This window comes from Eulemur rufifrons, chromosome 18 (assembly GCF_041146395.1).
Source record: "Eulemur rufifrons isolate Redbay chromosome 18, OSU_ERuf_1, whole genome shotgun sequence".
Lineage (NCBI taxonomy): Eukaryota > Metazoa > Chordata > Mammalia > Primates > Lemuridae > Eulemur > Eulemur rufifrons.
This window is the reverse complement of record NC_091000.1, coordinates 5,550,950-5,695,128: the sequence shown is the minus strand read 5'-3', so window position 1 is coordinate 5,695,128 and position 144,179 is coordinate 5,550,950. Positions and strand designations below refer to the sequence as shown.

General features: G+C 35.7%; 2 protein-coding genes across 3 annotated transcripts; one reads left to right on the top strand and one right to left on the bottom strand.

The window, feature by feature from the left end:
• Positions 1-66,037: 66,037 nt before the first annotated feature.
• On the bottom strand, positions 66,038-86,736 carry CEP44 (centrosomal protein 44). The gene is made up of 11 exons (XM_069493350.1): positions 86,348-86,736; positions 81,315-81,453; positions 78,420-78,567; positions 77,106-77,252; positions 76,603-76,725; positions 74,011-74,184; positions 72,919-73,125; positions 72,068-72,143; positions 67,153-67,277; positions 66,863-66,900; positions 66,038-66,080 (listed from the first exon to the last, which is right to left on the bottom strand). Exons 2-11 carry the CDS (start codon positions 81,401-81,403, stop codon positions 66,038-66,040), a joined length of 1,170 nt encoding a protein of 389 aa, XP_069349451.1. The 5' UTR covers positions 81,404-81,453; positions 86,348-86,736.
• A 92-nt stretch (positions 86,737-86,828) lies between these two features.
• Positions 86,829-127,021, top strand: FBXO8 (F-box protein 8). Of its 2 annotated transcripts, none has more exons than XM_069493166.1 (6): positions 86,829-87,086; positions 103,906-104,242; positions 107,472-107,598; positions 122,008-122,126; positions 124,166-124,362; positions 126,074-127,021. In XM_069493166.1, exons 2-6 carry the CDS (start codon positions 103,914-103,916, stop codon positions 126,259-126,261), a joined length of 960 nt encoding a protein of 319 aa, XP_069349267.1. In that variant the 5' UTR covers positions 86,829-87,086; positions 103,906-103,913; the 3' UTR covers positions 126,262-127,021. The 2 variants fall into 2 exon arrangements, with proteins under 2 accessions (XP_069349267.1, XP_069349268.1); XM_069493167.1 differs by lacking the exon at positions 86,829-87,086 and adding an exon at positions 98,039-98,060 and having other exon boundaries at positions 126,074-126,618.
• Positions 127,022-144,179: the final 17,158 nt, after the last annotated feature.

Sequence of the window (144,179 nt, the reverse complement as noted above, 5' to 3'; positions counted from 1 at the left end):
TTTGTATTGTAATCTTAAGCATGTGGTAATTTCAGGGATTCATAAATAGTACCATGAATCACAATTAAAACTAACAATGCAGTTTTTGAAAAAATAGGATTCAAACAAAATGTAAAATTGTGTTTTTAGCAGAATGGTATTTGGCCTCTACTTAATGTTTCCTTTCTTCCCTCCTCCTCCTCCTCCCCTTCTGGGTCCAGGCTCACACTAGTTTCAGATTTCATGCGAGCCTTAAGAGTAAAGTACTGCATACCTTCAGAAAAGGTTTTGCCTTACTTTCAGTTACTTCAAGGCAATTTTAGATAAGAATCCAAATAACTATGATTTATGGGTATTGTTACATTTATCTGGAAAAAATACAAACCTAAAAGTTTGGACAGGGCTCACCACTTTATGAAAATCTAGACCCTTCCAACTGCTCAAAGCTATGGAGGACGATGAAAAGAGTTTGTAGTAAACCATGGAAAGGACCAATTCAGTGGTTTGCTTAAAAAGAAATGAAAACAATTATGTTATAATAAAGTCAAAATCTTTAATCATCCATTTTTGAAATTAACTTCTCTTGTATAATTGAACATTTGTTTCTGCTTCCTTTTCTCCTCCTAAGATTTGGGTTTAGCTACGGTTCTGGAAAGAACTTAGTGGTTACTTTAGACTAAATAAGCTTGAAATTCACTAAATATCAGCATAAAATATTTAAACAAAACATTCTGCATAGGAACATATTTCTAATTTCCATAAATTTAATCTACTAAAATCTAAAAGCTGGCTCAGAAATTTTCTTGGCAGAGCAAGCACAGAGAAAAATTAAAGCAATCAGTTTGTTTTCTTGAGCCTCTATAAAGGTACCACCTCTGCACAGTGCATTGTAAATCTCTTTACTTCCACATCTGATAAATAACACAATTAGTTACTCTAATGACTTTTATTATTGATGGAATGAAAATGTAGTCTTCACATTGTGAAATAATTTAAGTGAATTCATGTGCATGCAATTTATCACATGTGTGAAGCAAATCAAACACAAGAACTACAATCTCCATGTTCTGGAACAATAAATGGAATATAAATGTGGAATGAATAAGATGTAATTAAACACTTACTCATTTGAAATGACTATATAATGACAAATATAAAAAGAAAACAATATGTAAGAAAAATACTTCTTTTCTCAAAGTTGTCCTCCAGTCAAAAATGTGAGAAATTTCCCCACTAAACCCAGTGAAGAACTGAAGAAAGTAAAATATTAATGCCCCATTTCTTCTGTGTTGATTCAACAAACATTTATTAAATACCACACAAAGTTTAACATAACACAATCCCTGCAGTTCTAGAACTCTCATGATATAAGAGAGAAATGTACACAAACAAAACACCAGTGTGGTAAGCATCACTCCTGAGGTACTGGCAGAGAACAAAGGGGTCATGAAAGTGGAAATACATAATCATGCCTACAGATACCACAGAATATGTCCTGACGAAGGTAAATTTTGAGCTGAGTAAGAAATAATGACAAGGAACTCCCTAGACAGTTCCAGGGAAAAGTGGTTGCAAAGTTGTGGAAGGGGAAAGAGCACATTATGTTTTGGAAGATTTCTAAATGTTTCAGCACAGCTGGAGTATCTGGAGTATAAACAGGGAGACAGTAACAGTTGCCCAGAATAATAAGGATATTGAAGAGCCGCCAAAAGATTTGTATTGGTTTGGGGATTTTTTTTTTTTTTTTTTTTTTTTACTGTCTGTTAAATTCATTTTTTTTCATCAATGGAAATTTGAAAACAGGGAAAACGTAAAGAAGAAAATTAAACCTACTTTAAATTCTATTAGCAAAGAATCATGTGGCTTGACCACGTACTTTATTCCATAGCCCTGTCTCTAACATTGCAGGGTTAACAGACCTGAGGCCATGGGCAGCAAACCAGACTGTCCCCAACCCTCCCGAGACCAACCATACTTCCCCCAACTCTAACCAGAACTTTCTCCATGTATTTTCCAGTGCATTCTTTTCTTAGTCTTGGTTCCTTCAGGGTGATTAAATTTTCCCTCGCTTTGGCACACAATTCTTTGATTTTGTGGTATGTGGTTGCCATTTTCTACTCTTGGCACAAATAAAGGTAGTTTTCTTTTTCATTATTATTATTTCCTATTCTTGTTTTTCTGCTAACATATTGATCAGTTTTTGAGAAAGAGTTTAAGAGTTGGCTGTTAAAAGAAGCTTTGTCAGAAAGCCAGAGCATATCTTCTTCTTTCAGTTCAGAATGGGACATGAGGGTGGCACTGCTGGGTCTAAAAGGAAGCACTATTGAGAGGAGTTTAGGGCAAATGGTTTTCTGCAAAATGTCAATTTTCATACCTATTAGTAACATATGAGATGCTATTTTTCTAGCATGCTTATTAACACTGGATGTTATCTTTGCAAACAGCTGAGGCGTTTTAAAGACTCGTGGTGATAAAATCAGGATGGCACTTTCTTGTTATCACCCTTCCTACATACACTGTGGAGGACAGATTGAACATGCCGGGGTGTGATGTAGCTTGCAGTCAAAAAGACAAAGCAGGCAGTTAGTGAAACTATCTCGATGAAAAAACATAACCAAGGAAGTGGCAGGAAGAAGAAGAGAGAAGAAAAAGAAATTGAGAGATCAAGAGAAGATAGTACAAATATTGTAACCAAGAACATGTTGTTGCTAAGGGCGTGATAAAAGTAATTTTGAAAATGACTGCTACTACTAAGCACTGTGCACATATTAGTTCATATAATTCTCACAACAAATTTAAGAGATAAATGTTATTATTCTCATTTTCCATAGTTGTAAAATAGGTGAAAGTTCACATTGAGAAAGCTGCATCCTAAGGAATCTACCCATTCCTGTTCAACACCCCAGGCTGCGACCCTTCCCCACACCACGCTGTACTCCGAGAGAGCTTCTGAAATCTTGCCTGCTTCTCTAACTCGAGCATCTCACTGATGAGTCCATTAACCAAACCGAGAAAATGGAGATACAGAGCCAGCATAGGAAGAAAGATAATAAATATAGCCATGCATGGAGGCTGAAAATATATATGAGACATACAATTGTAGAACTGAGTAGATACAGAGAAATGTGAGTTTCGAATTTAAGAGGAAGAGCTAAATCATAAATTTTAAAATTTGGTAGTCTTCCGGATATCTCGTTCCTCAAATCTAAATCCTAAAGTAAGGCAACTCTTCTTCATGAATTTTATGTATCAAATCTGAGTCTAGCATATATTCATCAACATGTTTCTCTCTCTCACGTAAGTAAACTGCCCCCAAAAAACACAGTATCTAATCTACACACTGCCGGGAGCAATACTGTTCGTGGTGGGGAAGAAAAGGATGAGAAAGAGATGGCAGAGAACGACACTTTGTAAAGAAAGGACAGATGTTTGCAATATGTAAACAGTGAGGTTTCTTGAAGGAGTGAGATTTAGAAGTATATATCTGGACATTCTTATATTTACAGGATGCGGTCAAAAAGAAAAAGAAAACAAAAAGAAGAAAAATATCTTTTTAAGTATGACAGAATTTGGCCATTTTGTCTTCTCTAGCCAAAAACAACATAATGAATTGAATCCATTCACAAATTCAGGCAAAGGTCATGGCTGATAAAACATTGGGTAGTAGAGATTTTTACATATTTTTAGTGAGTCAGTGATTCTCTTTAGGTCAATGATAATATGGTAAATTTTTCTTATCCCAAATCTTTAGCTTATTGCTTTTCCAGATCAGGATATTTCTACTCAGTAGCTTATAGAGTTGACGACTCATTCACCATAGTTTGTGATTTATGGTATAATTTAGCTTTTTCTCAATATTGGTAACTTCTTTTATGATATTTCATCATTCTTTAGTACATTTGCTCAACTATGACTTAAAAATGCAGAAATATGCCAATCAGACTTTATCAGTTAGCATCTCTTATGTAGAAAGAAAATAATACTAATGGCTAAAACTTGTGGATTATTTTCATGCCTTTGAAAATAGCATGAAAATAACAAATAAATTAACCAAATCTTAGTAGTCAGAAATACAGTAATTTAAAATAATATTATCTTGAAAAGTAATTAATTAAAAATAATCTATGGTGGGCAGGGGATGGGTGGATGGATGTATACATACATAATGAGTGCAATGCGCACTGTCTAGGGGATGGACACGCTTGAAGGTCTGATTGGAGGGGAGGACAATATACGTAACCTAAACTTTTGTACCCCCATAATATGCTGAAATAAAAAAAAAAATCTATAAAAAAAATAATCTAATGGCTTTAAGTCAAATGTTTTCCTAATTTTTGTGTATTCTAAATTTTTACCAAATTTCTTCACTTCATATTATTAAGGGTTTGTTTTAATTCTTATTTTTACTTAAATAACTTTTTCCAGTCACAGAAATTAAAAACCACATATATACTTTTCTAATTTTCAAGCTTACATGAAGCCTATGGAAAATATGGAAAAAAAAAAAGAATTGTAGGGTTATAATGTTTCAAATATTAAGTAAGTGTCCATCCAAGTGGATATCTTCTCTCATTTTCTCTTTGTTTTAGAGATATTTTGTTTTCTTTTCATTCCTAATTCTTATAAACCACTATAATGATAATGACTCGAAAACTACAGTGATGATTCATGCCTCTTTCAAGTGGATGGGCAAACCAACAACATCAATAGGAAAAATAAATTAGAATATTCAAATAAATAAATAGACATTTATTTTTTAATTTTTGCTATGTTTACAAAAATTTAATAACATAAATTAGATTGTGAGCTTAATTTGATATCCTAATGATAGTTTCATTACATAAAATTCATCGATCAGAATTTGGGTAGTCAAGTGATTATTGTCCAGATGGCATACTTCTGAGAGAGCAGTCACTAATCAGACAATGGGACAATAGTATACACAGGGCCTAGCCAGATGTGGTGGCTCACACCTATAATCCCAGCACTTTGGGAGGTGGCCAAAGTAAGAAGATCGCTTGAGGCCAGGAGTTCGAGACCAGCCTGGGCAACATAGAACATATTTGTTTCTACAAAAAAATAAAATATAAAAAATATTTTTTATACAGTATAAACAAGGCCTGTCCCAGGCAAACCAGATTTACTTTACTGTCAACAGAATCCCAATCTTCAGGATTTTCTCCTAAAGGAAAATCAAAAAGCAATAATAAATATATTTTCTGTCAGCAACCCATATACAGAACATGTAACTTCAAAACTGTAGTTTTAATTTCTTCCAGGTGATTTTGTTAGATTTACTATGCAGACCTTCACATCCTCTCCTAGTTTTTATATTTCCAAGATGTCTTCCTTTTCCCAGTCTTTGCATTGGTCAGCACAGTCAGTACCAGGTCAAAAAGTGGTAGTGACAGCAGGCATCATCGTCCTTCCCTGATCTCATAAGGAAACTTCCATTCAGAATGATATTTGCTATTCATTTTGCTATGTGGGTATTATAAAATATCCAATTATAATTACTAATAAATGCCTTTTCTAATAATTTCATCAGCTGCTGCTTTGTGTGTGCCTTTGGAGTCTCTGCAATTGAGTTTGTATATGTTTATGGTTATTTCATCTTCTAGATTTAGTCTTATTACTAATACATAGCATCCCGCTTTGCCCCTGAGGTGTATTTTATCTCACATTCCACATCGTCTGTCATTATTGATTAGTTTAACTCGTTTAGGTATTAGGCTTTATGTATTCTCTCCTATTTTACATACCATATATACTTCCATTTTCTATTCGTTTTGCCCCTTTCATGTTTTTCATTGAACAAATTAAACTCTTTCCTGCAATTTTGAAAGTAAAACATTCTATTTACATTCTCTGGTTATTGTTTCTGACATAATAAGACCCATATTTTTGTGTATTTTCCCACATAAACATTTTAAATTTCTCCATATCTATATGTACACCCCAAATGAGAAAAAATCAGCAGGCTGTCTCCTCTTTCTGGTTACACTGTGCAGACATCTCAGCCCTGCCTCATTCGCCCTATGGATGTAATCTAGTGTTTTAGTTTTAGGTTAAAAATAATCAACTTACTAATTTATTCATTCACCCGTGTGCGTGTGTGTGTGTATGTGTGTGTCCGCGCGCTTACTAAGTAGATATGTTTCTATTCTTGCTTGTGAAATTCTTTAAAATACATTTTTGAAAAGATTTTTAAGTCTAGCATTACATTGGAAAATACTCTTTGTGTCAATCTCATATTTAACTTCTTGTTTATTTTGCTGTCAGAGACTGAAGTTGAAGCTCTTCTACTTCAAACACGGAAAATGTTACCGTCTTTTCTTTTATCCAGTATTGCCACTGTGACACCAGTCTCATTCCTGTTCCATTGTACATTATCACTTCTTTCTCCTCTAAGATTTTAGAAGTTTCTCTTTTTCTTTGCTGGTCTTGAATTTCACAATGCATGTGTCAATGTGTAAGGGTTTTTGTCATTCAGTTTTTCCTTCATACCTAGCTTGTACTGCAAACTATGACCTTTTTTGATCTAAGGGTCTTATTTAATATATCTGTTCTTCTGAAGAAAATTTTTTCATTTTTTTCTAAGATTTGATGTCCTCTATTAATTGCTCTATTTTTTTTTTTTTTTTTTTTGAGACAGAGTGTCACTCTGTTGCCTGGGGTAGAGTGCCGTGGCATCAGTCTAGCTCACAGCAACCTCAAACTCCTGGGCTTAAGCGATCCTTCTGCCTCAGCCTCCCAAGTATCTGGGACTACAGGCATATGCCACCATGCCTGGCTAATTTTTTTCTGTGTATATTTTTAGCTGTCCAGATCATTTCTTTCTATTTTTAGTAGAGACGGAGTCTCACTCTTGTTCAGGCTGGTCTCAAACTCCTGACCTTGAGCAATCCTCCCACCTCGGCCTCCCAAAGTGCTAGGATTACAGGCGTGAGCAACCGTGCCCAGCCGCTCTATTTTTTTTAATTGAGATAGAATTTCTATACAATAATATTCAGACTTTTTAGTGCACAGTTGTATGAGTTTTGTCAAACACAGTTGCATAACCACCACCACAAGAAGGTACGAAACAGTTCCATCCCCACAAAACATTCCCGCATGCCACTGTATAATCAACCACTATTAACATCCCCAAACCTGGCAACGCATGACCTGTTTTCTGTCTCTATAGTTTGCCTGTTCAGAATGTCATAGAATGGAATCACATATAAGTAGCCTTTTGAGATTGGCTTCTTTCACTTAGCATGATAAATTTGTGTTTTTCCCATGCTGTTGTGTATGTATCAGTAGTTTGTTCCTTTTTGTTACTAAGTATTAATAGTATTCCATGCCATAGACTTCCCACAGTTTCTATGTATTCATCAGTTTCTGTTGTTTCTAGTTTTTATCTATTATAAATACAAGCACTACAAGCATTTGCATAAAGGTGTTTGTGTAAGCGTAAATTTTCATTTCAATTGGGTAAATCCCCAGGAATGGGACTTCTAGGTCAGAGGGGAAGTACAATTTTAATTTTTTAAGAAACTGCCAAACTATTCTCCAAGGTGTCCCAAAACTTTGCATTTCATCAGCAATGAATGAGAGTTTCAGTTGTTCTACATCCTCATTCAAACAGATACGTAATAGTATTTCAGTATAGCTTTAATTCATTCATGCATGCATGCATTCGTTTTAGAAACGGGGTCTCACTCTGTCAGCTAGGCTGGAGTTCAGTGGTGTGATCACAGCTCACTGCAGCCTTGAACTCCTGGACTCGAGCCATTTTTCCACCTCAGCCTCCTGAGTAGCTGGGACCACAGATATAGACCACCAGGATCAGCTAATTTTTTTAATTTTTTGCAGAGACCAGGTCTCACTATATTGCCCAGGTTGATCTTGAACTCCTGGCCTCAAACAATCCTTCTGCCTTGGCCTCCCAAAGTGCTGGGATTATAGGCATGAGCCACCACATCCGGCAGAATGTCTTTTCATATGTTTATTTGCCATTTGTATATCTTTAGTGAAGTAGCTATTCAAATATTTTGCCCAAATTTCAATTGGATTGATTGCTTTCTCATTATTGAGTTTTGGGGGTACTTAAGATATTCTGAAGAAAAGTCCTTTATAAGATCTATGTTTTGCAAATTTGAAAAGTAAAAGTTTGTGATTTTGGTAAAGTTCAATTTATATTTGTTCCTTCTTTGCATATTTGTTTCATTTAAACATAATTTATGTTTATTTTATAGTTTTTCTGTCATAGCCAAGAAATCTTTGTCTAACTTAAGATTACAAAGATTTTCTCCTAAGTTTTCTTCTAGAAGGAATATAGTTTTTTATTTTATAAATTGAGGTTAGTGAAGGATTTTTAGTTACTTTTTCTGTATGGTGTAAGGCATAGACCAAGGCCCTTTTTTTCATGGGGTTGTCCAATTTTTCCAATACGACTTAATAAAAAGGGTAGCCTTTCTTTATTTAATTAGATTTGCAACTTTGTCAAAAAAATTAACCAACCATAAGAAAATTAATTGACCATATAGGGCTGCATATATCTCTAGACTCCCTATTCTGTTTCATTTCATTTGCCAAAATGACAGTGACTCGATGATCACAGTTTTATAATAAATCTTTAAATCAGGTAATGTGAGTTCTCTAACTGTGTCCTTTCTCAAAATTATTTTGGCTCTTCTAGTTCCTTTGCCTTTCCATATAAATTTTATTATCAGTTTGTAAATTTCTATAAAAAATTCTGCTAGAATTTTTATTGGAATTGCATATAATCTATAAATCAATTTGGGGAGAATTGATATTTTAATATTGAATATTCTTATAAGAACATAGTATATCTCTCCATTTATTTAGGTCTTCTCTGATATATTTCATTAGTGATTTTTTTTTTAGTTTTCTACATACAGATCACTGGCATAATGGAACTATTACTATTTCAATTTCCAATTGTTCATTTCTAGTATAGAGAAATGCAACTGATTTTTATAAATAAACCTTGTAGTCTATAAACTTGCTAAACTCGCTTATTAGTTTTAGTCATTTTTTTTTGTAGATTCTTTGGAATTTTCTAGAGACAATCATGTAACTTATGAAGATAGTTTCATTTTCAGTTCGAATGCTTTTCATTTCATTTTCTTTCCTTATTGAACTGACTAGCATAGTGATAAACAGGAAACATGATAGCGAACATCTGTGCTTTGGTCCCAGTCCTAAGGGACCTAACACAGGAACTCCCACATACAAAAAACATATTCCACTAGAACTAAGCAAAGAAGTAAACAGTAGCATCATAATTGCCAGGGACTTCAACACCCCACTGACAAAACTGGACAGATCATTGAAATAGAAAATTAACAAAGAAACACTGGAATTAAATGGGACTCTAGAACAAATAGACCTAACAGATATTTACAGAACACTCTCCCCAAAACATACAGAATATACATTCTTCGTATTAGCACATGGGACATTTTCCAAAACTGATCACATCTTAGGCCACAAAATGAGTCTCAGCAAATACAGAAAAATTATAATCATACCACGTATTTTTTCAGACCACAGTGGAATAAAACTAGAAATCATTTCCAAGATGAACTCTCAAAACTACACATATACAAGGAAATTAAACAACCTGCTGCTGAACCATCCTTGGGTCAACGATGAAATTAAGATGGAAATCAAAAGATTCTTCAAACTGAATGACAAAGGGGACACAAGCTTTTAAAATCTATGGGATACAGGAAAGCAGTGCTTAGGGAAAAGTACATTGTTGGTGGGATCGCAAACTAGTACAACCGCTCTAGAAAACAGTATGGAGATTCCTCAAAGAGCTAAAAGTAGACCTATTCGATCCAACAATCCCACTACTGGGTATCTTCCCAAAGGAAAGGAAATCATTTTATCAAAAATACACTTGCACCCAAATGTTTTCCATGGCACAATTCACAATTGTAAAGATGTGGAATCAACTTAAGTGCCCATTGATTCATGAGTTGATAAAGAAAATGTAATACACACACACACACACACACACACACACCCCATGGAGTACTACTCAGCTATAAAAGGAATGAAATACTGTCTTTCACGGCAACTTGGATGGAACTGGAGACCATTATGCTGAGGGAAGTAGCTCAGGAATGGAAAAACAAATACTACATGTTCTCACTAATAAGTGGGAGCTAAACAACGGGTACACATGGGCACAAAAAGACGTAAAGGACGTTGGAAACTAATAAGGGTGGAGGGAGGTGGGTGTGAGGGATTAAAAACTTACCTGTTGGGTACAAAGAACTTCATTCTGGTGACAGGCACACTGAAAGCCTGACTTCGGCATTAAACAGTGTATTCATTTTTAAAAACTGTGTACCCTTTTAATATTTTGAAATAAAAACAAAAAGGCAAGCCCTAGATTGATGACCCAGGATCCTGACTGTGGGATGATGTGAGAACTCATCTGCTTTAATAAAACATCGTGAACCAAAGGGCCAGAGAATGACCCTTATCTAGCTAATCTAACTTCTTTTTCATGAACAAGTTTTGACAAATGATCTTGTCTAAACTTAATTCTTCTTTGGTTAGATTGAATTTTTTAACCACTATGTTTTACTCACACCAGAACTGATAGAATTCTGAAAGCAGAGTCTGATGTGAAGCAAATTAGGATTTGAAGTCCACTTCCTCAGGTACTTTCAGTAAATGATGAGACTGGAAATGAATTTCAAAGTTCATCTAGTTCAATGCCCATGGTCTTTCCTCAGTTAGGACTGTTAAGATCAAGAGAGGCTTATTTCCCAGATTTTTACAAAAGTAAGTCTCATTCAAAGATAGTATCACTTTCATTTCAGAAACTTTTCAAAGTAATACATAAATATTTTAAGTGAAAATTTAAATAATGAATAAAAACTATCTAACTGAAATTGAAATATCCTGTAATTTCATTTCTACATTATTGGACAACAGCCTTTAATAAAATTTAAAATAATAATATTGTTATATAAAAAGTATTAAGATATTTATTTAGAAAAAAATGAGAATATGCAGATTTTTTAGCATTTAATATACCTATAGTTGCATTGTTAAATAATCACTATTAAAACTTTGATACTCATATTTCTAAATTACATGATGCATAAAAATTTTTATATAATAAGATATATAAACTTTAGGATTAAAAACAGGTATATAAATATAAAGGCAAAACTTTAAATAAAAATTGGACCAAAATGTACATATCATGTTGTGTCCTGCTATCTTTTACTCAGATTAGACTGTGAATACTTTCCATGTTAAGATATATTTACCTATAACATCATTTCAATAGCTGTAACTATACCATTTAATGCATATACTATAATTTATTTAACCAAATCTTCTATTATTGATCATTTAGAGATTTTTCATGTTTCTATGTTATAAAGAATTCTGTGTTGTATATTCTACATCTAAACAATTGGCCATATACTTAATTTTTTTTAAAGATGATTTTGAAGTAAAGGAATAGCTGGGTCAAGGGATATGCATTTTTAAAGCATTTGCTATCTAGTTTTGCCCAGGAACAGGTAATATAGATTATTCAAATTTCACTTGTCAAATTCTACTATAATCTACCACAGAAAAAAATTCTGAGAAAAGTGGCGATAGGGTAGCCCTGGTTTGACAGAACAAATCATAAGAAATAACATTCCAGTTTTTATTTGGAAGGTTTTGACTTAATTCCACTTACTACCAAGTAGAGAAAAGCCATTTCAATATATACCATATTTTCTTCTTCTAACTTATGTTTCCTTCTTTATAAAGAATTAATTAACACTTGATGGCAGAGCATTGTGGCTCATGCCTGTAATCCTAGCACTCTTGGAGGACAAGGTGGGAGGATAGCTTGAGGTCAGGAGTTCAGGACCAGCCTGAGCAAGAGTGAGACTCCCCCCCCCCACCTCTAATAAAAATAGAAAACATTAGCCTGGCATGATGGCTCATGCCTGTAGTCCCAGATACTAGGGAGGCTGAGGCAGGAGAATTGTTTCAGCCCAGGAGTTTGAGGTTGCTGTGAGCTAGGCTGAGGCCACGGCACTCACTCTAGCCCAGGCAACAAAGCGACACTCTTGTTTCAAAAAAAAAAAACCAAAACAACAACAACAAAAACACTTGATGAGGGCAGGAAATAAAGAAGAATAAAACCCATTTGATTTGATTTCGTTTGGTTTAAAAACCCTTTAAATCTCTAGCCAAGGACTGAAATAATATTGACACATTTCGTTTGGGACTATCTCCCTTGGAAGTGCATTGAACTTTATTAATAGACGTTTTCATAGCTACTTAACCGTCTCTTTTTACCTCCACACACTCACCTTTCTCCCATGGCGTCGCATCGGTTTCCACTCAAATCACAGAGAAGGCCGACTGAGGGGTAATCACACATATACAACTCATAACTTAAACCTTTTGCATTCATTATTTGCTTTCTCATGTCTTCACAGATGGGATGAAAAAGAGGAACCTATGGAAAGAAAATTTGTAAAAATTAAACTGGTTCACTGAAGGGGGGGCTGGCAGACTTCTTCTCTGCCCTAGTAGTTTAAAAGCAGCCATAGACTGTAAACGAATGAGGCTGTGTCCTAACAAAGCTTTATTAACAAAAACAGGCAGGGGGTAGATTTGGCCTGTGTGCTGTAATTTACCCTCTCTGCATTGAACTCCCTTTCCATCTCAAACTTTACAAAAACTTAATCACAGAAGTTTCTGTAAGTGGTATAAAAACCAACATTTGCATTTTCCATTTTATTTTCTAGAATGATTTCCACATCTCTACCTATAGGAACAAAAAGAAAGTGTGGATGAAGTCAAAGTGACATCCACACTATCTGGGGGATGGCCACACTTTGTCGCAAATGGCACAAAAGCAATTTATGTAACCAAAACGTTTGTACCCCCATAATATTCTGAAATTAAAAAAAAAAAAAGAAATCAAAGCAACATTCAAATCTTTTTTAATTTTTCCAATAATCCCATTGGAGTTTCTATTTGCTTTGTATAGAGGAACTGACTAGAGTTTACAAAAGTGTCCAGTCTTCACCAGATGCACATCCCTGTGGAATGTGTCACCACTTGAGTTCTTCAGTGGTGGTCCCTAACTTTCCAGTCTGACCTTCAAGATAGTTCCAAAATCTCTGAATTGGTTCAACCTGGAGAGTCACTGAGGTTCCCACTCTGGTCCCACTGGGAGGGAGGGTTTGCCCAAGTACAGCATACTCCTGGCCCTTGGTAGGCTCAGCAATGATATCCTTTGTTATCCTGATGCAACTCTTTGTGTGTGGTAGAGAACATATCTCACATTTCTCTAGACCTGCCAGAAATACGTCAAGGCTAATTTTGGTCTCATTAGTGTAACATATTTGATTAATTTTTACCACAAACTTTTTTGACTCTTACCTAGAATGGGACATTTTCATAGCTTTGCACCCTTTGACTATTTAACATAATGCTCAATATATTACTCAGAAAGTTGAAGAGACTTTTTCCACGAAATGTGTAACAACTGGATGAATATGCTCCAAGAAGCCTGATTTCAAACATCTTGTAAATAATAAAATCCAAACCAGGTTTATATTAAGGAAATTATGAGTCAAAATAAATTTTATGCCTAACCTAAATCTTTTACAGTGTTTGACAAACAATGGAAATGGCATGAAAATAGGATACTGTTGTAATACTCAGTATACTTTCCCAATATTTAATTTTACCCACATATTAGAAAATCATATGCATTTCTAGAACAAAAAAGATTAGAACATTTTCTTTAATTGTTTTAAAGTCATCAATCACTCACTTTCTACTGATTATTTTTCATAAGTATGTATCATGTGCATCTCCTACATTAAAAAATTAATTGCCTACAGCACACACACTATCCAGCTATCCTTCTACCTCTCTTTCTTTTCAACTAAGCTTCTTGAAAAAGTCATCGATTTTGATCCCTGATCCCTTTCACCCCACTCCTCCTTCACCCCACTGCAACCCAGCTGTCTCCCCTGCCATGCCACCGAAACCGCTGCTGTCGGGGTCACCGGTGAATTCTTTTTTATTAGGTCTGCTGGGGAATTTTCACTGCTTGTTGAGCACTCCTTCCTTGAAACGCTTTCTCCCATTGATTTCCATAATTGTAACCTCATTTCCTTTCATATATTTTTTAAAGGTTCTCTTCTTCTGCTTGCCATTGAAATAGGAAATAATTCTCCAGGTTTAGTCTTACACTACCGTCTCTCTTGCTCTCCACATGCCCCGCCTGTGATTCCATCAACGTCCATGGTTATGAATCTCAAATCTGTAAGCTAGATTTCTTTGTAGAGCCCCAGACTGTGTGCACTCCTGTACACAGCTACTTTGGTGGCTTCTGGGCATTCTAAGCTCAACACTTGCTCACCTCTGTTCTTTCCCTCAGAGCATGCACCTGTGAGGCGAGACTGGCAGAAGACGAGGCTGGACAGACCAAGGCTCCTGTGAGCCATCCTGAGCTCTTATGAGCATCAAAAATCCATCGACGTGTCATAAACAGGGCTTCAGAAGATCACAGTGGCACGTTAAAGGTTGTAGGCTTTAAACTGAATAATTAATAACAGAATGATATTTTAGAAGTTTAATGTGTCTGCTGCCTCCTTGGGAATGAGAGGAGAAGAAAAGAAGAGGAGAGGAGAAAAAGAAAAGGGGACAAATGTTTCAGGCTGAGCAACCTCGTTAAAGGGAGGGGGCAAAATCCAAATCAAATGCCACGTTGAGTACTGGATACTCAGGAGAGACAACTTTCCAACATAGATCATGATGCAGTAAATGAGTGAGAATTACAGACCTCCCTGCAGAAGCTGTGAGCACCTACATTATCCGGGATGGTACTGATTCTTTAGAATCTTCTGGCACAGTCACCACTTAGTAGAAATCATTAAGATTCTAACTTCACTAGCAATAGGGCTTGGAAAATTACATTGTCAATTCCTAATTATGTTTGGGCAGGAGTTCATCTTAGACAATGTGGTCTTAATGTTGTTTATAAGAACATCTTGGAAAGATAACTGTGTTTTGAGAAGTTAAACATTCTTAGCTGAGCTCGTATAAACAAATACGTAAAAGACTATAGCTGGGCACGATGGCTTGTGCCTGTAGTCCCAGCTACTCAGGAGGCCAAGCGGGAGGATCACTTGAGCCTAGAAGTTCAAGGCTGCAGTGAGCTATGATCACACCACTGCACTCCAGCCTGGGTGACACGGAGCAATAGCAGGGACCTTTATCAAATAATACTGTATTATTCAAATAATACTGTCACACCCTGGCTTCTGGGCTTTGTCCTTGTCTTTGATTATACATTTCCTCAAGGTGGATTTCAAATTATTTATTTGTTAGAATGATAAAATAAACAAGGCTTTCCTGCAATGAATGAAATTTTACAAATTCTTCCTGAGATTAATTGTTGATTAAAAAGCTTGTTTTGATCTTTGTAAATGTTTTTTTGTTTCATTATTATAGATAACTTAGGGAACATTCACCAAAGAATTCTTGCGTTTTAGGGATAATTCCATGTCAGGTACTTGTCTTTGAATATGTCAGCAATGCTTAATAGAATGTGTTCGATCTTATAACTAACAAATAGCCATGGTTAATAATATCCTTTCTGCCTTTAACCAATTTCACAGCCGCTCATAACTCCTATATAATCCAGATCCAAGCTCAGGCCACCCTGACTCCTGAAGAAATAAACAGTCTTGACTCGACCCCCCAATTTCATAGCTTCAATGCCTTTCCTGACATTTCTGGATTCCCAAGGGCTTTTCCAGCCAGGCATTTTAACAAGAAAGCTGGATTTCTTAAGAATACACTTTCTAACACATCTTTTGGATGACTCTATTAGTCATAAGCCCCTATTATCCAATAAATACTTAAAATCCTGGTGAAACATTTTACATAGATACAAATCTAACTGCCTGAATATCCAAATCACAAAAGGATGAAGTCAAGTTTCATTTGCTCCATTTCTGAGTCTATTCCACTAGTTTAGGATTGGATTACATAAAACTTATTTCTTTGACGGCCAGGAACTGGCACAGCTAATGCCTGCACCACGGACGCCTGAACTCTAGACGTAGTGCACACGAGTGACACGCCGGGCACTGCCACTGCATAGAGGGGAGGAAGCCGGAGCAGCGCACGTGTCATCCTCGTCTCCGGCGGTGACATAAACTGAGCTGCGCAGCCCTGCGTCTCAGAAAGGCACGTGTCCAGCGACGCCAAGAGCAGTGCCGGCCCCCTGCTATTCCCCGCACGCTCCACACCGCCCCTCCTCGTAGCACATTCTTCATCCACCTTTACTGGAATCCCGCCTTCTCAGGGAGGCCTGTCCGACCACACAGGGACAGCTTAGCTGCCCACCGCCCCCCAACCCCGCCTGGCGGGTCCCGTCTCCCTCACTCTGCTGTCCTCTTCTCATCGTCTTCCGTGCCACTGAGGATTTTACTCATTCATTGCATTTACTGGTTATTGACGGTCTCCCCTGCTAACATGCAAGCTCTACCAGGGCAGGGGGCTGTGTCTACGGAAACCGTTCTCTCCGCAACCTCTTCTCGCTCCGCTGTTTCCCATCTGTCCAGGACTTTCTGACCAGCGCTTCCCACGCCCCCATCTCCGCCTGGCTCCTCCCCAGCGTGGCGACCGGGCCCTGGTGGCCCGTGAGTGCCCGTGCGACCTCCCTGCGCAGCTGTTCGGCTCGAAACCCACGGCCAGCAGCCTTAATCTGCCTTGATTAGAGTCCCAGACAGCTTCTGTCCTTCGCTATTCACCTCTGCCCATCCCAGCCCTGGGCAACCTACTGTCTACGGCTCTACTCTTGGCCCCCAGACGTTAACATGACAGGCATGAAACTGTGCCTGTGAGGAGCGATGACACATTTTCTACCCAAGGAAAAACAGCAGCTCACCCTTTGGTTGACTCTCGGTGGACTCTCTCCGGCACCTGCGTGGATCTTCTTCCTCAGTCCCCAGCCAGTCGGTCTGACCACTCAGTCTGGGTCCTGCCTCCGCAACGACTAAGACGACAAATCCTTTGTCACGAATCTCTCGTATACCTTTCCCTCCCCCTCAAACTAGCTGTGTCTATGGACCCCTAAATTTCTCTGTATTTTCAGGGGCCTACTCCTCCGTTACCCCCTTTTCAGGGAAAGAGCTGCCTTTCTCCTTGCTCGAATCAGGCTCCCTACCTATCCCGAAGGGAACTGCCTCTGCTACCTCTTCTGGAACGTCATTCCACTGGGGAGCCCCTCCGGAGGAATCACGGAGACCTGGGGAAACCTCAACCACTTATTTCTGTTCTTCCTCCCGTGCCTAACCCTCCTGTTTGTTTGCCTATATGGTAGTACTTTGAACTACTACCTAGTGAAGGTAACAAGGTAACCTAAAGCAATCTTAGTCATTCTCACCTGTCTTCAAACCTGGACTGCATTATCTCCAGTAAGTAACCAATAAATATTTGTTAAAAAAAAAAAAAAAAAAAAAAAAAAAAAGAGGGCAAGTGAATGAATGAAACCCTCATCTTTGAAGGAACAACGCAAATCTTACCTCCTTCATAAAACCTTTCCCAACTGCCTTTTTACTGTAAACCAAAATAAACTCTCCTAAATTCCTTTGGAAGTTTTGTGTGAAGCCCTTACTAGGTCCTTAATGATTTGTTTCCTTGCATTGAAATGATCTTTAAAGATATGCCTTCCTATGCAACCACACTATGAACTTTTTAAAGACGAATGTATGTTTTGCACCTCTTTGTTTTCTCAGAGCTAACAGAATGTGTGCACAAAATAATTACTCACACCTTTCTTTCTTTAAAACCATGTCATGTAGAGAGTGGCCCTGGAGGTTAGGAATAGCGGAAAGGTGATGCTTATGTAAACTCTGTTTCTGAATTTCTACAAGCCAGGCAAATTGGGTTGATTATTTTTTCAGGCTCTGCACAGCTACATATAAGATTTTTAAGCAAGTTGGTGAAAGAAGTCTGGCTGAATCATGATTAGTGAAAACAATAGCAAGATGCTAAGAATCGCTGATTCCTTTCACATTACTCAAGAAGAGATCATTACCAATTGGAGAGGAATGTAATAAAAACTTAACTACAAATAGATAAGAGAGTTATGGATGATTTCAATTCTTTAAATTTTAGAATTGTTTCAAAGTCTCTACAATTAACAAGTATTTCCTTTATAGTAAAAAAAATCAAATACTATTTCTAGAAAAGAGAAGCATTTAAGTGGGTTTCCACTATGTGCCTTCTATAAAAACAGGCTTTAGAGTGGAAGTTACTTTGTAGTTGTACTTTAAAACTATAAAAGAGTTAAGAAATCATTATTCTTGGTTTCTAGTCCCAGCATTACTCCAACTGACTGGGTAACCAGGAAAAATCAGCATCTTAATGTCATAATTTTTTCTCATTTGAAAAGAACTGAGCAATCTCATATCCAGAACCTTAAAAATCCAGTTTTATTTTCCTTCTTTAGTATGATGTGGTAAGCCCTGTGATGCCTAGTATGATAGCATTCTTTACCCTCAGTTCCTACTAGTTCTAAAACATTGGATTTAATTTTGAAAGTAGGAACCTGGGAAAATACTCTAGAAATTCTGTGATCAGGGGTCATCTTCAGGGAGCAATTTGGAATAATTAGTTATCATCATTTCTTAGCTTCTTCTTATTTGGAAGCAAGAATTATATTTAATATTGAAATGTTTAATGAGTTTTAATTGTAGTGCTGTCTTGGTGAGAAGGATTTTTGCAGTATTTTTTATAATGACACCATCAAAGACCTATGAATTAGAATTAAAGTATCTAAGGCCTTAGGGTTCTGGGAGCCAATTGATGACTCATGGTCTGTAATAAACAGATGGTACTAATAAAACAGTTCCTTGGAATTGTACACACAGAAGCAACACATGGTCAGAATGAACTAGAATTAAAAATGAGGATGAGTACTGTAGGTCTACAGTTCCCATAAAAGCAATGCCAGAGATGTTCTAACCCAGTTCACTTTTGTGTCCTGAATGAGTTTTCGAAGACTCACATCAGATTTATGGGAGGACTTCAAATTTATGGAACTAATTGCATGTTTTTAAATAACCATAGCATGAGTAAGAGTAACTGGAATTGCTCATGAAAGCTAAGTAAAAAGTCAAGATGTACAATTCCATAAAGACAGTAGGCAAAATAAAGGCCTTCCACAGATGGCCACACAGCCTAATCCCTGGAAACTGTGAAGGTGCTATGTTACATGGTAAGGGGGAATTAAGGCTGCAGACAGAATTAAAATTGCTAATAAATCGACCTTGAGAAGGGGAGACTATCCTGGATTATCTGGGTGGGCCCTAGGTAATCACAAGAGTCCTTATAAAGGAAAGAGAAGTCCAAATACTGAGTGTCAGCGGGATATGATGTGAGAAAGCTGGCCTGGCCTCTGCAGGCTTTGAAGATGGAAGAGGGCAGGTGTGTGCCTAGAAATGCAGGTGGCCCATGGAAGCTGGGAAAGGCCAGAAATTGCATTTCCCGAGAGTCCCTAGAAAGAGACACAGCCCAGCCAACACCTTGATTTTAGTCTGGTTGAGACCCATTTTGACTTCTGCCCTTCAGAACTATAAAATAATAGATTTGTGATTTCTAAACCACTAAGTTTGGGGTACTTTGTTACAGCAGCAATTAAGAAACTAATACAATCAGCAAATATTTTCAATCCCTGAATCACTTCGTTGGAACGCACGCTTTCTTCTTACCATTACATAACAGTTTAACTCACTTTACATATTCATCTATAAACATTGCCACACTTATTCAGGGACGGGGCCATGACTTATTCAGTTTCATATCCTTAACAACTAATGCATATCATGGTTCATGGAAGTTAAATAAATAAATTCAGTAGTCTTTTGCTTAAATCACATGGCTATAATGTGCAGTCAGTCAGTTGGCAATCATGGACAGCTTCATCCTCAGTGCACTTGAAACACTGCACAGGGGAATTTTAGGGTATAATTTACCTCAAGCATTACCTCATTTCTCTCTGGATTTTACTCTAATCATAAAATTTTAGAGATAGACAATGTGAAATTGTGTCCACTGCTCGCATTCTAGATGAGGCACAGATTGGTGAATTTTTCTCACAGCAACCTCAAACTCCTGGGCTCAAGCAATCCTCCTGCCTCAGCCTCCTGAGTAGCTGGGCCTACAGGCATGTGCCACCAAGCCTGGCTAATTTTTTCTATGTATATTTTTAGTTGTCCAGATAATTTCTTTCTATTTTTTAGTAGAGACAGGGTCTCGTTCTTGCTCAGGCTGGTCTCGAACTCCTGACCTTGAGCAATCCTCCCACCTCGGCCTCCCAGAGTGCTAGGATTACAGGTGTGAGCCACTGCACCCGGCCAATATGGCTGATTCTTAACAAACGTAACATTGAGTTACAGAAAAACACATACAGTACAATTTCACTTATATAGAATTTAAAAATATACAAAATTGTTCCATAATATTTAGCAATACTTATATATGTCATAATGCAATTTGGGAGGAAATACAAACAGCCTTGATCAGGTATTATTTCCTAAGCCATATGATCTGGATGTACATATTCATTGTATTGTTTTCTATATTATTTGGTATGTTTTATATGTATGTTTTTTTCTCTATATTGTATGTTGGTATGCCTGAAATGTATATGTGTTTATATATTATTTTCACAATATATCTTTTTAAAATATGGAAGTTAAAAATGTTAACATTTTGATTTGTTTTAAGAATCATTACTATTTTAATATATTTTTAAACCCAAAGTTTTCTGGGCTATGTAATCTGGAAATAAAACAGTACTTGCCAGTTGCCTTTAAATTATACTGCTCATTTTCTCTATCTTTTAGACTTGTAATCAGAGACAGATCTGGACACGTGAGTTATCATTTTCCACCATGGTCTTATAATTGCCACCAAAATAGTTATATTCTCTGATGGGCTCCAAATGTATTGTCTAAAGCTTATTGCTCAGTGGGTTTTCTTTCTAAATGGCTTGCTCCAATGGATCCTTTAAAAGTCAAGAACACAGGGATCTAAAAAATGAAACAACCATAAATTCTCTGCTTGAGCACTTCCAGGGCCAAGCCAACCAGTGCTTGTGTCTCTTCCTCCCTCCCTCCCTCCCTCCCTCCCTCTCTCTTTATCACCCTGTTTCTGTCTCTCCTCTCTTCCTCCCTCTTAGTCCCTCTAGCTCTCCTTTTCTTTACATAGAAAAGGGAATGAAGACACAGGAACTATACAGTCCTCATCTCCCTGGGGTCCTTCTCCACAATTCAGTCATTGGCTCGTCTGCATTGTATTAATATTATATTTTACTGTCAGGTCTCTAGGAGCGAGCGGATTACTGGATGCCTCCTGAATGCTCAAGTCAGGATCTGGCCGAAAATGGAATCATAATTCACTGCTAATATACAGGAAGGAAAGCCGTTATTTTTCCTATCAGATGTCCTATGATCGGTAGTCTCTTTTCTTACTATAGTTATACAAGTTCAGCTTTCTTCTTATTTGTTTTAACTGTTCCAGTATACTGTGTTTCGGTGAGTCATTTGGTCATTAGCAGCCCATACCTTCTGACCTAAACTGCACGGTGAAACAGGCCACGCAAACCTAATTAGCACCACTGGGAGTTTGAGGATGCGTAATTGACTCTCTGGATGCCCAACTGTAGCATTAGCATGTCACATTTTTCTATGTTGGTAGGAAGGTAACATGTATTTTACTCTTTTCCATGATGAGGAAAATGGCAACAGGGGCCAATTTTAAGATATCCAAATTTATTACAAGTTTCCCAATTAGGCTGAAGGAAGTAGATCAAGATGTGCACAAACATTTAGCTGTTTGTGCAACTGTTTGTAAAATTCTGTAGCTATGTTTGCAATATTTGAACAAAATTAAAAGAACCTGTATATCCAAAACTAAGAGCTTGATGAAGTAAAGTATGGCACATTCATATAATAAACTACTAGACGTACCTTTAAGATAATATTTTAAAATAATATTTACTGGCAAGGAAACAAGTTCATAATGTATTGCTAAATAAAAGATGAAAATTCAAAGCAATATATATAGCATGTCTCTTTCTTTAAAAATAACCATAATATGAAGTCTGGAAAGATATACACCAAGACAAAGATAACAGCAATTACCTCTGGGCTGCTGTCGGTACAAATGATTTTTTTTTAACATCTTATTTATCTATATCTTTCAATTATCTCATAAAAATCATATATTCATATATTACCCATGTAATTTAAAAAAAAGAAAAGAAATCCACTGGATTTAAATCCACTTAAATTAAAATACAGAATGACAGATTCAAGCAGACATCAACTTTTGTTTTTTCAAGGCAGAATAGCGCTTCAGAATGTGAAACCTTAATTTTCTTCCTGCATTGGACACACGAAGAAAAAGGATTACTTTCCAAAATTACAAAAAAAAAAAAAATCATATCAGCCTTTTGCAAAAGTAAGATTTACAAGATAGAGCCAGCTAAAGGAGGGCCTAGGAGAGATGAGTCAAATCAAGCAGCTACTAATTAATTCAAGAAGCAAACCTTCTTGTCCTTAAGGCTGAGCAAAACCATCTAGATAAGGTCCATCTAAAGGACTCCATAAATTGTGACAGTTGTTAGCTATGGTATTGGACACTTGGGAATGCTTGAGATAAGGACGAGCCTCAGGCTGAGAAAGGATGCTGATGTAGCTCTTGCAATAGAATTATTTAGATGGATTTTCACTTCCTTAAAGAGTACATGGTCTTAGGCAATGTACTTGGATGCATGTGGTAAAAATTCATTATAATAATTTTTTGTCTATTTCTTGGATTAGGTGGCGCTCCCACTGAGAAAGCATGAGGAAATTTTAAAAATAGTGGTTTGAATTCAAAGTGGCTCAGCATTTATAAAAAATGAGGTTTGCCTTCCTTCTAACATTATTTTATTAATAGCACAGTCATGTAGGTGCCTTAGAGCACTGGTGAACTCTCTAGATACAATACACTAAGGATTATAATAAAAATATTTTATTAAAGTCGGATTTTTTTCAATCGGTTTTTGCCGTAAGTGCTATAATAGTCTCTGAAAGGTTCTAAGCTTCCATTATTCACTCACTTTGGCTGAAGTGAACTCTTGAAATACAAAAGAACAACATGATCCTGCCCCTCTCACCAACCACCTGTGCTTAAAAGCTTAATTGGCTTCCCATTGTTAAAACAGAAATTCTTAATTTTAGAGTGAGGTTGCAGATTTTACTCACATGGCATTCAGATGTGTGAAAAAAAAAAAAAAGAAAAACTTCTTTATTTTCTATTAACTGATCTAAACTTACTTAAAAGACTTCACCCTGAGAGAGAGCAAAGGAAAAAGAACCTGAACACTCAACTCATGGGGGAAGTTTGGTGCGCGCCCCTCTCAGCAGGCTCCAGTCCGGCAGACTATTTAGATGAGCCGGGTAAATGCTGTCAGGGTTCCAGCCCTCGCTTAACCTTTCTTCTAGGCAACAGTCAAGTTTGTAGAGAAAGTGGGGACAACACATGCTGGGGAGGGAGGAGAAATAAGGTTGTTTGAAACCCCCACCCTCTGCCGCGCCTGGGATCTTTGGGCCCTGGCAGATCTGTGCCACGAGGTGGCCGCTCTGGCTCCTCCCTGCACTGGTAACGAAGCGCTGCTGTTCACATCCTCCTCCTCTGCTATCCTTGACCACTCAGTCCCCACGCGCTGTGCCCTGTCTGCTCCGTGCTGGGCTCTCTGGGTCCCCCAGCTCACGTAGCACCACCTTGCATTCTCAAGATAGCATATGGACGCTTCTGTGTCCCTTGCATGTCACATCCCACGTCCAAGTAGAGGGATGCCTTCAGCTGACATATACAAACTTTGCACGTGAAAAGGCAAAAAGAAAAAGGCACATTAATATTTTTCAAGTTGGATTAACTGTATGACCTGTTCTCAGTCTATTCTTCTGGTCTCGTTTGGCAGCATGTAATTCCAGCCACACAGGCATTTTATTAATGTGTCTTTCAAACTTTTACTTCCTGGCATGATGGGATAACAAGGACTAGATTTACCCTTCCACGAACAAGACATAAAACAATGGTTTATAGACACTGGTGACACAGGACTACAATTCCTGAGAAAAGGGAAACATACACGATGAGCCCTACAATTGGATCAGCTTACTACCTGAAGGGTTTCCAGGCTGCTGTGCAGAGAGGGTGCTGTAGTCTGGATGTAGCCCCTCTAAAATTCAGGTGTTAAAACTTAATAGCTAACGTGATAGTAATAAAAGGTGGGGCTTTTGAGGGATGCTTAGCTCATGAGGGCTCCTTCCTCATGAGTAGGATTAAGACCCTTATAAAAGAGGCTTCACACTTACCCTTCCACCTTCTACCATGCAGGTGAGGACACAGCCTTCCTCCCTTGCGGAGAATGCAGCAGCAAGGCACCACCTCAGAAGCAGAGAGCAGCCCTCACCAGACAACCTGAATCTGCCATTGCCTTGATCTTGGACTTCTCAGCCTCCAGAGCTGTGAGATAATAAATTTTTCTTCTTTACAAATTACCCAGTCTCATGTATTTGGTATAGTAGTGCAAAACAGGCTAAGATGGTGGAATAACCCAGGAGAAGTCCATTGATTTCCCCAGTTGAGGAGATGGATCTGAGAGTTCAAGGAGGCCAGGGCAGCTATAGTTCACAGGACTGTGAAAATCATCAGGATCAAAATGGAATCACCTGTGTCAATCCCTGACAAAATGGGGCTGGGGAAGGCTGTGAAGGGAGGGTTCTTGTGCACGTATGCTTGATAACTATTACAAAATAGAATTATTACAAAAGATTCTGCACAAACCACAATCTTGCACAAAGCCCATGACAACCTTACATGGAAAACACTTCTGACAGGACGTCTGTCCAGCAACTTCCTGTCCAACCTCTGACTGACACCACCCTTGTTATCAATTCTTGTAGCCAAAGGTAATTGATTCAAAACAACTTGTGTAATTCTCCTCATTTTGCCTTTAAAAACTTCCCCTTGCGTCAATCTTTTTAAATATGCACATAATTTACCACAACATGTGTATTCCCATTGGAATGCTATTCCCAAATAAATACCAGGTTCTTTTAGAAATTTTCCCCCTCTATTGTTTAGTTTCACAGGACAAAGTTCTAGACAGGAGAAAACTACTACAGAAAGAGAGAAAGAGCTCCAGAGGGTCCCCCTTGAATCTTTAGCTGAGTATTGATCAGCATATGTATGTGAGGAAATTACCCAAGGCTGGAAAAAGAAACACCCAAAGGAGCAGTGGAAATAACCCCTGGGGCTCACTCAGAGCTGGGAATAGCTCATGCATTCACCAGTCAGAATGGAAAACCTCATAATTCAAGGGGTATTGGATAGAATATGCAAAAGATTACTGCCTTACTAATAGGGCAAGATTAGCCTTAGACTAAAGGCTGCTCTGGTCCCATCTAACAAGTCTTAAATGCAAAAGACAGAGTCAAAGTGTTTCTAAGTAATTTAACAGCATCATAGAACAAATTCAAGGATGTGTTTCGAAATGCAAAAATACCCAGCTCCCAAAAAGGTAAAATTCCCATTTTCTAGCATGCAATCCAAATTACCAGATGTACAAAGATGCAGGAAAGTAGAGCCCATAATGAAGAGAAAAATCAGTCAATAGAAATAGACCCAGAAATAACACAGATTTAGTAGACAAGAACATCAAAGCAGCCAGTATAACTATATGCCATATGTTCAAGAAGCACTGAGGCTGCAGAGACATGGAAAATAATGAAAAATAAATCAAACCTCTAGGGATGAAAAATGCAATGTCTGAGTATTCTCTGACTACAGATCCTTAACACATACTATTGTCTCTACCTGGAATACTGTTCCTCTCCCACTTCATTTGCCAAAAGCCAATCTTCAGATTTCATCTCTATTATAATTTCCTCAAGGAAGCTTTGCCTGACATACAACCTACATCATATCCCTTGTCTATGTGATATTATGGCTCCAAATACCATCCATTTAATGTCCTTATCACAAATATAATTTTACATGATTTGTGTAATCCCTATCTCCATCACTATCCCAAGCGCTATGGTGACATGAGTCATATTTAGTTTTGTTCATATTGTCTAGTGCCTAGCATAGTATTTGTAAATCCAAAATCACAGACAGTTCCAAATTTGTCAGTTCAAATATATAAATCTTGATACTTCAAACTAGGAACATCAGTATTTATTAATAAAAGGAAATATAAGTAGTCAGCCTTTTAAATGCAGAGAGCCAGTAGGTTTTCCCTCTTAACACCTCCTTTTGTTAAGAACACAAAGTTTTTGCTTTTCTTTACTGTAATACCCAAGAGATAAATAGAATTACATGTCTGGTTCTGAAGCAGATAGCCCTAATCTCTAATCCTATTTAATCCTATATTTAAATTTTAATTTAAATTTAATCTTTAATCCTATATTTAAAATTGTGGAGAAGGATTGGTGGTGTTAAATGCCCTCTGTGTTCCCATATTAATGATGTGTACTGGAAGTTTTCTGAAATATTAGATACATTTGCTATGGTTAACAGAGCAGGAGACATGAAAGTGTTACAGAATGCTAAAGGAAAAAGTTCTATTTAATTGTTTTTATAAAATTACTTCCAGCTGGTTTTACTTGAACAAAACTATTAATTTTTTTTTTGCAACATCAATGTGATAACTTAAAAATGGTAAGTCCTCTCTTGCATCTGTGATTTTTAACTGGGACCTCCGATGGTGGAGCAGAAAGCTGATGGGGACTCTGCAATGCACCGTTTACAGCAATGGAAATGGGACTGACTATATCCCCAATTATTGAGGGTTACAGAGGCTGCAATCTCTATATAATCTGTGCAGAAATATCACTGCACAGAGAGGAAGGTAGATTGTCCTGGAGCAATATCCCTGGAGGGCCAGTTGCTTCCTTTTGCGCTGCTTTTTAGGCAATTGCTTTCTTGAAAGATAACTTTAGTAGGCCTGATTATTGTTAAAAATTGATTTTGAAGAGAATATTTAATTTTTTTTATCATGAATTGAATATTAAAATGGAATGAGTTGAAATGTTTTTAAGGTATATTATCTTTTGAGATAATGCAATGGCTGCCAGAGTTGAATTTGCTACTTAAAATGTAGCAGAGGGATTCAAATGTTTGAACATTTGAAATGGAAGTTAAAAGTGTGTTTAAATTATGCAAAGATGATTAATGTTCTGTGTAGCCCTGGGTGTCCCCTAAGTGAAAAAGGCATCAGCACCCTAAAATTCTACTCAAGTGGTTGCTTTGTCCTTTTAAAATGGGACAATCTGATGTGTCTTCAGACACATTACAGACCTCTCAGCTAGAAAGGTGTGTCAGCTCCTCCTTTTCCCCAGCTAGCAAGATGACCCAGGACTGAGAGTCCATGACTATCAGAATATAACTTTTCCATCTTTTTTACACTAGGAAGATAAAATTGCTGATTTCTGAAAAATTAAAGTCTGTTGTGATGTATATTGTGCAAAACCTTTGTATTATCTGGGAGAGACTGTTATGCTAAAGTAACAAACATTACACATCATTTCCAACCACAACCATTAACCAAAACTAGTCACAAGGTCCTGTAAAATTGCAAGGAAGCTGAACAGTATGAGCAGTGATGAAATGTTGAGTGAGCAGCACTATTTCTAGCACAATCCTCAACACTTTAAGAATATAAAACTTGAAAAGAGGGATGCCAGCAATTAATTGTGTGTGGCGTGTGTGTGTGTGTGTGTGTGTGTGTATAAATGTTTATTTGCCCCTCCAGAATCACTCTCCTGGTGCCACAGAACTGAGGGACAAGGTCCAATTAAAAAAAAAAAGTGCTTTGATGGTACCTATTGGAAGGAATCTTGAAATATTTGGACAAATGCTATTTTTTTAATTCTTGTTTTTGAAAGAAAAAAATCTAGACTCTGCTCAAAATCAATAATCACACTTTCCTTTATCTTCTTCCTTAAACTTTCCCTTTTATAAATACACATATTTCGTATTTTTACAAAAAATAGACTCAAGAATTTTCTCTCAATCATGCAATCACATATGTTGTTATTCAAAATCTCTATTTGGACAATGAAAGTCCTTTTCCAATAAGAATTACAATAAATGGGAAAAGATATGTATGCAATGTTTACTTCTTTCTGATATCAACTTTTTTTGGAGGGGGAGAAGCAGCCTGCATAAAGTATTTTCCCTGTTGGGGAAATATCTAAAAAATAAATTTGAGATTCCAATTATTCAGAAACTCCAAATAAAATCATTTTTGTGATTTTCTTACTGTCGTTTTGCTAATTAATCCTATGGCTTTTCTCTCATCTTCACCTTTTAATCAAACTCACATTTCTTCCCAATTCCCTGTAGGTACTAGTAGTTCACTGTTCAAAAGAAGACACTCTTCATTTTCAAGTTCAATCCAATAGCTTACCACTGCTCAGGGAGTTTTAATGAAGACTCCATGTGCAACTGCCCCTAAGAGTTTCCCCCAGCACAGGGAGAGAGAGAGTGTGTGTGTGTGTGTGTGTGTTTGTGTGTGCGTGTGCATGTGCGTGCATGTGTGTGTGTGTGTGTGTGCACGTACATGTAGGGGCAGGGAAGGTGTGATATGTGTGGAGTAAATTTGGTTTGGACTAAATGTTTGCACAGCATTTGTGAAAATATTCTAGAGACAAAACAGAAATGGAATTACCTCCTGTGCTGCTTAAAGGCTGAGTGATACAGAGAGGACAAGTAGATTCTCCGTTAGACCCCCATGTCTAGAGGTTGGAGGCAGCCTAATGAAGGGTTTGCTTTAACCAACAGGAGAAGGGGTGAAGATGAACTGGGATAGAGTTCATTCCGGTCAGGATAGAAACAGTTTATTAAAAAAAAAAAGCAAAAAAAATCCCTTCAGGTAACTTGGACCTCGGTTTGAAAGAGGAGGATTCTGTGATTTCAGGACTGACCTACAGGAGAGAAAACTTGGACCAACGTCTCAACTGCACCCCCTCACCCATTGCCAGTTTACCCGGATGCCTGCTTCTCACTCCATACAGAGAGGCTTTTCCATGAGAGATACATGAGTGTTTCTATTATATTTGGGTAGCTTTGAAGTTGCACTTTGTTAATTAGAGGTCTTTAAGTTCATGGGTTTTATTCATTAAAAAGACCCGGCCAAGAAAAGAACACCCACCCTCAATGATGCTTTTCCAGTAACAGAGAATTAAGTTAAATGTTCCCACACTGGCGCTGTTATGGATTGAATTGTGTCCCCTACGGCCAAATGCACGCGTTGAAGTCCGAGCTCCCTCAGAATGTGACCTACTGGAGGCAGGGCCACGGCAGACGTAGCTAGTTAAGAAGGAGTCATCATGGAGAAGAGTGGGCCCTGCCCCAATATGCCTGGTGTTGTTCTAAAAGCTGGAAATCTGGACCCAGACTGGCACGCAGGGAGAATGCCGCGTGCAGACGGAGGCAGGTGTCGGGTCCTGCTTCTGCGAGCCCAGGAAGGCCATGGCTGTCCGCAGCCACCAGAAGCCAGGAGGGAGGAGCGGAACAGATTCGCCACCGCCTTCAGGAGGCTTAGACTCCCAGCCTCCAGAGCTGCGAGACAACGAATTTCTGTGGTCTGAGCCATCCAGTCCGCGGCATTTGGTTAAGGCAGCCCTAGCAAACCAACGCAGGCACGGAGCGAACGCGCTGCTTGGCTGCTTTTATCCTGTGCCCTCCACAATGCAATCTATTTGCGTCACGGAGCGCAGCCACCGCGGCTAATAGTCACCAGGAAACGCCTCACCGGGTTTCTTTCGTCTTGCTTCAACGTGCCCCCTTCCACCAGCCTTCCGTCCTAGAGACCCGAGAAGGAGGTGGTGAAGAAAAAAGACAATTTTCTGAGATGACATTATCAAACAGAAAAACCCTTAGGGAAAGGAGAACTGAAAGAGTCTTGGGAGAAAAGTCTCTGTGTCCATGGTAACTTCGCTGGGTACTTTCACTCGCCCACGCATTTTTCTCCATCACTGACACCTTCATCCGGAACAAAGCCCTCCTTCGACCTGCTCGTTCACCCGCCTTTACTCTGCTTTCATGCGTGACTCCAGCAACTTTCCACCTACGCTGTCCTTCCCACGCTCTCTCCGTCTCTCCCCCGCTACCCACTGCTGGAGGACAGCTGCCCGGACTGCAGTGGAGGACAGTGTGTGCAGAAGCCGCTGTGGGGTTAGTTTCGCTGCGCCCATCTGGCCACCGGTGGGAGGAGGTGATGAAGATGATGTAGGCTTGGTTTCTGGTAGCAAACCCCAATCCACAGCTCTAGCTGGACTTAGGGGAATAGGAAGCAGAATGAGTTCATAAGCCAGGCTGGAATCAAGCCTGAGGAAGGTTATGATTAGACCAAAAAGGCAGCGGATGGTGGTGAGAACTGGAGGAGTGAGGGGTGGAAGGTATTGAAGATGCTAATACCAATAATAATAACAATAGTGATACTAAAACTCATTGAACACTCATATGGTTAAGAACCCAGAGCATTAATAAATATTTTGAAAAACAGTGACAGTATTTTAAAAGTACATTTCTACAACTTCCAAAATATGGTTTGAATGAGGTCAAGAGACTATTTTGCTTTCCCGATCGTTCAATAAACATTTGCTAAACAATTTTTGAAGTATGGAATTTCCCTAGAGAGAGCTTTAAAAAGCTATTCCACTCATTAGACAAAATGGCTTAAAATTCCAGGCAATGACCATGAATAATTTTTTTTTTTTTTTTTTGCATGAGATACTTTGATGTGCTCCTTCACGATGATACGGACAGAAGGATACTGAAGCCATTGTCATGTATTCAAAACTTATTTCAAATTATTTAACTGGAGGGTGAAGAACTGTGGGTGGCATGGTTTCTTGAAGTTACTGTGCTATCAGCCTCCGGCTTTTCCAGGCACTCCTGGTGCTGTGAGAATTCTGCCACCGCAGTAACACTGTGGTCGACTGCCTCAGCCACGGGGGTCTGGACTAACTAGGGCTGTCTGGAAGAGGAGGCGTTTGACTAAGCTGAACATTCCAGGAAAATAACTAAGAACAAATTAAAACCTCATTAATTCAACCAACATTTATCAGATACCAACTTTCTGGCAGATTCTCTGTTTTGCTCCAAGGGTAAAAACGAGTAAAATATGTTGCTGGCCCTTGAATAAGTGACACTCTTCTTGGAGAATTACAGGCTAGAGAGGAAGAGCTCTGAGCCCGCTAGCACACTCCAAATAAAACCATGGGAACACGTCTAAAAACAAAATGATGATTTTTCTACTAAGGGACCTATGTTTTATATTTCAATTTCTCATAAGAAAGTCAATTAGAAATTATCTAGAACAAAATTATTTCTCTGGACATATTACCCTTCTTTAATTTTTTCTTGGCAAACACACAGCCCGTACTATGTGCCAAGCATTGCTATAATCACTCTTTAAAAAAATCACGCCGTTATGCATTCTAACAACCCCGTGGAATACGCATTATTATTATTTCCCCCATTTTGTATATGTGGAAATCGAGGCCCAAAGCGAGTAAGTAACCTGCCTCGGTTTACATAGATAACAAGTGGATTATCTTTTAGTAAAGTAATAAAAGGTCAAAGTAAAATAAACTATATCAAAATAAAAAGGAAAATAAAACATATTCCATGTTCAAGGACTAAATGAAATCAGAACAGGAGCCCTTAAAATTTTTCAATGTCAGTTCCAGTTAAATAAGTGTTACGGTTGGACAAGAAGAGTAAGTTCTGGTGTGTTATCACGGAGTAGGGTGACTCTAGCAAATAACAACGTAGTGGATATTTCAAGATAGCTAGAAGAGAAGATTTTGAATGTTATAGCCACAAGGAAGTGATAAATGTTTAAAGTGATGGACATGGTAGTTGCCCTGATTTGGGTATTATACAATGTAGACATGCATTGAAACATTACACTGTATCCCATAAATATGTACAATTATTATATGTTAATTATAAATTTAAAATTAATAAGAAAATAAAAGTGATACATTTAAGATAACATTGACTTTCATTCTCTAAATGAGTGAATTGTGTGGTATGGAAGTTATAGCATGATAAATCTGCTGTAAATAAAAATGAAAAAAATTTCCAGTGCCATGCTGATGCAGACAATTGTCCTGTCCATGCTGTCTAAGAACATGTATGGGCCGGGCGCGGTGGCTCACGCCTGTAATCCTAGCACTCTGGGAGGCCGAGGTGGGTGGATCGCTCGAGGTCAGGAGTTCAAGACCAGCCTGAGCAAGAGCGAGACCTCGTCTCTACTAAAAATAGAAAGAAATTATCTGGCCAACTAAAGATATATATAGAAAAAATTAGCCGGGCATGGTGGCATATGCCTGTAGTCCCAGCTACTCGAGAGGCTGAGGTAGTAGGATCGCTTAAGTCCAGGAGTTTGAGGTTGCTGTGAGCTAGGCTGACGCCACGGCACTCACTCTAGCCTGGGCAACAGAGTGAGACTCTGTCTCAAAAAAAAAAAAAAAAAAAAAAAAGAACATGTATGGAAGAATAAAATGTGGTAAAATAAAATACTTCCCAAGAAAACTAGGCTATCCCATCAACATTTTCAGACTAAGAGTAATTAATCAATCTATGTGAATCTTTCTTGGATCTATTTCAATGTTTGGTCTATGAAGCCTCTTTTGAGTAAACCATTTAATCACAAGCTCAAGTGATAAATACCACAGAGCTGTAGTTTCCTCATCTAAAAAATAGGAATAATAAACCTCTACCATCTGCTTTTGGAAGGACTTCTCCCACGTGGTGGTTCCGTGTCCAGGTGGGATTCCTGGACACTAGAAAGCAGAGCTTGCCAGTCAGTACGCTCCTCAAAATAGCCCTGTGCTTTGGCATGAACAATATATAGCTCTAAAGAGAAAGGAAAATTTAATATCCACACAATTCAAAAGTAAATGCAAACTGTAAAGCAGTCACTAAACCTTAACCAATGCATGGTCAAAGACAGCCTCCCTAAGTTCCTCAGCCCACCAAAAGGTCACTTTTCTCAGGATAGCAAATTGGCTTCCTTATCTCTCGGATGTTAGAGGTTTTAAAACGCCCTGAAACTTCATGCTTCAATGCAATATGAGACACAGTCCTACTCATTTTGGAAGACTTCATGGAATGCATTTATGTACTGACCTCTTGGTAAATAACAAAATCCGTACTTCCGGGATGAGAAATTCGGCTGTAGAACAGATGAACTATCAACCCGGCAATTGTATCTGCAAGGAAAGCTGAAACTTTAAGCTTTATTGTATCTTGAAATAGAAAACCAAAACCATCACTAAATCTATGATTATGATGCATGAAATATATAATAATAGAAAATACTATAATATATAATTACTAATTATAACTGAGATATTAGTTATTATCTAATGAATAATCATTCACTAGAACCTAGTGAATAATGAACAATTATTAATAATGTTGTTATATTACATATTAATAATATATGATAACATAATAATAATGTAGTCTTCTGATCACACTTTGGCAAAGTAGTAATGATAATCTAGACCCAGATGCAAGCCATAAATGAGTAGTTTAGCAACAACGATCTCAAAAACAAAGCAGTATGTAAGAGATGGTAAGTTACTTCATGACAAGCACTATGCCAAGTATTTTAGACACATTTCCTCATTTAATCCTCTCCACAACCTAATAAATATTATTATGTAGATTTAATAATGTAGAAATGAGGACATTGAGATGTAAATAAGCGACAGGGCTTTTATATACGCTAGCAGAGCTGCCTGATTCTAAGGCTGTATTGCCTCCAACACAAGGATTGGATCCTAAAATGCCAAGGTCTCTACGACCCCCAAAGAGAATAGAAGAAACAGGGAATGGCTTTGGGGCATTTGTTAGTGTGGTCACCTCTGGGTGGGAAGGAGATTTTATACTTGAGTTCTCTTCCTTATTCACAGTGGAAATGGCCAGGCCGTGAGGCAAACAAATCAGGGCCTGAAATCTTGCTCCATTTGCTCCAGGCTGCGTGATCTAAGTCCTCTCACCTTGCTGAATTAAGGTTCCCTCATGTGTAAAAAGAAATTTACATCATAGGGTTGTAAAGATTTGCTGATGAAACTGTTTTATGGTGGCTAGCTCAATGTCAATTATGTACTAATTATTAAAATGATTTAGGATCTTTTTTTTTTCCTTCTACCTTGCCAGATTTCCACTCAGTTGTGAATTCAGTAGCATAGATTGATTAATCATCTGCTCACAAAAGTAAATGGCGTTTATTTGGTATGTGTGGTGAAAGACCTCTAAAAAGGTTTGGGGACAATTTGTTCCAGCATATTCTGACTCTCTGTTTTAATGTTGTCATTAATAAAAATGGAGTGACACCTCTGGCTACTCTGCTGTGGGACCAAGATGAGGATGATCGCAAGGGCTGTTTAGGAACAGTCTGAGCCCTTAAGGGCATGTTGCATGTGAGTGACAAGTCACGGTAATCAGGTCACTGGTGTGGGAGGCTTGGAGGAGAATGCTCTGACTTATCTACTACACTATTATTTTAAGGAATAAAGTATTGAAATTTGCTGCAAGGTTAGTTTCAAAGGGTCTCTTCTTTATGATGTCGTGGACAATTTCTTTCATGCAAAGATTCCGGCAGTTTCTCAGGAATGTGCTGCTTTGGGGTCAGATGCTGTGCACGTGAATCAAATTAACTTCTTCAGTAAAATATTAATCTATTCCCCTGGCACTTTTCCAAAATGCATAAAAAAATTCACTTGAGAATGGTTGCTAGGAGATTGTAGAGACCAACTTCAAGAAAAAAATGCAGCTTCTAATCATCTGGGCAACGTCAAAGCTTTATTTAAATATGGCAGATGTTGATAATGGAAAAGGCTATGGGGGTGGGCATACTCTGTATGTGGGAAGAATTGGTACTTTCCCCTCAATTTTGCTGTAAACTAAAACTACTTTTAAAAAAAATAAAGAATTTTAAAAAAATAAGATAAATATGATGATCGTATACATTCCTCTTCAGAAAAGTAACACTATATTTTGAGTTCCAGTGCCAAATTCTCTGAAGCCTGTTTGTGGCTGTCTGTGCCACATACACCCTCTAAAAGACTCACCTGAATCAAGGATAAATTTTTAAGTGGAAAATTCACAAGCAGAAAATAAACAGAAAAATGCAGTGGTTGAAAAGGTAAGGATAGAAGGCAGTAGAGTGAAGAGGAACAAAAAATACATTTTATACAAGGTTTTCAAGTGCCTTAACAGGTTTTTGAGGGTGGGAAAAAACCTAATGGGAGACATGACAAAGAGCATACGCCCCAGAGGACTTTTAAGAAACACTATTAATCATCGATATCTCTTCCATTAGTCTTGGTATCCCCAGAGAATTTTTTTCAGCAAACTTAAATCTTGAACTCCAAGAGAATGTTTGTTTTCAAAGCTAAGGAAAAAGTAGAAAGTTGATAAATATTGAAAGGGGTGAGGACATTTTAATTTTTTCATCTGATTACCAATTATAGCAAACTTACTCCTATTATTCATGAATTAACTATTTTAATCGGCTCAGAGAACCAAAGAGAAAACAATCTTATTCTTTCTTCTAGTGTAAAACGGACCTTACAGATATACATCATCCTCAGAAAGCTTGTTTTGCTATTTACATAAAAAGTAGATATACGTAAGTACAAGTATGTTATGAAAATCATTTTTCTTAAGGGTTGCTGATGTGAATAAAGTGAAGAATAAAAACGAGGAAATATTATATTCTGTTAATACTAACGCATTAACATTAGCTCTTTATTTTTAAACTGTCTGCTGTTTAGGACTCTCCTGTGCATTAGTATCTTCTGATCCCACCCCTGTTCTCAGGGCAGACAGGATTTATCGGGCATCTGTTCGCAGGCAGGCACCGGGCCAAGCTTTTTCGTGGCGCCATCACACTCAAACACACAACAATGACGTAATGCATTAATTACCATCCCAACCGCTCCGTGGTGTCTCATTATAGACGTTCCACTCGTTCGGTGTCCAGCATCCATGAGGTTTAGACGACACTAGAGAAGACAGGCTAAAAATTGGACCGTTTGGTTGTAAAAATTGTTTCAATGCCTGGCCATGTGGAAATCTGGTTTGACAATACCACTGGGAATATTCAGCATAGATTTTGAATATGTGTCTTCTATACAGGCAGTGCCAGACCTAATATCCATTTTTTTTTTATTCCATCTGACAGTAGGATGACACAAAAGAACAGTAACATATGCAAATAAATGCCTCAGAAATATCCTTGGCCACATATATTTAGAACGAGATGCATTAATGAGGTTAAGCTGTGAAGAAAAGCCTGAGATCTCTTCCACTTTGATATTAAAGTAAATGTCTCAATTTGCCCCTAACAAGTACATTTTATGAAAAACCCAGAAAATTGTATAAAGATTTTTCTCTCAGTTTTATGAAGATGAAAAGACATTAAGTATTTTTGAAATGTGATATCACGAAAACAACAGGATTTTGTTCCTCTGCCTCATATACTGGGTTACTTTATAATATATAAGAGGAAACCTTTTTCCCAAATAAGAAAAGGAGCAGCTGAATTTTATATAATTATTGGTCGGAAGAGGCAGAGAAATAAAAAGGTTGCTTGGAATTTCTGAAAGCCATTAAAATTTTGTAGCTACTCGGGAGGCTGAGGCGGGAGGATCACTTGAGCCCATGAGTTGGAGGCTGCAGGGAGGTATGATCTTGCCCTTGCACAAGAGCAAAACCCTGTCTCTTAAAAAAAAAAATCAAATCAGAAAATCCCAAATGCCATTACACAGCTCAATGCCAAACTGTTATTTCTCCAAAATTGTCCATTTTCACCTCAGACTGTTAGCCCAAGGTTTATTTTAACAAAGTTATTCTCTACATGTGGTCCCTGGCAGCATGTGTTATTTATTGTGAATTTTAACTTACAACAATACTAATTTTTTTAATTATTAGATTTGCAGTTTAAATCTTGCCAATCACCAATAATGTCTATCATTACAGATTTTTTATTTGCTAAGAACCAAATTAGTACCTTATTTTCTCAGCTTTCTGAAAAACGCCGAAGTGACCAAAAACCTAAGCCTCTACTGCCACCCAGTGGTTCCTATGAATTTTTTCAAATAAAACAATTTTTTTTTCTTTGCTACGGCAAGCCATGACTGACATTTTAAAGGGGATTTTTCTTTCTTAAATTGCTACGGTGTTTTGGATATTTTAGTATGAAGCAACTGCAGACAAAAGACTTAAAAATAAACTATATATGTCTGTTATATGTATTAATAGATTATCAATAATGTTATTTTTACTAGTGCAACAAAATGAATACGATAACAGCCTTTTTCCATCTTACTATGTTTGACATGGGATTGCTTTAACTTTTCATCTGAAATAATTAGAGATTCACAGGAAGTTTCAAAAATAGTACATAAATTTTTATGAAGAAACGCAAACTACTTCCCAAGTGGTTGTATCATTTCAGATTCCCACCAACAATGTATGAGAGATTTTGTTTCTCAATAATTTTGCCAGCATTTGGTGTTACTATTTTTAATTTTAACCATTCTGATAGGTGTGTAGTGATATTTCATTGTGGTTTTAACGTGCCTTTCCCTAATGGCTAATGACTCTGAACCTCTTTTCATGTGCTAGTTCCCATCCCCTTCTTCTCTTTGGGAAACGTCTGTCTTTTGCCTATTTGCTTTTTCGCATTTTAACTGTTGACTTTCAAGAGCTCTTTATATATTCTAGATACAATTTCTTTGTCGTAGATGCAACTATTGTCCACCACCGTGTAACTTGTCTTTTCATTCTTTTAATAGGATTTCTCACAAAGCAAAAGCTTTTTATTATGATGAGGTCCAATTTATAAAAAAAATTCATTAATATGTATCATGCTTTTGATGTCATCTCTAACTCTTTGCCTAGCTCTAAATTCTGAAGATATTCTCTTGTTGCTTTTTTTCTAAATGTTTTATAGTCTTACACTATCTTGGGGTCGAGATCCACATTTAAACACGAATTTTTTTATGTTTTGTATACATACACCTTATATACATAGCCTGAAGATAATTTTATACACTATTTTTAATAATTTTGTTGGCATTCAAAAAGTTTCAGATATTTTGGAGCATTCTGGATTTTGGATTTTCTGATTAGGGATACCCAACCGGTAATAGCTTTTCTCTGATATTCTTGTGTATGCTCCCATAGCCACAAAAGCTATCTGTGTTGGTTAGAATAGAATAACTTATTTTAACAATTGTTTCCTTGACATATAACCCAGAGAAATAAAGTGAGATGCCTAAACTATGAAGAAGCTCTGGAAATTTCACCCTGAAATATGACTCCTTGGTATAAAGAGTACCTTCAATTAAAGGCCCTTAGAGATCAACAGGAGTTGGGAGGAGCTTTCCCTCTATCTGCATAAAGACCAGATGAACCATCAAAAAGAACAATTGCCTTTCCTTCCCTTCCCTGTTATCTCAATAGATTACAGGAGAGAAGATCAAGAAAGCACCCAGGCCTGGCCCAACCCATGTTAGAGATGATCCCGTCTCTCAGGTTAATTTAATCTCCAAAGAGAATCATTTACAAATCAGTCTGCTCCCCCCATCCTTTCATTCTCCCAAGTATCTATTCACCCTACCTTCTGACCATTTATTGCCCCTCAACAGAATTACCTATATTCCCCATCTCCCTTTCCCCTCTAGAATGAGGGTATATAAACTTCTAGACCCCATTGAGATATTAGGTGATCACTCTGTGATTCTCCCCATGCACCTGGTAAATAAATTTGTAACCTCTTCCTCTTATTAACCTGCCTTATTGTGAGTTGGTCTTCCCGTGAAAGTTTAGAAGGGCAAAGGGGAAGTTTTCCTTTCTCTCCCACAACCATCACACAGTGATTATCAAAATAATGCTCTTGTTGTTAGGTAGATAGTTAGGATCTCCCGCTCTCCTAGTGGTAACGCTGCCTGCTTTGGTGCTGTCTCGAGCATTTGCTCCACCTGGGAAGAAGGATAAGGGCGGTGCTTCCTTTTAGTGTTGCCCCACCCTTAATCCTATCCCGAGCAACTGCTACACCTGGGGAAGGAAGAAACCCTTTATCAACCCTGGAATTCCCCAGCCCAGGCATGAAAGGATTTAGAAAGTGACCTAGAGTAACCTAAGGGTAATTATTATGCCAGTAGCTTGAATCTGCATTGTGGTTCAAACCACGCCCCCCCAGGTCGGCTTTCAAAGAGTAAGCTTGTATATGCAGATGGGAGATTGAGGACACCTGTTGATCATTTGCTAACATCCCACACCTCCCAGAGGAGAGCCCTTCCCCAGACTGAGCTCATAAAAGGAAACAATCTAAGTATTCAGAGTGGCAGTCGATTAGTTGGTCAGTTGGTCTGTCTCTCTCCACTGGAGGAGACAGACCTGTTTTATTCTACCATAAAGAGCAGCTTGTGTTAAACTACTTCCTGCCTGAGTTTACTCCATGGCATTGGCCCTGCTGGTGATTTTTCTAAGCCAGGACCAGGATAACAGTCTGGACTTGACACTTTGGTGTGTCTGGTCACTCTTTGGCCAAGAGCACACCAAGAACCCAGGGCAGACTGCCACCCTGACAATGCTAACGGAAAAGAACCCAAACTCTGTAAAATAATTTAAAGAGGTTTATTCTGAGCTGAACACGAGTGACCGTGGTCTGCAGCCATGCCCAAAAAGCCTTGAGCAAGTTCCCTGTGGTTGGTTTTATACATTTCAGGGAGACAGGAATGACACGTAAAGTGATAAATTAACACATGAACAGCATATATTGGTTTGGCCCAAAAAGATGGGACATCTCAAGCGGGAATTACAGGTTATAGATGGATTTAAAGATTGTTTGATTTGTATTAATAATTGGTTAGAGAAATGAAGCTTTGCCTAAAGGCTTGGAATGTTTTGAGAAAAGGAAGTCTGCTAATCATGGACAGACAGGCCAGTGGACACATACCCAGACTCAAGTGATTTGTTAAGTAAATTGAGGATCCGCAGGTGTGGTTTAAACTTTGTCTTGAATAGCCCTAGGCCTGTTAATGAGTTACAAAGAATATCTCCAGGAAGGGCAGGGGGCATAAAGAGGCATGTCTGACCTCCTTTATCGTGGCCTGCAACTCAGCTTTAGGGAATTTCTGGGGTCCCCTTGGCCAAGAAAAGGTCCATTCAGTCAGCTGGGGGGCTTTTGTTGAAAGAGTATCCCAGGTGCCAGCCAAAGTGCCTAGAACACAGCTGACAATTAATAAATATGTGTTGGATGGATGAGAATGAATAAGTAAAAGCCACAGCTGGCTATAAGTGCTAAAGCACTTTTTCATTCCTTTAAGCCACCAGCATTTTAAGCCTGAAATTACAAGAATTAGTCAAAGTCAATCAGAATCAACCCAAAAACCTTTGACCAGCTATGCAGGAGAGGAGTAAGTACTTCTTTGAGTAACTTCCTATCCTGAAACACACACACACGAAAAGCAATATTTGGGTCTTGTTTTTTCTGGCTACTCTCACTGATTTACAATTTTTAGTGGCTGCCAGATTTCTTAATTTTAACTCGAGGCTTCTTATCAGTGAACACTCGCCAGCAGGTCTCCATGGTGGAGAGATGTGGCTATTGAATTCCCTCAGAGGAGGGTCTGTGTATTCTCCTATTCTCCGTCATTGTGCAGAGCACCTGACAGCACCTTGGCCACTCAGGTGCATGGCGGCAGTCAGGGCCAACGAGATGACAAGCAGGTTTCTTATCCTCCACCTGGTGTCCTGGGCTAAATTACAAGAGTTGCAGGGTAGGTGATGAAAACAGAAAGGCTGTCCATTTGAACATTCTTACACGCCCCACAGCACAGGAGACAAAGCACACCCTCCGCACATCACTGCCTGTCTCCAAGGCACAGCCAGCATTCTCCAGGGTGCTCAGGGAGAGCAGCCCTCTCTGAAGACAAGTAGGAAAAAACAATCCAGAGTAGGATTCCGTTGTTGATTTTGTTTATCGTTGTGTTTGAATACCTCTTTTCAAGGCTGGAAAAGACAATCATGATGCCAGGATAAATTCTCCTTCTTAGGGCTTCTCCGGCAGGAAGCAAATTGCTATACTCTTTCCTTCCCACGCAGGCAGTTTTACAATCCGCCTAATCCTGACCTCTATGTTCTAAGATACAGAATGAGGCCGATTATTCTCCTGCCTCGGAATGATTATAAGAGAAGGCAGATTTATGGTAGCTGATTAACAACTCTGGCCATTGAGGCTAAAATGTTCAAGTGCAGAGCCTTGTAGGATGATGTCTCGTCTGCCTCCGACACAGAAAGGAAAAGGATTACAGAGAGCCTGCAGAGGAAAAAGTGTTGTATTATGTGGCCTCAGTGGCCCATGACAGCAGATTGAGACATATGGACAGCACATCAGCACCTCAAACAACTGGTCTCCAAATGTATCCTCTTCGTAGAGACTTTGGAGCTTAAGCTTTATGTACTTTAAGAATAGCTCCATTGTTACTGTCTTGAAGTGGAACATCGGAAACACATCAATTTTATGTCCCTTGCTTATCTGGGAGTTCAAAGTATGGCAAGAGTTTTGTTTCTTTGCTGTAAGAAACGGCTACAGGTTGACCCTGAGACTTCCCTACATGAAGCAAATGTAACAGTTAGGGGTTTAGATTTAGCTCATGAACTAGATGTTCCCGTCAACCATTGTGTTGAGTTAGAATTACTTGCTGTTGGAAAATAAACTGCTATAATAGTTTAGAGCTAACACTGAGCTTGTCAAAAATCTGTCCCTTTCAATGACAATGAAAATCACATTAAGAAGTCACTCGGCTTCTGGATTTTGTAGAAGTGGTTTTCTATAGATCATAAAATAAATCTGTGGATGGAATCAAGGAATATTGAATACTCAATGATGAAATTAAAAGGTCATTTAAAAATTATTTGTTCTTGTTTCACTAGATATTTAAAGAAGTTCTAACCTGCTTTATTGGTAATTAAAATCATCTGTTTTGACTTAACTCTTTAATTTCATTTCCCTGAAACAAGGCACATGATTCTCTCTGTAAATGTACAATTACCAGTTGAAACTGCATTAAGCTTTTAAGAGAATGAATTAAATTTGGTGCTGTGATGTAGTTATTTACTAAACAGTTTAACATCAAGCTCTGGGAACATGAAGACATCCGTAGTAAGTCAATACTAATAGCAAAGCTACCTCAAGTCTGCAAACATCAGCTCCCATGTTTTCTAAACTAATATATTTTCACACCTGGAGTAAAGTTGCCTCTTTTGTAATGTCCATATTAATGAATTAAATATGGAAAGGAGAGAGGGCTATATTTTAGTGCAAGAGACCATCAAACAGGGTCCAAACCCTGAGGTTCCTTTTCTTCACCACACAGTGTTCCTGCAACAATGAATGGCAATCAGATTTAAAAAAAAAAAACAAAACAAAAAAAACAGGAAAAGGGATTGAAATAATTGCACCTAAGGCAATAGGATTTCTGAACAATAGAAAGAAATCACCTGGGAAACATTATATCCTTGTTGTCAGAATCCTGTGGTCACATAGGAAGTTGTGTAAAGGGGCTATTGGGACACATGGATAAAGTAGAATGGAAATAACATATGGCAAGTACGTGAGAGGGATCGGTCTGTCTCTCAATTACTTATGGCCATTTTATGTACACAGGTGGACAAAAGAGCAACAGAAAACTTGTTGCTCTGATATGCAGAAAGACCTTCACAAAGTTTGTAGTTGCCAATCTTCTCGATTACCATTTTGGTGCTGAGTTGAAATACTTCATTTCAAAAATATTTTTCTACTCTTTGAAATCGTTTGCTTAAAAAGGAAGCAAAAAAAAAAAAGAGAGAGAGAGAGAGGGAGAGAAACAGAAAACAGCAAGCCAAGTCACTAGGGGTACAAAGATGAACGAGACCTAGTCTTTAAACTTGAGGAATTCACAGACTTGGGAGGAAAATATTGTAGAGAGAAACTGAAACATAACATGGTAAATACTGTTATAGAGATATGAACAAAATGCCCATAGAGCACACGGCAAGTATGTTTCTTGAGAAGGGCAGAATTCTCACAAGCATTTGAGATGGATAGTGAAGATATAATATTAATAGTAATTTTCCAGAAAAAAATAAAAGTGCAGGTGTGGCATTCCAGTCTGGAAGAACAGTCCTAAAGTCTGGCATTTGTAAGAAAAGACAGTCAATGAGAAAGGAGCATAAGATGCATGGAAAACACAAATGCAGGGGAAGCTGCAAAGTCTAGCAGCAGCCAGAACAAAAAGGCTCTTCTCCTAACCAGCTGAGGCCAAGGTTCTCCAACTTTAGTGTGGATCAGAATCACCTACAGGGCTTATTAGTAACAAATCGCAGATCACTGGACTAAAGCGTTTTGATTTCAGTACTCTGGCACGGGGTCCAAGATTTTGCTTTGCTAACAAATTCCCAGGAGATGTTGATTCTCTGGATCCAGGGAGCACCCTGTGCGATAGTGTGCTAAGGTGTTTGGACTTCATCCTGCGGGCAACAGAGAGATGATAGAGAACTTTACGGGAGAGATATCCATATCAGTGGCTTTGGTGTACAGTGTGAGACACGCCTAGAGTATAAGTTACTAGTGACAGGAAAATCAGCTAGGGATTATTAAATATTCTAATTGAGAGAAAAATGAGAACTTCCTATTATGGTAGAAGCTGGGAGAAAGAAGAATGGCTAAGAAGCCAGGCACAGGTGCTCATGCCTGTCATCCTAGCGCTTTGGGAGGCCGAGGTGGGAGGATCGCTTGAGACAAGGAGTTCGAGACCAGCCTGAACAAGAGTGAGACCCCGTCGCTCCAAAAATAGAAAACTTAGCTGGCATAGTGGCACATGCCTGTAGTCTCAGCTACTCGGGAGGCTGAGGGAGGAGGATCACTTGAGCCCAGGAGTGTGAGGTTACTGTGAGCTGCGGTGATGCCACTGCACTCTAGCCTGGGTGACAGACTGAGACCTGTCTCAAAAAAATAAAAAACACACATAAGAATAGCTAAGACCTATTTCTTAGGTAGAATCTACAGAATTTGGCATTCTCTTGGATTTGAGAGTTGAAAAAAAGAAAGAAATGAGGAATGACGCAGCAAGTCTTTACTCAGGGACATAGTGGCACATACATGGGCATTACCTTAAAGTGTGGAATATCAAACACTGGAACAGGGCTCAAGTGACTTCCATTCCCAGCAACATTCCCCTAAAGAGAGTTTTAAAAACATCCTTGTACAATGCTGAATTTAAAAAACAAATCTTGACACAGGAGTGGCATACAGTGTCAAATGCTATTCAGAGGTTAAATAGGAGACAGAATAAAAATGTTGGATTTGGCCTGCAAGAGGCCATTGTCTTCCTAGTAAAAATAGTTTCCCTCAATGGTGAGAAAATAAACCAAGCTGTAATCAACGGGAGAGTTCATGGGAATTATGAAAGTAGACACCTCAAGTGTGACTACCCTCTTAAGAAATGTGATAAAGAAAAGGAAGGACACAGGAACTTGATGTAATGGTTGGATCAAGAGAAATTGGTGGTTGTTGTTTAAGGATAAAAGGGGACTTTTAGCATGTTTGAAGGCAAATGCCAGTGGATAGGAAAGATTCAAAATTCTTAAAATTAGATATAACTAATCAAGTAAGATCTATAAGTAGGCAAGAAACATTTAAAAAGATGTCAGCTGGAGAGAGAGAACTTCTTTTTAAATAATAGAAACGGGATCTTGCTCTTGCTCAGGCTGGTTTCAAACTCCTGAGCTCAAGAGATCCTCCCACCTCGGCCTCCCAGAGTGCTAGGATTACAGGCGCCAGCCACCACGCCCAGCCTGGAGAGAGAGAACTTTATGACAGACATACCCATGTCCACTTTCTACTTTCTTCTGTGGGGGAAGGGGAAATTCCCCTTTCCCCCCAAAAGTTGGCTGAAAGATTAACTCATAAATAAGGCAGATTAAGAAGAGAAAGAATTTTATTTGCCATATGCAAGGGGAGCATCACAGAGTGATTACTCAGTATCCCAGTGGGGTCCAGAAATGTATATACCCTCCTTTTAGAGGCGAGGGGGAGATGAGGAGTACAGGTAGTTCTGTTTAGGGACAGTAAATGGTTGCTAGGGAGGATGAGTAGATACTTTGGAGGATGAATGGATGGAGGGAACATGCACTGACTTGTATATTCACCTGAGAGACAGGTCTCATGTTTAAAATGATTTGGGCCAGGTCTGGTTGCATCCTTGATCCTCTTTCCTGAAATATATCATGACAACAGGGAGCAGAAGGGAAGTCCCTTGTTTTTTTCCATGGGTCTGTCTGGTTTATAGGGATAGAGGGAAAGCCCCTTCCAAAGTCTGCTGATCTTTAACTGCCTTTAATTTAAAATACTCTTTGTACCAAGGACTCATATTTTGAGGTGAAATTTCCTGAGCTCCTTCACTTCCATATCCATAGTAGCTAAATAATTGCCATTAAGGACACTTTTTGAGTAGATATTGGGTGTGAATCTCAATAAGTTCAGACGTACCTCAACTCTCTTTTTTTCATAATCAAGTTAATTTCAATTTTCAAGCCCTGTCCCATGGGACAACTGTGAGACTCACAGTCCTTCTTAGAGTCTCCCCTGCCTGGCCCAGAGTCGCGCTCTGGTTCTGGGTCACATAAATACCGCGAGAGGCTTCTGGCTGTCTGCAGCCATCCTGGCAATTGCCCCAGTTATCTGCGACCTTACTGGCTTGGGCAGCGATGCTGCTCTCCCGCCCCTAGGATGAAAGAATCCGCAGCTTTGAGGGACTGATTGCCCAGGCTCCCTGCCAGAGGCCCTGCCTCGCCCCCTCTTGGGGGTCCTGCCCACTTCTCAGGCACTGCCACTAAGTCACTGCTACGCTCAGGACCACACGCCCACCTCCTCTCCCTCAGTCTCGGGAGCCCTCTCTGTGCTCTGGACGAACATTCGTTCCTTATGTTTTTTTTCTTTTCTCTTCTTTTCTTTTCCTTTCTTATCTTTTCTTTTCTTTTCTTTCTTTCTTTTTTTTTTTGCTTCATCTTCCTATTTTTTTTTTTTTATTTCAGCACCTTATGTTTTTTCAAGGCACTCTATCTCCGTTTTCAAATTACACCCATCCTTTCCTGCTTCCTTCAAACCTTCTAAATTCTCTGCAGGTTTGAGGCTTTGGAGAAATAAAAGTGAATGATTTATAAGCCAGTTCTTTCTGTCCTTCTCCTAAAGGGCTTGAATAGCTGGGGTAGGGATAGGATATGGATGAAGGGGTAGAAAGAAAGCAGAAAATACAGAGGGGGAAGGCCGGGCGCGGTGGCTCATGCCTGTAATCCTAGCACTCTGGGAGGCCGAGGCGGGAGGATCGCTCGAGGTCAGGAGTTTGAGACCAGCCTGAGCAAAAGTGAGACCCCGTCTCTACTAAAAATGGAAAGAAATTAACTGGACAACTAAAAATATATAGAAAAAAATTAGCCGGGCGTGGTGGCGCATGCCTGTAGTCCCAGCTACTTGGGAGGCTGAGGCAGGAGGATCGCTTGAGCCCAGGAGTTTGAGGTTGCTGTGAACGAGGCTGACACCACGGCACTCTAGCCCGGGCAACAGAGCGAGACTCTGTCTCAAAAAAAAAAAAAAAAAATACAGGGAGGGGAGTACATGCGTGTACACACACACACACACAAGCTCATGTGCCTCCACATATACCACTCATTTCAGATGTATCAGCTCATCTAATCCTCATAACAACCACACAAATGAGATAGTGTTATCTCTGTTTTATAAGTGAGAAGACTAATGCTTAGGGAGATTATTTGTCTAGGTTTGCCAAAATAGTATACACGGTAGAGCTAAGAATTCAGCTAAAAAAATCCCATCCCCAAATCCATTCAATTAGTCACGTCACTAACTTCTGCTTAACAATAGAGTTTTTAAAGATTAAATAATATGGATCTTTGCATAGATCTACTGAAGAAACAACAGCTTCAGAAAGGTTAATCGTGCCTTTTATTTATATTAAAGAAGATTTTAAAGACATGAATTAGGCTCACTTCCCAGAGAAATATGTAAAAATGAACTTTAACATAAACATAACATCAAATATTTATTTGAAAATTAGTGTCTTAACTTTAGACTTTTTGATAACAGAATCAATATTTCTATCTCCCTTAAAATGTCTAATGCATTGCCTTTAAATAGTAAATAATAAATTATAATATCCATTCCTACTTATAAATAGATCTGAGCAGTTACTCAGCGAGGCCCATATACTTACACAGTGCTCAGGGGGCTAGATGTCGACATGGTTGAAGGCAGACAAACTGTCCTGGAGAAGAAGGGTCCTTAAACACTTACCGCCAAGGAATGTTGTGCTTATCTTGAGACATCAGTACTTCTTAATTTTAGGGGCACTCTCAACTCTGCAACTAATTCAGAATATAGTAGAGTAGGCATATAGTAGAGTAGGAAAGCATAGAAAATTCTGATAACCTCTTCCCTGCCCAGGATCCCACCCAGACGGAAATCATGGCTTCCTGTGGGGGGAGCTCCGACCCACCCGCCACTCTCCCTTGCCTTTAGTCCCTTGCCTCCCAAGATTAGTTACACATCTCTGCTCTGTGCCCCCGAGCAACAGGATTGAGTGCTGGGGGTAGGAAACCTGGCTGTGGGCCTGTCCTCTGATCCCCCAAGTTCAATCCCTGAGCATGCCAGGGAGGAGCAGGCTGGTCCCAAGTGGCCTGTGTCGTGCTTAAGCAGGCTTACTGTCCTCCACGTAGGGCTTTGCTCTGCTCTGCTGGAGCAGCCAGGTGGGTAGCACCAGGGAGGGCCGGGGGGCAGGGAGCTCACAGTCTGAGCACCCCTTGGTCCGCTGCAGGTCTCTAACAGAGGGTAAGCAGCCACTGCTGAGATCCCCAGCTCCACTGTCCCCTGGGACACCCGTGCCGACTCACGTGGGAACTGCCATGGTTGTGTGGCAGCTGTGGAGGGGGGCGGGGAGGAGGAGAAGACTACAGCATTTTTATAAAGCACACTTGATTGTGCAATATTACAGGATTAACTAAGGTAATTATGGCACATTCATCGATGGATTTTTAATTTATATGCATAGCATTTTATACTATTGTAGGAAAAAACTTATGTTTTTTAATCTGTATGTAGAGTCATGGCCATGTAAAAATGCATTTTAAAAAAGGCCTAGAAGAAAATATATATTAAAGGCTGTTTCTTTGGGAAATGAAACTATTTATTACATTTTAAACTGAGATAAAATGAGGAAGAGGAGACCAGACAGGACAAGGAAGAGGAGACCAGCAGGAGCTTATGTTAATACTTCTCATTCCTTCAGAATTAAGGGCACTTCCAAATATGCACAATTTTAAAACTACTGCTTTTAAATTCATTGATGATTTTTCAAAGAACTCTTGTGCTTTAAGATTTTATGCAATTATAATATATTGCTATATGAGACATAAACTTAAGTAACTTTATTGAAAACCTACTGAGCTACGCCATTAGCAATGGCATAAATAAGAGGAAACTGGATGTCATTATCAAAACAGAGGTAAGCACTCTGAATTTTCAAACACTTTTTGGTACTACAGTGTAACAACTTGCTTTTATTCAAGTCACATGTCATGATACATTATATAGAGTGACTAGTCAAAAAGCACAGATAAGATAGTTACCATGATTCTGCTTGGTGAACAATTGCCTGAGATTAGATTTTTAGCAGAAAATTTTTCTATCAAAATGAATCATAATTTTAGCAGTTATAAAAGATATATGTTTTAACACTTGTATACCTTCTCCTATGTAAAGAAATGTTACTAAGGCTTCTCACAACTTCATTACACTTTCACCACTCCCCGATTTGTGTGTGTCCCTCCAGGTCTTCCCATGTGTATCGGAACATATCTTTCTTCTCTCCTGAGCTGTCTTTGAGTATCAAAAGTTTTTGTCAGAAAAGGAATCAGAGAAAAAGATGTAGATGGAAGTAGAGCTTTAGACTTATTAGATTATTTAACTGGTTAAATCAATACGGGGTGTGTGCAGAAACTAGTTATGAAATAAATTTTCTACCTTTTTCTAGGATTTGTCCAATGAGGGTGGTTAGTAATATACCCTAGTCCTAGCTGCCACATTCATTTTTTTAGTATTCAACTTGTCACATCTTAAAACATATTTTGTATAGCCATTTAAACATATTAAATCTAACGCAAATACCTCATGAGCACAAGCCATTGTTTTATGTTTTACAGGAATTATACTACCCTTCTTTCCTTATATATTATCAAAGCATTTATTATGCAAGTATGTGTGTATATGCACAGAAATATTGACATCTCCATAGGGAAAATCAACAAATACATATTTTAAAGGCACAAGAATGTGGCTACCAAATAGAGGGTTGGTGTTTGGTATCTGAATACCAAATTCTGTTTGCCTTGTGTCTGTGGATCAGGGAGTGAGTCCAGATTCTCAGATTTGGAAGGAGTGACGTTTTGGAAGACTCTGAGAGCATAAAGCTGGGTTTAGGCTAGAAATGCCCTAGAATGCATCTGTGTGCCTCCCTCCCCCAGTGCTTTGGGGGCACCAGCCCCTTTAGGGAACGGCATCCTGGGGAGGTGTGCTCTTTAGAAAGCAATCCTGAACTGCATGAGATCATAATCATAATTTCATACAGAAATTTTGCAAGAAGTCAATAAACTCTGGCAATGTGCTGTGGGCATATGAGCTTGTTAGGGAAAACATGTAGTGATGGTGAAGGGTTGATGACAATTCTGGATCCTCTTCCTCAGGGCCATCTGTTTTCATTTATATTCAGTTGTTCATCTGTTATTCATTCGGGAAGGTTTATTAGTGGCCTAGACATATCTAAGTAGTTGAATTGGTGAATCTACATAGAAAGTTTGTAATGTATTCAATGGTCAGGAAAGATGAAAGAAGATTTCATGACATGTATAAACTATAATAGAAATTCCCCTTTTAATTGTGGGCTTGTCTTTTATTTTGTACTGGAACTTGTTACAAATAATAGCGCTATGATTTCTGAGGTGAGTATCCATTCAGTTCTATGATTCTCAACCTAGAGTTCTTATGTTGTGAAGGTGTGCAGTCCTATGCCATGAAATAAATGTGGGCCTTTACCCTGAAGCATTGGATAAACTCACTTATATGCAAAGCATTAATTTTTATGTTAAATCAAGAAAGGTTATTTTATTAAATAGAATATAAAATCCACATAAACTTTTAAAACAAAAACACTTGGTCGACTTCAGTGTACCACCTTAGATCTGTAGGGCCACACTTTGATTCTTGTCAACCACTTTTCCTTCACTCATTTATTCTAAAACAGAACAGTAAAGACACAAGACATGAAAGAAAAGAAAAAAAAAAAAACCACTGGTAAATTGGATTTCATTCAAATGAAAAGCTTTTGCTCTTTAAAAATAGTTGTTAAGAAAATGAAAAGACAAGCCAAAAACTGGGAGAAAATACTCACAAAACATATGTCAGACAAAAGGACTATAGCCAGAATATGTTAAAAACTCTTACAATTTAACAGTAAGACAAACAGCTCAACTAAAAAATAGGCAAAAGATTTGACAGATACTTCACAAAAGAATATAGATGTACTGAAAATGATTTAGCATAGGTATGTGAAGGAATAATATTAGTCATCAGAGAAACATAAATTAAGACCACAATGAAATATAACTACAATACCAATAATTGACTAAAATTAAAAAGACTGACCATATTAAGTATTGGAGAGTGCTATGGTCTGAACATGTCCCTCCAAAATTCATATGTCGAAACTGAATCACCAGTGTGATAATATTAAGAGATGTGGCCTTCAGGAGGTGATTAGACTCTGTTCTCGTAAATGGGATTAATGACCTTATAAAAGAGGTTGAAGGGAGCGGTACCTTAGTCCCTTTAGTCCTTCCATTCCTTCCACCATGTGAAGACACAGAGAGGCAACATCTATGAAACAGAGCGCAAGCCTTTACCAGACACTGAATCTGCTAGCACCTTGAACTTGGATTTCTCAGGTTCTAGAACTATAAGAAATAAGTGTCTATTATTTATAAATTACCAGATCTGTGGTATTTTGTTATGGCAATTGAATGGACTAAGATAGAAATTGGTACTGAGAAGTGAGGAACTTTTATAACAAATACCTAAAAATGTGGAAGTGGCTTTGGAACTGGGTAATGGGTAGAGACTGGAAGAGTTTGGAAGTGTATGCTAGAAAAGCCTAGATTGCCACGAACGGGGGATTCTTGCAAGGCATCAGGAGAAGAGAGCTGCGGAAAGAAACTAAATCTTCTTAGAGATTATCTAAGTGGTCATGAACAAAATGTTTATAGAAATATGGACAGTAAAGGCAATTCTGATGAGGTATTATGTAGAAATGAGGAACAAGGTATTGGAAACTGGAGGAGAGGCCATCCTTATTGCCAACTGGCAAAGAACTTGGCTGAATTGTGTCTATGTCCTGGTGCTTTGTGGAAGGCAGAATTTAAGAGCAATGAACTGGGATGTTTGGCAGAAGAAATCTCTCAGCAAAGTGTTGAGGGTACAGCATGACTTCTCTTGGTTTTGTATAGTAAAATGCAAGAAGAGAGAAATTAATTAAAGAGGAAACTTATAATCAAAAAGGAAGCAGAACCTAGAGTTGGAAAATTCTCATCATGTAATGAATGCAAAAGCATATTCAGAAGAGAACACCAAGGATGTGGCCAAGGGAACGTTTGATAAGGAGGTTAGTATAGGTGTAAGGAAGTCACATGCTATTCATGAAGACAATGGAAGAATGAACCCAAAGGCATTTTGGAGATCTTTGAGGCTGCCACTCCTATCACAGACCCAGAGTACCAGAGTCTCAGGGCAGAACTGTTTCAAAGGAGGGGCCCAGGGCACCCATGGGACCTCAGGGTTTGCTGCCCAGGGCCACCTTAAGTTTCTGATTTTGCATTCTGGCACAGTCACTCCAGGTGTGGCTCCATCTGCAATGTCCACCGCTGCAGAGGGCGCTGGCTGTAAACTTTAGCATCATCTACATGGTGTGAGGTCTGCAGGTGTGCAGAGAATACAAGCTGTGGTCCTCCTAGATTTCAAGGTCCAGATGGACCCTGGGGCTCAGGCAGAGAACTGTCTGCCACAGGGGTGGGGCCACCGCAGAGAGTCCCTGCTAGGGCAATGCTTAGGGGAGCTATGGAGGCAGGGCTGCCTCTGAGACTGGTAGAGCCAGCAGCACACAACATCAGCCTAGGACACCCACGGGCACTGGACTCCAGCCTGTGAGTCAAGGCCCAACCCCAGCCCCAGTGTGTATAGAAGGCTGTGTATGAAGTCAAAGAAGATTCTTCTTAAGGCATGAGATTTAATGTTTGCCTTGGTGGGTTGTGGACTTACTTGGAACCTATTACCCTTTTCTTCTTCCGTATTTCTCCCTTCTGGAATGGGAATGTCTATCCTACACCTGTTCCACCATTATCTTTTCAGGATGAATCAGAACTTGAGTCTCATCTGTATCTGACTTAAATGATATTTAGATGAGATTCTGGACTTTAGACTTTTGCTGGTGCCTTGATCTTGGACTTCCCAGTCTCCAGAACTGTGAGAAATAAATTTCTATTATGTATAAATTACCTAGTCCAAGGTATTTTGGACAGTGAGGATATGGAGTAATTAGACTCTCACATGCTGCTGGTAGGAATCGTATAAGCACTTTGGGAAACAGTTTGGCAGTTTCTTAAAAAATTAAGTATATACCTACCTCCTAGTGATTTACTCAAGAGACACCAGAACATAGGTTCACACAAAGGCTTGTATGTCAATGTTCATAACAGCTTTATTTCTAATAATCAAAAATTGGAAACAATTCAAATATCATCAACAAGTGAATGGATAAACAAATTATGGTAGATCCATGTGTGACATACTATTTGACAATAAAAAGGAAAAATGTATATATATATGCAACAATGTGGATAAATCTCAGCATCAGTATGCTGAGTACATACTGTATGATTTCATTCATACAAAATTCTAGAAAACAAAAAGTAATCTATAGTGACAGAAAGTAGAGCAGCAGTTGCCTGGAGATGAGGGTGGGGAGAGAAATGAATCATAAAGGAGCACGGAGATATATTGAGGATGACAGAATCGATGATCCTCTTGATTGTCGTGGTGGTTCCAAAACGGATCAGACTTTATACTTTAAATATGGAAAGTTCAAGTACATCTCAATAAAGTTATAAAAAAGACTTCAAGTTCAAGCCTCACTGACTAGAAGGACTGTAGTACTCTCTGTAGAAATCAGAGGGAAATATAACATGGGAAAAAGGTTGATTGAATGGAAAATTTGCTTTCCATAGTAAACATTTTGAATTTGGAGTGGATTTGCAGCAAAGAGAAACATGAATCCAGAGGATGGGAACGAGTTCAGAACTCAAGGAAAAGATTTAGTAGCAACCTTCATGGAAGCATAAAAGCTTAGGACTGAGTGACGTAATCAAGCAAGAATTTAAGAAAGTTGGAAATCCCAATAGCAGGGACACCAAGTTAAGAGAGCAAAAGGAAAAACAGCCGTAGGGAACTGAGAAAAAATATAAGACCAGTGGGAAAACCAGGAGAACACTATTTCACAAAAGCCACAAGAGGAGAGGGCTGTGGGAAGGAAGACGAGGTAGTAGACAGTGGTGAAACAGCTCATGACATGAAGGATAAGGACTAACATGTGGGTTTGGCGATTAGAAAGTCATTACTAATTCCTATAAGAAAGATATTTTTAAAAGGATACAAAAAGTTATCTGAAAATACGTTAATCTCAATATTATTTATATTACAAAAAAATTGGAAACAACCTAAAGGGCTAAAAGGGAGGAAACACATTTTGCCATGTTTGTACCATGAAATATTTTGTAGCAATTAAAATGTTTATGAAGAATTTTTCAGCAGGGCACGGTGGCTCACCCCTGTAATCCTAGCACTCTGGAGGCAGAGGCGGGGGGATGGGTTGAGCTCTGGAGTTCGAGACCACCCTGAGCAAGAGTGAGACCCCATCTCTACTAAAAATGGAAAAATTAGCTGGGCGTGGTGGCGCGTACCTGTAGTCCCAGCTACTTGGGAGGCTGAGGCAGGAACATCACTTGAGCCCAGGAGTGTGAGGTTGCTGTGAGCAAGGCTGATGCCACGGCACTCTAGCCTGGGCAACAGAGTGAGACTCTGTCTCAAAAAAAAAAAAAAAAAAAAAAAAAAGAATATTTCTTGTGCTAGCATCCCAAATTTCAATGGTACGAACATTTTAAAGCCCACAATATACACTGGACCACATTATGTTCATTTTTCTCTACCTAATTAACATTTTTCAATGTGCAATCTCTTTGACATATTTTTTACCTCCTTTTCTGGAACTCCGTGCTTCCTCCTAGTGTCCATCTTCCAGAGAATCTGGTGCTTTCATGATTCCCCGTGCAGCATCGATGGGGAATCTCACAAGATCTTCTACTGTCTCATGCTCCAAATTAGCGGCCTTACCTGGAAGCCAATAAAATTTCTCTGAGAGACAAGAAATGTCCATTATTTAGATGTCAGTTCAAATTTCATATCTTCAGAGAGTCCATTTTTGGCCATACAAGGTATACATGCCTACACTAGTAACTCCCTATTACATTACCCCAGTAATTTTCTTCATAGCATTGATCAACATTTGGATAACCTACTAGAATTATCTTATTATAATACCTTCCAGACATGGTTATTGTATGGATTAATTAATACCTTTTTGATTATTGTTTCACCACTTGCTGGGACTCTTAAATACATCCCATTAAATATTATAATACTACAAACAATGGTATTCATTTATATATAAGATGTAGAATTTATTCCAATGAATCCTCTCATCATGCTCCCAAAGTCCCTAAAATAAAATATATATTCCTGAAAAATACATCCCTAAACCTATAAACACTGATTAAACACTAATCCTTTTTAACCTTAGCTTCTTTATTTGCATAATTTTCAAATTTTTCACTAGTCTTTCTCAGCAGTGCATTAAGTGTTACACTAACAAGCATTAATGTAGTTCCTGTCTTTCCCCGAAAGGACTATAAAACCGCAAGGCTTTTAGGGTTTAAGGCCAGGATATAAATATTCAACCCAGGTGTTTCTAAATCACCTTCCATAATCTCAAACGATGCTATACTTGAATAGCTCTAGCAAAATGTCTTAAATTGTAGTCTGTGTTTGTACCAAGTTATGTTACATCCAGAATAAAGGCATAAAATAAAGCAAAGCCCGCTGACATATTTATTTTCAGAACAGTTCTGTCACATGAACTTTATAATCATATTTGAAAATCCAGCTGTGGAAAGGTATGCATACTAGATGAATGACTGTTGGGCCTTTGCCAGACCACAAAATTGAACTGTAGATAGTAAAGAAAAATTCTAAACCAATGTTAGAGTAATTCATCCTTTTAGGTTAAAAGCTTCAATTAACCACCTAATTTCTGTCAATATCAATATAACAATAATTTTATGCTGACTAAAAATAAAAAAGTGACAATATTTTTATGAAAATACCAACTAAATGTGATTCCTAGCTTTTAAAAGTCTTGTCTTATCTAAAGTGTTTCTATAAATATAACTGTCCTCTGTGCCCAATGTAATCAGTTTTCCATTTCCAGTAAATTCCAAAGAACTCTGTCCTCCACAAGAAATGTTGGCTCAACATCCTGGTGGATTGTTTTTATTAGCAAATGTGTTGTTAGAGAGGAATGTCTCCATGTGTTCTGGACCTCAGATCAGGGAAGGTAACAGGTTCAATCCTAAGCATTATATCCCTCCAACTAGGAATAAAATTGCATTTAATACTCCAAAAATACACTGCTTGAGCCAGAGTTTATGGATATGCTCAACTTGAATAATTTTCTTTCTAGCCTAAGGCACACTCTGATTCTAGCCCTATGTATTGAGCAAACATCTGAACCAGTTCAGTAAATGGTCATGATTAATGTGTGCTATGCCTGAGATCTCAGGCAGTTCAAATGTGAAACACACAAAATATCTGCCACTATGAGATACAGACCATTGGGAAGATAATTTCCACTTGAAATATGGTCATAAAAATTAAAGTGAATTTTATTTATTTGATGTGAAAAAAATTACATGTTAGCATTAAGAGCCAATAAATGCAATGAATGCAGCCAGGGCCTATTACGTATGGCCTACGAAAATGTGTTTTATAAGATGTGGTTGATGCAGTTAGCAGAAAAAGTCTAGAGTGCTGGATGTTCAAAGAATAAACAAATGCTATCCCTATTGTTTTCCCTTCTTCCCATTGCCACTGAATATGTGATCAACGCAGAAGTTGGGATCTTAGGTACAAAGGGCTTCAAATTAGTTTTCTTCCTACTGCCCCAGCTTATGTGGAACATGGTGCCTTTAGGCTGCGAGCCCCACAAAAGACCGTCTTGTTCGCCTTGCCCAGCTCTTCCCTGCTGCGTTCCCTGTTGAGCTAGATCTTAGTTCTTACCTCTCTCACTCAACGTTCGCCTCTTTCACCATACTGGGTTTGCAGCACTTCATCTATGTGTGGACTTAATAGACACTGGGAAGAAAGCAAGGATGGACTACTTTGGTACTTCCATAATCTTTAAATTTCTCTCTAATGATGTTGTACCAACTAATGTTTTTCTAAAGCAGACAAAAACATTTATGTTAATGAAGCCGAGCTTCTGTTTTAAGAAAGCATGAATTTTCCCCCTCTCCTTAGCCCCCATCTACAATGACAACAAAGAAATATGAAGGATATAAACCCACATGAAGAATATCAGTGAGGGGCTATTGGCAGATGTTTTAAGACATTTCTGGAAAATAGAAATTAGACCAGTGCTGCCTCGTTAGCGGGAAGGAACAAGCCTCAGATTGGGACATACCCACTGGAAGAGCTGAGGCTGAGGAGGGAGCTGGCTGTCCAGGCAGAGTTCTGGGGAGACTGCACTTAGGGGATCCCTCCACCAACACATCAGAGCAGAGCGAGAACAGCAAGGCACGTGGTCCGGGACACAAAGATTAGACACCGGAGAGAGGCCAAGGGAAGCTTCAGGATGAGAGGCACAAAGTGGGCCTAGAGAGCAGCCTGCTGAGGTTGGAAGGAGGGGAAGGGGCACTCCATGTGCAAAGATTCTGGGAGGAAAACACAAAACGACAGATTAAAGTATGGCATAAACATATGGCAGGATGGGTCGAGAGGAATTAGGGCAGTATCAGAGTGCTGTTTCCTCCTCTTCCATAATGGGTAGTCCAAAAATAATGCCTAAAGTAGACCAAACAAAAATTATGATCATAATAGTCAGAAACATTGTTAGACATCAGAACAAACAGCTAAAATATTCAAAGTTTTTTCCTCTGTTGTGAGAAGCTATGGGGATGAGACACCTAAAGAACTGGTAATATATAATGATGAAGTAACATAATGTATGTATTGCAGAGATTTTAAAAAATTAAAATATTCAGTTGTGGTAAGTGTACACTGAAATAAAAACTTCTATAGAAGAGTATAACTTTTACAGACATAAAATAGCAATAGATATCAAGTACCTTAACCATTGCATACCCTGAAAACATACCCTAAGGAAATAATAATATATATCATCAAATATTTATGTGTGGAAATATTTATCATGGCACTTTTTATATTACAAAACTTTATACACCAGCAAAATACGCAATAGGGAAATGACTTAAAAGATTATGTTATTATGCCTGGCAGATCTAAGAAGGTTAAATGTTTGTTGAACTTCTAGGAGAGAATATTTTGTAGCTATTAATCCAGATTTCACATCTAAAAACATACATAATGACATGGAAAATGCTCATAATTTCCATGAAAACAACAATAATTACATCTGCAATATAATCTCCATTTTTAATAACCACACAATCCACATAGATAGAAAAAAGTAAAAATAAGATACATCAAAACATTAACAAAGGTCATTTCTGGATGAAACGTGCTCTTTGTACTTATTACAAATTTTTAAATGAAAATAAAATGAATGTGTGTTACTTAGGACATGTTAAGAAATGATCATGTGTTACAAATTCAGAACATATTCAGAATAAAAACAGTAAAAAGATTGTATATTCTTAGATAATCATTTTTTAGGAAGTATGACAGTTGAAACTATAATAAGTATTCTTATCTAAAAAATTTGGGTTTACATATTCCATTTGACCTAAGGGTAGAGGATGTTATTTGCAACTCATCCAAACTCATCTTTAAAAATTTAACAAGACAGTTCCAGTAGTCTATTTTTACCGTAAATCTATCTTGAGCAAGAATGATGATAACCTGAAGGTTAACATATATTCATTAGCAATTTTTTTTACTAAATCAAAGAACAACATAATCCAAACAGTCTTATCCTTTTTCTAAACCTAAAAAAAAGAAGTCATGGACTACCTTTTGAACTTTCCCCTTTGGTTTCTCAAAGCATAACATTTTGAGTTCCCATGAGTAAAGTACATTCTTAAAGCTATAAAGTATGAGAACATTATCCTGGAAGCAAGTTATTATTGCTAAACTACCAAATATATTTTAACACTGACTGCTTTATAACTTTTATAACTTTGAAGATACATCAAAACAATTTATCTTTTTTTCTCATTGATTTTTTAAACTTTCTATCTTTTTTTAATTTAATTCTTTTTTTTCTTTTTTAGAACCTCTTTGCATAGATGTTCATCTGTACATCAAAACAATTTAAAAACATATGTCTCGTTTAGCTTTTCCAACTTAAAGTCAACTGAAACTGTACTAAGAAGGAAAGGGCTAGCAACTTTTCTGAAGATTCTTATGACTAACTCTTGCTAAAATGTGTAATTTTTTTGTGTTTGAGCAAAGTGCTTCACTTCTCTGTGCTATTTACTTACTCATCCTGATACCCCTTCCTAATGCAATGGAAAAGTATAATTGCCATCACTCTTGTACATCCTAATCTGAAATGCTAATGGTTTTTCATGAATTTTTCTATGTAACTTCAGATTAAAAAGCTGTTTTGATTTATATTGTTACATTACGGTTTGGGCCAGGAAAGTTAAAAGCAACTGATGCCTTCTACGCAGAATTTATTACCTTGAATTGTATAACAACAATATCATTTACATGTGTCAAAGTATTATGGGTAGAAGATCATATTTATTGAGTAGATATTCTTTGCCATGAGAAAAGAATTAAAGAAATAAGTTTGAGTTTTTCCCAAAAATTACACACAATTTTCTGGAGACTCCAGAAGAATTGTATTAATAACAACAATAGCAATATATTGGCTCATGCAACTGAAAAGTCCATAGGTAGACCTTTACCTCCAGCATTTCATACACTGTCTTTTCATTGTAACTTCTGAGATACATAAAATATTTTATAGGACAAATTCCCCATCCTCTGTTTTTCTTCCTCAAAATTGTCTTAGCTATCTTTTGAATTTTCTTCTTCTTTAATCTGTATAATATTAAATTGTGGGGGAAAAAAACTGTCAAGAATCTGACTGGGATTAATTGAATTAAAATAATAAACGGTGGAATTAATCTTTATTGAGTCATCCTAATATGAAGATAGTTTGTCTTTCCATTTATTTTTTAAAAATGTTTTTATTTCACATAAGTTTAACCATTTTCTAAATGAAGCACACACACATTTTTATTTGTTCCTAGGTACCATTTCTTATCAGTTCCTTTAATATATATCTTTCTAAAAGTAAATCTTCATTCATGGCTCCTATATAAAAAATAAAATTGGCTTTTATATTATGATATATATTATCATCCAAATTCTATTAATTCTAAAAATTTGTCAGTAGTTTATGTTTGTTTTTCTTTTTCTTTTCTTTTTTTTTTTTTTTAAAGACAGTCTCGCTCTGTTGCCTGGGCTAGAGTGCCATGGCATCAGCCTAGCTCACAGCAACCTCAAACTCCTGGGCTTAAGCAATCCTTCTGCCTCAGCCTCCCGAGTAGCTGGGACTACAGGCATGCGCAACCATGCCCGGCTAATTTTTTCTATATATATTTTTAGTTGGTCAGATAATTTCTTTCTATTTTTAGTAGAGAAGGGGTCTCGCTCTTGCTCAGGCTGGTCTCAAACTCCTGAGCTCCAGCGATCTGCCCGCTTCGGCCTCCCAGAGTGCTAGGATTACAGGCGTGAGCCACCGTGCCCAGCCTATGTTTGTTTTTCTATGTAGCCCTTCTAATTGCTGAAAATCAGTGATAATGAGAAAACTTAAAAGTAGCAAAGCATAGTAAAAAACCATATTCCATTACAAAAAGATAAAAATGATAGCAGAATTCTCATCAGAAACAATGCAAACCAAAAGACAGCAGAGGGGCATTGTTAAATTGCTGAAAGAATAAAAACCAAACAAAAAACTCTGTTCACCTAAAATTGTATACCCAGCAAAAACATCTTTTGAAAATGAAGGTGAAATAAAGACTTTAGGTATTTATCACCAGCAAACTAGCATTATAAGAATAGTTAAAGGAAGCCCTTCAGGCAGAAGGAAAATGATGCCAGGAGGAAACTGTAGATCCACACAAAAGAATAAATAGTATCAGAAATGGTAAACAGGTCAGTACATATAAAAGACTTTTAAAAAATGTTTTAAAACTCTTTAAAATATGATGGACTGCTTACAGTAAAAATAATGACAATGTTCTGTTGAGTTGAGAACATATGTAGAAGTAAATGTTTGACAAAAAACCTGGAGGGGTGTGTGGAGAATGAAAGCATATTATTGTAAGGTTCTTATATTTGAAGTATACTGACTTATCTTATACTTGGTCTAATATTTTAAGGTAGCCTATAATAACCTAAAGATATACACTGCAAATCTATGCAAACACACACACACACACAAGCACACACAGTATACTTAATAAGCCAATAAGAGATAAAATAGAAACAAAAAATATTTAGTTGATGCAAAATAATGCAAAAAAAGAGGCAAGAACTAAGAACAAATGGTAAAAATAGAAAACAAAGAAGGTGGTAGATTTAAATCCAACAACATCCACAATCAAGTTAAATGTAAATATCTAAATATTCCAGAGATTTTCATATTAAATGAAAGAGCAAGACCAAACTATATGTTATCTTCAAGAAATTGACTTTAAATACACAGACACAGATATATTAAAAGTAAAAAGATGAGAAATAAATACTGTAATAACATTTCCTAAAAGAAAGCTGGAATGGCTATATTAATATATCAGACAAAATAGATTTCAGGAGAGCATATTACCATAGATTAAGAGGGCCAATTAGGCAAAGTATTAAACATTAGTGAAGTGTCCTTTTCCCAATGCAGATAATAAATTGAAGATAGTCCTTTAATTGGAAGAAATACATTCTCTTCAAAGCCCATTATTTCCCTCCATCTTCACTGTCATCACAATGTGAGTCACCCTTACTTTATCTCTTTCTTCAACTATCTGATAGCTGCTTCTTGTACCAGTTTCTCTGCTCCTTGTTTTGCCCTCTTTATTCTCTATACTAAAGCACTAAAATAAATTCTTCAAAAACTCAAATCTGGTTATGATATTATGCTGCTTAAATTTTTCAGTAAATTAGGCACAAACTGCCCCTGGGGCCTGTGTAAACTGACCTCTCACCACCTTGCCCCCATAAACAGACGTTACACACTCAGTATCCCAGCCCTAGTGAATTCCTTTCAAATGCCCTTCCTCTCAAGCCATCGTTCATGCTAGTCCATTTGCTTACACCTTCTTCCCTGGCTATCCCCCATTCATCCTTTAGGATTTAAGAATAACATCACTTCCTCTTAGAAACCTTCCCTCCACCCTGATATGTTAGGTGCATCATTCTTCCCTTATCACAGTACTACACATTGTTATTGCTTATTTAATGGTCTTTCCTGCTCAGCTGTCAGATCAGTGAGAACAGAAACCACATCTATCTTGTTCTCTATGTCCAGTGCCTGGCACACTGGTTGGTACCTAGTAGACACTTCAGTCAACTTTCATTTTATATGCATTCATTAACATATCAGTGAGGTATTCACCTTTGGATGACCCTTTTCTAGAATTCATGATTATATCTTTCTTCTGTCCATACCTGCCTTCCATAGAAAGGATACGGCATGATTGACCAGCTTTCAACTTGGTAAAATCTTACTTATCTGGAAACCTTAATTTATTTGATATTCATCCAGTCAACAAATAATTATTAGCACCATGTAGTTTGTAATGAATAAATGAATAAACAAATGCTAGGCACTAGGGGAAATAAACATCGGCAGAAAGACTGAAAACCAAAAGATAATACTAATGAGAATTAAGGTCATACAAATAATATGACCTTACTACAGAAGGTAATGCTTCCTCATAAAGTGGGGAATGGGAAAAATGGAAAGGAAAAGTGAGTCAGTCATGGGTCTAAAAAGATCAATCGTGACTCCACTGTAATTCCAATTAATAGAGTTTTACAATTATAATTACCAGTGACTATTCCACAGCTTATTTTAAAACTTTTTTCCATAAATACTACAAGAGATACATTTTTAGAAAAGCTCAGGAAGTTTCAGAGACAGCAAGATAATAAAGAGAGAAATCCTGTTGACTGAGGACCCAGAAAGAGGGGATCTACTCAAGGGAAACAGCTGGTGAACTACTAAAGCAAAAAAGTAAGTTGTGTGGATAAGGGAGCTTGTGGTCCTATCTATAGGGACAATCAAAATACATAAGAAACAAGCATAGGATAATTCTGGTGCATTCCCACGGTGTCTCTAAAAATTTCAACATCAAATGAATCGAAGAGCTACATCTAATAAGTTCATTGCACTCCAAGTATATAACACTTGAGTGAACTGAAGGATTAAACCTACAAATTAGGAACTATCCCAAAATATTCAGCCTTCTCATTACTCTAACCCCCAGATTGTTCAACTTTCCTGGGTGATTAAAAGTGTGATTCTCACCTTCTTTTCAAATAAATTCAAATAATCTACGCATTTGGAACACTTATTGAATAAAGCCTCTGTTTTAAATTTTAAAATGTTGAGTTTAACATTTTGCACCTAAAAAATTAAAGAGCAAGATCAAATTTTTTATTAGTAATTTGGTGGATTTCAGAGAGGAAAAAAGACATATACACTTACATAGTCCTCATTCCCACAGGTATTAGAAATAAATATAAATCATGATAAAATATGCATTTAAAAAAAATCTCCCCCAAAATAAATTTGCAAGATCTCAGCCTTGCTACTGCTGTCAGTAACGTGTTGATTTTTCAGCTTTCTTCTCTCTGTGAGCAGCATGAGAAACCTGCCACTTCCACTTAAAACAATGCTCAAGTACCAGAATATTTAAAGTTTTAATTCTGTAGTTTAAAGTTTCACTGCCTCCATCACTTCACCCTTTCTACCTCCTTCAGTTTCAAAGAAAGGAGACAGACAAAGCTGGGGACTGTTAAACAGTAAAAATTAAAGCTATAATGTTATCTGAACTCAAAAAAGTGTAGTTTGTAAAATTGACAAGGGTTTTTTTTTTTTTCTTTTTAATGCTTCCCTAAGTGCGTATCAATTATATAAAGCTGTTGAGTAATGAATGGCATAAAACACAGTTCCGAAGTCTTTATGTTTTATTTTTCAAAGAATATATTACATGAAACATCACATTCAAAACAGTAGAATAAAACAAAAAAACATGATAGAACTACTTTTTTCAACTTAATAGTACTTAGCTTTGCCTAGAATTGTCATGGAGTTAATGTTACTTCTTTTTAACTCTTTCTGAATAGTATTTTACCTTTATGCATTCTTTACGGCATTCCTCTATCTCTACCCAGATCTCTTCACACAATATTAGCACAGACAGGGCAGTACAAGCTATGGATGCTTTTGTTGGTAGTATAAAGCTTTTTCACCCAGCTTAAGAAAGCATGAAGGGGTTGGAGTTAGTTAACTAAGGGTTAATTATATAGCTTCAGATCTCTCCAGAACTCCCCTACTTCACCTTCTCAAGTTAATCAAAAGGGGCTGGTTTATGGTTACAAACCACTTACCAAATTGCCTAGGAAAGAAAATTTTTTAAAAATAATAAATAATTTGGTTATCCCTTCAATAACTTCAATGAAGTCAAATTTGCTTTATTTTTCCAAAGACTATATTGTCAAAATAGTATAAGGAGATTCTTTGTAAGTGTAAACATACAGTGTTATCACCAAATGATTTTATTACTTCCTGTTACATAGTTGTTAGATGAAAGTATAAGAGAATTTGGATTACAAAATTCTATGTGATTATATATGAAATATTTTATAGTATTTTCAATATATACTTATATTTTGCACACTATATATACACTAGGCAATTAGAAATGTTTTAAATCATCCAGTTGTGTGTATGTCTACACTATATATGGAAAAAAAGGAGGGTAGAAAGATAAAGAGAAAGAGACTTACCTTTTCTTCTGTCTTACGCAAGAAAACTTCAAAAAGGTTTCTTTTTAAAATTGAAATTGAGTTTTTCAAACGGGAAAATATGGTTCTACGGTTTATGGTAAATCACGTATTTAAGAAAAAAAGATAAAATATTGGCATAAGAACCACAAGGTGGTGCTATAATTCCATGCTAGTGCTGATATTTTAGAAATTATATTGATATAGTTTTTTCTCTTATAACTGTAATCTCTTGATTTTTATAAATGTTTCTGTCTTGTAATTGAAAAAATAAAGCTAACAGGCTTCATTAATCCTAGAAATATTTACTGAAACTCCACTAAATTCAAGGCTGTATGCTTCTATATGCTAACATAAAAGTTCACAATTTTAAAGTCTAATAGCATTTATTAGAATACTAAAAATGCTCTCTTAAAAGTTATTTTTACTTATAATTTAAAGTTAATGTTTTATATTTGACAGTGAAATACTGAATTATACATGCATAATATAAACAGATGAATAAATAAAATATAATCAAGATGATCTACAGAATAAAAAAGAAAAAATACTCTTTTTTCCTTCCAAATAATGGAGTCAATTTTCTTGAGGATTACCCAAGATTATTTATTTTATTTACAAAGTTTTAAAAAGATAATATAGTAACTTTTAAAATGAATTTCATTTTTTCCTTCATTTAACTTCATCTAAGGCTTCTCCAAAAAAATTGATAACTCCCCATCATTAAAAAACAAAACAACACACCTCGCTGTGTACCTTCTCATGCTGGTCTTAAAATTTGTTACAGAATAGAATACTAAAATACTCAACATGTTTCTTACAGTGAACTTTCAGACCTGCTTCCAAATATAAAAGGAGAATCTTACTCTTAATTTCTCAGTGTTAATTGAAAAGGTGTTGCTGTTTTTTGATTAAGCATGAAATAACTGTATTTTGTATTATTTAATTTTTGATGAGCATTTTTAACTTTTCATTACCATGTATTCGTCAGTACAGATGGCAAGATGGTATATATGAGAGCCTCCTGGGTACAATATTCAAGTCCCAGTTGGAATGTTTCCAACAGGATGTAAACCATGGTCCTCAAGCCTGTACTTTAAAAAACATATTACTTAGCACAACTGCCAACAAATGTCAACACAGAAAATACAGTGCTGTAATGACTTCACTCTGTAAGAGAAATGTACTGGAACATAAGTTTTTCCTAAGAGAAGTGAAACAGAGTAAAATCATAGCTCAAAAATATTAAAGTATTTATTCAATAACTCATACACCAAATGGAATTCAAATTGTTAATAAAAATATTGCAGCATATTAAAATTGTATAAAGAATTCTTAAAATATACAACATGTACAGTAGCCAAAGTCCTAGAGAAGTTCATGCAGAAAATTCTACAATTAATGATTCGGACATTTCAGTAACTCTGCAGTTTCTTCAAACCTGAAATATAATAAACAAATAATATATTAAGTAAAACAAATAATTCATAATGAAGCATAGGATTTAAGTTGTTGAAATTATGCTTTTTAGTCAGAAATAATTTGAATATTTTCCTTATTTTATAAGTACAGTTACTATGAGTAAACCTAAGTACAGTACGGCCAGAAGAAAAACAACTAGAGTCAATTATATTTTTGGAGTTTTATATTCTTGGAGTGTAAGTTATTTCAGTACTTTTCAAATTTCAAAAGAATATTACAGTTTTTTAAAGTAGTAGCTATACAATAATCTCATATACAGTTTTATATTTCCTTTGAACTGCACTTTAAAAAATCATATGTAATTTCATTCGTACTGGATAAAACATCATTTTTAGTATTATCTTATCAATAACTTACTAATAAGGACCAGTGATACATTAATAACTGAAAATATCTCCAAACCATCCATCTATATATTATTTAATATTTTGATAAATCCATTATCAGAAATAGATAATACTGTTGATAAACTACCAACCAAATATATCTCTGCACTCTTTAATCCACAGTTAATTCCATTAACAATGTTTTATATCACTTGTTGGAAACCAAAACAGTGACTCATCTCACAAACACATAACTGTAGGTGGATTTATTATCCACTGGAGTCCTGAAGGAAATTCCACAGCTGATTGAGAGACCTTTAAGGTTTGAAACACATATGCACATTCTATATATACTGTAATCCAATACAATTCCCTACAGAGAAATGAATTTCTGTTGCCCCTTTCTGTTACTTACATTTTTTTCATCCTTTCCATTTTCTGGATTGTTGTTTCCTTTAATTTAAAAAGCAACAAATTTAGGCGATTTCTTAAAGTAAACCATCATCAAAGATGGACCGTGAACATACAAAACACAGTCTGAAACATTGCATTAAGTACTGTTTACTTATCACAAAGAATTTTTGAGACATTAAGGTTTACACAGTTTTGCTGTTTTTCTTGCCAACAGTATATACAACTAAAACTAATGCTTGTAGTCCTGACCTTAGAAAGGAAATCATCTAAGCAGTTGCCAGTTTTTCTTACCTCAGAAATGTTATTCAAACCACAGTAATTAATAGTTGAGGCTCTAGGAGTTGAATCTGAGGATACTGTACTATAACCAGAGGACAGAGGAATACTTGCTGGTCTCTCTACTTTGCTTTTTCTATCTGTGAAGAAATTAAGATTTAGGTTACTTTTTCCTCTCACAGTAGAGTCAAATATCCAAAAGTGTTATTTATAGGTGGAAGAAAAATGTTATTTTATTTAAAAAAAAAGCTATTGGTATTTATAGATCAAAGATGAGTTTTTAGTATTTTTAAGATAACAGCTTAGATCTAGATGTTAAAAATTGGCTGATAAAAATTACTAAAGGCAATACAATCATTATCATGATAGCAACACTGAATAAACAGGTAACAATTTATTTTTAAATAAAACATACTGAATCATGTATATTCTTTTCTTAAAATGCTGACATCTTCAACAGCCTTGTGTAGGAACTGTAAGGAAAATATGGTGGTATTCATAGTAAATAATGAATATCAATGAATTTGTCATGATGCTTTTATTCTGCAATGTCTGAGGATTTCACAATTTTTTTTTTTTTTTGGAGACAGAGTCTTGCTCTTTTGCCCTGGCTAGAGTGCCATGGCATTAGCTTAGCTCACAGCAACCTCAGACTCCTGGGCTTAAGCAATCCTTCTGCCTCAGCCTCCTGAGTAGCTGGGACTACAGGCATGTGCCACCATGCCTGGCTAATTTTTTTATATATTTTTAGTTATCCAGATAATTTCTTTCTATTTTTTTTAGTAGATACAGGGTCTCCCTCTTGCTCAGGCTGGTCTCGAACTCCTGACCTCGAGCAATCCTCCCGCCTCAGCCTCCCAGAGTGCTAGGAGTACAGGCGTGAGCCACCTTGCCCGGACCACAGATTTTTTTACTATTGTTTGTGGCAAGTAGCAACAGTTACTAAAATTGATTACATATACCTTATAAAAATCAAGAAACATTCTATCCTGAGTTGACACATCTGGAAAGAAATAATGCTTAAAAAATTTAAGATCCACAGATTTCTTTTTCTAAAAAACTGAAAAACTGAGCATTTCAGGTATCAGTTGGACAAAATGATAGCAAGTCTTTCCTAGAACAGAATCAGAGAACATTACAAATAAAACATGCTCCCGTTCAATCAATCCTACAAACTCAAGGTTTTAGTCAGAATACATTGGCTACAAAAACAAGGCCAAAAAAGAAAAAAAAAATCAGACACCCATTTAACCTGGTTTCCATAAAGATAGCTTTATTATACATCTACACAGATAATCTCAATTAGGAAGCAACATATGAACACATAAGGACTAAAACAACTAATAGATTTTAGCTTTCATCTCTCAGGGAACCAAAGTCTCTTTTGCCTATTTTTCTTGCCATTTGTTCCATTCCTCTGCTTTTCTCTGTAGAATGGCTTTCTCGGCATACTCACCAGCATTAACTTGGACCACATGGCTAGCCCAGTCCAGGGTCGACAACATTTGAATGACTTACTCCTTTGTCCTAAATCCAAATCCTAAGAGAGAGAATGTAATTTGGTTCCACACCCTTTGGACTGGTATTACCTGGATTGGGTGTCTACTCTTAGTCTACTTAGTTGAGCTGGGGGGCAAGATCACATGGTACAACTCTGAAGGCTACCTAGACCCAGATCTTTTAGCAGGAACTGTGGACAATAGGTAATTTTAAGGAATAATTTGAAATAATTATTTTCTATGGGTAGAAATAAGTGCCCTCTGAAGGTACTGAACAGGTCTTATGTCATTCCAAAAAGAGGGGGGCCCTAGGACAGTGAAACAGGACTGGAAAGGCAAATCAGAGGGTGAAGGAATGGCTCTCTTAGCCTTGCTTTTGGGGGTCCAGATTTTGTGATATGTAGCCTTACACAAGGTATGCCTCATTGTGGGAGCAAGCTGGGACTAGGTGGCCTGGTAGGCTATGCAGAGACACACCCCTAAGGGGATTCCAGCAGTTATAGAGTGGGGCATATGCAGAACACCAGCTATATTTAATAGCCAGACCAGTTAAGTGCATGTTACTTTCTATGATAATTTTTCTTATTGCTCTCCTGAGCCTTTAGTAAAGTCGTACTTGCTTAAACATTAATGGTTTCTCAGCTCTTGCTACAGGGGATTGAGAAAAGAACTGGTAACTAAGTTCAGGTTGGAAATAAAAAGGTAAAGCAGTGGTGCCTGATGCCAGCTGTTACAGGGTATCAGCCAGTGGTGACAGCTAAGAGACCTCTGTGAAGAAAGGGAATCTTGTCACGCTAGATCTTCCAGCCAGCTCTCCCCATGTGACCATTACTCTTTCACTGCCAACTTTGGAGGATTATCACCCTCTCCATTAAGAGAACCAGTTGGTTCCTTTACTGTTTAGTAATTTGTAAGCCAGTACTTCCAAATCAAGGACCGATATGTATATCCAACTGATTTCTGGAGGATATTTTGTCTTAAGTGTTTCATATATAATTTAATAAGTTCAAAAGTGAACTTACTATTTTCCTCACAGCTTCTCCTCCTCCTGAATTCTCTGTCTTATTAAAGAGTAACAACCATCTACTCACTCACAGGAGCCAAGCATAAGTAGCCAGTCTTAACTTTTTCCCTCTCCTTTACCCCTTCTGCTTCCAGCAGTAATTGTGACTTATCAATTTTAACATCTAAATATCTCCCAAATAAACCACATGCTCTTTATCTTCAGTATCATTGCCTTAGTAGAGATCCTCATTATTATTCCAAAATAATGATCACTAAAATACCCTTCAAATTACTGTCCTTGCCTGTCTGTCTTTCCTCTGATAAATCACTATTCTGCTATCATGATAACCTTTCTGAAACTCAAATCTGAGAATATTAGCTTTGGTAACAATCTTTCTAGGACTCTGGGATAAACTACATGATTTGATCTTTTTACTCTTCGGCTTCAACTTCTTTCATGTGCCCACATGTACCCTTCCTTCTGATCACACTGGAACAAACCACACTCTTTTGTGGTGTCACATCTTTATTAGTAATGTTTTTTTTCCTGAGAGGAAAAAGGCACAAAACAAACAGACAAACAAACAAACAAAAAAACAGCCCTGACAGTTCGCGGCCTATCTGGCAATTAGCACCTAAGTTACCATATCCCCTATTGAGTATAAATAATTCCATAGAAAATAACATCACATGAGGTCACTTCATTATCTTAATGAAACAAAAAAACACAAAACCATTGTCATGTCTGAACACAGACAGAACAAGGACACCATGTAACCATAAAAATGACCAGATATAGCTCTCTCCCCGTTAACGTGAATGCTTCTTTTCCACTAAAAATTTCACCTCCATTTCATTCTTACCACCCCATCATCAAATTGCTCTGCTTCCTGACAGCACCCAAATCAGAAAAGCCCTTGCTTCCTTAAACCCTCCCCAAAATCACCCAATGCAACCTCAGTCCTTAAAAGCCTCTCCTAGCTCACTCTCACTGAGACACTGAGATGCCTTGCAGCTCCTCCTGGAACACTGAATTTCTGATAAAGGCAAAACAAATCTGGAACCTCACAAAAACTACACCTGATTTAACATGATCCCAAGACCAGAGTGGTAAATTATTGGTCTCTGTATCCAAATGAAATCAGACTCTCTGCTTCCAAGTAGCATGTATATGTAAGGTATAATGTGTAAGTCTTTATACACTTGACTCCATTAATCTAGATCAGATTATACAATCTATGGGACCAGATGTTTACCCTATTCATAATCTATAACCTACTTCAAATCGTGGCCTATCTGCTCATTACTCTATGTCCTAGCACAGTGGCTTAAATCTGGCTATGTGTTTTCTAAATAGTTTAAAGGTATATTCTACAACAATATTAAAAAGTAATAAGCCTGAACATACAAAATCAAACTTGCAAAAGGCAATGTTTTGCAAATAGTAGGCATTCAATATTCTGTTAATGTGTAAATATTTGAGCTCTACCAAATGCAGATACTAGAGATAGAAGTACAGACGTATTTTCTGTCTGCTAGACAGACCATAAGATAAAGTTTTGGCTTTGATATCTGTTGAATAAATACATGGATGGATAAATGGGAAAAAAGTCAACATTTTATCAAATCTGAAATCTACAGTCTGTAGTAAACTTAGTTACCTTAAATAGCACCTCAAATAATCATATTTAATAACCTAATCACTGAAATTGTTCCCTGTGTAATGAAATGGGCATCTGTACTAACATGTAGTGGTTAATAAATAACTTCAAAGACAGTTGCCCGGATTCAAATTTGCTCCACCATTCAATAATTGTGTGACCACTGCATAGTTACTTAATCTTGCTGTGCCACATTTTCTTTATCTGTGAAATATAAATAATAATAGTACTTATCTTGTATGGTTGCTTTGAGAATTAAATGAGCTAATACATTAGTCGGAACAATGCCAGGTACATAGTGCTAGAAAGTGTGTTGTTATTATTATTGTTACATATGTAGTAGGTTGAAAGATTTTATGATGTTAAACATCCACAGATGTTAACAAATATGTTTTCTTCTCTCACATACATTATTTCATATGAGAAAGATATTACTTAAGTTAGAAAACTTGGATACCAATTATAAAATTCTAGAGCACTTTATTATTCTAGAATGATTAAAAAAGTAAAATATCTCCAAAAATTTACAATTTTGTACACTTAACTTTATTCACCCACTATATCATGTAAAATAAGTAATAGGCTGGCTTCTCAAGCAATCCTTGCTGTTAGTAGTCTGTTGGTTCATTATTTTCTTTGTTCTAAGAGCTTTGTAAGTTTTAAACAATAAGGCTTGGGAATATTAAAATTACCAAGTACCCATAAACTTATTTTTCTGAAAACTCCTTATCATACCACCAATTCTAATACCATTTAAGAACTTACCAGCATTCAGAAGATCCATGTCACTACTAGAAGCATAGTCTTCGCTCATTTCATTATACTCTATACATTCATCACTCTGGAATAATACAGTTAGATATTTATAATGAAAAACAAAAATGTTCTAATTTTATATTCTTACTGCCCAGCCTAAAATATAAAGATGGTATGATAAATGTTTAAATATTTTAAATTATTTTTTAATTTTTTATTTATAAAGCAATATATATACTATATATTCCTATGAATAAGAAATAGTCTTTTAAATGTGGAAGCGGATATCAAACTTCTTAAATTTACCAACTTCACTCTCTAGGAAGGAAAGATAGACCAGAAGTTGAAATCCTGAGTAAAAAAACCAAATTTCTCAGATTTGATAAGGCAATGGTTGATATGGCAACTATTTCTACGAAATTCATAATATGAGTGAAATAAATCAGTTACAAAAAGAAAGGAAGAGTTACAATTTTAATTTTTCCTCTACTGATTTTTCTTTTTCTTCACCCTATGAAAATAGACCATTTGTACTATTAAAAGATATGAAATAATTTCAAGATTTTCATAAACAAAGTCAATCATATTCTTACCTTATTTTAATTACTTCAAGTATTATTCATAGCTCTAAAAGCTCAACGTACAGGTTTTTCAGATTATCTCATTTGATGGCAAGAAAAACAATAGCCACAGCAACAACAAAATGGGCTATATTTTAGTAAGACTTTCTTCTAACTAAACATTTTCCCATTACTTAAATATTCTTGAATTTAGCACTTCCAAAAAAGCACATACATAACAATAAAAGAAATACTTTATTGTATCTGATATATTCTATAAATGCAAAGAAAAGTAAATACCTTTTTAGACAAAAGGAGTTCTGTTTCAAGAAGAGTGACACGACTTAAAAGATTAGTCCAGGTCTTTTCATTTACCAACACTTTTCCTTTCATTTTTTCTTCCAAGCATTCTAACCTTTTCTCTATCCAGGTCAGTTTTTTAAGCTTTTCTTGGCATTCAGCAAGCACAGTCTGTAGTGCAGTAATCTCAGGATTAACTTTTATATCCTAAAATGATTAGAAAGATTTAAAATATTATACAAATTGAAATTCCTTTAAAACAAGTGTACTCCCATTTCCATTGTGTCATTTCAGTAGTCAGGAGAGGCAGTACAGTATTAGAGTACAGAGTGCTATCTCTGGAGGCAGGCTACTTAGACACTTCAACTAGTTCATATGGATTTACGACCACCTAAAAAAAATGTACAGATAATATTAGTCCCTACTTTTTATGATTCTTGTGATGAGTAAATGAATTAATTTGTCATTAACTAGCATCTTGCAATAACACCTAGCACAAAGCTAAGAGGAAATGACAAAATGACAATGCATTGAGATTGCTCAGTTTGCCATATAACAGGAAATAATTCCTATGGCCATCTGGTAGTTTTTATAAGCGCCAACTGAATACTGATATACTGAGATGCATAGAAATCACAAGACATAAAAAGATGAAAAAAAGTTTTAGTAGAAACAGTAGAAGGTTTGTAGCAAGAGCAATAGAAATGGTATTCCAAGAGGGACAAAAAAGGACAAGAACCCAGAAAGGAAAATGAAAAGGCAATGAAGTGTCAATCTTTTCCATTCATCAATACAGGAAAAGGTGATAGAGAACCTCCACTGTACAAAGTAGTGTATCTCCTGAAACCAAGTATCACGTCTTCTTTTTTGCATTCCCCGTAACACTTGGCCCAATACCGTAAACACAAGCAGCAAATATCTGTTGAATTATATACAGTAAGACATATTGATTCTGACATAATGATAGCATAGGTAATATGTCATGATTAATAATTAAAAGGCTAGAAGTATCCCAAAATTTAGAAGCTGAAGTAATCATACACATCAAAGTAAGAAATATTGGCATCTGTTAAAGAAGTTTAAAATTCTTACTTGCTGCTCAGCCTTGATTTCAGGGACCTTTACTTCAGGTATCTTTATTTCAGTAGCCTGTAAAGCAGACACAGCAACTGCTTCAGTAACTTCTGTTACTGTACCTATTAATGTATCTTCAGGACTGTCAACACGATCTTCATTATACAAGTGCCGGATCACCACAGCTTTCTTCTGCATAGAGAAAAATATGTAAGAAATGCTTCAATGTTTTCCTCCCACAATTATTTTAAGCATACACAGTAATTCTGCAAAAGGAACACCAATCCTCCTTTAAAGATTTTAAGAAGTTTAAATTACCGCACATATATCAAAACATTATAATCATTAATATTACTAATAATTTATGTGTGATGCTGAAATTGTGGTTATGATTTTTAAAAGCATTATTATATTTTAAGAAAGACACTGAAATATTTATTAAATGATGTCTAGTATTTGTTTCAAAATGTTCCAGTTTGGGGAGGAAAGATGTTGAGGAATAAAGATGAAACAAGGTTAGCAAAAAGTTAATAAATTGTTAAAAAATAGATGATGGGTTTTATAAATGATTATAACATTCCATAATCAAAAGTTATTTTTAAAAATGATTACCACGTAATTCACATATAAATAACCAAAAACTGGCTCTGTGAGGACTCATTAAACTTTTTTTCTATCAAACAATCCACCATATAATAGACTTTCAGCTAATAATTCAAACTTAATAATGACAAAAGGAAAGGCCTGACAAGAGGCATTAGGTCAAACTGCACATTTACACAGGAATCTTCTGTCTACTTTGTATTCCAGTCTGTATATGTACTATAAAAACTGTGAAAGAAATCACAAATAGCACTCTATATAAGGCACTGAGAAAGGAGAAAATGTCCTTTAACATTGACTTAACTTTTGCCTGTAAACAAAGAAATGTACTTAGGCTCTAACTTTTCTAAATCTTAGAATTTTCAATACTTATTCTAATTTCTGATAATTAAAGATCTAATGTAATTCACTAAATTTTGATAGATAACAAAGAAAACTTTGCTCTAAGAAATTTAAAAACAAATCTAATGTTTTGAAATTGTACATTTTTCTTTGTTAGAACAATTTAGATTACTCCTCAACCCCATATTTAAATAGAATACTTAAAAGTACATTGAGTTATATCAACTCATATTTAATAAGTGCTTACAATGTGCCTAATCCTGTGCTAAGCACAATAAAGGTACAAAAACATCAGTATAAGAAAATCTCCATTTATATATGTTCTAGCTGGAGAAGAATACAAGATAAAAATAACTTAGCAGTTAAAAAATAAAATCATATAAAACAAACAAAAGTTAGATGAGCTAGGAATGCAAGTTGACAAGAAGTATGGGCATTTATTCAGAAACCATGTCTCTCTCTCTTTTTTTTTTGAGACAGAGTTTTATTCTGTTGTCCTGTTCAGAGTGCAGTGTTGTCATCATAGCTCACTGCAACCTCAAACTCCTGGGCTCAAGTGATCCTCCTGCCTCAGCCTCCCAGGTAGCTGGGACTACAGATGCATGCCACTTAGCCTGGCTAATTTTTCTATTTTCAGTAGAGACGGGGTCTCGCTCTTGCTCAGGCTGGTCTGGAACTCCTGAGCTCAGGAGGATCCTGCAGGAGGATCGCTCAAGCCCAGGAGTTTGAGGTTGCTGTGAGCTGGGCTGATGGCACAGCACTCTAGCCTGGGTGACAGAGTGAGACTCTGTCTCAAAAAAAAAAAAGTGGCAAAAGAACTTTTTCCTATAACAATAAAATTTCACTTTATAAAAGATACAAAAGTATAAATAGCATTCTATTTATGTAACTCTTATATTTTGAATTAGGGCAAAAATAATTCTCTAGATTTTACTTCAGCCAGAAACTATTCACATTCTTTATCTAATTGCACATTGATTATTCTGTGTGGTATGGTATTCTATCCTTCAGTCTCAGAAAGAGTATTTCCCAGATGGAAGACAGCTGAAAGTATACTTACCATGAAATAACATTTTGGCTTAAATCTCCCTTAGAGATAGAAGAACTATATCTCTAAATGTACTGGACTCATTTTGCCACAGGTGCTCAAAGTAGACAACGGGAGAGAAGATATCTAGCAACAATGAGAAAATATTCAAAACACTAACCCAAAACCAGATGCCAGGTTTAAGGACTATGAGTCATTGGATAAATCATACTCCTGATTATAGAAACATGAATGTGTGTAAATGAATCATCATAACCTATCACTATTACTAATGTAGGCTCTTCATGTGTTCCCATGTTTTAGAAACACCAGATACATAATTAAAAGCAAATATAGATGACTGTATAAGCTTCCTAAATCATCACTATTCTGTTTGAGAAATGAGGCAGAATTCGACTTTAGACGTATAAAGAGAAGGCTTGTTTAATTTTACATTTCTATCCTCTCCTTATAACTTCAGGAATATTCCTCAGACAGTATATGGCACGCACTGTTAAAAACCCCTACACTCTGATATCTAACCAGAGTGTTTCACTAGGTGCCAATCAGAAAAGTGAACCTCATGTATTCGATTAATTAGATCGATAACTCTTACACTACATGACACAGGTCTGTACCTTTCCTGAAGTCATAAATCTGCCAGTGATGTCAACGCCAACAGCTTCTGCAAATATCTTCTCATTGTTCACACAAGGTTCTGATTTACCAGAGCTGCTTTTCTTTCTTTGTTGTGATGGAGTCTAAAAGAAAAAAAAATGTATTAGCCAAAATAATGAATTTTGTGTGAAAGCATAAAATACGTTAAAATTCATTATCATTTGAATTTTCATATATGAACTGTAACTGACAAATGAGGCTACATGTCTTTTAAAAACCAAAAAGTGATGAAAATGCATTATGTTTGTACTGTTAATTTAGGACTAGTAGTTCCAAATCATGTATGTGTAAAAATAAGTGACTAGTATGTAAAATAAACATAAGCTTTATAAGGGTACTCAAAACTGTGAATAATGCAGTAATTGCACTATATAAAAATTTGCTGTCTAGGATATTGATTTTATACATTCAAATACTGAGCCACTTATCATAAATTACCATTAAAATCTATTCATAAAATTACCTTCTCAAGAGTACTCAATTCCTTGTGCTTTTTCATCACACAATTCAAAATGTCACAAACAATTTGGATTTTCCATTCCGCAAACCCAGATTGGATAAATTGCTTTTTTGTCAAAATTGGTTTATAATTAAATTGATCACGAAGAAGCTGCAAAGAGTAAACAGATCAATGTAATAATCAGGAATTTCTTTTTTAAATCCAAAATGATAAATGGCCACCTGGTCAGGAGAGTAATGGCCACCTCTGAGAGGACAAGGAGGATCAGGCCATTAACTACAGTTAAGGAAATTTACAGGGCTGGTGTGAGTCATGATCAGGAAGAGAGGTATCCAGGCAAGAAACGGGGAGCTAGAGATGTGCTAGAGAAGAAACGCCTGTTGAGAGAGATGAATAAATATAGGCATCATCGAAATGTTTAAATGTCCTCATATACACTAGAAAAATTCCTTAGCTCAATACAATACCATACCAGCTGTCAGAAAGCCATAGTTCTGTTTATAATTCTTCCATTATGTGATTTTTAGACAAGTCAGTAGGCCTTTTGGTCTCAAGTTCTCATTTGTAAAATGAGAGAAATAGACTAGACAGTGGTTTCCAAAAGCTACTCTGTGGAACCCTAGAATGCCTCAGAAATGTCTCTTAGGTTTCCACGGAAGCTTTCTGGGATTAGAGACAAGCAATGGGAAGATTAAACAGAGACCCTATATAAAAAAGCTCCTATTTCATCAAATGCAACTCTACTTTTTTTAAAAAAAGATTAAATTTCATAAATGGGCTTTACCATTAAAAACAAAGTTTTTAAAAAAACACAGTAATTGAGAAAAAATTAATGATAAAAGGGTTTAAAAAATCAAATAGTGGGTTAAATTCAGTATCGTACAAATGTAGATATAAACAAAGACACTGTCTCAGACATCAAATAATATAACATCTCAAAGTTTTAGTTCCTTCTTTCAAACAACTAAATTAACTCATATTTCTATAAACTACAACTTGTACTGAATATGATCACATTTCTCTCTAACTTCTACCAGTATACCAATTTTTACTGGAATTTGACACAAAAAGGCAAATGATAGCCAATGACAAATGTTACCAGTTGCCATATTTATTAGAGTAGAAAATATACACAAAGCAAACTTGAATTGCATCTTGATTTCAACGGGGACTACATTTAAATGAGATAAATGCATATGAAAATATTCTGCCAATGATACATGCTGCATATATTTAAGGAATTAGTACTAAAATATTATTTTCTAAAAATCATTCAATAAATTCTACAATAATTAGTGTTTCATTGACTCAAAGTACCTTATAGACAGCATCTATAAAGCGCAAGTCATTCTTTGCTATGAGTTCTATATTGGATTCCATCAGAAGTTCTGTTACATAAGGTGAATATGAGGTAAAAGAATAACTGATGATCGGCAAAGATGCCGCTGTGTCTCCCTTTATCAAACTGTCAGGGAAAAAAGAAAACGACTTTTAATAAGTATAATTCCACAAAGTTAGATAATCAAGAAATATTAGAAATGTCAGTAATTTATAACTTAACACTATAGCCATAATAATTAGGTGATATATGAAACCCTCTAGATTCCAACCCCCATTCTAAACCCATCTAGCCAGACTACTATAAAATACTATTGCTAATTTGCTCAGAAAATTACTACAGCTCTTACTATGGCACCAGTTCTTGACAATAAATAAATAAATAAGTAAATAAATAACCACAGCTCTCTAGCACCAACAGTCTATTTACCATAGCATCTATTGATTTTTCAAAGCTTAGTCTTACTTGATCTACTCCATTTTCTCCTACTAATAAAACAAATGTACCATATTACAGTACTGAAGTACACTTTGTGGTTTTGCAAACACTTCTTACATTAACTTCATTTGCTTTCTACCACAAACTTGCAAAGGTAAATATTCTAAGTTATAGGTGAGGGCAGCAGGGCTGGAAAAAGCAAGTACTGGGACTAGGCTGAGCAGTTTACTATCTTTCACTTATTGCTCATTCTAAATCTGTACCTTATTTGCTTATGCTAATTCCTCCAGTCTAGAAAGGTAACCCACTCTTCTCTGCCCATACAACAGTTAAGCCATCCTCAACTTTTCCGATCTATACTGACCTCTCTAAGAATGACTCACAAGGTACTTAGTATCTACTGCCTCATGCTCTGTCTTACAGTGTTTTCTAATTGTCTTATTCTCTCAATGTGAAATACCTTCACTGATTCTCCCACAACAATGCTCAGGAGGTATTTGTTCAATTAGCCAGTAATATTTGTTCAATTGATGTAACATTGCATTTACCCAAAACACCAATGTTTTCCATGAAATTCAAGACATAGACATAAATATCCCTATCCCTGCCCAAATTTTTAAAAAGGCAGAGAACATATATATGATGGTAACACTGCATTTTGTTTTTCAGGACAAATATAAATTGTTTCTCTTTTATGCTTCTTTATAGGTACAACAATATTTACCCAGTCAGAAAACTGCTCTGGCAATCTTGTCTATCTAGAACAGAGTTCAAAAATGTAATGAAAAAAATACCTTTGAACAGCAAAATCTGTCCATTTTATGCACATTGTGAATAGATGACAGCCAGGCCTACTTTTAACACTTCTTACATTAAAAAAAATCTCAAAAACCTTAGCTACGTAGTTTCTAAGGATTTAGCAGATTAGAAATAGTAAGAAAAACAAATATTGCAAACTGGCATACTAACACAAAAAAACATTAAATAGGTCGGAAAAAATTAAAAATGTGAAAAAGTAGAAAGAATCAAACTACGTTGGTGGTGGTGGTGGGGGATGTTGTATGTGTATATGTGTGTGTGTGGCAGGGAGAGAGTGGTAATGGGAGTCTCTTTGGAGAAGCAGCAAGTAGCATGACCAATCTCAATAGACTCTGCAGATATTAGTATGTTACAGAATAATCTAAAAGTTATTGTTCTTAATGATGTTCTTGGGCAATAACTAAATGTTTAAACATTATATTCAGAAAACAAGAGAATATTGGTATACTTTGGAATTAATCCTATCTAAAATGTTCTTTTCAAATGTTGATGCTTAAAGTGGCAAGAATAAAACTTGGCTACTTAAACTGGTTAAGTTCCTGCAGGTTCTGGACTGTCAAGATTTTCATATTTTGAGGTACCAAGATGATCCATATATGGTACATATATGGATTTCATTTGTTTCATACTTTCTGCTTCTCACATATAATACCTATAATAACAATAATTATAGCTAAACTTTCTCCTTACTCTCCCCATTGTCCTTTCATTTGTAACCTCCTCTTGAGGTCAGCTCTCCCTAGTATACAATTAGAATATCCATTCTTATATGTAAGCCCAGTACTCAAGAATTCTACTTAGCAGTTGGTTTAATCAAATTTCACTCTACTACTTGAATATATGCCTAACCTGGACTTATCCCTTGACACTCATCCATTCAATAAGTGTCTAATTAACTCCTATTATGTGTCAGGCCCAATTCTACACGTGGCAATAATGCAGTGAACACAACAAAGCCCCAGACTTCAGCTTACATTCTATTAACATTAAACTGAAGGGAAACATTTAATTGCTGCATCAACTAATCAATGATAAAAGGTATGAATAAGTGCTATGAAGAAACAGAATATTAAGGGATACAGAATAACATAAAATACCATATTAGATTGACATGAATATAGCAGGAATGTATGTTGGTATAAACTACAAAAATAAATAAGTCATAGTTGGAAAATGGAATCCAATGTGATAGGTTCATAATGAGGTCTGTTAAATGATATGGTTTAATAATAATCTTTAGGCTGCCATAAAGAAATCTACTAACTAGAATGTTCCATATCAAAAAGAACACTTGGCTTAAATGTATAAAACCTATCCTCTATAACAGGAATAAACACTATACTTCTATGAGTTAAAAGTTGTACAGAGATCATATCCTACACTGAAAAATACTGTGCTTCGAAAAGGTGTTTTAAATCTCTTGGGTTGGAATTTTTCATTAATACTTAGCCATAATCTCCTATAATTCTCTTTCTCAAATATTTTAATCATTTCAAGGTAAATTTAAATAGAATCCAGATAAAATCTGATTTTTTCTTTAGGTACTTCCCCCATGTCAAATATTATCTCAAATCACTAGCAGAAAGAATACAAATAAGTTCGAGATTATAGCTTACCCTACACAATCCACCTCTTCAGGATAATTTAGCAAGCGAAGCACTTGTTCTAGGTTCCGTAAGCTTCTTTTTAAATCACCTGTTGCCATTATTTAATGATAGATTCAGCTCCAACTCTTGAAATAATCTAATTTTTCACCTAAAAATAAAAATTTATGAAACACTGGTTTAATCTGTGTATTTTTTGAAGCTTCTCTATTTTATTTTGTTCTTATCTCCTATTGGCACTTACCTTTATTTATCTTATCCTAGCTCTTTTTCCTCTGACTTATTTTCCCAACTAGTGAAGTACTGCCTTAATATCTTACTATAAATTCCTTAATATAAAGTATGCTTATCCCCACTCTCCAAAACTTTTTCCTTACAAAAAAGACGTTTGCCTTATATTCCTGTTTGTACAATTTGTCTCATATGACATTCTCCCAAATACTTTATTTTGAATAATAAAATACCATTTCAGAAGATGAATCAAGTAGAAATAACTTCCATCAATGTCTATTTTGGATGCTTATAGAGGCTACATGATACAACCAGTAAAGAATGGAGACAAAGAAATCTAGCACAGATTTAGTCAGAGTCACAGGGCTCCAACCTCACATAGTTGCCAATCAGATGCCTTTTCTAAAAAATAAAAATAGATGAGTTTTTAAAAATGCAGGCTTCATCTGGTTAAATATGACAGATTAAATACATGCTACCTTCATTTCTATTCTCTAACCACCACTAACATGAAAGTAAATAATTAAAAATTACATGTACGCACCAGGACAAAGAGAACCAGAGATTTCAGATGACAAAAGAGTTATCAACAAAATTTTGGATGAAAAGCAGATGGATAAGTGATAACTAACCTAGCAGAGCAAAGACAGAACAATCCCATCTGCCTATTTAGGAGGAAACCAACAGAAGCAAGATAGATTCACAAATAAGGGGCATTTCATACTTTTGAAAGCAGACGGTTAAGTCCAGGGGGCTTAAATAAGAATGATTATTTGAAAGTCTACATAAGGAGTAGCTAAGCCTAGATTTTTTTACTTGTCCTACCCCCTCCTATACCCACACACATAACTCACTCAGCTAGGCAACTACCCCTTTCCTTCACTGGAAAGAGAAAAAGAAATTTACATTCTAAAGAAAGTGAATCAAAGAGGCACCAAATTTGGAAACATCAGACATGGCAAAGAGTATAGAAAAAAGTGCTGGAAAGCAAACATATTTTTTAAAAAATTGTATGTGCATATATACACATATAATACACACACAATATATATAAATAAATATACATGTGTATATATAGCACAGTATAGCTTCCTCCTATGCCTCAGCTTCAAGAAGGCTATTTTTTTCTCTTTCTTCTTCTCTTTTTTTTTCTTCATTTTTCCCATGTCTCTCTTTAAATCAAAAGCTACAAGAAGGCTATTAACCAGACTTCAAGTTCTCCAGGGCAGCAGACTGTCAAGTTCTACTCTACAGAAAGTAGATGGACCTAGAGAAAAAAAATATGCTAACACTATTGACATTTGAGGGAAATCCACATTGAAGAGGCCAGATCTTGAGCACAATAAGCCTGAAGCAAAACTCACCCATTGACAAGCCTTAGCTGTGTACCTTTTTATAGACACTCATGTTTAAAACTAAATATATGCTCAAAGATCAATAACATTAAGAGGAAGCCTTCAGCATGAAAGGGAAAGACCCATACAAAAAGGAAAAAATTTGTGGAAATACAGACAATGCAGGAAATAACAGAAAATTTCAAAATAAACAGTATATTTTCAATGACATTAGAATATTAAGTCCAAAAAAAGAATAGGAAGATATAAAAAATAAACAGCTTGTGAGAATTTAAAATGAGCCAGATTGTCAGCATGAATCAAAAAACAAGATCTAATTATATGTTATCTATACGAAATTCACTTTAAATACAAAGATATAAATAGATGAAAAATAAGTAGGGGAAAATATACAATGCTAACACTAATCAAAATGGGAGCGGTTACATTAATTTCAAACAGAGCAGATATCATAATAAAGAAAATTGTCAGGGATAAAGACAGGTATTATATGATGATAAAAGGAGCTAATTCTCCAAGAAAACATAACTATTCTTAACATGTATGTATGCACCTAACATCAGAGCATCAAAACACATGAAAAATCTATGCTGCGAAAGGGTCAACTGGTACAATTACTTTGGAAAACTTATTGGAAATATCCACTAAACCTAACATACATAGCGTAGGGCCTATGAAATGGGAACATGACTCTGAATAATGTATATAATAGAGATACATATACGTGTGAACCAAAAGACATAAACAACCTGAGATTTTAAATAAAATGGTTCATTTTTTAAAACTGCCCCAAAAAATAATACTATGGAATTTATTTATAAATAACTCATTTTATTACAAGGAGTAGGCCTTTCATTGGATTCTCAAAGGTTTTTCCCAAAGGAGGATTATAAAATTAATAGGTAGATAGGTAAATAAATGATTGAGAACCTTTGCTAGAAGGAGGTAAAAGGCTTCTGAACCGTAAGTCTAGTCAACCAGTAAGGCGAAACTCAATAACTTACTTAAAAATATCTATTTCAATTCCCTGTGGACACTTCATAGAAGGAAAATAATATATAACAATACCTTGAGTAATGAATCCTCTGATTATGAAGCTCCTTTAAAATGAAGTCATTGGCATTAAAAACAATGACAAAAAAAGAAAAAACCAGAACAATTCATATATAAGTGAAACAGCATGATCTTTTCACCTAGTCTGAATTCCAGCAACTGCTCAGGATACAAATCATCTCCTTATATACATACCTTCTCTGTATCTATACATAATTACAGGTAATAAGGCGAGCAATTTGCAAATACCTAGATTTAGGAAGCTTTCTCCTTTAAGCCCCTAGCTGCCCATTTCTGTAGCCTTTTCCCCAGGCTAGAGTGACTGTTCCCTCTCTTAGGAACACTGCCTTCCTATTTCTAGTCTGCTCTCCTTTATCAACATGGTAAAGAACACGTTATTGAGTACACTTTTCTATATGTGTGTGTATGGACATTTTAGTCACTATTTTTCACCCCATCAATTATTTTAACTAAATATTTACATTTTTAGGCAGAGCCAATTTCAGGTACAGTCAAATGAGAGGTAACTAGAAAAAGAGAAAGTGATCCTGAAATCTCATCATGCAAACACTGGCCAAGAAGGTAAAACTTACGTAACATCTTTTAGGATGATTGGGGGTAATGGACACATGGAAGCAGTAAGAGGAATTTTCCAAGACCAACCTTTACTTTTCTGGAAAAGACGAAATAAAAACTAATCTGGCTATAACTGCAATAAAGCAATTCTTGGGTTTTGCCATTGGCCAATATCATGGGTCTGAGATTGTTTTAGGTTCCAGATCCATCCATCTTAACACAATTCTTCCAGGGGTGCCTTCTTTCTGAAAGACAGTCTTTAACTTTAATGTAAATTGTATCTCCTCCCTCAGACTTCCTTTAGTCCTTCCAAATGTATATTTCATCTTCCCAGTATATGTAATTTTGTTTTATGTAACACTTTAAGATATCTTTTCATGTTTCTTTTATCTGATGTCCTGGAACACATTTCAATGTCTCTTACATTATTATTTCTACCTCTGTCATGGAATTTCTGACAACAATGTCCCTGGAACACATCCTCTTCATTACCAGCAGAATTAATATTTTGAAGAGTAAGATACAAGTACAGCTTGGATCTGTAGGTGAAGGAGAGAAGTGATAAGACAGGACAGAAAAAAATAAAGGGACAAGGAAATGGGATTATAGAAAAAATTACAGCTACTGCTCTACATTTGCATGAAAGGCTTATTAAGTCTATTACAAAATTTAAAAACAATAAAATTAAGAGATTCAAATAAGCGAATCTACTATTTATGCACATTTCAACACAGTATTTCTGGAGATGATGAAAAATAAATTAATATTTTCACCTTATAACCCTTATCAGAAGAAATTAAAAGAAAAAGGAGATACTACTCAGCTTGTATCATGAAGTCAATCATTAAGAAGATGTCAATATTGCTTCCTTGCTTATCCAGAGTTTCTGTTTACAAGTCAGATCTGCCCAATTAAATCTGTGGGAAAGGTCGTGAAAACAGCACGCTCTAGCTAGCAGTTTTAACCGAGCTCAATCTCATTGCTGTTCAAGGTCATTAAAACGATGCCTCCCAATGGAATGCCACTGGAGTCAACGTGATTTTTGTTCAGAATGAAGCAACTACACTGACTGTAACAATTATAGTCACGGCTAAGAGTTTATGACATAGTAAGGCTCAATATTATCTAAAAACCATGTATAGAAAATACAGGAGTAAAGATGAGGAAAAATTAAGGTTATGAAACTTTTCACAATAGACAATTGGGAAATATTTCTCTAAGAGATGAGGAAAAAGGTCTGCGAAAGGGAAAGCACTGAGCAAACTGGGAAAAAATGGAGTAAGGGACAAGTATAGACTCAGTGGGACTGCTGTGTTCACATACAAAACTGTTAAAAGGCTTGCAGATAATTCTGAAAAAAAATCGTCTAATATAGCCATAATTCCGGAATAAAAAGAATAAAAAATTCAAGATTGATTTTTTATAGTGAGAGAAAATTCTGTAGCCTTCAAGGAAGGTGTGAACATATTTGAAACACCGGAGAAATGAAAGCAAGGAAAATATGAACTGCTTCTTTCTAGTCGGTATCCTAGAAGAGCCCGATGGATCCTCACCTCAGGATCCAATAACAATCAGCAAATCTATAACTTCCCATCCTAAATCACAACCTAATTCTGAAGTTATGAGCTGCCACGATTCTTTCTACTTCGTTGTTACTAAGAGCATACACTAGTTGGGTACTAAGAAAGGCTCCCCTCTCGCCATTTGATTTAAAAGGATGACAAGGGGGACCTGGTCATTAGCTCACGCCCGCGGTCTCGGTAAGGGCAGCAGGGAAAGGGGACCTCTGTCCAACCTAGGGCTCAGCCTCGCCGGCTCCCCGTGGCTCACCCAGCAGCCGCCGAGCAGAGAAGCGGGCTCCGAAGGCCTCTGGCCAGCAACGACAATGAGAGGAGAGAGCATATGCAACCAGAGACAGTCACCCGAACCCAGGCTCCAGCAGCGAGTCCCTGCTGCCCGGCGCCTGCGCCCAGGAGCACTTCTCGCGCCGACCGTTTGTATTTGGAAGGATGAGTTCAAGCCCGCCACGCACCGCGGTAAAACCTTCAAAGCTGCGGGCTCCTCAGCGCTCCAGGATTCCTCGCTGCAGATTCCACACCGCGTTCGTTAAGATCCTTGAGGAAAGTGACTCTGCTGAGAGCCTCCTCAAGGTCAGTCCAGTATTCACTTGCAGATTATAAGTTTGTATAATTTTGATGGTCAGAGTGGCTCGGGCTGCGAAATGAGAAACAAAGAATCTATAGCGAATCGTAAACAACGGAAATAAAAATGCTTCTTTGTTAAGAGTCAGAGCCTTAACGTCACTTCCGGCAACAATAGGAAACGTCAAAACACGGACAGTCGGCAGTTCTGGCCATTGCAGCTTGAGGTTCTCTGAGTTCAGAGTGATCTAGTGCTGTTTCTGGTCCTTTCACCACCCTCACCTCCACCGGCGAGAACAAGTGAACTTTGAACCGGCTTCTCCATGGCCTGAGCGCCAGTTCCCGGCTGAGCCATTTTCTTTTTGGCTGAAAGCCCCTACCGAGAGGCAGATTCGTCGCGGCGGCGGTGGAGATCGCAGGTCGCTCAGGTACAAGCGTCAGCCTATATATTTCTGATCTCTCGCTTCTTTTCTCTGTACACCTTCACTTTTCTTCTCGGAAATAAAGACAACCAGTGCTTGCTAGTTGGTTGAAACTGGCCGACCGGCAAGAGTTTGGGGCCAATGACAGTTCAAAGCATTTTGAGTGACAGAAGTGGGGGCTTATAAAAGTGAGGAATCAGTGTGAAGAGGCGGAAATAGGTGTGTTCCTTCTGTTACTAGGCCATTGGGGTGTAGGTCGGTTTGGGACCCCGGGTAATAACTGAGCGTCATTCTGAAGTAAAACCTAGAAGTGGCAAGGGTTTCTTTCAGGCCCAAGTGTTGCTTTTTGGGTAGTAGTGTTATTTAGGTTTCTAAGCACAGTTTTTGGTTCTCTACCACTTTCCAGTAATGCCAGTGTAAACACATACAGTATAGTTAGGATCACGATGTATTGCCAATTGCTGTAGCATTCAAACTTTGATTATAAAATTTGGCAAAATCTTAATTTGTCTTATTTATTTCTCTGTGACGGGGCACTAATCTCTTACATAGTAGGTGCTCAATGAATTTTATTCATTTGACAAAATTACATAAATCTCGGTCCTCAGTCAATGGATTTTTTTAGTTTTATTTTTAGATTCCGTATTTGCTTATTTAATAATTTATTTTACTAAAATTATTATTTTCCAGGATCCTAGGTGTTTCTCCCCAAATCAATGTATCATGACTATTATTACCGCAAAATGAAGTCAATTTACGTTTTCCATTTCAGTTTTCCTTTTCCTTTTAATGTTTGGAGTTTGGTAACCACATTTATGAAATAGGAGTTCTACCCACCCCCTCAACCATAACTTCCAGGAAAATGGTTTACAAAATAAAGCAGGTCTCAGAATGGAAAACAAATAAATTTTAAGGCCGGGTGGGGTGGCTCACGCCTGTAATCTTAGCACGCTGGGAGCCCGAGGCAAGGATCCCTTGAGATCAGGCGGCGGCGCGCCTGTACTCCCAGCTACTAGGGAAGCCGAGGCAGGAGAATTGCTTGAGCCCAGGTGTTTGAGGTTGCTGTGAACTAGGCTGAGGCCAGGGCACTCTAGCCCAGGTTACAGAGCAAGATTCTGTCTCCAAAAAAAAAAATTATATATTTCAGATTGAGCAAGAAGCTTTAATTTTTATCCAGTTAACCTTGCAATTTTTCTGATGACACCATTCATTAGTTATTTATTGCTGAGTAATAAGTTTACCCCAAATTTGCCCTAGCTCAAAACAATGAACATTTCTTATCTCAGTGGGTCAGGAATTAGGGTACAGGTTAACCAAGTACCACTGGTTAGGGTTCTTTCGTGAGGTTGCAGTCTAGCTGTAGTTGGGGACTGTGGTCTCATCTGAGGACTCCACTGAGGTGGAAGAAGATCTCAGTCCAAGTGTACTCACATAATTGTTGGCAGGCCTTGGTTCACGACCACGTGGGTTTCTTTATAGGATTACCTCACCATGCCATAGCTGGCTTCCCCAAGGGCAAGTGATTCAAGAAAGAGCATCCAAGATGGAAGCTCTTTTATAATATCCTAATCTCAGAATTGATATTCCATCACTAGTGCGGTATTGTATTTGTTAGAAATGAGTCATTAAGTCCAACCCAAAATCGAGAGGGTGAGGATTACACAGGGCATGAATCCCAGGAGGCAGGGATCACTGGGGGCCATTTTTAGAAGCTGCCTAATGTAGATACCCTGGGTGAAAACTTTAGGAGTTAATAGTTAGGAATAACTGAGCAAAATGTGTCCAAGAGAAATATGGTCAGACAAGGAAAAATGCCAGGTTGTAAAGAAATAACAAACTTGTACTGGCATTATCTCTTTTGGAAAAAGTTTTTTTGTAGGGTTTTTTTTTCCCTGCTGTCTGAAGAGAGGCTTATTTTTTATTTTTCTTGGGAAACTTTGCCTGTGTTTACTGTGCTTTTGCTAAGTTAAGAGAGATTTTCCTCTTTTCAGAGTATAAAAACATTGAATTATCAAGAGACCTATCTTTCCTTTGATCACAGTGCACTGAAATTAGTAATTCAGATTTATAACTTTATAGTCCATTATTTAACTAACCGCTAATTTACAACTAATTTTTTTCCACATTTTGATTGAAATTTGGAAACTGAAGCTATTCTATTAACTGACCATTAATCATTAATACTGAAGGCTAAGAAATATACATGTAACTCATGTTGCTTTTTCACTGAATTATTTTACTTACATAATATTTTAAAAGAATTTTAATGAAAGACATCTATTTCTGGAAATTTGTGTTCCATGTTTCTTTTTCTATTTTTTCTCTCTCATTGTTTTGCTTTTCTGACAAATTTCTTGATATGAATTCTATAATAAACTAAACCATTCTTGACTGACTTAAGTTTATATCATATTTGGAGCAAGTACTTTTTAGTGATACAGAAATTAAAAATATATTTGTAGCTTCAGATTTAGGCAACAAGTTTAGGGAGTTTAACTCTGTGATCAGTAGTTTGTGTATTCTTCAAGAATAGATTGCATAGGGTTTCATAAACTATTTGATTGAAGGAACCAGATTTTAGCAAGTAAGCCAACCTTAGAGACACCCTATCTGCTCATAGGGAGTAGGGATTTATATAAGAGAAGTCATGAACATGGGGGAAAAAGAGCTGGGAAGGACAGATGCTCATTGCATAACCTCCCATCTTTATCACCTCTTCATTTTATTATTTATTTTTTAGAGTTTTCTCCCACTTATGTTGTTTTTATAGAATCATAGAATTGTTTTTCCAATTTTTTAATTGTGGTAAAATACACATATAAAATTTACCATCTTAACCATTTTAAGTATACATTTCAGTGGTATTTAAATACATTCATGATATTATGCCACCATCACCACCATCCTGCTCCATAGCTCTTTAATCTTGTAAAACTAAAACTCTATACTCATTAAACAGTAACTCCCCATCCTCACACCCATTCCCAGACTCTGGCAATCCCCAATCTGCTTTCTGTCTCTGATTTTGACTCCTCTGAATACTTCATAAAAGTGAGATCATACATTATTTGTCTTTTTGTGACTAGCTCATTTCACTAGTCATAACATCCTCAAGTTTCATCTGTGTTGTTGTACATGTTAGAATTTCCTTTCTTTTTAAGGCTGTATAACATTCCATTGTATGTATGTGCCACATTTTGCATATCTATTCATCTGTTCGTGGGTACTTGGGTTGCTTCCATGTTTTAGCTGTTGTGAATAATGCTGCTATGAACGTGGATGTACAAATAGCTCTTCCAGACCCTGCTTTCAGTTCTTTTGGGTATATATCCAGAAATGAAATTGCTAGATCACATGGTAATTCTATTTTTAAATTTTTTGAGGAAGCTCCATACTGTTTACACAGCGGCTATGCCATATTACATTCCCACCAACGGTGCACAAGGGTTCCAGTTTCTCCACATCCTTGCCAATGAATGTTTTTTTGATAGTAGCTATCTTAATGGGTGTGAGGTGGTTATCTCATTGTAGTTTTGATTTGCATTTCTCTAATTATTAGTGATGTTGAGTATATTTTCATGTAATTATTGGACATTTGTATGTTTTCTTTGAAGAAATGTCTATTTAAGTCCTTTGCCCATTTTAAGTCAAATTTTTTTTGTTGTTGAGTTTTAGGAGTTCTCTATATATTCTAGATATTAATTTCTTATCAGGTAATGTGATTTGTAAATATTATCTCCCATTCTATGGGTTGCCTTTTTACTCTGTTGATACTGTCTTTTGATGTACACATTTTTTAAATATTTATGACATTCAGTTGGTCTGTTTTTTCTTTTGTTGCCTATGCCTTTGGTGTCATATCCAAAAAATCATTGCCAAATCCAAATCATTTTGAGGCTTTTGCCCTATTTTTTCTTCTAAAAGTTTTATAGTTTTAGGTCTTACATTTTTCTTTGATCCATTTTGAGTTAATTTTCATGTATAGTGTTGAGTAAGGGTCTAACCTCATTCTTTTGCATGTGGATATTCAGTTTTCTCAGCACCATTTGTTGAAAAGACTGTTCTTTGCTCCATTATTAAATGGTCTTGATACCCTTGTCAAAAATCTTTTGACCATATTATATGAGGGTTTATTTCTGGGTTTTCTGTTGTATTCCATTGTTCTCTGTGTCTGTCTTTATGCCAGCACCACACTGTTTTGGTTACTGTAGCTTTGTAATAAGTTTTGAAATCAGGAAGTGTGAGTCTTCCAGCTTTGTTCTTCTTTTTCAAGATTATTTCGGCTGTTAGTGGTCCTTTGTGATTCCATGTGAATTTTAGGATAGGTTTTTCTATTTCTGTGAAAAATGTCCTTGGTATTTTAACAGATATTGCATCGTATCTATAGATCACTTTGGGTAGTATTGACATCTTAGCAATATTGTCTTCTAATCCATGAACATGGAATGTGCTTGTATTTATTATTTTTATGTCTTTTTTCATTTCTTTCACCAGTGTTTTTTAGCATTCATTGTAGAAGCCTTTCACTTCCTTGGTGAAATCATAAGTATTTAATTCTTTTTGATTCTGTTGTAAATAGAATTGTTTTCTTACTTTCCTTTTAAGACTATTCATTGTTAGTGTGTAGAAACACAACTGATTTTTATGTGTTGACTTTGTATTCTGCTATTTTGCTGAATTCATTTATTAATCCTAAATTTTTTGTTTAGAATCTTTAGGTTTTTATGCATATAAGATTATAATTGCAAACAGAGGTAATTTTACTTCTTTCTTTGCAATTGGGATGTCTTTTATCTCTTTTTGTTGCCCAATAGTTATTGAAACCGTAGAATTTTATAACTAAAAGAGACCTTGGGGATCATCTAGTTCAAAGTCCTTATTTTACAGGTGAGGAAACTGAGACTTCAAATTTAAGTGACTTGCCTGATGCTCACTGCTACTTAAAGAAGGAGCTTGAATCAAATCTGTGTTTTCTGTCTCTTACTATTAAATGTTTTTTCATCTCATTTCTGACCTTCTTCCTATTTCAGGCTGCCCTTAATATTTTATTTTAATACCTGTCTTATTTGCATAAAAGCAATTCCATGAGAATTGCTGTTTTTGTTTTGTTTTGTTTTGTTTTGTTTTTTAATTCCACAAACACTCATAGGAATGGCCCTTTTGGTTAATGGGCGTAGGAGTGTGGTGTGCACCAAAGAGGTGGATTGGGATATGATGCCGTGACTGCTGCTGATTATAATCTTGCTAAATAAATAGTAATGCAGTTAAGTAAGAACCATATAATTAAAAATAATGCTAGTGAAAAGTATGATATTTATTTTATTTAAATATTAAAATAGTGGAACATTTCTTGTAAAACAAACTGAAGAAATTAAATAAGCCTAAAATTCTCAGATTTTTGGTTACCTTCAAATAACACATCTTAATTTTTAAATTTGTTTAGATGGTATTTGGTTAATACATTATAGAATGAAATTAAAGAACAGGAAAAAACCTTCCGAAAACAAAGTAATATTGTAAATCTTTTTGAATTAAAAAAAACACAAAACCTCCAAAGGTATGCCTTTTAGTAACAAAAACTGCTCTTGCAGGACCAGATCTTTAAATTTAATGAGTGGGGGGTTTTTATGTGTTTAATGTACCTTGTGACCTCTTAGTACTTAGCTATTTCCCTTTTCTCCTTAGAAAGACCTCCTTGTGGACTTACCGTTCCTTCATTTCTCTACAGTTGTTGCCTTTAAATTCTAGGGATGTGATTGGTTATTAGGTTTTTTTCTTTTCTTTTCTTTTTTTTTTTTCATTTCTCGACCCAGTCTGTTCTAAACTACTTTGGTGGTCTGTTCTTTTGGAAGTGGAGAAATAAATGTTGGGCTGCTGATTTGATTCTAAATATCTCATAGAAAATATTTTCTCACAGACTCTCCCATGTTCTTATGCCATTAAATAATATCACATGATATCACTTAAAGATTTTTAAAACCATTAAGATGACCAGAAATAGAATTGTTACTTTTTAGTTGAAAAACATAGAAAATTTCTAAAAAGATATAAATAAGTGAATTTCCTTAAATCGTAGTAGGATTTGTATTTTAGAGGTAACTATTTTAGTACATATTTTAGACCTTTATCTGAGCTAAGACATTTATTTATAAATTCCACTATTTAGATGCCTAAGAAATATTGAAGAAAAGTAACCATTTATAATGAGTATTTAAATGAGGCTATTCATTTGTCAGTCATCACATACCAATGATTTAACACTGGTTGCTCAGGAAGCTTTATGGAATTGGTTTGTTTCAAATAAAAGTATTTAAAGCAGAATGCATTTTTGAGACTTCCAGACTCCTTTCTATTTTTCCCATCTTCCATTGTGTAGATTTGAATATGCCCAAATAGTATGTAAACCATTCTTCATTACATATAGTTGTCTCTACCGCATATACCATTTAAATGCTCAGTGCCATGAAATTACTATTAATAAAAGCATTAGTTACCCTTTTCTTATATGAATAGTACTTTATTTGGTATTTAATTTGTTACATAGGGATGTTTTGAATAAAAGTGCTTAATATTTTAGAGATAGGCTTTAGATTGTATATACCAATAGCTATTAATAAAATTTCAATTTTATTCTTTTAGGAATACTCTACTCTTTTGAAAAGAGAACAAAACATTACAGATAGTCAATCAAGAATACCATCTCTTTTAGAAATGTAGCGATCTAGTAGAAGTAAAAAGTATAGAAAACTTGTTATAAATTTTGATAAATTTATAACCTGTATAGTTGTTGGTAATTAATCTGCAGTTTGTACTGCTTTCTAAGTGGCAGCTCTTTTATGCTATAACAGATTTGTATTGACTAAAACCGTACTTTTTTAAATGAGAAAACTACATCCAAAATCATTTCAGAACAATATAATTCTCTAAGTTATTTGCTTTAAAAAAAAATCAGGCCAGAAACTACATACTGCTTTACCAATTAAAAGATGCTTTTATATACATTCACTTATTTAAGGCACATAGCTGCACTATAAAATAGGTAGAAGTGATTTCCCCCATTTATAGGAATCAGAGGCTTAGAACTTTGAAATAACTAAGATAACACAGCAAGCTATGGCATAATTGGAGCTCCACCTTTAAAATCACCCTCTACAGTAGCAGTGTCAAGAAAACCTCTATATTTCTCTAAAAGCAGACTTTATAATACATAGCCCATATTCTCTAATTCCAGCATTATAGAACTAGAAATTAATTTTAAAAAATCAAAAAAACCTACTTAGATTTTTTTTTTTTTTTTTTGAAATTGACTGTTACACATAATAAGCATTTGGTCAATGTGTAATAAAAGTATTAAATAGAACTTACTCTGATTTTTAATAAATAAAATCATTATTCACACATGTGTTAGAAATATGAAAATATTTGAAACAATCAAAATTAATTTACATTAGTTTATTTTTTTAATTTTTTTATTTTTCTTTATTTTTTAATTTTTTGTTTTTTTGAGATAGGTGTAACTATACCTATCTCCCTCCTAGGTAATGATGTTAAACATCATATCACGTGTTTGCCATTTGTATATCCTCTTTGGTGAAGTGTCTCTTCATGTCTTTTGCCCATCTTTTGATTGGATTGTTTGTCCCCCCACCCCCCCACCCCCACTGTTGAGGGTTTTTGTTTGTTTGGTTTTTTTCCCTGAGACAGGGTCTCACCCAGGCTAGAGTGCATAGCTCAGTGAAGCCTTAAACTCCTGGACTCAAGTGATCCTTCTGCCTCAGCCTCCCAAGTCGCTGAGACTACAGGCATGCACCACCTTGCTTGGGTAATTTTTCTAGAAATGTGGTCTGACTCTTGTTCAGGCTAGTCTCCAACTCCTGGCCTCAAGCATTCCCTCCCACCTTGGCCTTCCAAAGTGCTAGGATTACAGGTGTGAGCCATTGCACCCAGCCTTATTGTTGAGTTTTGAGAGTCATTTATTTAAATATTTTAGATACTAGTCTTTGTCAAATACATGGTTTGCAAATATTTTCTCTCTGGGTGTAGGTTGTCCTTTCATCTTCTAAGTATGAGCTTTCAAAGAGCAAAAGTTTTAAATTTTGGTGAGGTCTACTTTATCAAAACAAGATGGAGTACTTTTTATTTTTATGGTTCACGCATTTGATGTCAAGTCTGAGAACTCTTTGCCTAGCTTAGATCTCAACGGTTTCCTCCTATGTATTTTTCTAGAATTTTATAGTTGTATATTTTACATTTAAATCTATGATCCATTTGGGGGTTAATTTTTATAAAGGGTGTAAGGTTTAGGTCAAGGTTCATCTACTTAAGCTTGTTATCAGTGTTTAGCATTCGTCCATTCATTCAGTCAACAAATATTTACTGAGCAGTTTGTATGTCCAAGGAGCTGTGTTTGGTACTGGATTTATCCAGGGAGCCTATTGTGTTGAATCAATTCCTCATTTTAATAATTACAGGCAGTTCTCATTTTGCGTGGTATCATGTTAACTGAAACCAGTGCACATGAGAACTATGGCCTTGCTTTGTGTACTCTCATGGTAACTATTAACAAGTAGCTAGCACAGAACTATACAAAGCAAGGACTGCTTTATATACATATGGTTTTTAAACATTTTTATTTCTTTTAGTAAATAAGCTTTATAATAAGATTGAATAAAAGCACTATATGATGGTTCCAAAATTATTATCTTAATGGACATATGTGAGTAAGTATTACACTATAATCAGGAAATGTGCTTAAAAATACTGATCTCAATAATGGATACATTGACTTCAAAGGTCCAAGAAGTTAACATGCTATCCACAAAACACTTTATAATTCAAATTCCTGGGGGCGTGAGGGTGTTATAAAGATCTGTAGTAGAAATTTCTTATTAATTGATATATTTTGTGATAGTTCCGAAAGGATCTTTGAGTTGAATCTTTTTATGAACTCCTGTATTATCATTTCTAGAAACAAATCAATAGTGAATAAAAATGATAATGCTTAACTGCCAAAAAGGTATATCTGTTATCACTGCCTAATGACTAAATACTTGACCTTATTTGCCAGACTCTGTTTTTATATTTAGTATTTAGTATATCGATCTAGCAAAGTTAGCTTCTACTTACTTTATGTACATATGAAGTAGTTGTCATTTTTTTCTCCTAGAAAGGTAAATGGCATCTCTCCAAATTTCACAGATCCTAAACTAGTGAAATTTAGGACCAGGATTATGACTACTCAGGTGATTAAATCCAAAATAATCAGGGGTACTTTGAAAGGTAGAACGAATATAAGAGTTATTATTTAAAGGAGATGGGAGGAGATGAATACAAAACTACTTTTTACGGTAAACTACCTACTATGGGTTAGGTTCTCTAAATGTTATCCTTCAAGTTCCATGGGATAAGAATTATTATCCATTATTTTACTAACGAGAAAAATGAAGACCTGAGATTATAGGTGGATCGGATTTTTCACGTTGTTGGCTGTGTATTTTCTACAAGAACAGTAACCTGAAAGAGCAGCTGCCACTGGGGACAACAGTGGAGGCAGTAAGCAGTGGCAGAGGTAAAAAGAGATGAAATCTAGTGAGGAAAAACCAGAAGGTAGATAGCCTTTGCCAACCGTTGGCTCCAACAGCTCTGGAGAATAAAAGCTGTAGACTGAAGGTAGACCTGAGTTTTAATGCTAAATCCTCCTTCGCCAGCTATGAGATCCCAGGCAGATTTGCTTAACCCTTTTATTTCCTCAGTTTTAAAATCAAGATAATACCTACCTATTAGGATTGTTGTAAGGATTAAAATGAGATAGTATACAACAAATTTAACAGAGTGCTTAGCACAGAGTAAGTATTAAATAAGTGGTTTGTAGCACAAAAACAATATTGTTTACTATTTGTATTATTACATATTATGTAAATAAATATTATGTACAAAAGCAGGGAACACAGCCAGGAATTCCAAGGCTTAAATCTCCACAAACAGAAAGAATTAAAAGGATTTTTTTCTGCTTTGTTTAGAAAGAATTTCTCTGCTGTTTAAAATAAAAAATTCATATCAAAAATGGCAGAAATAGTTCTTACTGAGTATTTTGATGTTTTCCTTGACAGAATCTCCCACTACTTTCATACTATAATGCTGAGTACTTCTCTCCTTAGTAATAGTTTTCAGTTTGTATTGCACTGAGCCTTAGGGCATTATTTAAACTGAGCGTACAAACTCAAACACAGGGCTTTTTCTTTTCTTTTCTTTTCTTTTTTTTTTTTTTATCAGGTTAGAGAAGAAAAGGGCTTTTTCAAATTTACATGCCTGAATTCCACTACTAGAAGATTTGTGGTTACAAAAAGGTTGTAAGATTAATAAAAATAACTCTAGAATACCCTTTACCCAGCTTTACAAATTTTTAACATTGCTTTATCATTCTCTTTATATACATGTAGACATTTTTGGGGTCTTTTCTTTCTTTCTTTTTTTTTTTTTAAGAGATGGAGTCTTACTATGTTGTCCAGGCTGGTCTCAAAACTCCTGGCCTCACACAATCCTCCCTCCTGAACCTCCACAGTAGCCAGGACTACTGTTTTTCTAAACCATTTTAGAGTAGATTGCATACATCACGCCTTAACACTTGTGTGTGTCTCCTAAGAACAAGAGTATACTCCTGTATAACCATTATACAGTTATTAAATTTAGGAAACTTAACACTGATGCAATGTTTTTATCCAGTCTTCAGCCCATGTGGCTGGTTTCTCATTCATCCCAACAATGTCCTAAATAGCAGTTTTTTCCCAGTATGGATTCCTGTCTATATATTCCATTTAGATGTCATGTTTTTAGTCTCCTTTAATCTGAAACTATTCCTCAGCCTCTTTTTGGCTTTCATGGCATTAGCATTTTTTTTTTTAAGAGATACAGCCTCATTATGTGAACTTTTGAACTCTAGCTATCCTCTCACCTCAGCCTCCCAAGTTGCTGGGAATACAGGCACGTGCCACCACTCCTGACTCACATTGGCATTTTTGAGGGAAAAATTATATTACTTTTACAGACTTTGAGTTTTTCTGGTATTTCTCATGATTAGATTCAGGTTATGGATTTGGGGCTGGAATACTATGTAATTGATGTTGCGTATCAGGGTATCACATCCAGAGGCACAAGATGTCCATTTGCCTCATATTGGTATGTGTTAATTTTCATCATTTGATTAAGATATTATCCGATTTCTTAATTTCTTCTTGTAATTAATGACTGATATGTAGGGAGATACTTTGAGACTCTATAAATAATTCCATTATTTATCAAATTCTAGATTCAGCATGTTTTGATAATTCTTACCTGAATTGTTTTTTCTCTGATGGTTGTAATATGGTGATTTTTCTACTTCCATTATTTTTCCTATCTTTATTAGTCAGCATTCTACTGTAAGAAAGAGCTTTCCCTTCTCTTTATTTATATAATTATTTATCAGCAGTGCAGACTCTTGGATTCTTATTTTATGTGATGTGTTATACAGTCAGCCCTAAGTTTCTGCCGGTCCCACATCCAAGGATTCAACCAATCAGCGATAGAAAATATTAGGAAAACACCTGAAGCAATAGAAAATAATACAAATAAAAAATATAGTATAACAATTATTTATATAGCATTTACATTATATTAGATATTATAAATAATCTAGAGATTTAAAGTATACATGAGGATGTACATAGGTTATATGCAAATACTGCATCATTATATATGAGGGACTTGAGCATTCACGAGTTTTGGTATCTGTAGGGGTACAGTAGTGGGGTGGTTCTAGAACCAATCCCCTGCAGATACCAAGAGATGACTAATTCGTTACTGTCACTTTTATTTTGATGCCCAAATTGTCCCCGGTTTAGCCAATGGGAGCTGCCTTCAAATTAGTTTCTAACATTGTTTTTGACATTATCTCATTGTTTTATTTTGATTTGCTTTTAGCTCATTAATATGAGTTTAAGAAACAGTGCCTTAGGAGTTTCTTGGTAGCCCTTAAGGGAGTCCTAAATGGACTGCAAAGGTGAAAGTTGGGAGAAAGGTGCAACTTCTCACCGCATTTGTCTATAGCAGAAATTCAGTGAGTACCTAGTGTAGGCAAAGCCCCCAAATATGTAATTTGTAGAGTATAAGATTTTATAATTATGTCTCTATTTAAATGAATATTAACTTGTTAACTTTTACTGATGAGTCACTGGATGAAATCAGGAAAAAATAAACCAAGTAATTGTTATGTGGGTGTTTCAGCCACATTTTAATGATTGAACATTGGATCTTTGAGGCGATAAAAAGCAACTTATAGATATATGCACCCTACAGGGCTTGTTGCTCTTGCTTTGAGGTGATTGGTTTGACAGCCATGCTGGTCCACTCGGAAATATTAGGAGAGTGGTGGTAGGGAGTCTTTTCTCTAGTTTCATTCCATTTCTTTTGATAAAATGCTTCTTTGTTTTACCTGGGCAAGGGAAACGGGTTGGGATAGGTGCCTGAGCATTCCAGGCACGTGATAAATGTGCGTTGAGGGAGAGACTGTGGTCTAGTGTTCCATATACACACATTGTTTTATTTAATTTCTCACGAAAATCGTAAAAGGAGAATATCTTTATTGTTAGTGTGTAGGTAGGAAACAGTGACCCAGAGATGTTAAACCCTGGTTTTTGTTGCTCACATCCCTCTGATTTCTCTCTTCATTGTTCTGTTTTGAAGTCCCATCTTGAGGGTTCTGAAAGATACATAAGCTTCTGCTTCCCTCTCTATTCTACTGGAGACAGTCCTCCTCCTTCCCTTCCGTGGCTTCATTAGTGACCACTCCTCCCACTTTTCTTGTTACAGAAATATGTTGAAATGTCATATCCAGTCAGTGTCCTGTTTTCCCTTTCTTTTAGGTGTCATTTCTGCCTTTTTAAATTCCTTTTCTGTCATCTTAATGGGAGGGAAAGGTGATAAATATATGTGCTCCATCTTGTAAGAATCCAAAGTTCAGATTTTTTTCACAAAAAAATCCCATAAAAGATTTTTTCAAAAGTGAGTTAGAATATTTCTTCTATTTCCTGCCCAGTTGATATCTCATACATTAATGAGATGGGACCCTACCATTTATACTTAAAATACTGGTTTAAAACCTATTTCTGAAACCATGTTACATGAATTGAAATAATTTTAAAGTTTAGAATATTAAATTTAAGCTATGTCATACCAAAAGGGCTTTTGGGGAGGGAAAAACACATATATGCATAGTAACTATAGATGTAACTTTGATAAAATGTTATCAGGTGGGGGTAAACAGATCATTAAGAGGTGATAGTGACAGTTTGCTCTATAAAGGGACCTTTAGCTAAGTAAGAAACTTCATGTAGTCTTCTAGGTAAATATCTTTCAAAGGCATTGTTTATTTTTGAATAATGCTGGAATCTTCCTAAAATCATGTTACTTTCCATATATATCGTCCCAGCTACTGGACCACAGCAGCACAGGACTTTAGGAACAAATTTGAAATGTAAGATATGATAATAAACCAAAATATTAAATTCTTATACATTAGATTAATTTAAAATAGCTCTCAGCCGATGTGACACATTTATGCACAGTACCACTGAGTATTTAAGGTCACTCAGTTTGGTTTCAATCCACATTCAATCCAGTAAGCCTTAGTGTCAGGCTTCTGAATTTTCCTGTCCACTACCATACTACCTGAGTGTGTTGGTAGCAGTGAAGAATTGAATGTGATTATGTTGCCCCTAAACCAAACAGTATATAATAACTCTGAGACCAGAAGCAGTATTTTACTACTGTATTAAAATGGTTAAAATTAATTGTTAGCCATGTTTGCATAATTTTAAGAAATAGAAATGCTTGGATTGTATTCATTTGCCTGTTTGGCCGTTACTTCATTTGAGTGGAGGGTTGAGGCTCATTCACACATAGTGTACAATGTGTACATTCAGACAAATAAAACTGAAAACTGCAAGATTAGACCTCATTTTCTATCCTACTGCTAAACAATACTCCCAATTGCCCCTTTGGGACTTTCTTCTCCTTTTAAAGCAGTTCTTGATACCAGGTAAAAAATGTAGTATGATAAACCACTCCGAGAATCTTATAAGCTCAGCATTTAGAGAAAGGAAAGGGTGGTGTCTACAGGGTTCCTTCCTCACTCTCCAAAAATGATTTTTTTTTTTTAAGTACCAGCTGCTAGCTTTACCTCTTTATACCTGCCGGATGCTTTCTGACTCACATTATCCAGTGCTCAATTTAAGTGATCCCCATTAAAGTCCAGAGCCTAGGGAAATCACCCTGATTCTTTGTTCCCTAGCAACAGCCCTGAGAGTAACAACAGCTGCTTAACCATATGCCACTAGAAAGATTCTGTAGGAAAAATACACAGAAATTGTTAATAAATGCCTTAAATCTTGAGACTTCAGACCCCATAGTTACTGTGTTTTAGGATTTCCCTTTCGTGGGACAAAAACAAGAGAAAAGGAATTTAATTATTTAAAACAATAATAAATATGCTAGATGAGCTCAGCAATTAATGCAGTTTCTAGATATTTTCTTGCTAAGTTGAATAGAGAAATAGCCATAATAAAAATAAAATAACCTTTATGATTGACAGAATCTTAGAATGTTAAATTTGTGTCACAATTAAGTTGTACTTAGGTTGTAATGTGACATGGCACATTTAAACATTAAGCAAATTGAAGACTTTATGTACTTCTAAATTTTTGTTGACATTCTATATTTCTTCTATGTTAATCATTTTTACTATCTCTCCATAGTTTTGCCCTTTCTAGAATGTCTTATAATCGGAGCCTTTTCAGAGTGACTTCTTTCACTTAGTAATATGCATTTAAGGTTCCTTCGTAACTTTTCATGGCTTTATAGCTCTTTTCTTTTTAGTGCTAAATAATATTCCAGTGTATGGATGTACTGTACCAAAGTATGTTTAGTTTTGTAAGAAACTGCCACGGTAGGCTGGGCACGGTGGCTCACGCCTGTAATCCTAGCACTTTGGGAGGTCGAGGTAGGAGGATCAATTGAGACCACTGGTTCAAGACCAGCCTGAGCAAGCTTAACAAGACCCCATCTCTACAGAAAAAAAATTTTTTAATTAGCCAGGTGTGGTGGTACATGCCTGTGGTCCCAGCTACTCTGAAGGCTGAGGCAAAAAGATCACTTGAGCCCAGAAGTTTGAGGCTGTAGTGAGCTATGATTGTGCCACTGCACTCCAGCTTGGGCAACAGGGTACGGCCCTGTCTCTAAAACCGAAAACAAAAAACAGAAGAAGGAAAGAAACTACCAAATTGTCTTCCAGAGTGGTTGTATCATGTTGCATTCCTGCATCCTCGTCAGCATTCGGTATTATGTTGTGTATTTACCATTCTCATAGGCGTGTACTAGTATCTCATTTTAATTTGCAATTCCCTAATGACAACATGATGTTGAACATCTTTTCATATGCTTATTTGCCATTGTATATTTTCTTTGGTGAGGTGACTATTAAGATCACTTGCCCATTTTTAAAGTGGTTTGTTGTTGTATTATTGAGTTTTAAGAGTTCTTTGTATATTTTTGGATACCAGTTCTTTGTCATATGTGTGTTTTGGAAAGATTTTCTTTTGGTTTATGGCTTGTCTTTTCATTTTCTTGATATTCTGTATTTTTTAAGAAATTAACTTACAAAGCTTTACCACTAATTTAGGAACTGATACCATCATTGTGGTATATGTAGTAGGGAGAGAAAGGGTATCTTTTGTGCTTTTTTAGCATAAAACAAATTTTCCCACATTTAAAAATCATTAATATGTTCCTTCTCTTTGTACCTTCCCCCACCCCTTTATAGCTTAAGCTGCTGGGATTCCCGGCAGTGCAACGTAAGGAAGAGGAGGAGTTTAAAATTATCCTGGACTATTTTTCTCAGTTTTGATCAGCAGATGACCCAATATAGTGGCCATTATCCAAACAAAGGCCAGTAATTTAGTAAATATACACATGGATGATTTGTATATTGGGAAGTCAATTTATATAACAGATAATGTAGAGATGCTCTGGGTTGGAGGTCAAATGGAGTTGTGGGAGACCTCCTTCTCCTGTCTTTTCCCAGGTACCTCTGAAGACTCTGTAGGGCTGTGTGGAGAAGAATTGGAAAATTGTCTAAATTACAATTTTTAATTTAAAGCAACAAAACCAAATAGTCAGCTATTACTGAGCTATTTATCATGGAGTTCTAGGTGTCTAATTTATAAGGTTTCTGAATTAGACTTCAGGGCCTATGTTACATTTTATTACGGTCTACAACATAAGTGTAGACTGGCAAGAATTAAACTAAAAGCCTGTTTCACAGCTGTTATGCATCTGGGAGTTTGGTTAAAAGGGGCTAGCTTAGCTTGGCCTCAATTGTGATAAAAAGCAGGGTCTGGAGGCCTTTTAACTAAAGTCCTGTGCACTGATCAGAGCTGTATTTAATACTGGCCCATAAGTCCACATAATTATAATTTGTAAGAGCATTTAGGACATCAGTAACTTTTAAATCTTACCACGTGAAAAATGATTATGTCACCTGTGGACTTTAAAAGTAGTTACCAAACTGGGATAAAGGTGATGACCAATCCAAATATTTCTAAAACTTTCTCTGTCCAAGTTTTGTACTTATAATGTTCCAGCTATTCTTTGTGATATACTACTGGTTTTAATAGGCTTTAATGAGGAATTTTAATTCTGATAAATGAATGCTTCATGTCAGATTTGTTATACCACTGGGAAAGATGGGTTACTTTTTTAATATCACCCTTATTACATTCTGGCTTTCTCCCAGGCTTGCAGATGGGTCAGGGGCTGTGGAGAGTGGCCAGAAACCAGCAGCTACAACAGGAAAGTTATAGTGAGCAAGGCTACCTCTCCAGAGAGCAGAGCAGGAGAATGGCTGCAAGCAACATTTCTAACACCAATCATCGTAAACAAGTCCAAGGAGGCATTGACATATATCATCTTTTGAAGGCAAGAAAATCTAAAGAACAGGAAGGATTCATTAATTTGGAAATGTTGCCTCCTGAGCTAAGCTTTACCATTTTGTCCTACCTTAATGCAACTGACCTCTGCTTGGCTTCATGTGTTTGGCAGGACCTTGCTAATGATGAACTTCTCTGGCAAGGGTAAGTTAAACTCACTGATATTTGATTCAGATATCTCTAAACATAATCATGCTTAAATATTCTTTTTATAACATACATTATTAAATGTTTTCTTTTAACTTGGGCTTGTACTTTGAGTTGCTCTTTATTAAAACCTGGAAAAATAAAAATACAGTTATCATCATAGTCAAATTTGATATTGGGAAAAGAAAGATAATAGAAAAGAAAAGAGAATAATGATTTTACAGTTAGAAGAGAGGTTACCAATTGAGCTCGTCAGTTTATTATAAATCAGAAATTGTCAGTTTATTATAAAAATAAAATTATGAAGTGAGAATTTCTAATTCAAAACTTGGAGAGTTTACACACCGGTATAGTTTGTGCTTCCTATGGTATCCCACTGGAAGATAGGCATACTTAAAAATCAATTACTAGTTCTCAAATGTTATTGTTTTCATTGGTTACAGATAGAGCATATGTGTATTTGTGTTTACTTATTTATATATTTCTTTTTATCAAAGGTACTTGTTAGCATCAACTGGTGAAAATTTCATCTGCTTTTTATTTTTCCCAACCACCATTTCAATGGTGAATGAAGTAGGCAAATATTAGAAAGCAAGGAGATAAACAATTTACTTGATGCACTTAAAGCAGATTATAGAAATTCCAGCAGCTATTATACCAGTTTAAATTTAAACTACAAATCTAAGCATCTGTGGTAGAATAGGATCTGTTTTATTGAACCTAACTTACTCCTTAAATAGCATCATGTACTTAGAAAAAAATTGTAGGTACCTGTTTTTTTTTTTTTCTATTGAGTCCTGAAAATGTTACCAAACATAGAATAATCACTGGATCTCAGATTTTCTAACATTCTTTACCAAAGTTTAAGACTTATTATTTTAAAATGGGACTTCCATAAAGATATAGAACATATCTAAAAACAAAAGTCTTTCTGAGACTTCAAATAATTTCTAACTGGAAATCTAACTGAGAGAATTAATAAATTAATCTAAATTGGCAAACTTTATTAAAAATATATTTTCAGTAATGACATTCCTAATTTAGGCTTCCTGATGTCACAGAATTATAGTATAAATTATTTAGGTCATTTCTCAGTCTTTAAATAGATAAAAATGATCCATACCATTTTGTTATTCTTTCATTGTTTTGTCTGAGTGAAGTACTATTTGAGAAGAAAATCTATTAATTAGTAGCGTTTAAAATAAATAACAATTATTAATTTTTTAATCATATGAGTATAAGAGGAAATGAAAATATTTTTAAACTGGCTCATTCTTTATAATATTTTTTCTACATTTTAGTATTCCCCACAAATTGAATTTGTGTTTCTATATTTGAACTTTAAAATAAGTTTATTGCTAAGTTTATCTGAACTCAATCAGAATGTATTATTTGGGGTTTTAATTTGAATGTTTCATCTCTGAAAGAAATGCTTCCATTGCTGTTCGCTATATAATTATGCCTATTTTTATGGCACTTGGATTTTTTTTCTTAATGATAAATTGCTTCCATTTGAAATTAAAGGCTGGCTTAGTTTTTATTTTACCTTTAGATGTGTTGAATACTTATTGATGTTGGTTGGGGTTCTGTTGCTTGCACAGAAAACTTGAAAGTTATGAGACTAGATTGAAGAGACTGCTAAAATATTGATAATTTCCTAAACAATTTATTATACTTACAGTTTTAGAATCAATGATTTCATTTTGGTAGGTAAAAATAATGCAATGATATAAATTAACTATTAAGAGCATAGTCTCAAATTAGATATTTTACCCACTTATCCTCACAATTTTTGATGTTATAGGCTGAGACAATAATGTTGTCCTGTACTTTGTGTGCGTGTATGTATGTGTGTGTGAGAGAAAAGAAGGAAGGATGAGGCAAAAGTCAATAATAAACATCAGAAAGTGAAGCTCTTTTGTTTGTCTCAACAAGTAGCAGGCATTTTTGAACACAACAAATCAAATAATTTTGAGACAAAGACTCATTAAAATTGTATCAGAATATAATTTCAGTATTCTCTGTGTCTCTAGGATAATGCACTTATATTTAAGGCTCTATGGTATATATCCAGAATTTCCAGACATTATAGTAAGATAAAATTTAGCTCTAAAATAATATCCAGTAGCTATTGCCTCTGTGCAGAGTTGGAAACAGCTATCCCAATCTGCAGAAAATAGTTATTAATGGTAAATATTACAGGTTTTATATAATTTTTAAACAATCATATATCACAGTGATAGTAAAGAACCAGTGTTTTTGAAACAGTATCTTAAAATCAGCTATACTTAACACCACAGCTTTTACTTATTAGAGTGCAGTGCAGTGGCCTCATCAGAACTCCTTGGAACCTCAGATTCCTGGGCTCAAGCCTTCCTCCTGCCTCAGCCTTCTGGGTAACTGGGACTACAGGCACGCGCCACCACAACTGGCTAATTTTTTCTATTTTTAGTAGAGACAGGGTCTCACTCTTGCTCAGACTGGTCTCAAACTCCTGGCCTCAGACAATCCTCCTGCCTCCGCCTCCCAGACTGCTAGGTTTACAGGCATGAACCACCAAGCCTGGCCCTACAAACAATTTCTATGTTTAATTTATCTGTTGTAATACATATTAATATATTGTTTCAAAACCAAAAGATTGTCCCCCTGCCCAGCAATCTTTTCCCCTGACTTAATTTTGCTTCACAATAGAGCACATAGAGTATTTAATAAATTCCATTTAGCTTCTTGGTTAAGATTACAAGCTCTGGATTAAGACTCACTGGGTTGAAATCCTACACCTATACATGTTAGCTTTGTGACCCTGGACAACATTTTTGTCTCTCTGTTTTTTATCTGTAGCATCAACATCATAAGATTGTTATGAAGACTAAGCAAGCTAATACATTAAAATACTTAAAATAGTGCCTGGCATCTAGGAAGCACTCAGTAAATTGTAGCTATTATTACCATTATTGTTAATAGTTATGTTTACCTTCAGATAGTACTCATGAATATTATTAATCTTTATAACTCACAGTTATTAGGTGCTATCAAAATTGCTAAATTTAAGGCATCTGTCATATTCTAGTAAATTAAAAAACAAGTACAAACTTAAAAACTTTAAATTTGGGGGCTATAAAATCCAATTTTATATCATTTCATGTTACTATTTCATTATATATATGCATGTTTAACTTAAGAAATTAAGTACAGTAATATTTTCTTGTCTCATTTTCTCTTACAGGTTGTGCAAATCCACTTGGGGTCACTGTTCCATATACAATAAGAACCCACCTTTAGGATTTTCTTTTAGAAAATTGTATATGCAGCTGGATGAAGGCAGCCTCACCTTTAATGCCAACCCAGATGAGGTAAGTGAAGAATTTGAATATTTGTATCCAATGAACTTTATTGCTGTCTTTCTGTAGCTTTCAAATATAATAAACTAGCAGAGAAAATAACAAGTCATTGAACGGGCTATTCAATCACTGTGCAGAAGCCCAGTATTTTAAGTAATTACTATATGACTTAGTCATTTTTTTTACCTTACCATGTCATATTCTAATATTTCTACCTGTTCACTTTTGTATGGCAACACCTTTGCTATATACATAGTCCTCTATGGACCTGATTGAAGTATTAGTATATTGTAAGTTAGGAGAGCCCAGAATTTTGATAATGAGAACACAGTATATTTATCAAATTTTATATACAGCATTTTTTCCTGTTTATTGTTTTTATTTCGTAGTAGTTTTATGAGCGATGACCACAGAGGACATCGTTCTAGTTTCTGACATATCAAAATGTTGTCTTTAAATAATTTTAACAATGTGGTTCCATGTTAACAAGAACTACCTATAGATTCTGTTATAAAACTGAATAATTTTGTATTAATATGTAAGATTTTGTATAATAGGTAAGAATGATAAGTTCTAACACAATTGTTTCACTGATTTTTTTTTTTTCTATTCTCATTTTAATATATCCTGGAAAAGTTCAGATTTTCAGTAATGCTTAAATATTTGCTAGACTTAGTCTTAGAAATCTAAGTGGAAATTATACAATACTCAGAACTACTATTTTGGGGTGTGTTATTTTCTGTGGAAAAATTTAACCAGCAGAATTATTTTAATTTACTTAATTTTCAAAGGCCAACTTTTTAAAATTGTTGTAGAGAGGTACTTACTGTTTAAATCATACTGCCAAATATTTTCCACAATTATCTTAACTTTGGTTATAATTAGGGAAATGTTTCTCCCATGAAAAGTATTTGAATTTTAAGCAGAAATACTGATGTTTAAAGTGTGATGTATTTTAAAATAAATTGATTTTTACTTATATATGGTTTCTTTATTAAATTTTTCTTATACATGAATAAAAAATAAAATGCCATTGCAAAGGTCAAGTCTTATCCCCACAAATATAATGAAGTATAAATATTATAGAGCCTGGTGTAACATTTAAATTCAGATATTTAATTCAGTTTAATTCAGGCATTTGTTTTCTTTTCACCACTATTTAAAAAGATTTTACTTTCAATGAATAGAAAACTGATTTTCTTCCTTTTTTTTTTTTTTGAGACAGAGTCTCGCTCTGTTGCCCTGCCTAGAGTGCTGCCCTGGCTACAATGCCATGGTGTCAGCCTTGCTCACAGCAACCTCAAACTCCTGGGCTCAAGCGATCCTCCTGCCTCAGCCTCCCGAGTAGCTGGGACTACAGGCATGTGCCACCATGCCCGGCTAATTTTTTATAAATATATATATTTTTAGTTGTCCAGCTAATTTCTTTCTATTTTTTTTTTTTAATAGAAACGGGGTCTCACTCTTGTTCAGACTGGTCTCAAACTCCTGAGCTCAAACAATCCGCCCACCTCGGCCTCCCAGAGTGCTAGGATTATAGGCATGAGCCACCATGCCTGGCCGAAAACTGATTTTCTTAATGAAAGTAGAGTTTATAAGAAGTTGGAATTATGCATTTGAAACTGACATAATACTGCTTTTTAGAATCTAATGATCATTCTTTAGAAAGGCAAATAAATGGAGAAGCTATCATAAATTTAACTTTTGTTACTTGTCCCTTTATTGCACTTTTCTTCTGATGCCTTTTATCTGAAATATACTGGGTTTAACTTTGGTTTTGGTCAAATCCCAGTTGTCTTCCTTGTAAACATATAGCAACATAAGTATGTCACCTTTTTGATCTTGCACTGTGGCACGCCTGCTTTGTATAAGAGATTCTGCTGTACTTAATGTATTTGAAGAATGGCGTGTTTTCAGATATTTCATTATTCTTAATTCTTTATTAGAATTAGACATTACTTATTGCTAATTAAAGCAGTTCATATGATGAACTTTATAAGATATATATTTTGCATCAGTCTAATGAGGCAATTGAATGATGATTGCTAGAGCAGGACTGAGGCAGGATAGTACAGTGTTTAACTCTACACACTTAAGATTCAGGAGAGGTAGCTGTTGTAAGCCTTAGTCTTATTACGCCCGACTTATCAAGGCATTGGCTTCCATCATGAATTATTCTGATATTAAGTAAAACTATCATCTTCGATTCATATCACTTGCAAATGTTACATTCTAAGGAAAATGTAATTTGGTAAGTACTAAGTTGTAGATTATTACAAAATCAGAAGAGTTGGATGTAACTGCTGATATTGATTATGGTAAGTAGTCATTCGTTACTATAGGAATAACTGCTTTTTAAACAAATCATAAAATCATCCTTTTATGCAAAGATGAAAATATATATAGGCCCTCATATATGATATGAGGGAATATGATATGGATGGTTCTAAATATCTGAATTGGAAAAGCTAGGTGTAAAAATGTTTCCATCTTTGCAGCTACATATATCAGACTATACATTTCTTGTTAGGACCTCCTCTGTAGTATTTGGAGAGGGGGCAGAGAAAAAAGGTAAAATTCAAGTCCTTTTTTAATCTGAAAAAAATTTAAAAATTTTTTAAGTCAAATGTTTGCTAAGACAGGGGATTGAGGTTATTAATTAAAATAAGATTTTTAGATCTTCAGATTTTACTTCTCCATCCTACCTTCCATTGTTATTGAGAGTTGGCTGTATTTTTTTTTTTTTTCACTCCCTGGCCTGATTTAAAGATACCCTGGAGCATTCCAGAAAAACTGAATTTATCGTTTTGAAAGGGCCATATAGTGCTGCCAAGAGGCATAGACCTGAACCACTCGAAGTGTCTCATGGTTCCAGAATTCTGATTCTGTGCTTTTATGAACATCAGTAATTTAGCTAGTATTGCCTAATAGCAAAATGGAATTCTATCTTTATCAGGATACTTAGGAGATATATATAAGGCAAAAAAGAACATTGAAATACACGTAATAGGTGCAGAGAAATAGGGGAAGTATTTTAATGACTCTATACTTTCATTGACTAATATAAATAATTAATGTTAATTTGGTTAATTGTTTACCAAGTTAAGTCTTCAAAATTGAAATTATGTAAGTGAAACAGTTGTCCTAATAGATGTTCTCATATAGAACTTATCTGTATGAGTCATATTTTAGCCAGATCATTAGAATGACTCTTGCCAATTTTTTTGAGTGCTAGAAATCAGGGAGTACTTTTTGGAGATTGATTTTTTTCCCCCCACTTACTGGAGCACTATCATCAGACATATTATTTTGGGTTCATTTAACCTGGAGCAGTAAATTAGTTTTGATGATATATTTAAATGTAAGTGGTGTTTATTGCAAGTACCTGAGATAAGATGTATTTAATTGCTCAGTATTGTAAAAAGTCTACTTTTCCATAATTTCTAGTTTTGTACGTAACATTTTGATGGCAATTATCATTAAAATATTATAAAAATAAGAATACTTACAGCCACAGGGAACAAGATTCTCCAAAGGACACCGTTCATGTCACGGATATGGGTAATCAAACTCCACAGCAACTGCTGGCAGTGGCTCATGGGGTGGGGGAGAACATCTGCACACTTCGTGGTACGATTATTGGCACGCTGGTGTTATATGCATGACGTTGTGATCTCAGCTATATGTAACGTCTTGATCTTGTGCATGAGCTTGTGTTCTTTGTGGCAGGTGACCACATTCTAGTAAAGGAATGTGCTGAAAGCCATCTATTTACATTAAAGTTGTATTTCCCCTGCATGTACAAATTGTGTGTGTCGATTTTATTCCACTAGCAGTATTATAATAAAGTAGTTTTACTTACCAGCCAGTAAGCTGTATTACTTGTACTCCATTTTATATTAAAACGTTTTCTTGACATAGTTATTTTTAAATTTAGAGTCTGAAAAATTGGTAGTGAACATGGTTTAAATTTAATAGGCTTATTTTTATTTGTGTAAATGTTTTTAAACAGCTCTTTTTATTATCCTCATTGGGGTCAGATAAAAAAGTCCTTTTTTATTAACCATGTAAACACATTTTTCCTGTATTCATATAAAAGGGCATGCATACGATTTTGTGCATTTTACTAGATTGATTATGAAATACATTTTAAGTTTGAACTGTACATGTTTTAGATGGAAATGAATATGCAAGTTATGTTCAAGATAACATTTTGTTGTTGGACCAGCTAAAGTATAAGCAGAAAGTTTGTAGGCATTCTCCATTATAGAAAGGATCTCAGGAATTTATACTCAGTTCTCCTGAATAGTATCTCAGATATACCCTACTGACTTTTTATATAGCAACAAAATGATCATATACTATATATGACCAATATACAAATGATCATTACCGTTACTTTGTAGTATGAATTTTCAAGCCTTTAATACGTTATGCACATTGTGAATATCTAAGGGGGGGATGTTATATGCAGTATTATCCAAATTTGTTTACATAAAAAATTGTTTTCTTTCCTTTGGTCTGATAGTTTCTATTACAAAAACAAACAAACAAAAAAACTCGGAGAGTTGAGTTGTCTTGACAGACTGAGATTTTTTTCCATGTTCTGTATTTTGATTGCCATCTAACTTGTAAAGAGAAGTGTTAGTTTGGAAAATAAGGGTAGGACAGTCAACCTGAAAGCAATATTAAATTCAGATAACTGCCTATATGTATTGATATCAGTATCAGTGTCAAATAATTTTTTTAATCAAACCACATTAGGAATGTTATGTGTCAAATAAGAGAGCATCCATTGTTACATCCTTGGTATCTCATTCTCTACCCTAACTTTATTAAATTTTAGTATCTCCTGCAACACAGGGGTATTCCCAGGGAAGGCTGACAGGCCACTAAGATGCTTTTTAGTTTGGAAAATGTACTGCCTTTCAAGATTTTATGCTTAGTTCTGTGGGTCTGGAAATTTGACTTTATCTTTCTACTGAAAGTAGATCAGTCTCTCCAGAATAAATTTATGTTACAGGTAGTAAAATATGAGCCAGATTTACAGTAAGATGCAATATACTTCAAGCAATCTTAACAGCATAAAGAAAGAGACAGATAAACTCAAACTTCTAATTCTTGGCTATTATATAAATGAAAATCTATCTAGGAATAATTGAGCCTTGCTGCTCCACTCAGCCTGCTCACATTTTATGATCTGCTTCTCCCTGTGTCTATCAGTTAGGATGTTTTTGGCTACAAGGAACAGAAAACCTAAACTAATAGTGACTTAAACCATTTATATTTATTTTCTTCAAAAGAGTCCTGGAGATGGGTATCCCAGTTAATTCAGTGATATAATGATCATATCATGGACCCTTGGTGTGTTGACTTTTGCCCTCTATTGATAGCAAGATGGCTACGACACCTCAAAATACTACATTTTCACGTCAGTGTCCTCAGCACAAAGAACAAGAAAGGTTTCTCCTCATACTCCTTACACTTATTAGGAAAAAAATCTTTTCCAGAAGCCTTCAGTGTACTTTTACTCATTTCTTATTAAATATAACTGAGTAATATGAACACCTCTAGATAGATAGAGAATAGAATAGAAAAGATTATGTGATTAATTGGCTTAGACTTATGATTCAGCAACTGTAGCTAAGTTGATAGAAGCAATGGAAAGAGGGAAATGGCCTTTGGGCAGGCATTCAAACGTCTGTAACACTATTTTAACTAGTGACCCAGTTGCAAAATTTGTGATTCTGCCTCCCTTATTTCTAGTCTCTGGTGGGTTAGAAGTCTTAGTACCCAAAGGTGTAATACTGGCACCAGAGGTAAAGCAATTTCAATTGGTAGCTGACACTAACTTCTTGCCATTTTATGTCCTCCTACCACTGAGCAAATAGAGAAAAAGAAGGAAAAAAAAAAAAAAAGATATGAGGGGAGGTAGCTATGCTGTGATTGAAGTAGTTAAGCCAAATTACCAGAGGGAAATAGTTACTATTACACATTGAGGAAAAGGAAAGGGATATAGGTGGAACTTAAGAGAGGTCTTAGAGTTCCTTCTAATATGACTGTATCTTATGGTAAAAGTAATTTTTTAAAAATTCATAGTAGACCTGTATGGGCAAGGCTTAGATCCCATAACTTAGACTTCTCACTAGATAAATCACCTCACCCAGCTGTGTGGCTGGCTGCATTCCTAGCCTCAAGAGTTGAGTATAGATTATTCAAGCTAATCATGTTAATTCCATTCCCCTTGGCTTCCACGGCTTCTATGTAGTCTAGTTCTGACCCATGAAATTGGAGGAGACATGTGCAGAGAAAGATTTTTTTTTTTAAGGTTTTAAAAAGAGCAAAGGGAAGTAGTACTGTCTGTGTATATGTGAGGATGTAATGACAAGACCACCTGCAGTTGTCTTGTAGCCATGAGAGGTGTTAGCACACCTGAGAATAGCAGATTGGAAAGAAAGAATTGGGTCTGTGATGCCATCTATGAGCCTAAGAACCCTGGAGCCATATTAGTTTAGAATTACTTGTTATACAAGGTAATTTTATTTTTAAAGTAAATTTATTTTTTTACTTTTATTTTGAATTGGAGCTTCTATTGTTTGCAACCAAAAACATCCTGATTTATTATTACTATTGTTATTACCCAATGGTGTAGCAGTTTGGTAGGTAATCCTGAATGCAAATTTTTAAAAATATTGCTAATTCTCATTAGCAAATCAACTTATCCATAAATTTGCTGATGAAAAGTTAATCAGAGCAAAAGGAGCTAGTTGACAGTGAGAGGAGTCCCTCACCAAATATGGCTTAATTAGCTACCCCCATAGAAGAATTGTTTACCCATGAATGCCAAAATGCTGAAGTTCATTGGCAAAGTTCCTTCCTCTTGATCAGCATTAGGGTCAAAGTGAAAAATTATGCCACTGAGACACTGAGTACCATCCTCTATCTAGACAAGTTAATACCTTGAAGCAACTAGTTACAACTAATCAAGTCATACTAAACTGGAGGTCATTTACTTTTTTGAGAGCAATGTGGTATGTTTGCGTATGTATGTGTGTATGTATCAGCTATCTCTTTTTCATCTGATCCATCAGGTGATTTTATGGTTAGGGAAGGCAGCTTTATCCTGTGTCTATTAGGTCAACTTTAGTTTACACCTTGCCCTAACCATACTCTATCCTGGCCACCCTCCCTGTTGTCCCTTATATCCACGAGTCATTCCAACATGTGGTTTAGAATCAGTTCACAGAGGAGATTTGTGGACTCAGAATAAACTTTTTAGAAGCTTTAAAGAGAAACAAATTTCCCTGGTCGTCTTCTAATCTTTATCTAAATGAAAAAGAGATTCAGGCCTTGGAATATTCCATAGTTTATTCATCAGACAAACCACCTGGTATATTTTGCCCTTTTAGGGGGAGAGGGGCAATACCCTGTGGGAGATACTAATTTGCTCTCTCATTGAGTGTGAATTGTCTGGGGCAAAAATTACTGAAATTAGTTGACAATGTATTGATCTAGGGCACATTTTTAAATTTCATATTTGAAAATGTGAAATGCTAAAATGAGCAAGAGTTTTTCTTCATTTGAATTTTACTAATTTAGATAAATGTACATAGAGACTTTGCAATGATACATAAAGTATTTTAAATACATTTCAAAGAAACATGTTTGCCTTTTATTTCCCTATGTACTCTACCTGGTGAAATGAAATGATAGGGTAAAAACACAGACACCTAGTCTTAAACTTGCTCATTAGGAAACCTGCATTTATTTTACTGTAGCTAAAAGGCAAGTGTTGATTTTTTTATGTGTAGAAAATAACATCCCCAGATAAATTACTTTCAACTATTCAAGTTCTGTGGGTTTTTTTCCATTAACTAAAGAGCACATGTTCTCTGATTAAATAGGGAGGGTGACAACTGCTGAACTGAACAAAATTAGTGGATTTTATATAATTACTTAGCAATTCTGAAAGCATTGTAGAAAAGAAGAGATAATATGAGAGCAGTCATCTTAACCATTGCTACTGCTATTTTCAAACAAAACAATGGGAATACTCACATTTGCCCTGCAGAGGGCCACCTTCTGTTGTGCTAATTATTTTTTACTATTCAGATGTAAAATTTTCATGATGTATTGTATCTCTTAATTTTTACATTACTTTTAATCTGAAAATGTTACATTTTAACTTAAATTTCACTTTGTTTAGTCATGGTTATAATGTATACTTGAAAATGAACATATCTGGTCTCATTAAGAAAAGTTTGAAATTTAGATTGAGCTATTTTGTTTTATAAATAGTTAAGGTTTATTATTTTTAAAAGTCTTCAAAATATCCTTTAAAAAAAATGCAGTATCCAGTTTGCTGTCTCTTATGTAATGGTCCAAGGACAGATTTATTACCTAGAAAGTAGTAGGCATGGTACCAGAGTTTACATTGCATACAAGGACAAAATTGAGTAAAACTAGCTAAGTCAATTTTTTTTCAATTACTAAGCTATTCTTTAGGAAAACAAGTTAAGGGTACTCCCTAGTATGTGACAGTTTTGTTTTATTAGTGATTTCTTTTGATAACCAGCTGTTACACACTGTTTCTGCCAGGTGGCCATGCCAGTAGCCAGTACTTGCAGTACCAGTAGTCAGTACTTTTTCATTTGGCTTTGCATGCCTGGTTTCCTGGAATTCACTTTGTTCCCAAATAAATATTTATTGGTTCTGAACATATATGTGATAGATTTTGCTTAACTTTCACATGAGATGGGATGAATTCACATTACCTTCACCTGGATTCTCACTGCTTTTTGGCACTCCTTCGGCCTGTTCCTAGTGGATTCACAGTTACACCCTGCACCATTGCCGATAGAAACCTTCACCACTTTGCTCAGTGATCCTGATCAGCTCTCTGGTTTGCAACTCTCCCCAGATGGTTCTTCTCCCTAAGCAGGAAACCAAAATGTGCTCTGTTTTCTGCTTTTCACTTTTTTAATACACTTGTCTCTGAACCAGTCCTACTATGCTGTCCCCCAGGCTTAGAAAGCATTGTAAGCTCCAGGTGTATTTTCAGTCTCTTTTCCTGCTCCCTTTTAGTCTGCTTTGCTGCTCCTGCAGCAGAATCTTTCTCCTGCACTTTAGTCTTTTCCTCTCCATTGACTCTCTCTGTTTTTTGTTGTTGTTTTTTGGTCTTATGACACAAATAGGTCAAAATTATCTTGAATAAAATTCATTCTCTTTTTGCCCTTCAATTTTACCATTTATTTTTTCCTCTTTTTTACTAATAAATGTTTTAAGTGAGTGGGCAATACTCACTTGGAAGTGAGCTTCTTAACTGAGTTCATTCCTTGCTTTCTTCTTGGACATGAGTGGCCTCTGCTGCTGTGTGGAAAGAGACCTTCTCCCAACCACCAAATCCAGTGCCCTCTTTTCTCATTTTAGTCTGCTTGAGTTATCTGAAAGAAGAAGAAAACTCGCCATGTTCCCTTTGCTAGGCACTTTCATATCTTCACAATAGCCATCTAAGATTTTTACTGATTTGGAAACTGAGGTTCAGAAAGGTTGAGTGAATTGTTTATGTTCACGTCACCATTAAGTGGTCCTTCTGGAAATTATGCTCTTTCAACTATATTATGTAATTGCATTATACATCTTTTCTTCTTTAAATCTCAAGGGCTCTTGGCCTGTGGGACATTATTCTATCCTTCTCCTCTTCCGTTACCTATGCCTTTATTGATCCTTCTTATTCACAATACTTAATCTATATCTTCAACCTTACTTTTTTATAGATCCTGTTACGTTGCCAATTGCCTACCATGCCTTTCTAGTTATTACTGTATCTGTCATCACCTAAAAATTCAACATTTCTAAGACCAAACTTAATCATGTTTCCCTCAGATCAATACCCTCTGTAACTTTGTTCTCTGTCAGTCATTTTTTTGTCAGTCGTTCCCTCTTCATCTAAGCTGGAAACAGCAGCTGCCTTTCACTTTTTGTTGTCTTGGCTTGATAGCCAGCATGTTTATCAAGTGTGTTCACCTCCTATTTCATACATGTAGTATATGGAGTGTTTTAAATACGTTTTTAGAATATATTTCCTTTCTATTTCTAGTGCTTTTCCATGTATCCAAACCTGGACAGTTGTAGTAGCCCACTATATAATTTTTCTTCCATTATTTCTCTTTGTATTACTGTCAAATTCACATTGCAAGCCATGCTTCATCAGGTTTAAAAGCCTCTGGAGGCTTTCAGTTATGCACAGGATAGAGAATAGACTTCTTACCCTAAAATGCAGCACTATTTCTACCACAGACTCCTTCCAGACTGACTCTCAAACCCAGGATAGTTCCCCCTCTTTCTTGAAAATAGGCTGTTTTTTCATCTTATATGACTTTTGCTCATATAATACAGTGTTAACTGAAATATTCCTCACCAGTGTTCCCCTCATTCAGAGCTATCTAACCCCCCTCCATTCCTGCCAAGTCTAGTCTCTTTCAGGAAACCTGATCCAAATGTCCTGTCCCATAGTGTTTTTTCCTTTCATTGAACTACCTAAATGCTTATTTTTCATATTCATTCATTTAGGCCTTATTTGACTACCTTGTATCACTGTACATGTTTGTATTCTAGTTATCTATGTACCTGTCTCATCACCACAGATAAACTTTAAATTTTTGTAGGGTAAACTCTGTCTCATACTACTCAGTGTCTATGACTGAATACCTTGAATATGCTACCTGGTGTTTAGCATATTTTTAAATGAAGATGTGGACAATTTTATGTATATTTTTATTTAATTTTTTTAAAAGTTTTTAAAACAGATACATGTATATGTAAATTTCCACAGATATACATGTATCTGTTTTACAAACTAGTCTTTGGGTATTCATCTTTATATGTAAATATAAAATTAAATGGATACTTTTTTTAAAATCAAATTACTAAGAAATTGATAATTATAGCATGAATGTTACTTACCAGTTTGCCATTTTCCAAAGAAATATGAGGCCTAATGTCTATTTTCAAAATAAGAGTTTTATTTACCCTAACACTGTAACTTTTAACAGTGTTTTTTAAATAAAAGCTATTTTGGCTAATAGTTTCCTTCCACCTCACAAGACCTTATCTTTATGCTATAAAGCCAGCCCATTTATAGGACTGACACCGTCATGACTTATCTGAGAGTTATCAGACAAAAATGTCTTAGAATTCTCCTCACATGAAAAAAAAAAGGAACTACACTGTAACTATAATAATTTAGATCATTCCAAAAGTTGAACAGAGTTTGCATTAGGGAGTTAAAATTTATATAGGTAAAACAGTCAAATTAATGTAGGCAGTAGTAAGTTTGAAGGTTAAATTTATTTTGAAAATGGAGGGGAAAATTGAATCAAGCAAATGACAAACTCTTGGCCTTTGAACAACTCAGCCGTAGTTATAAACTTGCCCTTCCTTACGGGGTGGGAACCTGCCTCCCTATACCTGGCACTCACTGACTGTATTGCCACACTCTTCAGAATGGGGACTCCTAACCTGCAGTCCTTAGATGGGCTTCAGGCACTTGATTAATATTTTTTTAAATGTGTATGTGCATTATTCTGGGAAGACGTTCTGTAGATTTCTTCATACTTGAGGGGTCTGTGACACCAAAAGAGCTTAATATCTTCACTAGAGCTACTCACAAGATCTGTTCCTTTTTTCTTGTGACACAACCTTTCAGATGTCTTAAAGTCTTAATCTTTTCTTCTTTCCTAAATATCTTCTTCTTTGGCCTAATACCCCTATATCCTTCAACTCTTTCTTACATAACACGAATTCTACTATGCCTCATAAAATGTGACATCCAAAATTAGAAACTTTTATAGTGAGTCATGTAGACTATCCTGAGCTGCAGACTTTTTCTTTTCAGGATCCTATATTTATATTAATAGAGACTGATGATCACCTGTGAGACACCACACAGACGTGTGTGTGCATGTACACACTGTTGAGAATTCTAGTCTTTACTGATCACTGATACGCTATGTGGTCTAGGGCTCTCTCTGTAACATTCTCCTAAAACTTAATTAAAAAACCAAAATGCTTATACCACTTATTAAGCAAATTTACAGTTATTCAACAGGTCTCATGCTGTGGTACATTTTTGTATTTCATTGTTACATAAAAAGATGGAAATTCAGATGATTGCCAGCTTGCTTATGAGAGACAATTGTAATCTGGTCCCATGCCTCTTTCTATCTGTCATTCCTTTACCATTCACTGTGGTAGCCCTTCTAAAGTAATCTTCCTTTCCAGAGGAATCCCAGGCTTGAAATCGATGCCTCCTGTCCTCATAAAACCAACAGAGTTGGCTTATTTCAAGCTGTGGTACCAGTTTTCAGGATTATATTTAAAACTCTTTGTGCACATGCTGACTCCTATATATTCAATTGATTTTGGAGAACTCAGATTATGTATTAAATTATCAAAATGTGTGCTTCATGAAAGAGAAAATGGCCAATGGTGTATTTTTATGATGCTTACATGAGGCAAATACTAATGTTAATTTATAACTAAGCATTAAATGATATTAAAATGGCATAAATCATATAATTAGAGAATTATGCTCCATTTGATGAATCATATTAGTGAGTTTATTTTGCATAATTTTTAAAAAGTAGATTAGAATTAGTTTTACATCTCTTAATTATTGATTTAGTCGTGAATAAAGAATCTATTCAATAATACTTAATTGACATTCCTTTGTCTTTAAATCACTTCATTTACAATTAAACACTGGAAATAATTCTGAAATATTGTTATCCTTTTAAACTGAGGAATCTTGGAAGCAATGAAGCCTGACTTAACTTTTGCTAAGCAATTAAATATACAGTCAACTCTCGATTATTCAAACTAATGGAGGAAAGGATAGAACACGCATTAATATTTCTCTAGTTCCTGCCCCCTCAGACAATTCCTGAGAGCCTCATTCCAAACAACTTTTTTGGCTTTCCTTCTTGATCATACCTTTTCTAGCCATTATCTACAAGAGTCAGTCTGAAATATGGCTTACAATTGAGTTGACAAGAAAGCTTATGTTATTAAACTCAGCTTTTCTTAATGTACATTTTTAAAATCAGTGCATTAGCATTGCTTTTATTCTATTAATAGTCACATGAAAATTTGATAATGTTTCTGTTGGGATATTATCCTGATGGCTCATAAAGTTAGTTTTATATAAAAAATTTTTGAATTATAATTTATAGATATTTATAACCTTTCAAAAGCATTACCTTATGGTACAAATTACTTTTAAGTTTTTTTGATATAGAAATTTTATGAAGTTTCTATCTTGAGTTTTTCATAGAAATTCTTTCAACTTTTTAAATTTTTAATGTGTGCAATATTTCTGAGTACTATGTGTTTGTAAAGTGAAGAAATGCCAAAGGAATTTATGTATGAAAACAGTATGTTGCATGTATATAATACGTCATTTTCTCTACCAATTAACTGTACACAATGTGCTAGTATCCAGACATAAGCATTCATGGGAATGCATGTATCTGGATAACTGCAAGTTGAAATAAACACACCTGCCTTTTATTTCAATAACTGCACATTCAAACCCACGTACGATATTTGTTCGAATGTGACCTTCACATCCGTGAAAGAACACTGGTCTCAGCATTTGGTTTTTTTGTTGATGTTTTGTTGTTGTTGGTTTAAATCTAAAATAGATACAAACTTATGGGTAATGCTTCTCTGGAAAATTTTGCATGCAGAGAAAAGGAAATTCAAAGATAAATCCTGTGAAACACATTGAAATTGTTTTTCTTATGATGTTTTGCCTCAGTGCGTATTGTAGCTAGGTTCTTGTAGAATGCAGCAATGCTTACAGCCAGAGCAGTACAACCCATAAACGGGCCTGGAGCTGGGCCCACTTTACTCTAAGTTAAATAATTTAATCATTTTTCTCTCTAGAATAAAATTGTTAGGCTTTCATTTGGAGAATTTTTTTTCCTTAAGCAGTTATTTCCTTGAAAAGTATACTACAACATGTATCTGAACTTTAAGAAATCATGTTTTCTATTAGACAGGGGAAGTGTTTGCTACAAAGGCTTATTTCGAAGTCTGTATTGTGATTTCTTCCACAGCCATCCTCCCCCAAATTAGGCCACATTTCCATATTGTTAGTTTTATCTGACATGAGCCAAAAAATTAAATTAAGATTTCTTTAGGAGTCTTAACTTTGAATTTCCTACTTTTCGTTGCATGTAAACTATCAACCACAAATAATAGTTTTAGTTCAAGTTCTAGCTTGTATTTTTTGCATGATAAAGCTACAAAAAGGCTATTAATGCTGGAAAGAATTTATAGCTATTGTTCTGCTATTGCCTAATTGTTAAAATTTATAAATAATGATTTTATTTATGTAGACTTGTCTTTCTGCCTTAGGGAGTGAACTACTTTATGTCCAAGGGTATCCTAGATGATTCGCCAAAGGAAATAGCAAAGTTTATCTTCTGCACGAGAACACTAAATTGGAAAAAACTGAGAATCTATCTTGATGAAAGGTAAAAAAAAAATAATAATAACAATAATGATTAAGTTTGCATCAGAAATGATTTAAGTAAGTAATGCTTTTGATGAGTTTAGTGTTACTTTAAAAATTAATACTGCATAGTAATCATCTAGTTGCAAAATTGAGTAAAGACGGGAAAAGAGTTCTGTACCTTATGCATTATTATTAGTAGTAATAGTATTTTGGTGAGCTTTAGCTTAATGATGAGGAAGTTGCCATTGTAAAAGTAAAAAAAAGTTCATCTACACACACAAAATGGAAGCCCAACAACATCTTTGTAATAGCAAAACAAAATCAAATATTTTAGGAAACTGCAGCCCTGACTTTTGGTGAATAGCTAGCCATAATTTAAGTGTTTCGGTAACTAAAAGTTCTGAATCCTGAAATAATTCATATACAAACCTAATACAAAGACAAATTATAGTCATAAACCCACAAATCCTAGGGATATAAGATATGTATATATTATGTATATATTTGCATATAGACTACACAGAAGTGTCGTGCAAGTTTGAAAATTTAAAAAATGTGATATTTAGTGGTACGTTTTATACAAATATAGATGATGGTCAGTATGCTGTTCTGATTTGATAGTCATTCACTTGTACTTTTTAATTCTGGTTATTAATGGACATGAAAATATCGGGACAACATTTTGATGTGACATCACTGACTTAAAAAAATTTTCAAAATTATAGATCTTGTATGGCTCAAAAATATGTTTATCTTTCAGTGTAATTCTCAAACTTTTTTATTTCTCAGGATTTTTCAACAATAATTTGCAAACATTCATTATATTCCAGAAATTTTGCTAGAGTAGGAGTACTTAGATGATTAAGATATAATTCCTGTCTTTGAGGAGTTTACGGTCTAGCATACTGGTGATTGAAAGAAATCTCTTAAAATGTGTCATTAACTCTTTTTGTTAACTTAAAGTGCCAGAGACCCAGGGATCAGCAGGTTTTTTTTTTTAATAAAGAACCAGATCTTTTTGTAAATATTTTAGACTTTGCAGGCCATATGAACTCTGTCACTGCTATTTATAGCTCTGCCATTGTGTTGTGAAAACAGGCATAGATAATACATAAACAAATTAGTGTGGTTGTATTCTACTAAACCTTTATTTGCAAAAACAGCAGGCCAGATTGGCCTACTGGCAAGTGTGACTATATATTAGAATGCTATTGATTTTTTTAAAAGTTATATATACACACCTATACATATACAAATATTTATACAACAGTAAATAACCTGAATGTGTATCAGTAGGATTTTTGCATCCATAAGGTCGGTTGCTATGGAGCCATTAAGAAGAATGCAGTGGATCTAGGTGTAAAGATGTAGAAAGAGGTCCATAATAAACTAGGTGCAAAAAGCAAAAACAAACTCTAAAACAATATACAGAGTGTCCCAAAAGTCTCCAACAATATACAGAGTATCCCAAAAGTCTCCATACATAGAGAAAATGGGAAATTATGGGTAAATGTACCTTTATTTACAAAATATTCATTACAAACTTTCATAGTCACACAAAAGAAAAATTTTAGAGTCATACCAAAAACTCAATGGCAACTTTTGGGACACACTATATAATATATATAGGCATTTTTAAAATTCTGCATAAGTAGTTGTTATCTCCAAAGATGTAGATTGGTGTGGTAGGTGAAGACTTCCATTACTTTCATAATTAAAACAATAAAGAAATCCATTGCTATTTGGATTCAGCTAAGAAGCTGTTCTTTTTTAATACTACAAATTTTTTTTTCATTTTATAATGTAGAATTACTAGGTTTTACCCTGTTTCATTTTGTTGTAACCTATTCGTGAAAGATTGCAAAATTGTTTAACTTCTTAAATGATCATACTTAGATTTTTTTTTAATTTTAGAAATGATATATACTTTTATAGGATTAGCCGGTCTGGTAATCAGTAATAAAGTATTTTTATCTAAATGACAATTTATGATTTTTCTTATAACTTTTTTTCATAGAGAAAAGTTGACTAAAGCTGTGCCTTTTTTTCATCCTATAGGAGAGATGTCTTGGATGACCTTGTAACACTGCATAATTTTAGAAATCAATTCTTGCCAAATGCACTGAGAGAATTTTTTCGTCATATCCATGCCCCTGAAGAGCGTGGGGAGTATCTTGAAACTCTTATCACAAAGTTCTCACATAGGTTCTGTGCTTGTAACCCTGATTTAATGCGAGAACTTGGCCTTAGTCCTGGTAAGAATATATATAGTGCATTATTTCCTCTCCCTGCCCCACCTCCAGGTAAAAACAGTAGTGTATGACACATCTTTCTGACTGTGGGTAAAAATGTTCCCAATAATTACAAATACTAATTTTACTGCTTGTAGCAGGGACTGCTTCTATGGAATACATCATTTATTTGAGATTAGAAGTAATACTTTAGTTTGTCATAGCTATTTTATATATATATATATATATATAAAATAAATATATTGTTTTAGGAAGAAAGTTAGACTTAGCTACATAAAGTCTTTAAAATTACTCTTATTTGAGTATTGGGTATTTTTACTAATCTAACTGAAAAATTAAATTACTTTTAAGGCTTTTAATAATCATGAGTTACATAGGTAACACTATTTTTCTACTAAAATTTGTTTTTAATATGACTTATTTTCTTCGTGTGCATATGTGTATGTATATGTGTATTTATGTGTGTGATATAGCCTTAGTTTCTTTCGTATTTTTTTGATACAGCTTTATTTACCCCTTCATATCAAAAATTTTATTGTGCTTATCTTACTAAGCAGAGATTACAAAATATTTACCTATCATATGAAATTTGTTGAACATGCTTTACAAGACATAATGTTTAACTTAGCTTTCTTAAGACTGCAGGATTCTGAAATATAAGCACCATGGTAGTAAAGTATCATGACATTTGTTACTATTTTAATATTAAATATGAAATATCTTGAGCATATATAAAATTTTGTCACATGGTGCTGAGGTATGATAGTTTTCTCCCTAAAGATTTACTTTTGAAATTAATATATAAGTTCCGTGGACCTTTAAAATATATATCTCAAATGAGAATATTAATTTAATAATCTTTCAAGTTGTTTATATTTTTTTATCTTTTTCTTTTTTTTTTTTTTTTTTTGAGAAGGGTCTTGCTCTGTTGCCTGGGCTGGAGTGCAGTGGCGTCATCACAGCTCACTGCAGCCTCAAACTCCTGGGCTCAAGAGATCCTCCTGCCTCAGCCTCCTGAGTAGCTGGGACTATAGGTGCCACCATGCCTGGCTAATATTTCTGGTTTTTGTAGAGATGGGGTCTCACTTTTGCTCAGGCTGGTCTCAAACTCCTGACCTCAAGTGATCCTCCTGCTTCGGCCTCCCAGAGTGCTAGGATTACAGTCATAAGCTACTGTGGCCCAGCCTATATTTTATTTTCTAGTACCAAGTTAATATGTTTTCCTGTCATTCAGGATATTTACAAATTAAATTAGGTATTTGTAAAAGCATTCTATGTAAATAAATATTGCCTTTTTTTGGAATACAAAGATAAATATGCTGACAATACCAATGTATCTTATGGATAGTTGAATAGAAATATCACATTTGAAAGGAAAGATGAAAATAAAGCCAATTCTGAAATTTAAATCTAGAATGAATTTTTACTATAATATAAAGCCATAAACTATTCTAAAGTTCTTTAGAGTTGAAGAAAATGCCTGCTGAATTGGATGGTATCCATCTCAGTTTGCCTGGGACTCAGGAGTTTCCCAGGATGCCAGACTTTCCAAGCTAAGCTAGGAAAAGCCCAAAGAGGATGAGTTGATCATCCTATGTTTAGTTATTAGCTAATACTGATCTTTTGAAATTGTAAACATTTTTGCGTTATATGATGCCTTTGGAATCATATTTTTTAAACCAGCTAATAATTTGAAGTGTTTTTTTCTTCCCAGATGCTGTTTATGTACTATGCTACTCTTTGATTCTACTTTCCATTGACCTCAGTAGCCCTCATGTGAAGAATAAAATGTCAAAAAGAGAATTTATTCGAAATACCCGTCGCGCTGCTCAAAACATTAGTGAAGATTTTGTAGGGCACCTTTATGACAACATCTACCTTATTGGCCATGTGGCTGCATAAAAGCACAATTGCTAGGACTTCAACTTTTGACTTTAGACTAAAGCTACCCAAGGACCTATTTATCAAATATGGAGGTTACATCAGTGCTGGTCTTTCTAGCCTGTGTATACAATCAAGCTTGAGTGTACAACATATTTTTCTTTTGCTATTTTCTTTTTTAGTAATTTTCTTGGGGAACTAAATAATTTTGCAGAATTTTTCCTTATTTTGCCTATCATGTTTTGCACAAAACAGAGCCATTGTCTGACACAGCTATTAAGGAATGTTAAACTGAATTATACTCTAAAAGATGGTGTATTTGTGCAGTTAGATTTGCCTGACAAACTTTATCCATTTTCATTCTTTTTAAAAAATACCATGTAATGTGTACATATTTAAGTAAAGAGATTTATAATCATAATTATTTTATTGTAATGGTTTAAACTAAAGTTTTTCCTGTTCTCTCAAACTGAGTTCTGAATTTTATTTGATTCTGATCTGAGATTATTGTCTTCATAAAAGTTGGATCCGACTTCAGATAGAAACCAATAATACCAGCTTTTTTCCTTTGAATTTTGAAAAGAGTGTTGATTTGTTATATTACTATGCAAAATCATCACTTATTTTATAATATAAATATATCACTTGATTTTTCATTTTTAAAACTTCTGGGTTAGTTAAGCCTCAAGTCCATTAAGCCATTTGGGATTTTTTAAAAAGGTCAAAATTTAAGATTTACACTCATAAGAACACAATAAAACGTTATTGGCACTCTGGGAAATTTTTGCCTGCTTATATCTGATGTGATTAGTCAAAATTTACCATTTTCCTAATCTTGATGAGCTCTGTTGATAAATCCATTGAGAAGGGGATACTGTGAATGATAGTAACACTCTTTATTCATTCAAATAGTAAATATTTGTCGAGGGCCTTCCCTGTGCTAAGCACTGTGCTAGGTACTGGACGTGGGCCCTTGCCTTCACAGATGATCCATGCTTGGGTGATGAAAGGAAAAATACTACTTCATGGAAAGCAAATGTATGAAGCATATCTTAATTAACAATTACTAATTAAATATACAGCATTGGAATGATAGAGAAGCATGTATTTATATGATGAGTTAAAAGGTTACCTCTAAAAGCATAAGCTTTGGAATGTGACAGTATGTGATGGGGAGAGCCGCTATTAATAGTTCAGGGGGAGGTTACTTGGGGGGAGTAGAAATTCCTTACTAGAGGTGTGGAATCCTGGCTTCCTTCCAGATCTGACCCTAAGTCAACAGTGGTTGTTAATATTACAACTGGAAGGATGTACTACAGATTTTTCAAGGACAAAACATAAGATAATCAAACGATTTTTGCACGTCAACGGGACTTTTAGACTGATATTGAATAACTTCTAAGATTATGAAGCAAATATCTAAATAATTTTTACGTGTGTAATTTTGAATTCCATGGCAAAATAATTCTTTCTAATTTTTAGCTTTAAAGCTAATTTATTAAATTTTAAAAGAAAAAGGGTGGTGATTAACATATTCACTATTGTTACTATTTTCCAGTGATTGGCACCTTGCCCTCTCTGTCTACCTCCTTCAGTCTTTTCTTCTTTGTTTTTTACATACCCCTCTCTCTTACCATCTGCTTCTCTCTGCCTCTCTGTTTTAGCTTAACTATCTCTTTTCCTTTTTTTGTTTGTATCCTAGATTTTCGAAATTCTTTTCCTTTTTCCTGTTTTATTTTCCTCCTTGACCTGATAATAACTATAGATTGGTAATATTCTTTTTTCCAACATTTTCTTATGGAAATTTTCAAACATATAGAAAAGCTGAAATATTTTATAGAGAATGCCTATATACTCACTACCTAGATTCTACAATTAAAATTTTTACTATATTTTTAAATATCACGTATTTATCCATTCCTTTACCTATCAATCAACCTATCTTATTATTTTGCTACAAGTCAAAATAAGTTCCAGACAATAGTATACTTTGTTTGTAAAGACTTAAACTTACATATCATTAACTTGAGATCAGGGGTTTTTTTAGGTTTTTTTTTTTCTTTAGAGTTAAAATTTACATTCATTGTAATTTATAAATCTGATGCCTAGTAATCACTGAGTCTTCACAAGTGCATATACCTGTGCAGACCAAACCCATATCAAGGCATACAACTGTACACGGCCTATTTACAGTTAATGTTGTACCACTTCACATAACACATAGAAACCTTATAACCATAGAGGTCCCTTTACCCTACCCCCATCCATTATCTTATAGCTGTTATATGTATTACATATAGCATAAGTTATAAACTGTATATTTTTCTTTGAACAGGAATATACATTTTAAATAAATTAAGAAAAAATATTATTTTCTATTTACCCAGATTATCATTCTGAGGCTCATATTCCTGAAAATCCAAGTTTCCTTATAGTGTCATTCCTTTCAAACTGCAAGACTTTTTGTTTAACATCTATAGGTCAGGTCTGCTGGAAATGATCATAGTTTTCTTTTATCCGAGAATGTTTTTGTTTTGTTTTCCTTTCAGAGAAATATTTTTGCTGAATATATAATTCTGTGTTAACATTTCCCCCCCAACTTTGGGCATTTTAAAGATGCTGTTCCACTGTCTCCTTACTTCCATTGTTTCCAGTGAGAAGCCAATAGCTTTCAAATTGTTTTTCCTTTGTATAATGTCATTTTCCTCTGAGTGCTTTATTTCCATCAAATATTTTTTTCAGCTTTATTTTCTCTTTCCTCTCCTTTTGGGACTGTGTTTATGCATATGCTAGACCTTTTGATATAGTCTCACAGGTTTTTGAGGTTCTGTAGATTTTTTTCAATCTTTTTCTCTATTTTTTTTCTTTAATTGGATTTTTTTCTCTTGATCTGTATTCCAATTCACTGACTCTTCTGTAATAATTCTTCTCTTAAGCCAATTCAATGAACTTTTTCCTTTCAATTACTGTGTTTTCTCTAGAAAGTCAATTTACTTTTTATCATTTATATTCCCATGCTGAGAATTCCTATCTTTTCACCCACTACAAGCACATTTTTTCCTTATGTCCTTGAGCATAGTTATAATAGCTGCTTTAAGATACTTGTCTGCCCATTTCAATATTCTAGATCATCTCAATGTCAGTCTTTTCTTTTGAGAATGGGTTTTCCTGTTTCTTCATATGTTGAGTAATCAAGATTGTGTCCTCAACATGGTAAATAAAATGTTGTGGAAACCCTGAGTTCTGATATGTCTCTACAAAGACTTTCTTTTTTTAAAGCAGGCAGTTAGTTAGCTTGGCTGAGCTCCTAACTGCAAGCTTTGGTTCGCCCTGCAGTTGGTGGCAGGTCAGATTCAGTTCAGTTCTTTAACCTGCCTGCTGTGCTTGAAATCTTTTCTGTATATGCAAGCTTCAGAGACTGGTCCCAAGTATTTGGGGCTCTCTCTCTGGTTCTTTCCTTATCAGGATTTCTCTCTTTCCTGTGGTTCTTCAAGCCAGTAAAACTCAATGGAAATGAAGCAGGGAGGATGGGATGTGTGAAAACCTACCTACTGGGTACAATGAATACTATCTGAGTGATGGACACACTTTTAACCCTGACTCAAGCATTATAAAAATGATCCATGTAACTAAAAACATTTGTACCCCTGTAATACTTTGAAGTAAAATTCAATTAAATTTTAAAATACTATAGGCTCCACATGATGCAGAGTGGGGACTAGCCTCCGACTAAGAGCTATAAAAACAGGAAACTCACCCACTGATACTCTATTCTTCCACGTGTTCTCTCCTCTGTAAGGTCAGCCTGCTTTTGGTTGCTTTCCATTATTTTCAAATGTTTGATTTTTATATTTTGTCCAGAGTTTGTAGTTTTATCTGTTGGCAAGGCAAGCATTGGTCTGAAAGAAGTACTTGGCCAACACTTGAAGTGGAACCCGCTCCAGTAAGTTAGTATTCTTTTTTATTATATTAATACTACCTCCTATGATTACTGAGTAGGTGTTTGTTCCTGGTTAATTTTAAAACTAGATGGTGAGTAGGAATTTTTACCGTGTTCCATCTGTGAAAAACCTTAATAATAAACATTTACTAAATGTTTAGTAAATTAGCAATTCAGTGTTTCTCAATGGGGGTCCTACTGCCCTTGGGGGAAGGATATTATTCACTGTGGGAGACTCCGCCATGCAGTATAGCCTGGATTTTGCCTACTAGGTGCCAGTGGCATCCTCCAGTTATGATGTGAAAATATGGTCCCCACGTATTTCCAAGTGCCTGCTGGGGAGATAAGTCAGCTGAAGTTAAGAACTATTGCGTCTTCTTTCAGATTTAACAATTTTATCTTTCTAAAACATAAATCTCCTGATGACACTTATCTATTTAACATGTTTCAGTGTTTCCCTCTGTCCTACAAAATAAGTGTAGCCTCCTTAGCATGATAAATAAGATCTTTCACAAAATGGCCTCACCTCATCTTTAAAGCTTCATCTCCTACAACATTCCTCAACTGTGGTCTGGTCTTTCTTTGCCTTTTACAAGCTTGCTTTCTTCTTCTGATACCCTTCTTCCCCTCTGGATCCAAAGTTCCCCTACTAATCATCTAAGATCTACTTCAGATGTAATTTCTGTATAAAAGCTCTCAAAGACTACCTCCATCGTACATACACCACTAGTGTTAATTGCTTCTTCCTCTGTAAACCATAGCACTTTGTACAGATCTTTGCTTTAATAATTATCCTGTAATTTTCTACATGTCCAGCTCCTTCATCGAGTATTATTAATACTTCAGCCTGTTATGTTCTGTTGTAAGACTTGAACTAGGGAAGTGGCAGAGGGCTTAGAGAGGAGGAAGGCATTTTAAAAAGCCTGGAGATTGATAGGATTTGGTGATTTTGCAGAAAGGTTCAAGGGTCTAGTTGTTCTGTTATCAAAAGTCGTTACTAGGAAAAACAACCAGTGGAATGAAATGGAAAAGATAATGATTCCAATTTTTGTAACTTGGAAAGTGCTATTAGACCATTCATTGACTGCAGCGAGAGAATAGGACTAGAGTTGGAAAAAAATAGGAGCTGGATATGTAAGTTGGTGTTGGGTCCTATTGGTATATAAAGTATGTAATACTAATAATATGGGAAAAGGTAAATCCTCAAGGGAGTATGTTGCATAAGAAGAAGTAATCAGGAATCAACATTTTAAGATTGGTTAGAGAAAAGTCAGAAAAAGAGGGTTCATCAAAACTGTAGAAGGATCAGAGAAGAATGGTATCCAAAGAGCTAAGGAAGGAGAATTTCAAGAAGGAAGCTGAACTTTACGTTTGCTGAAAACCAGGTAAGTAGTTTTTCCCATCTATACTCAGCCTTTTTGAGTCAATCTTTTCCACTTGGGACTGAATTCTTTGAGGCTAGAAAATCACAGTACTGCTACTGGCTTTATATTGTCACTAGATAAATACTCTCTTACTCGATATGTAATCTGAGCTCTGCTAAAACCCACAAAAGTGCTTATGGTTCATTGCAACTCAGACCTATCCCACCCTCTTTCTGTAGTAAGGGCTGTGCTGTTTCAAGCCCAGAACCTACCACACCAACTGGGTACTGCTAGTGAATCTTTCCTATACACAGTCACCAGTTATGTTTTCTAAGATATAGGTCACAATTTGAAAGAAAGGAAGAAGAGGCAAGAAGAAAGAAAAAGGAAGAAAGAAAGAGGAAATGAAGGAAGGAGGAAAGCAGAAAGAGAAGAAAGGAAAGGGGGAAAATGCTTAACAAATTTTAGAACTCCCTCCAAATGTGTCATCAGCAGCATTTTTCCTGAGTACGTTCTGTTAAAACTAACACTCTCTAATCTTGATGAACCCTGTATTTTCATACTTCCATTCATTGGCTTTGTTTTCTCTTCTGGAATGCTGTTAACTCTCCCCCACAGTTACCTTTTGAATGTTATTTGTCCTTCCGAGTTCTCTCAGATTCCTTCCCCTCCAGGACAACTTTCTCAATTTTTGCAGGTGGAAATTTTATTTTTATATTTCCCTCACTACCTAACACATTAGACGGGAGCGCTTTCTCAATAAATCAAATTGAATTATTTTAGCTCTGGTTCAGTTTCTATATAAGCATATAGAAAGATGGCTTTACTATTCCCCCCTTAAAAAATATATCTAGACCTTTCAGGTGTGCACAATTTACAAATCAGAATATATTAGTTAGCTTTTTAAAAATATGAAGACAAATTCAGCCTCTGTATTATTCTAGACATAAATTCATCCCTCTGGGACTTCTAAGTTTAAATATATGGATAAATCACTGCTACTTTAAGATTGTCTACCTTTTTTTTTTTAACCTTAAGAGTTTATCATTGATCTTGTTACTTCTCTTAGTCTTTTACATTTTTGGCAATATGAATATGGTGCTCAATGAGAGTAAGCTTATTAAGAAGTCTTAATATTTAAAATAACAGCCTGTTTATTCTAATTGAAATCTATTTTCCTGGGTCTAAAGTGAACTTTTTCTTATATATCACTATTAGTAACACAACTGCCTACAGTTTCTTTTCAAGCGTTCATAAGTGAATATGTTGTCTTCTAGAAGCCACCTTAAGAAAATAATCCAAAATAGGGAAAAGGCAGTATGCACACCCCTAATTGCATCATTGTTTTTAAAGAAAAAAAAGATGAAAACACTGGAATTCTAACAAATAGCCAATGAATATTTGGGTACATACTGTGTACCAGACACTATGCCAAGCACTGGTCAAGAAGACCAAAGTGCACCCTCATGATGTATTGCTAGGAAGCAATGATGTTTATGGATAACATGGGAAAATACTTACGATAAATATTTAAAGGTATGTAAAATTGTACATATATGTATATTGTACAGATGTATATGCACACACATTGCAATTACTATGTAAAATAAAGGGAAAGCCTATAAATAGAAGAGACTGTAATAAAATAAAATACTATGGATAATGGATTTTTTCTTATTTTCTCCTTAAAGTCTTATTAAAGATCATATATTTTAGATAGAACAAAATTCATCAAACTATTCAGAAAATAAAAAGAAACAATATCCCTGATTTACCTAGTACAGTTTCCCCTCAAAATGTTTCCATGTATTTTTGTTCAAAATGTGTTATATTTTTAAAAGACACTTGGTTGATCTGTTAAATCATATCTGGACAAATGTTTTGTTTTCAAGCTTAGAAAAGTGTATTGTTTTATTTTATTTTTGTCTAATCAAATTAAAGACCAACAAGAGAAAGATACCAAATCTTTAGTGAGGAAATTTTTATTTGTTAAAAAAAAGAGGCTTTATTCTTGGCACGGTTGGACAGGAAGGTTGGATTTAATTTAAAATGATTAATGAGATTTTGTCAGGCTCCTTGACTTCGCCACCACTGCAGTTTGTCAGAGCAACAACCTGGGAAGACCGGACGCCACTCTGTCGCCCAAAACCGTTCTCCAGGGAAGAAATTAACTGGAAGGACTAGTGCCAGGTCCACGTCAGTCGCATTGTCTCTCCGGTATTGACAGCTTAAACGTCTAAATCAGAAATATGTATGTTTGGGGACACACATAAGATATTGTTTTTAGTCCCTTTGCAAGTAATCCCTTCTTAAATGTTTAAGTTGTTGATATTTTCCAAAGAAACTATTTGAAGACAAAATCTTTGCTTACGCCCGTCCCTCCTTTCTAATTTGTTTTAAAAATTACAAGAAATTTTTGGATCTCTGGTTTGGGTTTTTTTTTTTTTTTTTTTTTTTAGAATTAAAGTAAGGCATTTTTTTAAAGTAAAATCATTTTTCACTTTTTGAAAATCTTAAAAAACATAAGCATGATTAACTTTATAGTCAAGTTTTTAAATTAAACTATAATATGGTTGCAGTCTGACTCATATTTTGTATTTAAAAAGAATCAATGACATGATTAACTAATCAAATTACTGAATAAGGCTAGTTATGAGGTGATAAATGTAATATGTACTTTTGCTTCAATATTGGCATTGTATTTGGTATTGTACAAATTACTATATTCAGTATTTGTGTTTAACTGAGAGTTAACTAAACAAGTGTACTAATACAGTTTAAACACCAAATACCAATTCCAAAAACAATACCAGTAACAAATTACAATAACAATTGTATAAATTGTTATTTATATTAATGTTGGTCCCAATTACCAATACCAATCAATATAATGCAGCGTTTATCATTTTATTTTAAAACTTACCCAGAATATTCAAACTACAGGAAAGGAAATTCTTCCAACAAAATCCTCAATAAAGTCTTGAGGGAATGACAGATATCCAAGAACTACTTTTGTAGAAATTTAACATAATGTATATTTGATGATTTTTGCCAAGACAAAAAATGAACAAAGAGTCATACTGAACAATTTCAGGGCAGTTGTCTCTTCTGAGCTAGGTGAAGCTGGGGAGGGACCACGTGCCAGAGCGTGTCTTCCACACCGTCCAGTGGCCAGTGTTTTCCACACCATCCAGTGGCCTCAGCTCCCGCTCCGCGTGAGGAAAGCGGGGGGCGGGGCCTGGGCAAGTTTATCAGAGCTATTGCTATTATGGAGAGGACAAAAAAAGGAGCGAACTTAAGTATTAAGCAGTGGTGTTTAGATACCAGCACAGCTGTCAGCCTTCACATTGCCCCACAATGGGTTCCTTCCAGAGCCAATGTCATTTTCAATCCTGAGGTCATGAAATAATTTATTATAGTTGTAATATCTTCAAAAAGTGTATACCCTATTTTCAGTGTGTGTGAATTTTAGTGTTATTGTAATTCAGTGTTGCATCACATATTTTCCCCTAGAAAATGGACTGAAAAATCTAATAATGTAGGCAGTTGTGTTTGTAATGGAATTCATAGTTACTCATTTTATTTCCCTTGGGAGATTTTTGTTCTTATTGCATAAATTTAAAAAAATATGTATTGCTCTCCCTCCTTTAATTATTCTTGCAACTATAATACATAGTATTTCCCAGAATGTCACCCAAAAAATATTATGCCCATTGTCAATAATAAGCCAGAGAAATGAAAAACTCTTGCATGAGACCAAGTTCAGATTGGATTAGGTGAAGCCCAGTGCTTCACAACTGCGCCCCCGGAACGGCATTTATGGCTATGATGGATTGGTGTTGGTTCTGGGTCTGGTCCTTTGCCTCAGAAATCTGGTATTGTCCACACGCCTCAAACAAACGTATTTATCATGACATGACTTTAAATGCAGAACTAAAGGAAATGTTACAGCGATAACTTACTGAACATGGTCAGTACCTTCTCTCTGCCATCCTGCGGGAAGCTCGTTGATGATCATGGCATCAGAGGGGTGTTAGCGAAGCAAATGCTTCGTATTTTGTACCTGACTGAAATAGCCAGATGCGTCTCTCAATAGGGATGACTTTATATATTTAAAATTTGATAGCTAAAATCACTTTCTACTGGGTACTGCCAACATTTGCGTCTGTATTTCTTTTTATTTTATACTATTAAATGGAACAGTGTTTTGCCTTTTCCATCACCAGTTTCCCTTTTTTATCACTCAGGATGTTTCTAACACTTTCACGTATTTTTACACAGTTTATTAGAGGCTTAATACCGCCAGTCACATTACAGGCAAAGACTGCTGTCCGAAAGCCAATCTAATGCATTTTGTGTTTTTCTCACTGTTTAAGTGAAATCTCATTGCTCACATATTCAAGTTCTACTGCACACAATCAAGTTCACAATAGCCCCCAAGTACCTGTAATAGGACAGTAACTTTAGAGGACTATTTTACATTACAATGACATTTTTAATTTAAATGTTAAAGATAGCCCATTTTGTATAAAGAAGGAATTTACTAGATGCTACAAAAGAGACAAAAATGAAGAAAACTGTCCCTCCCCCGCACCATCAAGGACTTCTATAATACTTCACTTATATCACCACAATTTTGCAGAGGTCTGGAGGATGTGACTTTTGCAGGATCACATGACCATTTACAGGGACCGAGAGAGACACTGACTCCAAGTACCTCTTGTTTATAACTAACCTTCATGAACAGCAGAAGAAAATGTGTTAAAAGATATTTTCAGGCTGGGTGCGGTGGCTCGTGCCTGTAATCCCAGCGCCTGTCTGAGGTGGGAGGACCACTTGAACCCTGGAGTTCGAGGCTGCCTGGGCCACTGCGCTGTAGCCTGGATGACAGAGGGAGATCTGGTCCCTAAAAATATTTTTTTTTAAAGATCTTTTAAAAAGCAACTAGTATTTTAGAAAGAGAAGAGTAAGCGATTAATACTGACTGGCTGAGTGTGAATGGGTGAACGTTATTTCAGTAGGTGATCTGGCTGAGGGAATAGCGTGATGAAAGACATGGAAATAGAAGTGTTTAGGGGTCTTGGAATAAAGAATAATCGGCCGTCATTGGAGGGTAAGATGTGAACAATAATTTAGTAGAAGAAAAACCTTGAAAATACAGGTTGGATAGAGAGTAAGAGAGTCGGCACTTTAGTGTTGTAGGCAATTGGAGATTTTCAAGAAGAAAGGTGTCATTTCTAATCTGTTTTAAGAAAGATCTTTCTAATGCCAATCTAAACTACAACGTAGAAATGCAACAGAACGTAGTCTGAGGAAATCAGTGAAGAGGTTACTATAATTTTGCTAGTGAAATATGATGGAAATCTGACCTTTAGCACTGTCATGGAAAGTGGAAGTGATAGAGGAAAGATTTGAGAGAAACTTTCAAAGTAAAACATCGTGGTGAACTACTGGCTGTTGGACATGAAAATGAAGAAGTTAAAAATTACTTGAAATACTCTGAAGAAGGTGTTGCCATTGTAGGTAGAGGGAACAAGTGAAGCACAAGTTTGCTTAGGTCGGGAAGAAGGTGGTGATGAGGGGGAGGATATAAGCAGGAGAGAATGAGTTCACTTTGGGTCACTTAAATTTAAAGTGTAGACTGTACAATTATGTGAAAGTATTCAGCAGTTAGTTTGGAAATGTAATTAATATAGTGCTAAGATGGGTGATAAAGGCTAAGTTAGCATTTTGGGAGAGTCCTCAGCATAGAAACGGTAGAAAAAACTGCAGGAATAAATACGTATATTGACATTGTCATGAGCAATTAGCACAATGCATGGCAAATAGTAGGATAGACAAATTGATTTTGACAAGTGTTCTCAAATCAAGCATCCAAAATTTCTCAAAGTAATTTAATGACACGGCTTGGTATAAAAGGGTACCATCCTGTCTCAGTTTAAAGCATCTTGCCCAATAAAAATTTAAAACTAAATAACCAAGGTGCTCTCCATTCAGAAAAGTTTCCTCTTGCCAGTCCCTATCCTTGCCAGGATGAGAGTTGCTCTACTTATCAAATACTCTTTTTTTGTCCATAGACTGTTATCTGACCCTATAATTGGAGTACTCAAAACTAAAATTATACTAAGCCAAATTAAATCTTACACTAGCAACTAAGATGAATGCAAACCAACCTTCCCCTTCTCTTCTATGCTCTCCCCCTCCCCCGCCCCGTCCCAATATTTCTTACAGTCATCAGAAACTCAAGCTTCGTTGCTTTCACTGAGGTTTAGGGCTGCAAAGCATCTTCTGGGTTTTGTCTCATTGCCCTGATTCCTTCACCAGGGTGCTGTCATCTAGTACACTTGCAACTACAAGCCCTAAAAGAACCAAAATGGTGCTGTTCTCTGCAGCCCTCACTGTCTTAGCAGAAAGGGGTGGAGGAACCCTGTCGCCACAGGGTTTAGCTGTAGTCTTTGAGGCTCTTTTTTCTCTCGTTGGCTGAGTCTGCCTTTGGCCCTCAGCACCTACCTTTCTCCTCAGAGCCCTTCTCTGCACACAAAGCAGCCAGACATCTCTGGGTCACCAGCGTCACCAATTTCTCAAACAGGCCCACACCCACACTCAGGTTAGGACCACCCCAGTGCTCCTCAGTCTCTGCAGCCAGGCACCTGCCTCATAATTGGGGGGCTGTAGAGTTTATGGTCTAAACCAGGACACTTCTGAGAGTGCTAAAATGCTAAACCAGATGGCACTTCAGGACAACAGGCATAAACCTGAGATGTATGGTCACCCTACCCATGACTATAATACAATGTGATAAATGCAATAATAAAAGTTTAAACACTTTGCAGTAGAGACATTTTGAATGTCAATGCACCAAAGGGTCAAAATTTGTTTCCAATCAAAAACATCTCTAAATTATTTTCTAATTGGCATTGGTGATAAAAACCACCGTGTGAAGCTGGGAATATTTGCATCATGCCCAGCACAGCCCTGGCTCTGAGAGAAAACACTTTTTCACCATCTTGGAAACATGTTTTGTGTAACTCAGAATTCCTGCAGGGGAGCTCATTCTGCAGTTTGGTCAGTACCATGGGAAGCTGAGTCTCAGAAATCTCTGAAAAAATTGTGGAAATATTTCATTGACAATAATGATAATAAAATCAAAATTATATATAACATGTATCTTACTCCCTACTACGCTTACTCTGCTAAGGGCTTTGTATTCAACTCATTTAGCCTTTACAAGTACATGCTGAGGAGATAAACATGACCTTATGTAGAAGTCACAGGCTACTGAGTCCTGGATATACTGGCTATAGCAATCTGTCTTTCTCTCTTCCTGAGAGGATCTGGATGAGAGTGTTCCAAAGCAGAGGAGCAGCAAATGCAAAGGCCATGAGGCAGAAGCAATGTTAGTCCATGTACAGGAAAATGTAAACTCCATAAAGGAAGACGCTGTGTTATTCAATTCTCTATTCCTAGCACCTAAAAAGCCACCAAAACATAATAAAGGTCAGTAAATATGTGAGGAAGGAGGAAGGAAGGAGCCAGGAGGGAAATGGGTTTGGAGGAGGCGGCAGAAGCCATATCTTGCAGGGCCTGGTAGATAATAGTAAAAAAATGTGAATTCTATTTCAAGTGCAATAGAAAATTATAGAAAGACTTTAAAAAGAGGAGGGATGCAATGTGATTGATGTTTTGAAAACAAGCATTCTGACTGCTGTGTGCAGAGTGGGTAACAGGGGATCAGGAGGGAAGCACGGAGTACGGTCTGCAGGTCCCTGGGATTGTCCAGGCGGAAGATGCCGGAGGGCTGGATGTCATGGCGGCAGCAGAGGCAGAAAGGACGGGGCGTTCCTAGAAGTTTGGCTGTAAAAACTGGGCTACTGAGATGAGGACCATTGGGAAGAAGCAAATTTAGGAAGAAATCCAAGGGAGTTGAGCCATTAATCTAGATGCATACGAAAACTAGTTAAGAACAGGGGAAACTGTTTATAACAAAATATTAAGTAAAACCCTAAATAAAATGAATATGATTATTATAATTATAAAGAAAATATGTTTGTATATTGAAAATTATGAGTAGAAAATATGGTTAAATGAAAACTTTGATTTATTGAGGATTTATTGAGAATTTTATGATTTTAAAAAATTGAATTTCACTCTGCTTATTATACCATTGTTTGTAAAAGAAAAAGTAAAATTCTCATAAAAAACAATAAGTCTAGGAGAAAAGCCTAAAATGATTGTAATACAGATTAGAATTTCATTATAATAAATTTATTAAAGAGTTGACATATTTCATAATGGGATTATTTTAAAACTGCTGAAAGCTATATTCCCAGGTCCTGAAATTCAAAGCAAAATTATTGCCGGGTGGTGGGGGAGGGTGGTATTTATTGATATTCAATTCTATTGCTGAAGACCTCAAGAGAAGGTCTGAAAATTTTCAAATACATATCAGGGTAACTTAGAACCTAGAATAGATAGCTCTTAGTGATGAGACTTACACGCTCTTTTTCCTTTCTCTTTCTGCCTCTGTTCTTTTTAATTTTAGCAACATTTGAAAACAAAATTATATGATGAATTTTTTACAACAACATGGGCTCAGGCACTTCTACAACAGAAGAAGAAGGTCCCTTAGACAATAACTGTAAAGAATCAAAAAGTTTATTTTTCCTTCTAACTTGTGATGTGGGCTATCCATTCTCTTAAATCTCACACTGCATCTGATATCAGGAAATTTTTGTGAAGGACTCCGTGATTAACCAAACGCGCTTCTCATGACAAAGTTTACACCACTTCTCATTTTGTGACCTAATGACAAGTGATTTATTTTCTCATAAGTAAATGTCTTCATGTTGCCGGGGCTGTGAACATTGTGATCTGTTGTATTATCAGTTAGAGTGGCAGTGTGAAGAATAAGAAATAGTTCAACAGAAAAAAAAACATTGAGCACAAAAAAATTAAGAGATTTTATGTTTAAAATGGCATTTAGTACGGTATTTAACATTCTTGGTCACAAAGCTATTTAAGTGGCCTATATGTCAGCTATATATCATGTTTCATGTGATTAAATTAGTGTTCGTTCATTATGTGTCCTCTTCTACAATATAACACATTGACACTGTATTTATTTATGTTGCAATATTTTGCCACTGAGTTTCTGACCACATATATTCAGCAGAAAGTTGATTGAAAACCTATTCAAGAAGAGAGTTGTATAGATATTGTATCACTTTTAATATATGCCTTAAAATATGTGCTGGTTTTGTGTCTTTTCTTGGATAAGAAAAATGCCTGACCTTGAAATGTTTTTCACTTAAAAATTGTAGACGAAGACCCTTTATCTCACAAAGGAGATCCCGTTTCCTGGTCTAAAGACTTTTTAAAAATGTTTCTGTGGCTGATTTACTAACAGCAACTGTCATTTTGGGTCTGTAGTAAGAGAGTGGTTTTTGTCCAACAGTGGATATTTTTATAGTGTTCTCTCAGTGGGCTGTTTTTCCTTTGGGTCATATTCATACCTTCTGATGAAATTGTACAAAACTAGCTACATTTTATAATAGTCCAGTAGCCTTTAACTCTATTAATATAACTAAAAGGTTGCACTCTAAGGTGAACCAAGCTAAAAGTCCGTGCTTAGATAAAAATTATGTCTGAAAGTGAAAGCAAACAAACAAAACCTCAAGAGAAGGAGATTCCATGAGCTCCCATTATAATCCATTTCATTACTAATAACCATAATTTCTTTAAAATTCTTCTTTTGTGTAACATAAAGTCCCTAGGCTTCACTTTGAGGCTTTTTCTTGTTTTGCCATCAGTAGGAATGGATAACAGCTGGTTGCCATCTTTGGTTTAGGAGCACTTTATATACTTGAACCCCCTTGAATAGTTCCTTCTTTTGTTCAGACTACAGACAAAATCCTTTTACAATTAAAATCATATTAGGCTGGGAGCAGTAGCTCTCACCTGTAATCCTAGCACTCTGGGAGGCTAAGGCGGGAAGATTGCTTGAGCTCAGGAGTTCTAGACCAGCCTGGGCAACAGAGTGAGGCTCTGTCTTAAAAAAAAAAAAAAAAAAGAAATCCTATTACGAATGAATTTTTCACCAGTAATATCATACTACACCTTTGGCTTGCAGCATTAAGATCTACAAATAGATTTTATACAAATGATATCTCCATGAAATAGATCATAGTTTATCAATCAGTAAATTTACTAATTTCACTATGTGTAGGCCCCTGAGCTAAGCAGAGCAGGTATAAATTGATGCCTCCTTGTGTATTGAGAGGAAATGAGCTTCACATAAAATGTTTTCTCTTTACTTCACACAATTGTTTCCCTAAAATTCTGATAACTCCAAAACAACCACATCTACCAGAAAATGACCAACATTTCCAATATATGTATAAAATATTTTTTTGTTGGCTTAGTCACAATTGTTATCAAAACTCATGGCCACATTTATAAATCTGCTATGATCCACACATTTCAAATGTATTGAGAATTATGACAACCAAAGTGAATATGTAAGGAGAATATTTTCAGCTATACATATTAAAATGTTAATGTTCTACTAGTAATTATGTTCTTAGAAAAATAACATGTAGACTTGGAGAGAGCATCTTCACATAGAGAAATATTTATGTCTAACATCTCACGTTTAGATGTATAGAATATTCATCTGAAAACAAAGACCCTGACTCCATATGATAAGTAAGCACAAAAAAATCTCAAACTGTATATTAAAACGACTCTGCAAGTATTTTTACATTGTGTATAAACCGTTTTTCCAAAGAAGGAAAGGGGTTTTTTTGTTTTAAATCTCTTTGGAAGATGTGAAGATAAATAAAAGTCCAATTTCATTTGGGAAAGATATCACAGTTCTGTTCCAAAGAAGAGATCTGATTAAATGAAGTAATTTTATTTCTTTAATACAAGTGTAAATTCTTACTTAAGGAGTCTCTGAAAACAAAATATATGTAAGATTGCATGCATATATATATTGGTATATGGGTTTGACTACTTGTAAGCATGGATGTTATACTAAGACATTAGTATTTTGGACACTAACCCTCAAATCAACAAATCAAAGTGTGAGATCTAAAGGTACCTAAGTAATTTGAATAAAATTGAACCAGGGCTTTGCAGACCCTGTGCATAGCCAGATGTTCAGACCCTTAGGCAGATTTCTATAATCCACACATCTGGGGGCACAGAGAAATACAGGGAGGGAAAGAGGAAAATGTCCTAAGGTAAGCTCAGGGATCTTGTAGATTGGCCTCTGGGGAAGCAGCTGGCGTTCTTGCCTTGAAGAAATGAGCCCCTCGCAAGGGATGCTTTCTAAAATTGAGCACGAGATGTATTCTGGCTGTTAGCTATTAACTGTAGTGCTCAAAAAGAGACATTGTAACAAAATATGGTGGAAATTTTCATAGCAACCACTATTCTTTTTACCAAATTCTGCTCTACTTTACACCTTCAGTTTTGCACCCTTTGCCACCTGGTGGATAACCTGAAAACTACAGAATTTTTTTCCCCCTTAACTATTAATTTCCATACTCTTCAGAAAGAGTTCCCGCCTAACTTACCTACCTAGGGCAGGTGTTTTGTTTGTTTTGTTCTTTGGTTCTCCTACAGTAATGCCTGGAAGTTAGTAGATAACCCACAAATAGTTGTTACATGAATGATGAACACTTCCTTGTGGTGAGTGTTTAAAGACTATTTTTACAGGAAATGTCATTGAAAATAAAGTCACAATATGATGTTGGCAAAGAGTGTTTCCCAACTGAAATGAAAGTCCTGAGTTATTTATAAAGTAAATAGTGAGATCTATATTCTCCTGTTAGAGATGTATCTTCATAGCTTATTAAGGAGAGGAAATGTCATTATTGCTATGTGTAGATAATCTAGACAATTTAATTGAAATATTGAAAGCCGACTTTGCTTTTGTCCCAACTGGCCAAATAAAATGGACTCTACCCTAGAAAATGCCTTTTCTCCTTTGTCTAAAAACCATTACTAGCTTTATTCTTGCTTTGCCGTGATGTTTGCTATTCCCGTTTTCTGCTGCCTAAAATTATGAAGCCCTTATAACCCTCTTTTAAAAAGAATACATATGCAAATGTACGAGTACATATTTTTTCTTTTTTCCTTTTTCAAAATAACGTTTAATTCTTCCACTTCAATGAACCTAGGGTGTTAATAACTCAAACATATTTCTCCTGGCATAAAGATTGGTGATCAAAAAGAAGAAGAATGGATAATAGTTTTAAAATAGAGTATACCTCTCTAATTCTCTTTGATTTTTGAGAATTTCTTTTGAAAATAGTATTTTAAAAATATAAACAAATGACTATGTTTTAGTACCTTAAAATTTAGGCTGGAAAAAATTTATTAGGTAATCTACCTCAAATTTCTTTTGCAAGAGGATTATTTTCCATTCTAAAATCAGCAAAAAAAAAAAAGTGTATACATAAAACAATATTTCAGTAGTTCATTAAAAGAACTGTTTTTAAATCAAGCTGATCTAAGACTGATAATATCCTAACACATTTTAATAGTATATTATTGACATATAAATCTTATTTTTATTAGCTTAAACTGTATATATGCATTATATTAATATTAAACTCATTTATGTTACA

Excerpts from the sequence above, each read along its gene's own strand:
- CEP44 (XM_069493350.1), bottom strand. The coding sequence starts at position 81,403 with ATGGCAACAGGTGATTTAAAAAGAAGCTTACGGAACCTAGAACAAGTG. Across the intron at positions 74,185-76,602 it reads GATTTATGACTTCAGGAAAG|AAGAAAGCTGTGGTGATCCG; the intron begins GTACAGACCTGT and ends TTCTCTATGCAG. Across the intron at positions 66,081-66,862 it reads ATGGAAAGGATGAAAAAAAT|GTTTGAAGAAACTGCAGAGT; the intron begins GTAAGTAACAGA and ends ATTATATTTCAG.
- FBXO8 (XM_069493166.1), top strand. The coding sequence starts at position 103,914 with ATGGGTCAGGGGCTGTGGAGAGTGGCCAGAAACCAGCAGCTACAACAG. Across the intron at positions 104,243-107,471 it reads GATGAACTTCTCTGGCAAGG|GTTGTGCAAATCCACTTGGG; the intron begins GTAAGTTAAACT and ends TTTCTCTTACAG. Across the intron at positions 124,363-126,073 it reads AGAACTTGGCCTTAGTCCTG|ATGCTGTTTATGTACTATGC; the intron begins GTAAGAATATAT and ends TTTTCTTCCCAG.